Source organism: Tachyglossus aculeatus, chromosome 10 (genome assembly GCF_015852505.1).
Source record: "Tachyglossus aculeatus isolate mTacAcu1 chromosome 10, mTacAcu1.pri, whole genome shotgun sequence".
In the NCBI taxonomy this organism is placed as follows: Eukaryota; Metazoa; Chordata; class Mammalia; order Monotremata; family Tachyglossidae; genus Tachyglossus; species Tachyglossus aculeatus.
Window position 1 is genome coordinate 6,111,302 of NC_052075.1, and position 144,179 is coordinate 6,255,480.

The 144,179-nt window shown below is 45.0% G+C and overlaps 1 protein-coding gene and 2 non-coding genes across 3 annotated transcripts; 1 reads left to right on the plus strand and 2 right to left on the minus strand.

The window, feature by feature from the left end:
* Positions 1 to 369: 369 nt before the first annotated feature.
* On the minus strand, positions 370 to 93,585 carry WLS (Wnt ligand secretion mediator). Its single transcript, XM_038753239.1, has 12 exons — positions 93,212 to 93,585; positions 51,102 to 51,374; positions 24,594 to 24,718; positions 20,120 to 20,281; positions 17,236 to 17,372; positions 15,617 to 15,785; positions 14,007 to 14,104; positions 13,290 to 13,353; positions 10,045 to 10,188; positions 8,508 to 8,591; positions 4,998 to 5,151; positions 370 to 1,179 (listed from the first exon to the last, which is right to left on the minus strand). Exons 1-12 carry the CDS (start codon positions 93,315 to 93,317, stop codon positions 1,070 to 1,072), a joined length of 1,626 nt encoding a protein of 541 aa, XP_038609167.1. The 5' UTR covers positions 93,318 to 93,585; the 3' UTR covers positions 370 to 1,069.
* Positions 64,985 to 65,122, plus strand: LOC119933899. Its single transcript, XR_005452766.1, has one exon. It is a non-coding gene; the product is annotated as a small nucleolar RNA SNORA7 (small nucleolar RNA).
* A 6,983-nt stretch (positions 93,586 to 100,568) lies between the features above and the next one.
* On the minus strand, positions 100,569 to 100,706 carry LOC119933766. The gene has a single exon (XR_005452639.1). It is a non-coding gene; the product is annotated as a small nucleolar RNA SNORA7 (small nucleolar RNA).
* Between the last annotated feature and the right edge of the window lie 43,473 nt (positions 100,707 to 144,179).

Here is a 144,179-nt window from a genome sequence, read left to right on the forward strand (position 1 = left end):
CTAAAGGGTGAGCCAAAGATCCAAGGCCTCAAGTTCCATTCCTAACATTCGGGAAAAGTCGCTCTAGAACAAGGAGCCAGCTCATATCCCAATTCTTCCCCGCATCCATTCTGAAGAGCAGCACTCTGTGGGTTCATCGGTGGAGCTAATCCACCTCAAGGGGGATGATTTGCATTTTCCCAAACTACCGGAAAAGTTTAGGAAACAAGTCCTTCCCCTTCCCAGAGAAAGAAGCATAAGGGGCCTGAGGATGTGTGTTGGGGGTGGAAAAATACACATTTAGAGTCGGTTTATTTACATGAGCCAACAAGACAGTGTCCTGGTGCCTGGAAGCATTTTGTAGAAAGAAAACACATTCTAAGCAAGTGATTTAAAAAAAAAAACTTTTCAGACCCAAAGGTCATTTAATACAGTAAATCCTACTTGAGTAGTTTTAGCAAATATAAAAAATATCTACACCGTACAGACTTGTTAGTATTGGATACACAAGATTTGTTTTTTTAAAAAAACTGCGATACCCCTCCTGATAAACCCTTTGCAAAATGCAGTTATGTTGCACGAGGCTATAAAAAGTAGGGGTGCCTTTATTTATTAACGACATAAATATGAACTCGACAGGCTACCGGTGATATAAATAGAAGACAGAAGTGGTCTCGGACTAGCAGTTAGAGGACTATGAGAGAGGTTTAACTTAAGAGTGCAAAGGGTATTTAATTGTATTCTATTATCTAAAACAGAAATGAGACCGAGCCCGGGCGACCGGGAACCACCCCCGCCCCCAAACAAACACAGGAGGGTCTCTGTCCTAGCAGCGGGGCTTCTCAACGGACGATGTAAACGTGGTGAAACGGAGGTTTGGCTATCTTACACGACGGCGGGGAGTCCAGCATCTTTCCTTCCCAGAGCCGTGGCGGTCCGAAGGAAAGGCGGCGGATGTTCACGCTGTTGTTTTGTCTCCAGAAATCCCGAGGAGCCCAGCCCCTTCCCCTTCCCCGTCCGCCCTCCGCGGTGGATCCCGTCTGATCACGCTTCCACAGCACAGGTGGCCGAAGCCCGGTCTCGTCCCCGTCTACTCCTGGGCCTCCTTGCGGCTCAGCTTGTAGATCTCGGTGGGTCCGTCCACGTGAGTGATGGTAGTGGTGAGCTGGAGCTCCTCCCCGCTGTGAACGCCGAGGTCACCTACAATGAGAAGGGATGATGGGGTGAAAGGCATTATAGCCCCCTGTTCTGTAAAAATCCATTCATTCCATCGTATTTGAGTGCTTACTGTGTGCAGACCACTGTACTAAGTGACTGGGAAAGTACAACAAACAGGAAAGGTATTTCTCCGTCTGTCTCCCCTGCTAGACTGCAGGGTCCCCCACTGTGCTCTCTCTCCAGTGCTTAATTATAATAACCATGGTATTTGTTAAGCACTTACTATATGCCAGGCACTGTACGAAGCATGGGGTAGATACGAGGTAACTGGGTTGGACACAGTCCCTGTCCTACATTGGGCTCATAGTCTTCATCCCCATTTTACAGATGAGGTAACTGAGGTCCAGAGAACCGAAGTGACTTGCCCAAGGATACACAGCAGACGAGTGGCAGAGCCGGGATAAGAAGCCACGTCCTTCTGATTCCCAGTCCCGTGCTCTATCCGCTAGGCCATGCTGCCTCCCTTCTGTACCGAGCAAGTGCTCAATAAAGACTATCAGTTATTGATTGGGAGGTCGCCGACCGGTGGGGGCATGCAGTCCCGGAGGGTCAGCCCTAGGCCGAAGCCGATATGCTTCAAGGGCTAGGTATCCTGTCCATCACCCCGAGCCATTTCTCCCCAGGCTGCCCTTCAGGCCGTGGGGAGCAGAAGAACAGAAGCAGCATGGCTCGGAAGAAAGAGCACAGGCTTTGGAGTCAGAGGTCATGGGTTCAAATCCCAGCTCTGCCAATTGTCAGCTCTGTGACTTTGGGCAAGTCACTTAACTTCTCTGTGCCTCAGTTCCCTCATCTGTAAAATGGGGATTAGGACTGTGAGACCCCGTGGGACAACCTGATCACTTTGTAACCTCCTCAGCGCTTAGAACAGTGCTTTGCACTTAAGTAAGCACTTAATGCCATCATCATCATCGTAATAATCAACAGCTGCTCTTGCCCCTGGGGTAGTCGGTGGCCTGGATTTAGGTCCTGGGTTACCAGGTTCCAAGTCAGAGCTGTACCTTGACGGGCCACTGAAGAGCAACGTGGCCTAGCGGCTAGAACCCGGGCCTGGGAATCAGAAGGACCTGGGTTCTAGTCCCGGCTCTGCCACTTGTCTGCTGTGTGACCTTGGCTGGGCAAGCCACTTGACTTCTCTGTGCCTCAGTTACCTCATCTGTAAAATAGGGGTGACGACTGTGAGCCCCCTGTGGGATGGGGACTGTGTCCAACCTGATTATCTTGTATCTACCCCAGCGCTTGGAACAGTGCCTGGCACATAGTAAACGCTCACTTGTCCAGCTCCACCACTTGTCAGCTGGGTACTTTGGGCAAGTCACTTAGCTTCTCTGAGCCTCAGTGACCTCATCTGTAAAATGGAGATTACGGATGTGAGCCCCACGTGGGACAACCTGGTCACCTTGTAGTAATAATAATAATAATAATAATAATAATAATAATAATAATAATAATAATAATATTTTTAAGTGCTTACTTTGTGCAAAGCACTGTTCTAAGTGCTGTATCCCCCCCAGTGCTTAGAACAATGCTTCGCACATAGTAAGAACTTAACAAATGCCAACATTATTATTATTAACGATAAATACTATTTTAAAAAAAACTGGAGGGGATGTTAGCACCACCTTGTGGTTGGATGGCCATTCCTGCAATCACACCCATCATGGATCTCTCTCATCTTGATGATGATAATGGACTTTATTAAGCGCTTACTATGTGCCAAGCACTGTTCTAAGAGCTGGGGCAGATACAAGCTAATCAGGTTGTCCCACGAGGGACTCACAGGCTTAATTCTCATTTTACAGATGAGCAAACTGAAACACAGAGAAGCTAAGTGGCTGGCCCAAGGTCACACAGCAGACAAGTGGTGGACTCGGGATTAGAACCCACGTCCTCTGATTCCCAAGCCCATGCTCTTGCCACTAAGCCAAGCCATCCGCTCCCCCAACTGCACTGTCCAAACAGTCCCCCTCTGTCACCAGGCCGAAACCCGCTGCCCTTCCCACCTGGAGGAGCCAAGTGTACAAACTATGATTTCTTTTAAAAACTGTACACTCATTTTTGGCAGGGAACATGTCCACCGGCCCTTCCATACCGCACTCTCCCACTGCACATGGTAAGCGCTCAATACAAGTGATTAAATACTAATAAAAATAATAGTGGCCAGGAATTTTTCTAAGTACTGGGATAGAGACAAGTTAATTGGGTTAGACACAGTCCCTGTCCCACATGGGGCTCACAGTCTTTATCCCCATTTTTCAGATGAGGTCACTGAGGCAGAGTGAAGTGACTTGCTCATGGCCACACTGCAAGCAAGCACACGGCATGAGAACCCAGATCCTCTGACTCCCAAGCTGTGCCCTTTTTAATAGGCCATGCTACTTCTCCAAAGCACTTAGTACAGTGCTCTGCACACAATAGATATGATCGATTGACTGCCTGGTTTAGGATGCAGAGGGTTAACAGGTCAGAAAGCAGAGGCAGCAGGGGAGAACTCGGGGGTGGGAGGGTCCCGGAGAGAGTGTTACAGAACAGTAAATCCCAGAGGGGGAGCGAGCCAGTGGGACCAGATATGTCTGCATCATCCTCCCCAGGCTGACAGGTTCTCCCTCCGGCTGGCCCCTAGATCAGTTGAATTCAAGAGATGCTGGGGCCACTGCACCTCTGGAACTGAGCATCTTCAAGCAGGCAGGTTGGTGGGAAGGGGGAGTAAAAAGGGCCGCGGAAAGGGGAGAACAGTGGCAGGCCGGACGTAAAGTCCCTTGCACAAGTTTTCTCTACTGGCTAAGGGGAAAACGGGAATAAGCAAGGGAGGAAATGGGTCGGCACAAATACATTCAAGATGTGCCAGACAGCCAGGGCCTTCTAGAAAGGCAGCTCTCATAACCAAGATTGGTGAGGACGGTGTGACACTGGTGGTCTAGCCCACTATCACCCATCCCTGAAGCACACACATTTCTCCTGACCTGATTTCCTCCCCGCCACTGTCACCTCCCACTTCCTACTCTGACCCCCACTCCCACCGAACTGGTGGAATGCCAATTAAACAGGAGCCAGAGAAGAGGTGCCAACTTAAGCTCTAGAAAAACTCAGCACCCCCAGATATCCTGAGAGATGGAGACCGGCATGGAAGCCCCTTCCCTCTGCCTCCATAAGAGCTCTGATTACCCCTCTTTCATCCCCGGAGGGTTGTGGGGGTTCAAGGAGATGCTTTCTGATACATTCTTGATGCTCATGGGGTACAACAATAGCATCTGAGCACTGAAGAACACTACTACATCCTCAAGGAGTTTATGATCCGGTGAGCATTTTGCAGCCCTGCTCCCTCTCCCTTCTACATTGCCTACACACCTGAATCTGTGATCTTTGGAAATTTGGTATTTGACCCACCCTCAGCCTTTTATGTTTGTATCTACGAACTTATATATTATAAATTTATTAATGCCTGTCTCCATTCTAGACTGTAAACTCGTTTTGGGCAGGGAATGTGCCTACCAAGCAGTGTGGCCTAGTGGCAAGGGCATGGCTTTGGGAGCCGGAGGACGTGAGTTCTAATCCCTGTTCCGTCACTTGTCTGCTCTGTGCCCTTGAGCAAGTCACTTCACTTCTCTGTGCCTCAGTCCCCTCATCTGTAAAATGGGGATCAAGAACTGTGAGCCCCATGTGGGACAACCCGATTACCTTTTATCTACCCCAGCTCTTAGTGCAGTGCCTAGGCACTTAACAAATGCCACAAATATTACTATTATTATTAGTGTGCAATCCCAGGGACAGCAGGACTTGGCAGGTGCCCGGATGCAAATCACCATTTGACTGATCGTCGCCATAGTTTTTGTGGGACGGCGCATACAGGAACATAAGGGCGAAGACGTAAAGGTTCCACATCCCGTAGATGCCGGTGAAGAAGGCACTGTTCACTTGAACTGTGAACTCTCCCCATTTCCAGTGACCTTCTGTCACCTGTTCAGAGGAGAAGAGAATAGCGAATTTACTCTCAGTAAGCCAAAGATCCTGCCATAGCCTGACCCCTCCACTCCTGGGGAAACAGGCAAACCGATCACACAGTGATAGTTATTGAGCATCTGCTCTCTATTGACATTATAAATGCTTGGGACAGTACACTAAAGTTCTTGTCCTCAAGGAGTTTACAATCTACTAGAGGAGACACACAATAAATTACAGATCAAGGGAGTTAAGAGAATAAAGTATTTACCTAAGTGCTATACAGATTGTGGGAATTCAAATGCCTAGGTGGCACAGAAGGGCTTCAGGGGATAGAGCACGGGCCTGGGAATCAGAAGGTCATGGGTTCTAATCCCGGTTCTATTTACATGTCTGATGGGTGACCTTGGACAAGTCACTTCACTTCTCTGGGCCTCAGTTCCCTCATCTGTAAAATAGGGCTTTAGAGTGTGAGCCCCTTGTGGGACAGGGACTGTGTCCAAACTGTTTTAAGCCCCCAGCGCTTAGAACCGCGCATGGCACACAGTAAGCACTTAGCAAGTACCATTATCATCATTATTATTATTAAAGGCTAAATAATAATATTAAAGGCTAAATAATAATAATAATAATATTCATTAGGCATTCACTATGTGCCCAGTACTGTACTCAGCGCTGGAGTACATACAAGATTATCAGGACAGCCACAGTCCTGTCCCACACGGGGCTCACAGTCTTCACCCCCATTTAACAGATGAGGAAATGGAGGCATAGAGAAGTGAAGTGACTCTCCCAAAGTCACACAGCAGGTAAGTGGTGGAGCCAGGACTAGAACCCAGGACCTTCTCACTCCCAGGCCCATTTTCTATCCACTACGCCATGCTGCTCATCTGGTGAGGAAGGAGAACAAATGGCCTCCCAATTCTACAACAGCTAACCACCTGGCACATTTACCCCTTTTCTAAATTCAGTTCAGGGCTGACAGTTTCCAACGGTCGAAGGAAGCAGGGGACTACTGAGAAAGTGCCCCAAAGTCGCCTCATGGCAAGACCAAGTACCTGGGGAATCAGTGCCCGGTCAGAGCCCAGACCCTTCTTAAATAAGGGTGGGAGATGCTTGAGTCCAGAGGCCGCAACTTCCTATAGTTATCTCCGGCACGTAGAGTGAAGGAAGCCCTGTCAATCCTCAGTCAATGAGATGGTGATGATGATCTAATCAGGAGTATCTGGACACTTCCTATAGACTGCAAGCTCGTGGTGGGCAGGGAACCTGTCTACCAACTGTGTTCTATTGGGAAGCAGTGTGGCTCAGTGGACAGGGACTATATCCAAACTGATTAGCTTGTATCTACCCCAGCCCTTAGTACAAATACCATAAAAAAAATACAAGAGAGGGTGAAGTGAGATTGGGGAAAAGGATAGCCTACACCTACCTATATTGTGTTCTTTCAAGCACTTAGTACAGTGCTCTGCACACAGTAAGTGCTCAGTAATTAGCATTGATTGAATTATCCCTCACAAGGTAAGGTGACAGGCTGCTTTTCCTCCTGAAGGGAGGAATTTCAATAGTTCAGCCTTGTCCAGGAAAGAGGTCCTGGGGAGTCAGTAATGCCCAAATAGAGACTCTGGAGATTCGATCTCAAAACTATGGACCGTGGGACTGGGGCTGTACCCATACCAGCTAGCCACCATGGCCAGCACCAGAATGTGACTGCTCTACTGTTGAACTGTACTCTCCCAAGTGTTTAGACAGTGCTCTGCACACAATAAGTGCTCAATAAATGTGACTGAATGGATTAGTAGATGTGATTCCTATCCTCAAGAAGCTCATAATCGAGCAGGCGACCCATACCCACTAAATTACACAGAGAAAAAGGTAATAGAGTATAAAGGATATATACAGCTACTCAATGTTCTTTGGAGGTTTATGAGAACTTAAGTGCTTGGTGGCGCAGATGGGCTGAAGTGGGGGATTGGTTGTGGTGGGGAGGGTGTTGTAAGGTTGTAAGAGTAGACGCAGACCCCTTCTCTCTAGCAATGTGCCCCGATTTGGAAAAATCTACCTCCCTTCCCCCCTCACCTACCATGGGCCTCCTCTGGGAAAAGGCCATAGCCAGGAACTGCAAACTGGGCTTGAAAAAAAAAAAAATCCCTCCAAAGACGCCAGTACCTGGGGGGCGTCTCATTAGCTCTGAGAATGCCTTAGATGTCTATAAATAACCCTTGAAAAGCCCCTAGCAGGAATGTCAGGAGCTAATGGAATCCAAAATGGCCCCCCGCTCTCCGCTTACAGAGGAGAGCTACCCTGGGTGCCGTCAGCCCAGATATAAAAAGCCAGACAAGAGGCCAGAGAGTTTGAAAACATTGTGATCTGGGAGTATCAACCTTTTCATTTTCCCCTGGAAGAGGCAGACCTGAAAGCTGGAATCCCTGGAAGGCTGCCCTCCTTTGCCTCTAAAAAAAAACCAAAAACCTGAAACTTACTAGATGTGGAAATGCTGCCATCTGGCCCCAGGATTTTTCTTGGATAGAGGCAGAAAACTCACATTTGACCCTGCTGGCTGGGACTCTTTCCCCTTGACAGGATCGTGAAGTGAAAGACATGGAGGAAAACTGGCTCCGCCTCTGGGGTGTCCAGAGGCAGGGACACCTGATTCGCTCCAGGGCACGCCCGTCCTCCCATCTGCTCACCCACCAGGACCTGCCAGCAACGCTGGTCAGGGCACCTGTGTGACCTTTGAAGCGATATGACATTTTCTCCTCGACTAAAACAGCACCCCATTGCCACTTCCAAGCCCCTCCCTGCCTTGAGCCGAGCCTAGGCCCCCCAGGAGAGGAGACATTCCATGGGACGTGGTGTAGGAGACCCCTCCCCTCCCACCTAAGGGGACCCTGCCACCATTTCCTATCGTGCCCACTGACCACTGTGCTCGTTTCCCTCGCCTCATTTCACCAGTCAGCAAGCTGGCTGCTCCCTCTGGGACTTTCAGTGGTTCCATGCATCTTCAAATTAGCAACAGCATGTACCGCGAAAACTGTGGGGCTCTTACAGGGAACAGTGTAGGGTCCCCCCACCCACCCACCACCAGATTTGGCTGGGAAATTCTCTTCAGGACTCTTTTTAATCCCACCCTCAAACTGGAGGACTCTGAAAATGAAAACACTTCTCGCTGTGGGCAGGGACCGTCTCTCTTTATTGCTTTATTTAACTTTCCAAGTGCTTGGAACAGTGCTCTTCACAAAGTAAGCACTCAGTAAATACGATTTAATGAATGAATGAAGTTCCCAAGGTGCTCAAAGGTCGGGCTCTCCTCACACCCTGGCGGGATATCCCAGGGGTTCAGATTATGGGAGGGGGTGAGGGGGAGGCCTTACCTGGCTGACAATGAAGAAGATGACAGTCATGGCTGCACAAGCCAGGGTGATCAGCATGAGGAATTTAAACCTGAAGATCAGCCCCTGGTTGGGAGACAGAGGGGTGCAGGTTAGACCCTCGCCATTCTTCACACCTCCTGAGCTCATCTAATAACCGTTCCCCCCACAGAACCTCCTGCTTCTGACCCCAACCTCCTGACACTTTTCTCCTGGAATCAGCTAAGTGAGGGTGGATAACATGGTGCAGTGGATAGAGCACCTGTCTGGGAGTTAGAACATCATGGGTTCTAATTCCCGCTCTACCACTTGTCTGCTGTGTGATCTTGGGCAAATCGCTTCACTTCTCTGTGCCTCAGTTACCACATCTGCAAAGTGGAGATTGAGACTATAAACCCCACATGGGACAGGGACTGTGTCCAACCTGATTTGCTTGTATTCACCCCAGTGCTTAGTACAGTGCCTGGCACAGAGTACGTGTTTAAATATCATTATTATTATTTTATTATTATCATTAAATACTATTAAAAGGAAAACGATGCTACCCCGTGTTTAAATATCATTATTATTATTTTATTATTATCATTAAATACTATTAAAAGGAAAACGATGCTACCCCGGGGCCACTACTTGCATCCAGCAGTGGAGTGAGGCTGTGGTTTCCATCTCTCATCACCAACCCCTTGCCACATCCTGCCTCTGTCCTGGAATTCCCCACTCAAACCTTCATATGCAACAGACAATCATTCTCCTCTGCTTCAAAGCATTATTAAAATCGCATCTTGTATTTATTGATTACTTACTGTGTGCAAAGCACTATACTGAGTGCTTAGGAGACTACAATGTAATAGACATCTCCTCCAAGAAGCCTTCCCAGACTAAGCCCTCACTTCCCCTGCTCCCTCTCCTATCTGTGTCATCCTCACCCTTGGGTTTGTGTGCTTTATTCACCCCACCCTCAGTCCAACAGCACCTAGGTATATAGCTATAATTTATTTTAATGTCTGTCTTCCCCCTCTAGACTGTAAGGTTATTATGGGCACGGATTGGGTCTACCAACTCTATTTTACTGCACTCTCCCAAGTGCTTAGGACAGTGCTCTGCACACATTTTAAGCATTCAAAACAGCAGTGGGAACGTTAGCAGGGAGCAGTATGGCCATTCGGATAGAGCACAGGCCTGGGGGTCAGAAGGACGTGGGGTCTAATCCTGACTCTGCCACTGCTCTGCTGTGTGACCTTGGACAAGTCACTTACTTTCTCTGTGCCACAGTTCACTCATCTGCAAAATGGGGATTAAGACGGTGAGCCCCATTGTTGGGCAGGGATTGTCTCCATTTGTTGATGAATGGTGCTTTCCAAGTGCTTAGTACAGTGCTCTGCACACATTAAGCGTTTCATAAATATGACTGAATGAATGAATGTGGGACAGTGACTCTGTCCACTCTGATGCTCTTGTATCTATCTCAGCACTCAGTACAGTGCCGGGTACATAGTAAGCACTTAATAAATAAGAATACAATTGCTTCACAAATGCTCACCTCATAGTGAAGTCGTCGTACCTTGCTCATTGCCGGCAGGCTGGACTGCTTCCCGCTGATGTTCCTGAACACCTGGAATACCACAAAGCACAGAAACAGAAAGTACAGGCAGAGGCAGATCCCTGCTACGATAATGAAAGCCATCTGAGGAGCTCAGGTAAGGAAAACTGCACATTTTTCCTGGTCTAGCACTGCAGGGTTGCCTGGTCTGAGAAGCAGCGTGGCCTAGTGGAAAGAGCATGGTCTTGGGAGTCAGAGGTGGTGGGTTCTAATCCCAGCCCTGCCACTTGTCAGCTGTGTGACTTTGGGTAGGTCACTTCACTTCTCTGTGCCTCAATTACCTCATCTGAAAAATGGGGATTAAGATTGTGAGCCCCACCTGGGACAACCTGATAACCTTGTATCTCCCTGAGCACTTAGAACAGTGCTTGGCTCATAGTAAGCGCTTTAACAAATACCATCATTCTTATCAAGCTCGAGAACACGAGTCCTGATCCTACTCCCGACCTACTGGATGACCTTGATCAAGTGACATAACCCCCCTCACCTCCCTCCCCCTCTCTTTTTTTAAAATGGTATTTGTTAAGTGCTTCCCATGTGTCACACACTGTTATAAGCACTGGGGTAGATACGGGTTAATTAGGTTGGACAAAATCACTGTCGCATGGGCTCACAGTCTAAGTAGGAGGAAGGACTGGTATTCAATCCCCATTTTACAGATGAGGTAGCTGTGACACAGAAGTTGGGTGATTTGCCCAAAGTCACTGAGCAAACAATTGGCAGAGCAGAAATCAGAAGCCAGGTCCTTCGGACTTCCAGGCCCTGTTTCAATCACTCAATGGTATTTTTTTTTGAGCACTTACTATGTGGAGGGCACTGTACTTAATGCTTGGGAGAGTACAAAAATAAAAGAGTTGGTAGACATTTTCACTGCCTACAATGAGCTTACAGTCGAGAGGATGATCTTGCAGTCTAGAGGGTGTAAAATCTTGATGGGTATGGACAGGGCAAACCCGGAATTGTTGTTCACTTCATCTCATGGCAGCAGGACATAGGGATACTGCCCTTTCCTTGCTGGTTCAATCTCTCATCCTATCCCGACTGGATTACTGCATCAGCCTCCTCTCTGATCTCCCATCCTCCTGTCTCTCCCTGCTTCAGTCTATACTTCCCTCTGCTGCCCAGATCATCTTTGTATAGAAATACTCTGGGCCTGTCACTCCCCTCCTCAAAAATCTCCAGTGGTTGCCTGTCAACCTATGAATCAAACAAAAACTCCTCACTCTCGGCTTCAAGACTGTCCATCACCTCACTCCCTCCTACCTTACCTCCCTTCTCTCCTTCTACAGCCCAACCCGCACCCTCCCCTCCTCTGCCGCCAACCTCCTCACTGTGCCTTGTTCTCGCCTGTCCCACCGTCGACCCCCGGCACACGTCCTTCCCCTGGCCTGGAATGCCCTCCCTCCACACATCTGCCAAGCTAGCTCTCTTCTTCCCTTCAAAGCCCTCCTGAGAGCTCACCTCCTCCAAGAGGCCTTCCCAGACTGAGCTCCCTTATTCCTCTCCTCCTATCCACCCCCCTGCCCTACCTCCTTCCCCTCCCCACAGCACTTGTATATATTTGTGCAGATTTATTACTCTATTTTACTTGTACATATTTACTATTCTATTTATTTTGTTCATGATGTGCATATAGCTATAACTCTATCTGCTCTGATGATTTTGACACCCGTCTACATGTTTTGTTTTGTTGTCTGTTTCCCCCTTCTAGACTGTGAGCCCATTGCTGGGTAGGCACCGTCTCTATATGTTGCCGACTTGTGCTTAGTACAGTGCTAGAGTGCGGAAGGTTTAAACAAAAGTTAACACTTCTAATGCCAGCTCTGCCTCTTGTCTGCTGTGTGACCTTGGGCAAGTCACTTAACTTCTCTGTGCCTCAGTTATCTCATCTGTAAAATGGTGATTAAAACTGTGAGCACCATGTGGGAGAGGTACTGTGTCCAACCCAATTTGCCCGTATGCACCCCAGCACTTAGTACAGTGCCTGGCATATAGTAAGCACTTTAAAAATACCATAATTATTATCATTATTATTATTATTATTATACCTATCCTTCCTCCTTCTTAGACTGTGAACTGAATGCAGGACAAGGTGCCAATTTGTACTTCCCAAGCGCTTAGTACAGTGCTCTGCACACAATAAGCGCTCAGTAAATACGACTGATGATGAAGGACTGTTTCTGCCCTACTTAACTTAGACCTACCCCAGCACTTAGAACAGTGTTTGACACAAAGTAAGCGCTTAACAAATACCGTTTTTTAAAAAATGGCAATTTGAGAAAAACCAGGACTGGTCACTTCACATACTATTCTCCACCATTTTCCCTTTTGCTCCAAGCACTCACCACACTGCTGAATCAAGGAAAAAATGTTCCAACCCAGAAGCATCAAGAGGCTGGTCGATTCTGCTCTGTGGAATGTGTTAAAGCTGTGTCTCAGCTGGGCAGTAAGGGCCAAGAGCAGCAGTTTCTACACTGGCCCTTAAGGGAGGTCAGCAGGGAATGAAGTCACCTGGGAGAAAGTGCCAATATGGGCAGGCCCCACGGGAATGAGCGGGCAGGGGATGAGCACTATTTCCGGAAGGATCTTGGGGGAATGAGATGCTAATTGCCTTCACACCATTTTCCAACTCTGCCTGGCTTGGAGGCAAGTGTTAATTCTTCTAATTACTTGCCTCTCCTTAATCCCGCTGTGGAAATTGGGTCTCTGCAGCAAAGCTCAGACAATGAGGCTTGAGTATGCCTCGGCCAAGGTCATGGGTTCCAATCCCGGCTCTGCCACTTGTCTGCTATGTGACCTTGGGCAAGGCACTTCACTTCTCTGGGCCTCAGTTACCTCATCTTTAAAATGGGGATTGAGACCATGAGCCCCACATGGGACAGGAACTGTGTCCAACCCGATTTGCTTGTATCTACCCCAGCACTTAGTAAAGTGCCTGGCACATAATAAGCGCTTAACAAATGCCATTATTATTATTATTATCATCATAATCAAAGACCATGTCCTTGGCTGATGCCTTCAAAACCACCTTTTCCATTCAGATCTAGCAATACACCGGAGCTCGGTAATTCGAGTGTGACCACTAACTTGGGAAACCCAAATGGGACTCTCCCACTCCTTCCCCTTCGCTCCTGTTAATGTGCTTAAAAAAACAACAAACTCTTTTCTGTGACGAGGAAGGATACAGCCAGCTCAGTGCCAACCTCCGTGGTCCAGATACTGTAGAAAGGGTTTGTCAGTTGTACCCCTCTGAAAGATGAACAGATTGGAAAATACCACTGAGTAAATAGATGAAACGTTAAAGGTTCCCAGTGCAATTCCTCTGACTGGTGGTTAGAAAAGCAAATCTTGGTGATGTCGCTATGAAATTAAGGAAGGTGTATTTACTGGTAAAATTGCTATTTTTTTGCAAACCCAAAAATAGGAGAGGGGCTTGTACCTGGGAAATAAAATCTAACAAAATAGAGAGGGGAGGAAAAAATGGGGGAGAAGGGAGAGAAATGCCTTCTACTGTATTCTCCCAAGTGCCACCTACATAGGCTGTCACTGAATTAACTCTCTCCCTCCCTTCTCCTCTTCCCACCCAGGAGTTCATATATCTCAATGGTTGAGCATTCTGACCCTTCTCTTTCTGCCCCAGTGGGCGCTGCTATCCCTGCTTACAAAAAACAATATTTTACTTCCTTTTCAAAAGTTGAGGAGTGGGGAGGCAGTTATGTAAGTGAGGTAGACTGGTGATGAGACCATGTTCTGCAGAAATAAACGGCTTCATCCCTTGCCAGGCATCAAGTTGGGCACTCCTCTGTAGAGAAGACCGTGCTGACCAAAGTGGGCTCTGACCAATGTGTTCCCCTCCTGCTCACGTTTCTCACACACAAGGAGGCTGGTTGAAATCCACTCACCTCTCACACATGTCAAAGATGAAGAGGCAGAAGGAGCCGACAGCAATCGGTCCCACCTGTTTCCAGTACCCAGAAATGTGGTTCCGTTCGTTCTGATCCTAGAGAAGCCGAGAAATGGGAAATTGAGTGATGGGTTTGGAGGAGGGGGAAGCCGTGATAGGTCTGTAGACCAAGTCCCCAAAATTATCTCCCAAAAGCCACCAGTCCAATGCTCTCTAAACAGTGGCACATTCCTAGCAGTTACATCTGCTGCTGTATAATGACAGCCCTTATTACTGATAATATGAATGGTATTTATTAGGCACACACTGTGTGTCAAACACTGGGGAAGGCACGTTACTGGATCGGACACAATCAACATCCCACATGTGGTTCACAGATTTCTTCTCCCCATTTTACAGATGGGAAAATAGAGGCCCAGAGAGGCTAAGTGGCTCGCTCAAGGTCACAGACAAGAATATAGGCAGAGGTAGGCCATACTGCCTTTTCTGGTATTACCTCTAGATGGTAAAGCTCCTCTGAACTGTAAGCTCACTGTGGGCAGGCAATGTGTCTACCACCTCTGTTATACTGTACTGTCTCAAGCACTTATTACACTGTTCTGCACATAGCAAGCGCTCAATAAATGGTCATGGGTTCAAATCCCGGCTCCGCTGCTTGTCAGCTGTGAGACTTGGGGCGAGTCACTTAACTTCTCTGTGCCTCAGTTACCTCATCAGTAAAATGGGGATTAAGACTGTGAGCCCCACATGGGACAACCTTGTATCCTCCCCAGCACTTAGAACAGTGCTTTGCCATAGTCAGCACTTAACTAATGCCATTATTATTATTATAAATACCATTGATTGATTGATTATCCTAGCTGATGGGGTCTAAAATGGAATTAGAAGAGATTTTCTTGCTATTTGAAGTCCTGGGTAACAAAGACTTTAAAATCAAAGGCCATTCTGAACAGATCTTCAAATGACCAATTATAATGGTGGCTGGGCAGGGTTGGCTTTAACTGAAAAGGCAAGTAAAGTGGCCACCTCAAAGGACTACCGCTGACAATTTTAAAAGTGCTAGGTTTCCCTCTCCTGTGTTGGAAGCAGAGCCTGCGTTCAGAGGCAAGGGAGGAAGGGAAGAAGCCAAAGATTCCCATGGAGAAATGTGCTAGGTTTTGGGGTTTGGGCACTTCCGTGTGATGGTAATGCAGCATCAAGTGTCTCTGGGGCAGCCACCTGATGGGGAAAGGGAAGCAATTATTTTCCCACCTGATGAAGGCCAGCTGTCTGGTCAGTCCTAGGTCTGGGTTAGAGACAGCTCCTTAATCCTGGGGAGCCTGGCGTTGTTCTGAACCAATCAGGCCATCCGGGCTGTTGACCGCACCTCGGGTACAAAGCTGGGCCCTTAGGACAGTACAGCAGCAGTAGGACACCTGGACCTCGTCCTCAAGGAGCTTACAACCTCATGGCCGCAAAAACGACTCGGGGGACTAGGCCTGTTGGCTGGGAAGCTGAACCAAAATTGTCTTTGGGTTTTCTGCAGGGGCTGGGCTTCCCCTCCCCTCAGAGACAGTGAGCTTCCCCCACAACAGGACCATGCTTCCCCAACAGAGGGAATGGCCTTACCATCATGTGCTCGCCGCAAAAGATGATCCAGAAGGACAGCAGCATTGCATAAAAGATCCCTTGTCGTATATCTCCGAACAGCAACATCCACGTCCAGTCAAACCCGATGGAAAACCACTCCACCGGGATGTTGATGAACGTCATCGAGATGCCCAGGGCAAAGATGACCCTGCAGACAGAGAAACCTTTCAGACCCCACCTAGCCACAACATGAGCAAGCAGAATGAAGAATGGCGGGTCTAGAACCATGTGACGCTTTTGATATTCACCGTGACTACATCCCCCAGTAGTTAGAAGTTGCTAGTCCATTGAGTATTCACACTCAGTGAAACACACGTAAACACATAAACATAAACACACAGGGAGAAATCTGATCATCTACACTTGTTTATATGTGAGGCTGGTAGAAATGTCCTCTTTTGTTTAGATAATCTCCATCCATATGGGTTTAGGCCTGGCTTTCTTAACTTCCATCTCAACAGGCCCCATTCCCCATTGGCTCAGATACGTAGCTCTTCTCTGGGCTAATAATAATAACAATGGTATTTGCTAAGCACTCACTATGTGCCAAGCACTGTTCTACGCACTGGGGTACATACAGGTTAATCCCACTGGATTTAGTCCATGTAGTCCCTGTCCTACATGGGGCTCACACTCTTAATCCCCATTTCCCTGATGAGGGAACTGAGGCCCAGAGAAGTGAAATGACTTGCCCAAGGTCATGCAGCAGACAAGTGGCAGAGCCGGAATTAGAACCCAGGTTCTTCTGACTCCCAGGCCTGTGCTCTAGATCCACTGAGGCACACTGCTTCTCAGCTGCTAGTGCTGTAAGGAGTTATAGCCAGCCACTGGCAAAGGATGAAGGTGTCTCGTGCAATTATACTGTGGGTTTTTGATCCACTATCCCAGCTCATCCGTGCCTCTCTGGTTCAGCCTCTCTGCTCAGGGGCTCTTAAGGAAGCAATTTCAAGAGAGCCTAGTCAGGAAAGAACCATTTCTGTGGACCTTCGAAATTCCCAGGATCTCCCTCTAGCACCTCGGGATCCATTCATTCATTCAATTGCATTTATTGAGCGCTTACTGTGTGCAGAGCACTGTACTAAGTGCTTGGGAAGTAAAAGTTGGCAACATATAGAGACGGTCCCTACCCAACAGTGGGCTCACAGTCTAGAAGGGATAATGATCCATCTATGTTCTATAGATTGCAAAAGCGTATTCAGTTGTTAAATTCCTCTATTGGGAGAAGAGTGGAATGTAACTGGTGGGGGTCTCCACAATGACTTCAATAATAATAATAATTGTGGGATTTGTTAAGCGCTTACAATAGGCCAAGAACTGTACCCAGTGCTGGAGTAGATATAAGACAATCAGTTCAAAGTCCTTGTGTCACCCGGAACTCACATTCTAAGATAGAGACGACAGGCATCGAATCCTCATTTTATCCATAAGGACACTGAGGCCCAGGGAAGTAAACTGACTTGCCCAAGGCTACACAGCGAGCAAGGGGCGCAGCCGGGATTAGAACCTAGGTCTCCTGAATCCCAGGCCCACGCTCTTTCCGCTAGGCCACTTTGGCATTAGGTGCGTTCAGAGACGACAGACCTGGGGTCCCAACTCACTTTTCCAGCAAGACGGGTGGTCGTGTCATCATTGTGATCCTTCTCCAGTACCAGACCATGATGATGAAGATGCTGGGCGTGAGGAAGGTTTTCATGGCAAACCACACCTTGGTGAAGCCTCCATTCTGGTGGATTCCCTGAGGAAGAGATAGATTGTTGAAGCTAAAGAGATTATCTGGCACCAGTGTTTTGGGGGTTTTCTCAGTCCCAGCAGCTGTGTGTAGATCCCTGCAACAGGCACTTAAGAGCATACAGTAGAACCAAAAGATACAGTGCCTTCCCAGGAAGAGCTTGAAATTAATTTCATTGCCCTACTTAAATTAACTTCCTCATTAATTATGGCATTTTTTAAGCCCTTACTATGTGTCAAACTCAGTTCTAAGCACTGGGATAGACACAAGTTAATCAGGTCAGACACAGTCTCTGTCCCACTTGGGGCTCACAGTTTAAGGAAGAGAATAAACAAGTATTTAATCCCCATTTTACAGCTGAGGAAACTGAAGCAGAGAGAAGTTAAGTTACTTGCCCAAGGTCACACAGCAGGCAATTGGCGGGGCTGGGATTAGAACCCAGGTCCTCTGACTCCCAAGCCCAGGCTGCTTTCCATTACTCAGTACTATTATTATGGTTATTGATGGGGCCCTGAATTTTATGGTGCTTTATTATTAATAATAACTTGAGAGCACTTGTAGTTTTGTTTTCCAAAGCACCTCCAAATCAATTTGTTTTGTTTTGTTCTCCCAACATCCCTGAGAGCGAGGGAATGAGGAAGGGTTCCAATTGCACAGGTGGAGAAAGTCAAGCCCAGAGAGCTTTAGGGACTTGCCCAAGGTCACTCAGGATGTCAGGGGAGAGAGTCGGCATTGGAATCCAGATCTGACTCCCAGCCCTGGGTTCTTTCCACCAGTCCACACTGCCCCGCCAGACTTTTGTGAGTCTTCGCTATAGAGTTTTAATTAATTCTGAAAACTGCTTTTTCCTGGTAGGACCCCTCTTCCTTCTCAAATGACAAGAAAAAAACATCACTTCTACTCTTTTTTTGAGCCATAAAGTTTGGAAACAAGCAATCTTTCAGGCGTTTCAGAAAATGCCAAATCAAAACCAGTCAGCCTGGATAATCATGGACTCAAGACTGATGAGAATAATAATACCTTGAGGGTACACAGCAGTTTTTATTTTACCTAAGCAGTTTGACATTACTCATCCTCACAATAGCCCTGTAAAGCAGAGACACTCTGGTATGTTCATCTCCATTTTACAAGAGGAAACTGAGCCACAGAAAGGTTAGGTGACTTGCCCAAAGTCACACAGCAGCCAGGGCTGGAGCTGGGACTAGAATTCAGATTTTCTGACTCCTTGGCCTAAGCTCCTTCCATTAGATCCCATCACCTCCAAAAAGACCAACATCCAAAAAGACACTTTAGTGAAACCACCCTCTAAAATGGACTTTTTCCCTACAAAACGTACAGCAGATTGAAAGTAAAACTTCATTAATACAAACCTGTGTCATAATTCCATGAATCATGAACTCTTAAAAAGCCTTACCAAGGCACTTGAATGAAGAAATGAGAAATTTAATCCGACACTGCATACAGCAGCTTGCTCGTACTGATAAAGCAGCTGTAAAATTGAGACCACTGAGAGCCTGCCGTATTATCCCCCCAGAGCCTTTAAATCTATCTTCCAGCTCCGCTGCTCATTTCTCCAGCCCCTGCTCAATTCCTGTGTGAGAGCTGATGAAAACTGAAATGGAAGAGGTGGGTGGAGGGGGGCACCTCGCGCCATTTTCTGTGAGAAACACAGACCAGTACTTTACTTCACCTATCTCTGTTCTGCTAAACCACCCACACCTGTCCTCTCTCCTTCCTCCATCTCCTGCATGAGACCCTCCCCCCTTCAAATAATAATAATAGGATTTGCAAAGCTCTTACTATTTGCCAGGCACTGTTCTAAGTGCTGGGGTGGATACAAGTTAATCAGGTTGGACATAGTCCCTGTCCCACATAGGGCTCACAGTCTTAATCCCCATTGTACAGATGAGGTAACTGAGGCACAGTAAAGTGACTTTCCCAAGGCCACACATCAGACAGGTGGCAGAGCCAGGATTAGACCCCTTCTGACTCCCAGGACCATGCTCTATCCGTTACACCATGCTAATTCCAAATCCACCAGACCACAGTTCTCCCCATCTTCAAAACCCTTCTGAAATCCTACTTCCTCCAGGAATCCTCCCCTACCAATAATTTATCATCTTCTCAGGTTACACCTCCCCTATCACCATCTTTATCTCAGCATATCTGTACCTACTACTTCCTCTACACAGTAAGCTCCTTGTGGGAAGGGAACCTCTCTAATCCTTGTACTGTATTCTCCCAAGCGCTCAATGAATGCCATTCATTCATTCAATCATATTTACTGAGCGCTTACTGTGTGCAGAGCACTGTTTTAAGCGCTCAATAATGGTACTGGTTAAGCGCTTACTATGTGTCAAGCACTGTTCTAAGCACTGGGGTAGATACAAGGTAATCAGGTTGTCCCACGTGGGGCTCACAATCTTCATCCCCATTTTACAGATGAGGGAACTGAGGCACAGAGAAGTGAAGTGGCTTGCCCAAGGTCACACAGCAGACAAGTGGCGGAGTCGGGATTAGAACCCACAACCTCTGATTCCCAAGCCCGGGTTCTTGCCACTAAGCCACGCTGCTTCTACTGATTGACACTTTTACTCTACTATTTAAACGTCTCGTTGCTATTTGTAAATCATCTCTGTCTCATCTGCTATGCTCGAAGCCCCTTGAAGCATTTATTACAGAGCCCTGCACCCAGTGGACGGTCAGTAAATATGACCGACATATCAGTGCTAGTGGGAGATGCATCCACTCACCACCAGGCGAATATCCTTTATCTCCCCGATCCCAACGTTGATTTTCTTCTTCTCGTTCACTGGCAGCCGGATGTTGAAGAGGTAATATTTGTGGGCCACGGTCCCAATTTCCATGAAAGGAAGGACATCGCATTCGTAGTAACGACCCTCGTTCTCTGCAATCTAGAGCAGGGTGGACAGGAGAGGAGGGCAGGGTTAGAAAGGCCAAATGTTCGGCAGAATGAAGCCAGTGATAATGGGATTAAACGCGGCCACCAAACCCACTCGAAATAGCCAATTGGGCGGGTCAGGATTGGTGGATGCAACCCGTCTGGTCAAAGAGTCACATTCCCAGGCCACAAGGTGCCCAAATTATAGCCCGCCCGGCAACTGGGCGGATAGATGGAGGAAAATGACCACAATCTCCAATTCAACACAAACCCAGCTCGGCTCCCACAGAGGTTCTAGGGCTTCTAAGCTATGTGAATTTAGAATGTGCTGCCTTAGGGGGAGAAGAGGGTGGCTTCATTTCAGAAAATAAGTTGGGCTGTGCTTGAGGAGAGGCCTGCTGGTGTGTGTGGGGGGGGTGGGGGGTTGTGAGAACACATGTATGCAATAGGCTTGATTCCATTCCAGATTCCGTGTCTTCTAAACAACGGGAGAGAAAAGCTCCCATTCTCCCTGGAGTCAGGCAGGTTGGACTCTGGGAATTTATTTATATTGATGTCCGTCTTCCCCTCTAGACCGTGAGCTTGTGGGCAGGAATGTTTCTGTTGCTATATGGTACTCTCCCAAGTGCTTAGTATAGTACTTTGCACACAGTTAAGTGCTCAATAAATACAAATGAATGCATAGAAGGAGGAAAAGCTAGATACTAGCTTCTGGGCTCTCAAGCTCTGGCTGTCAATTCCATCCTCCAACCCGCTCCTCCCTCTCCCCCCACCCCCCTCTTCCCCCAATTCACAGTGTCCCAGGGCTCTTCTCTGTGCAGGTTCTAAAAGTTCAATTCCTTCCCCTGGAAAATGGATAATTAGGACAAGCTTCAGCAGGTGGTAACTTTGCTTTGCTTTTTTAACTTCACTATCCACCAGGGGCTGAGCTGTTTGGCTTTGAAGCCCAGGACTAAATTTAAACAGCACTCAAAAGGCCCAGATTTGAGGATTCCTTTCGCACCCTTCACAAACAGATTAACATATCCCAGAGATAATTAAGCAGCTGTCATTAGGAAGCGGATGTGAAAAACATCCCTGGCACATCTCCTTCTTGTTTGAGGTAAGAAAAGCTGCAAGAGATCTAAATTACATCACCAAGAAAAGAGGCTTCAGCTAAATTAAAAAAAAAAAATCCCACACGGACATGGGAAGGCGGGCTCTGGCATAAACATCTGGAGACAATTGTAAAACAGCTTCTAGCCTGATTAGTTATTTTCTTCCTCTTTCAGAACAGACGAGTCATTTCAAAAGGAGTTGACTATGTAGCAAAATGTGTTTTGTGGAAGGACAGGAAATCTGGGAGATCCAACATTCAATCCTAGCTCTGCCACTGACTTACTATATGTGCCCTGAGGCAAGTCACTTAACCTCTGTAAGCCTCAGTTTCCTCATCTGCCTTCTTCTTAGAATGGGAGCCCCCCGGTGGGACAGGGATTGTTGTTTTTAATGGCATTTAAGTGCTTACTATGCTCCAGGCACTGTACTAAACTCTGCATAGATACAAACTAATCAGTTTGGATACAATTCCTGCCCCTCATGGGGTTCACAGTCTTAATCCCCATTTTCCAGAGGAGGTAACTGAGAAGTTAAATGATTTTCCCCAAGGTTATAGGGCAGAGAAGTGGTTGAGCTGGAATTAGAACCTAGGTCTGCCTGATCTGAGTATTATCTTGTCCCTCTAGACTATAAACTCCTTAAGGGCAGGAAATATGTCTGTTAATTCTGCTGTACTATACTCTCCCAAGCATTTAGTACAGTGCTCTGCACATAGCAAGCGTTCAATAAATACCACTGATTGATTGGTTGATCGTCTCTTGCTCAGGGCTTGGTGACATAAGAGTATTTTCCCTGGAACCAAGGGGGCTATTGCTCATTGGATTTTGAGTTGGCCTCTCAAATTTGTTCATTCCAATCCACTGACAACACCTGTGAATTTCCAGTCAGGGCTGAAAAGACCAGTCCCCTCCAGCCCCCCACCCAATGCTGGCTTTCTGGCCTACTACCTAGCTCAAGGACATCCTTCTTCATCTTTATCCCCCTCACCCCTAAAATCCCTGTCCCCCTTTCCACCCACATAGAATGAAAAGCTGGCACAAATGCTTGGTGCAAAGCCCTTAAATATTACTATTACTATTGATAATAATAACAATGATAATAAAAGGAATCATGATGTCAGCCCCGCTGCCCTCTGGTTCCACTGCACTCTCCAACCCTTACAAGAAAGGTGGAGGAGCCAGGGTAAAGAAGCAACTCTTGGGAAGTCTTTTAGTCCTCATCCCCCTTCCCCCTAAAATCCCTGCCCCCTTTCCATCCCAACACTCAAAATGAACATTTGGCACTAATACTAGGCACAGAGTAAGCACTTTAATATTATTATTATTTTTAAAGGGAGTCATGACTCCACTGATCTTTCCAGTCCTTACAAGAAAAGGTGGCAGGGCCAGGGTGAAGAAGGGGAGAGAAGGGAGAGAGAAATTAGTGGCAATGGGACATTTTTCTCTACCCCTTGTGGGTTTGGCCAACCACTTGTTGGCTGACTGACAGGCAGGGATCCATACAACCCACTCAAACAGGTCCTCTCACTCTGCCACAGCCAAACCCCAGAGGGGAAAACTCCAGGGGCAAATGGGGGAGGGGGAGAGAGGGCGGAAGAGCTGGGTTAAATGTTCTAGTCAGCTTGATACAGACATCCCTGACAAAACCCCTCCTGTTGCTGGTTGGGGTGGGGTCCTTTTACCATGACCCTTTTTAATGTCCCCTTTACTGGACATAATAAGAATTGCGGTATTTGTTAAGTCCTTACTATGTGCCAGGCACTGTACGAAGCACTGGGGTGGATACATGCCAATCGGGTTGGGCACAGTCCCTGTCCCACATGGGGCTCACAGTCTCAATCCCCATTTTGCAGATGAGGGAACTGAGGCACAGAGAAGTGAAGTGACTTGCCCAGGGTCATAGAGCAGACATGTAGCAGAGCTGGGATTAGAACCCATGACCTTCTGACTGCCACTACTCCACGCTGCTTCTCTTCTGGACTGTGAGCCCGTTGTTGGGTAGCGACCATCTTTATATGTTGCCAACTTGTACTTCCCAAGCGCTTAGTACAGTGCTCTGCACACAGTAAGCTCTCAATAAATACGACTGAATGAATGAATGAATGAGTGGACCTAAAAGGGAGTTTAGCATTTTGTCCAATACCTTCCATTTCCTGCTGTAACACTTTGCCCTTTACCCATTGTGAGGGAGAAGCCTAGCTGCTTCTCCCCAGTCTTCAGGTTTTGGAAAGTCCTTCCCTACTCCTACCCAGGAAAAAGCACCTTTCCTGGAAATATGATCCAATAGTCTCTCGGGATCCGGTGGGAAGGGTTGGGTGAAAGAAACCTCAGCGAATGAGGTGAAGGGGCTAAGTCCTTTATTTCCCCTAAATGCCCTTCCCTCTGTGTTGACTAGGAACCTGGACGGGTACTCCTTAGGAACTTTGATGCTCTTTCCAGCTCCACAGTACTTATGTCTACGTCCTTATACTCTATTTCCCCTATCCCTAATCCACTTTAATATCTGTCACCCCTTGCTCCTTGTGGTCAGGGGTCACATGTACCAACTCTGCTGTATTGTATTTTCCCAGGTGCTTAGTATAGTGTTCTGCACACAGTGTTCAATAAATACCATTGATTGAATGACTGACTGCAGCACACAGAGAGGCGGTGGAGAGAGGCCTCAAGTCTGGGTCCCACCAACCATGGACCAGTGAAATGGTGAACACAAAAATCAGCGGTGCCAAACAATGCCTAGATTCTCCCCTTTACTCTCGGGTTTCAGCAGGGCCTTTTGAGAAGCGCCTTTCTCTGGCAGTGCAAGGGGAAATGGGTTGTGTGGATCCTGACCATATAAAATGGCTGAGGAGGAAGAAAACAAATGCGGGACAAGGGGTCACTTTTCCAAATGCCCAAGGCAGGCATTTGAAAGCCCTTCCGTCATGTATCAGAGTTGCTTAACCACAATTATGAGAGGCTCCTTCCAGGTGAGTAGCACTTGTTAAATAATTCAAAGCAGAGGTTCCTGTGGGCGAGAGCCACTTCTTTTATCCTTTTTGGTTAAGTGAGCTTCCCTCTCCTTCCCCTCAACATTGCTTGCTTCTCAGAGGTGGAGTCAAGGCCAGAATTGAGGCCACTGGGGGCCTCAGGGGGAGGGGGGTGGTCTTCAAAGTGGACCCTCATCAAGTCTGAGGAGGAGGAGGGTAAGAGAGTGTCCTGAGAGCCAAGTCTCAAGTGGTAAGAACCTACCTTTGGAGAGGCAAAGGTGCATTTTAATTTCCGGGGGACCCTCTCATGTGTCATTTCTGTCCATTCAGCAAACTTATCATCGCGATACGCCAACGATACATCCAGTGACACTTCCGCGTTTTCTCCTGTAGGAAAGATTGTTGAACATTTAGTTGGGGTTGGAGGGGATAAATGAATGAAAATATAAATGAAACAAACGAACTAATGAACCGGTTACAAACTCCACAAGGGCCTGATAGGTGAGAAGTGAGAAAGACCACAGGGAGAGAGGTAGTGTGGCCCAGTGGAAACAGCCCAGAACTGGGTTCATCAATCAATAAATCATATTTATCAGTGCTGTGTGCAGATCCCTGTAATAAGCACTTGGGAGAGTACAATAAAAGAGAGTTGGTAGACACATTCCCTGCCCACAGAGAGCTTGCAGTCTAGTTTATAAGGGGTTCAATCCCACCCGCTATGTGACCTTAGGCAAGTCACTTAAGTTCTCTATGCCTCCATTTCCTCACCTGTAAAATGGGGATTAAATATCCATTCTCCTTGGGAGCCCCATATGGGAGCAGGACTTTGTTCAATGTGAATATCTTGCATCTACCCAGCCCCTTGTACCATGCTTGGCACATAGTAAGGGCTTAACAAATAGAGCGGGTCTCAGGGGAGCCGTCTGCACAGCGGGATTCCAAGCTCCCAAGTCCCCTGACACACAAGGAGGAAGGCTCAGGGTAGCCTGCGGGATAATGGGGGGTGGGCTCGCACTCAAACTTGGCCTGCTGGCTCTGAGAAAGAAACTGCTTTCTTGCCAGATACCCTTAATTCCACGTTCCTCCAACACTTACATCATTAACCTGAGGTCATGCCTCTCCTTCACTCAGCCTGACAAAAGGGGGAGAAATACCTAGATCTGTCCTCTGAGAAACTCTGGGTTGTCTTGTTTGGCTCTCCTCTTTGAATAGCCACAGTAGGTCAAAGGCTGCCAATTTCATTTTATTCTCATCTGAAGATGGTGTCTGTCGAGTACACCATTCATCAGAAACCTCTGACCTTGAAGCCTTCTCAGTACTTACAAAGCACCTCAAAGGAACTCAAGGAGCACTTTCCCCCCGGACTCTCAGGACTTCTAAGAGCCTTTGCTCACTTATTTAATCAGTGTCTTTCCCAAGTAAGCCCCATGTGGGGTGGGGGCTGTATCCAGCCTGATTATCTATCAATCAGTGGTATTTGCTGAGGGCTGACTGTGGGCGCAGCACTGTTTTAATGATAATAATGGTTCTTGCTAAGTGCTTTACTATATGCCAAGTACTGTTCTAAGCACTGGGGTACATACAGTTAAGCAGGTTGGACACAGCCCCCGTTATATTCTTAATCCCCACTTTACAGACCAGGTAACTGACACCCAGAAAAGTAAAGTGACTTTCCCAAGGTCACATAACAGACATGTGGAAGAGTCAGGATTAGAACTCGGGTCCTTTGTACTCCCTTCTGAATGAGTGCTAGGTGAGAGTAAAATACAAAAGAGAAGGTATAGACGATCCCTGTCCCACAAGGGGATCTAAAGTCTAGAGGGGGAGACAAACATTAAAATAAATTGCAGATGGATATATAAATAATAATTGTGGTATTTGTTAAGCACCTTCAATGTGCTAGGTACTGTACTAAGTGCTGGGATGGATACAGCAAATTGGGTTGGACACAATCCCTGTCCCATGTGGGGCTCACAGTCTCAATCCCCATTTTACAGATGAGGTAACTGAGGCCCCAAGAAGTAAAGTGCTGTGGGGCTGGAGGAGGGGTACTTTCCTTAGTACTGTGCTTGGCAGAGTCAAAGGCTTAACACATACCAATTATTAATGAATCCCCCCACGATTTTGGTTTTATTAATTCCTAAACATTCAATAAACTTTTTAGCCCCACATTCAATAAACCTTTTTGCCCCACATTCCACAACCCCAATCCTGGTGAGGTCTGTTATACACTATTACAGACCAACGTGAAGACAGAGACAACAAATCAGGGAATATTTTTTTAAAGCGATTAGTTTAAGGTGGCCATTTTATACCACACAGACAGGCTTCCAGCTAGTCTGAGGCCCATCCGGTTTGGACTCAGCCCCGGGGCGCCTTTATGTCTGGTATTTTTATTTTAAGCACCTAGCCTCTCTCCGTCTTGACTACCACCCATGAGTTTCGTGACTCGGGAGCGAAGGGGTCAGGAATACACCTAGCAATATGTTCAGGGATGATAAGGGCCCCATAAACTTCCACCAAGAATCTCTTACCTCAGGAAGTCGAACAAAGCTTAAATATCAGTAGGTTCAGTGGGGGCTTGGATGCACTCATGGATATGCAGTCCATAGGGAATTACTAGAGAGCAAGTCAGGGATTTGATAGTAAGATCCTTGAGGGTGTTGGCTTCTGTACTGCATTCCTGGCCCTTTCACTGTCCCCCCACGACTTCCCTCCCCTTCATCCCCCAATCCCTGGGCTCCCTCAGCCCAAACCAGTGGGCCCTTGCACCTCTCCCAACCTAGTCCATCCAAGTGGCTGCTGGACCAGTCACCCTGAGTAAATTTGGGGAGTCAAGACCAGAAGTGAGAACAGATGGCCACCCTGGCTCTGATATAGCTCATGTAATTCGTGCAACCACGGAGGGGAAGTGGGTTAAATCAAATCAGTTCCCTCGGTGAGCTACATTGCCCACAGAATTCAGTGGCTCTTCCCAGGCCTGGCAGGAAAAAATATCCTAGAGAAGGCCGTGGGTCCATAATCAGGAAGCAATACTGGGGAGGAGGCCATCTGCAATGTCCCTTCAGACTCCAGCTTTGAAGAAAGGAGGATGGGGTAATAGGGGTGTCCCTTGGGTTATGATGATTGGCCTGCATGCAAGTGGTGTTAACACCATTCATTCATTCATTTAATCGTATTTATTGAGCACTTAATGTGTGCACAGCACTGTACTAAGCACTTGGGAAGTACAAGTTGGCAACATATAGAGACGGTCCCTACCCAACAACAGGCTCACAGTCTAGAAGGGGGAGAACACCAGGGCGGTAAATTCTCTAGTTTTCATCTTCAGCTGTCCTGTCCCTTGTCTGGTACTGTCTACGTCCAGAGCCTGACCTTCCAACTTGTTGTGGGCAGGGAATGTGTCTTTTTATTGTTATAGTGTACCCTTCCAAGTGCTTAGTACAGTGCCCTGCACACATAAAGTGCTCAATAAAATACGACTGACTGACTTGGGCTCAGCTCCTGCCACAGAACTTCTGGATTGGAAGTGGTGCTTGTGGACACAGGGATCTGGGAGGAGACTGCAAAGCCCTTGAAACAAGGGGAGAGATATTGGGGGCATCGGGAGTGTGCTCCCCCCCAACATCTTTTTCCTGAGAAAGGCTCTAGGCCAGGTGGCCTCTGGCGGATTTCTGCAAAATGGCACATGACAACCCATCACTTATGTGCCACGTCCACAGCTTAACCCATGTGATGTCATGTGTATGTTCTACCCAGCACCCACGAGAGCCTGGAGTGGCCAAACCAGGTAGAATGTGGAGCAGCAAACTTAGGACACCCTCAGCTAGCGTCTGGGATCTAGTGAGCACTTAAATACCATAATCATAATGTCTTGTTTCTGCCGTTATGGTGTAACGAGTGAGGGATGGAGAGATTCTTAAAGCTTTTTTGAATGCCTTTTATGATAGCCAAAAAAAGATGCACGCTTCCCCCCTACACACACACACACACACACACACACACAAAGAAAAGACGCACAAAAAAAGGATAATGCTCTAAAGCAGTGACCTCTCCCTTGCTATCCTATACTAACGATCCCTGTTAGCTTCTTCCCAAGAGGCCAGAATGTGTGCTACCTAAATCAGAATTATCCTAATCCAAAAAGATGAGCCAATCCCTGTCTTTCCGACACCTGTGGCCATCTAGGTGTTTGGTTATGCAGGAACATTACGTCCTGGAATTATAAACCTCGTGTTCTTATCCTTTCGTGGATGACATCATTAACCAGTATAGGATTTCTGCTTAGTACAGTGCTCTGTCCTTAATCAATCAATGGTATTTATTGAACACAGTGCAAAGCACTGAATTGAGCACTTGGATGGGACCCTGCCCACAAGGAGCTCAGAGTTTACAGGGGAGGAAAGACAGTAAACTAGATTGTGGATAGAGAGAATACAGATAAGAATATTTACATAGGCACTATGGGGCTGCATTCATGTTTTGTTGTTTTTATTCTGGAGGATACTGTTCAGAATTGTTCAGTCTTCTAGACTGTGAGCCCGTTGTTGGGTGGGGATTGTCTCTATTGCCCAATTGTACTTTTCCACCACTTAGTTCAGTGCTCCGCACACAGTAAGCGCTCAATAAATACTACTGAATGAATGAATTGAAGACCAAGGCCTGAATGAATGAATGCCCAAGTCTCTCCAGGGTTGTCTACCAAAATCACCAGTCCTCAGGCTTGGGTATTTCAACACCCAAACATGTACAGCTCAATGACTGACAGAGAAGGACCTATTGAAGATGGCTCTCTCTCCCTCTCCCTCGGAAGCCATGTGGCCTCAGCAATAAATTTCAGTTTTAATTACTACATCTCTTAAACTAATCGCCAGTTTCTGAGCTCCTGGTCCTTCTCCAAACCAGGAGATAATGAAGGTGCACAGTCAAATTTGGAAATCCTTTGAGAAGGCAAATAAATCTGGTACACTCTCCCTCTCTCAGGGCTCCACTGGAAAGCTGAAACCTCCCTATAAAACCAAAGGCACTGGTCCTACCTGTTTCCTGTACCACCACAATTTGAACTTCCCTGAACTGCTACTTTTAAAGATTCCCAAATCAAAGGTTTCACATCTCCACCCTCAGATTAAGACTGTAGATTCCTCTTTCCCCTACTCTGGCTAGCTGGCCTTCATGTTTAATGAGTAGCTTCATGGCAATAACTTGGTTAAGTTGCAAGGTGGCAAGCAAAATGATGGGAAGAGAAGGCTCTGCGGTCTGGCCTGCCTATTTCTGTTCCCCGAGCAAATCTCCATAGGTTCCTCCTCCTCCTCCTCCCCTTCCCCATCCACGCTGCCTTACCTCCTTCCCCTCCCCACAGCATCTGTATATATGTATATATGTTTGTACATATTTATTACTCTATTTATTTTACTTGTACATATTTATTCTATTTATTTTATTAATATGTTTTGGTTTTTTGTCCATCTCCCCCTTCTAGACTGTGAGCCCGCTGTTGGGTAGGGACCGTCTCTATATGTTGCCAACTTGTACTTCCCAAGTGCTTAGTACAGTGCTCTGCACACAGTAAGCACTCAATAAATATGATTGAATGAATAATAGGTGTCAGCCTTCAGCTGGGCCCATTTGTCATAACTAGTCCTGTGTTTCTGAGCAGGAAGTGTGGAGTGTAAAGAGCCTGGGCTTGGGACGTGGGTTCTAATCCCGGTTCTGCCCCATGTCTGCTGGGTGACCTTGGGCAAGTCACTTAATTTTCTGGGCCTCAGTTTCCTCATCTGTAAAACGAGGATGAATCCTACTCCCTCCTACTTGAACTGTGAGCCCCGCATGAGACAGAGACTCTGTCCAACCTGATTAACTTGCATCTATCTCAGTGCTTAGAGAGGTACTTGGGACATAGTAAGCACTTAACAAGGACAAAAATTATTATTATTATCATCAATAATAATAATAAACCTCTCATCTCTGAGAAGCAGCATGGCATATTGGGTAGAGCATGAGCCCGGGAATCAGAAGGTCATGGGTTCTAATCCTAGCTTCGCCACTTAATAATAATAATGATGGCATTTTGTTAAGCGCTTACTATGTGCACAGCACTGTTCTAAGTGCTGGGGGGGATACGAGGTGATCAAGTTGTCCCACGTGGGGCTCACGGTCTTAATCCCCATTTTACAGATAAGGTAACTGAGGCTCAGAGAAGTTAAGTGACTTGCCCAAGGTCATACAGCAGACAAGTGGTGGAGGTGGAATTCGAACCCATGACCTCTGACTCCAAAGCCTGTGCTCTTTCCACTGAGCCATGCTGCACTTGTCTGCGGATACACGGAAATCAGGTTGGGCCCAGTCCCTGTCCCACATGGAGCTCACAATCTTAACCCCCATTTTACAGATGAGGTAACTAGGGCATAGAGAAGTTAAGTAACTTGCCCAAGGTCCCACAACAGACATGGCAGAGTGGAGATTAGAACCCACGTCCTCTGACTTCCAAGTGTGTGCTCTTTCCACTAAGCCTTGCTGCTTCTCACAGTAAGCGCTCGATATATACGACTGACTGACTACGACTTGCTCTGCTGTGTGTCCAGAGGGGCATTTGTGGGTACTCCTGGGCAGGGGGGGAATAAAGGGGGAGCAGCAGAGAGCAAGCATGACTCCAGCAGAAGTGAAATCCAAGGTAGGCACAGAGGAGAGCCAGATTTAGAAAATTCCATGGTGCTGACCAAAGACAAACTGAAAGGGATGGAAAGCAGAGAGAAGGGTGGAGAGAGCAGAGCGAGAAAGAGGATAATAGAACAGGAGAGAAAACTACTATTTTTTTTTTAGACTATCGGCTCTTTTGGGGCAGGGACTGTGTCTACCAACCCTAGTTTATTGTACTTTCCCAAGTGCCTAGTACAGTGCCCTGCACCCAGTAGGTGCTCAGTAAATACCATTGATTGCTTGATTTTATGATCTCCCTGCTTTTAGGTTTTTCTTTGCCCTTCCCTCAGCGTGAATTGGGAAGTCTGATCATCGCACAGCATAGCATTTGACAAAATCTGCCGCTCTCCCCAAGAATCAGCAGGGACAAGATTTTTTTGTCTCCACATCTCAGTTTCAAGCAGAACCTTGGGGGTTCCCTGCAGGGCCGAAGACACTGAATCCTCTTTTGAATTCTCATAAATGTTTCCAATGAATCAAGCCCCACCCTATAAACAGCAGCTAATCTCGCTGAGATGAGCATATCGCCTCTGCTAAGTATAATTTCATCCTATTTTCTTAAGATGCCTAGAGGGCTTGGGCACAAGCACTGACAAACTTAAAGTAGCATCTTTATTTCTGAAACCAGTCTAACAGTCCTACCAATTGCCCCTTTCACCACAACCCAGGTGTGTGTATCTTTCCATCTTCTCATCTGGAAAAATTCCCAATTTTAAAATCACAGCCAAACACACAGATTCTGCACCTATAAAAGGAAGCTGTTTATCCCCTAACTTGGTAATGAAAATATCACTATAAAGGCAATCTGTGTTTGACAGTGTGCTATCAATGAATTTGAAAATGGGATTGGTGTAACAATCTCATCAATCACTCAGCTGTTCAGATAATTCTTCTCTAGCAAGGTATTTCACAACATTTTGGAAAGAACGCAATGGCAGAATTAGGGAGCATTTGTCCAACGGTGTATATTCATCTGGAGAAAACAGCAATGTCATGTTGTACGGAACAGTTGTGCACATCCTCTAGAATGTAAACTCACTGTGGGCAGGGAATGTGTCTAACAATTTGGTTACATTGTTATATTCTACTTTTTCAAGCACTTAGTTAAGTGTTTCTCCATGCTGTGGGCGCTCAATAAATATAATTGATTGATGTGTCTACGTTGGGTAAAGCAGAATGTACTATATAGCAGGTTTTCCATAATTGCACAAATCTTACATACCTTATTACCTAGGCATTAATCTGTATTCATGATCTCCTTTTCCTTCTTTTCCTGATTTTGGAATTTATTTCATTTAGTGTCTGCCTCCCCTACTAGATTGAAAGCTCCTTGAGGGTAAAGATCATGTCTAATAATTATATTGCACTCTCCCAAACTCCCAATAAATCCAACTAATCGACTGATGCAGTATTCATCAAGAAAATAACCCCTTTATTTTAGGAGAACTGAGCACCCTGGAGAGCGAAACAGAGGTAAAATACATGATCCCTGTCCTCCTGGAGCTTATGATCTAAGGGGGCTCTCCTCCAAAGCTAAAGGAAACACTACAGTGCTTAATATGGTGTCTGGCACACAGAAAGTGCTTAATAACCTGCCATCTCCCCTCAAAAAACCAACACAAAATCTCTTTTACTTGGAGGGGGACAAGCATCTAAAATTATTTACCAGAGGAAGTTGCACAGATATAAAATATCCAAAGATTCTAGAAGGATCTTGAATTCTAGATGTAAATTCTTGGGGGAAAAAAATCTTCACACTCGGATGGATATAAGGAAAGGCAAACATCGCACTGTTGCTGTTGGTGACAGCAAGCTGGCTGGATGGTCTAATTGATCAACCCCATAACGATGTTGCTTCTGTAATTATAATCTCCTCAGGGCCTTGGGCTTCGTGTGGGCTGAAATTTGGGGGCTCAGCCAGGTCTGGACCAAGTCCAAAAGTCATTAGCCAGTCTATAACCCAGCCCTGACTGTTCTGACCAAACCCAACTGGTAAAAGCCGGGCCCGTTAGGAAGGGGCCATGGTGGTCCAATTGCTGGGTAATGAGAAAGGGCTGTTAGGACAAGAGAGAATCACCCTGCCTTAGCTCATGCCTGATTTAGGCACCCTGAAGGATAGCCCAGGTGACTCAAACCTGCCTTTATCCTCTAGCCCAACTCCCAGCCCCCAACCACCACATATGGCTGAACCTCATCATCACTAATGGTATTTATTGAGCACTTAACATGTGCAGAGCACTGAACTAAGCACCTGGGAGAATACAATACAATGGAGTTGGTTGACATATTCCCTAACCACAATGAGCTTACAGGCTCATTTACACATACAATTTATCGATATGTACATAATATCCGTCGTGGGTGATACACAAACTGCTGCCTTGGTTCTTTCGTCCAAGCCTTAACTTGGCTTAACCATCCTATCTCTGATCTCTCAATGAGAGAAGCTCAATGTATGGATTTACCAACCCTTATCAGGCTGACCTGCAGAAACTGTATCTCTCTCTGCATGTCTCTAAAATACGACATCAACATAGTCTTGTTTCAGCATGAAAAGAAAATGTCCCAAAAAAGGAAAATGAGGGAAACCTACTAAACGAAGTTGACCTTTGGGAACCTTGACTGGTGAATAATATTGCTCTTTAAATAATGCACCCAATTCTGCCAGAACACCGTAGTTACTTTCCCAAAGAACCTCACGGTACAGTAACCATCGTGTCTATGGGAATTAATGATTTAGGGGTTAGAAGGCTCAAAGAAATCATGACTCAAATTTTGATACAAATTCCTATATTGTTGTTCCATAACATGAATTCTTTTAAAATAGCATTCGGTAAGTCATACTTGGCTATGTGAAACACAACATTGTAAAGGTATAAAAGCATGAGGCACCATAAAGACTTGTGCAGTTCCTTAAGTCTCAGGCAGAGGTTGGGAAGCAGAGTGGTAGCAAATGATAACCATGGCTGCGTACACAACTGTTTCTTCTAACACTGGAACTCAGCTTACATTAATAGAATTTATGCTCCACCTAATCTGCCTTGTGTTGTAGGAAGAACTCTCCTTAATGGTGTCCTATCCACATCCTGACTTGAAACCTGTGCTTAGAAGAACTGAGTGTATTGGCATATCCTGAGTACCCCCAAGGCACAGTGCAGGAGATCATGCCCAAGGGGATCTCGGGTTCGTCACATGCTGTGAAACATGCTCAACTCTAAGTCCAGCACTCAATGTCTCTAGTAAAGCAGCGTGGCCTAATAAGAAAGAGCATGGGCAGAGAGTCCTAAGGACCTAGGTTCTCATCCCGGCTCCCCGACTTGTCTGCTGTGTGACCTTGGACCAGTCACTTAATTTGTCTGTGTGCGTCAGTTCCCTCATCTGTAAAATGGGGATGAAGACCATAAGCCCCATATGGGACATGAACTGTGTCCAACCTGATTAGCTTCTATTAGCTACAGTGTCTGGCACATAGTAAGCGCTTAAATGCCATTTTTTTAAAAAAAGGTGTTTCCTTCACGATGTTCCAACCAACCTCTAGTTCTCAAAATACAAACAGAAAAAGGAGCTAGTTCCAGAAGCCATACACCTGCAAAGAAATTCAACCCAGCACGTTTTAAAATATTGAAAAGCAAGTGAAATTTCCTTCAGCACCCTTAACCCCCTCTATGAAATTCTATGCCCCGAGAGTTTCAAAGCTTTGCGAGAAGGACAGAATAGCCGTTGTCCCTTTCAGTGATGAGTCGAGAGTTTCAAAAGGTAGCAAATTCAGCCATCAACCAGAAATTCTACCTAGTTCCTGTGGTGAATACAACTATGGAGAGGCCTCCATTCACACTACAGCCACGGTGGCTAAAAACAGATGAGCAGGGAGTTCCATACAGCCCCATTCGCTGAGAAACAAAAGTGATCGAAGAATAAGAACGGCGGAGTAAAAGATGGAAGAATTACGAGGGAACAAAAGGAGACTTCCTTTTAAGAGCCGATAGCCTAAATTCAAAGCATCGGCCAGATATGGTTCCAAAATCATGAGGAAAATGATGAAAGCTTTTTTCAGGATGTTGCCGCTACAAGTTCAGGCACCACCTATGATAAGAGGAGCAGCCTTTTCCTTTCAGGAAACTTGCTCCTCATTTGGTCCGTGCAATACATTTGAGCGACACAGAATCACATCATTTCCTAGAGAATAAGATTGCCTGCCCTGCATTTCTCTTTGCTCAACTGAATAAAGAGCCAATCACATTTCATCCAGGAGAGAAGCAGGGTTCGGGAAAGGAATGAGCTGGGTTGAACTTTCCCCATGCCCCCACCGACTCTCCCTTCCTAAACCATTTCAGTTTTCCTTTAACTCCGGTGATGGGAACCCCATCAGCTTGCCCAGGGAGGGAGGAACGTCTGGTTTTAAAAAGAAACAAGAGACCGTTATGGCCGGGAACCAGATTATCTCTACGGCCCCCCACTAATTCTCCTTCACTTTCAGGGTTGCTGCCAACCAGCTAAATGTCAGATTACTGCACACAAACATTCCCTCACAGAGCTTCAGCTATTGCCCTGGTGACTAAGCTGTTTCAACAGCTGTGTTATTGCTGGAGCCTGGCCAATGTTATTCACACAGACTATTTGTTTCATACAGCTTATGTGAAGACTTACTGCATTGAATTAGGATTCCCAGTTTTATTTGCAGATAAGTTACCCGCCATTATCAATTACCCAAAGTATTCACTGCAGGTGTGTTTCACTACTTCAATGGGGACCAGATTTCACCCGCTCCTCCCCTCTTTCCAGCCCTCCAGGAAACAGAGACATTGATAAGGCCACAAAGAGTGTGCGGGATTGCTTCAACAGGGTGGGGGCTGGATCGAAATCCAGACCCTCTGTTTGGCCCTGAAAAATAGGCTGTCCCTCGACCCCCTGCCCCTCTCAAAAGAGCCATCCATATGTTGAGAACAAATACTGTGTGTTTTGCCTTTGAAGTGATTCCAAAATATGGCTATTTAATAAGAAATGGGCACACAGAGGCATGACCCACGAAGGAAAAGATTGACAAAGTGGGAAGAGGGAAATTTTAGGGTTGGGGGGAAGGGCCAAGGAAGGTGCTGAGCTGGAGGGTCTCTAGACTATAAGCTTGTTGTGGGCAGGGAACATGTCTAACTCTGCTGTACTGTGATGATGTTGGTATTTGTTAAGCGCTTACTATGTGCAAAGCACTTTTCTAAGCGCTGGGGTAGATACAAGGTAATCAGGTTGTCCCACGTGGGACTCACAGTCTTCATCCCCATTTTACAGATGAGAGAACTGAGGCCCAGAGAAGTTAAGTGACTTGCCCAAAGTCACACAGCTGACAAGTGGCAGAGCCAGGATTTGAACCCATGACCTCTGACTCCAAAGCCCGTGCTCTTTCCATTGAGCCACGCTGCTTCCCCAAGTGCTCTTCCAAGTGCTTAGTACAGTGCTCTGCACATGGTAAGAGCTCAATAAATACCACTGAATGACTGACTGAAGGTGGTGAGAACCCCCAAGGAGGATGGGAGGAAGTCTGCTCAAGAGACACACACAATTTCAATGGTCCTGATAGGAAGCATGCCTATTTACTCCACTGTATTCTCCCAAGAGTTTAGTAGAGTGTTCTGTACCAAGTTAAATGCTTTAAAAATATGTGATGATTGGATTCAAAGCTGGATTTGCCCTCCCAAATCCAAGCCTTCCTGTTTAAATTCAAACCAGGATCGAAGCTGCCTTCCATTTCCACAAAAACAAGAGGGTGTGGCGAGGAGAGGGTAGGATGACACCCACATAAACAGTAGAGCACACAAACCAAGAGCCAAGAAGGAGAATAGCGATCAGAAAATTTTATCCCTGAGGTCCTAGTTTTTTGCAGGTAGAGAAGCCTGCCCGATTTCAAAGAGATCACCGCTCTTCCCCGGTCTCCGCTCTGCAGCTTAAAACAACAATTGCCGGCCGCTTCTAGGATCCGAGCTTCCCGCAGAGCTCAGAAGCCCCGTTTCAAATGTGATGGTAAGCAGGTCTTAAAAGATGACCTATTAAAGTCTTTTGAAGAAAGCACGCTGGCCACTGTCCCCTTACTGCTGTACCGTGAAAAATCCAGAAGATTGAAAAAAAAGGGGGGGGGGGGTATTTCTAGTTGCTGGGAGATGGGCAGAGGCTCAGAGAAGGGTCCTGAGGACTGTCTACAATTGCATCATTTTCTTGCTATGTGACCTTGAGGAATTCCCGGCTCAGGTTTCCCCCATCCAGGTCTCTCCCGGGCAGCGAGGAATTGAGGGGCTCCATCCAGGGACCGGATCGCCCTCCTACTTAGACCCTGAGCCCCGTGCAGGGCAGGGATTGTGTCCAACTTGATTATCTTGTATCTACCCTAGTGCTTAGAACAGTGCTTGACACGTAGTATGCACTGAACAAGCAGTGCAGCCTAGAGGACAGGGCATGGGATTTGGAATCAAAAGGACCTGGGTTCTAATGCCGGCTCTGCCACTTGTCTGCCCTGTGACCTTGGGCACTTCTCTGTGCCTCAGTTCCCTCATCTGTAAAATGGAAATTAAGACTGTGAGCCCCTTATGGGACAGGGACTTTGTCTAACCTGATTATCCTGTATCTGCCCCAGTGCTTAGAATAGTGCTTGGCATATATAGTATGTACTTAACAAATTCCACACACAAAAAAACCCCAAAACACCATAATCATCATAATCACCATTATCATCGTTTGATCAAGACACATGACATTAGCCCTGCCATCGCAGGAATCTTCTGTGACTGTCCACGTTTTGTGGCTCCCATCGTTTCAGGCTTGCAACCCACCCTGTCCCCTACTAATGACTGTGAAATCCTGGAATTCATTCATTCATTCAATCGTATTTATTGAGAGCTTACTGTGTGCAGAGCACTGTACTAAGCGCTTGGGAAGTACAAGTCGGCAACAGATGAGAAGAGGCACCCCTAAGCTTTCATTTCCTCTGGCCGCCCCCGTCCCCTGACCACTCCCCCCCAAAAATAAGCCAGACAGAAGTCTGTGAGCTGGACAAGGTTGTCAAGGGTAGGCTGCCCATCACAGCATGAAAACTTTGCCTTGCTATTTATACCCTGACTCACCTAAGACCTGCTTCCTGTGTTGGTGTCTGTGATACATTTTTTAATGTCAGGACTAAATATACTCTTCCAGCACACCCCCATCCTCTTCCCCACCCAGTGACTCGAAACAAACAGCCAACATAATTTTATTTTTATAGAATGTACTTCCAAACTGTATTCGTCTGCTCACTAGCGAGTGTGTATTTTTAAGGGACTCTGGTAGGTGAGTCAGGCATTCAGTTCTGGAAGGCTCCAGTTTGGGACTTAGTTCTGCTGTCTCTAGGGCCAGAAGGGAATATTTCATCAGGTGTAGTTATCATAGTTTTTATTAAGCACTATGTGAAGAGCACTGTACTAAGCACTGAAAAAGGGATACAGGAAGGAATTAAACCTGCACCCTGTCCCAGGAAGGGCTCACACTCGAAGAAACCAGTAGCAATTCCATAGAAAGGTGTGCAGTAGCACATTCTAGCAGTCTTATTGGTGACATTTCGGGTCTGCTTCTCACCACAGTTTGATCTTCTCTCTTCACAAGTACATGTCCTGACCATCCTGCTCTCTCAATAATAATGATGGTATTTTTTAAGTGCTTACTATGTGCAAAGCACTGTTCAAAGCGCTAGGGGGTAGACAAGGTGATCAGGTTGTCCCATGTGGGGCTCACGGTCTTAATCCCCATTTTGCAGATGAGGGTACTGAGGCACAGAGAAGTTAAGTGACTTGCCCAAAGTCACACAGCTGACAAGAGGCGGAGCCAGGATTAGAACCCATGTCCTCTGACTCCCAAGCCCATGCTCTTTCCACTGAGCCACGCTGCTTCCCCCGTACTTGCTTTCCCTCTCAAGCCTTCTGCCTTTGAACACACCTTTCCCACTGCCAAGAATGCCACCCAGGTTCCACAAACGACAACCTTTTCTGACACCTCTCCCACCACCACCCCTCCTTCCCTACTTCAAGGGTCTTTTCTTAAAAGCTACCTTTTCCTACTCCCGAATTTCCTCACACACCTCCACCTTCTTGAACAAGGATCTCCTCAGCCTCTATATTGAGTTGATTTATTCATCTCTTCATGTCTCAATCTGTCATGTCCAATTCACTCACATTTGCCTGGGTACTCATCTTTTCTGTAAACTGTAAACTCCTCGTAGGCAGGGCAGGGCCTGTATTCCTGTTCTCCAAGGGGGAGTACTGTGTTCTGCATGGAGAAAGTACCTAATCAATACCCCGGCTGCTCATTTTTGGAAGTTCACCCACACACACCCAGCTGAAATTGAAGCTCTTTCCTGGAACTTTTAGCTGCAGAGTTGAGACGTTGGGAGGGAAGCCTTGTGGAATGACCACAGGATTTAACAGTCAGGATTCCTGGGTTCTAATCCCAGCTTTGTCATTGAGCCATTCTTTTGGGGAAGTCATTTAACCTCAATTTTCTCATCTCTACAGTGGAGATAAAATACCTGTTCTCCCTCCATCTTAGGCCCCGAGTCCCAGGCAGACCAGCCACCGTGTCTGATCTAATTATCTTGCATCTACCCAGATGCCTAGCACAGCTCTCAATGCTCAGTGAACATGACCACTGAATATTTCTGGGGATTTGTGTAGAACATTGGCTTCCCAGGATCAAAGGAGCTGGGATGGGATCTCAGGAGTATGAACACATTTCTAAGGTACACCGCTATGGGAAACAGGAAGTATCCTGAAGGGATGAAAGGCCTTGATGACCATCATCTGAGTGACTGTTGCATTCAAATGCTACCCACACTGCATTCACAAAGAACTCCTGAGAAGCAAGGGGACCATCCTCCCCAGCCAGAATGGATACAGCCTTGAAAGTGGCGGCCCTGTTTGGAGGGACCTGGGAATGCCTCTGGAGCAAGCAGAAGGAGGGGAAAAGAGGGATTAGAGAGCCCCAAAGCAACTTGCTCCTGATCCGGTGTGACATCTCCACGACGTCACATAACCCGGGTTTCACCCGTAATGTACTGTGATTACTTCTGGGTCCAGTTCTGCAAATGTCGGAAGCCCCCAGGCTGAGAGGAAGAGCAATGATCAAGTGCATTACTTCCAATTTTGGGTGGCATATGGATGTGCCACATAGTTACGATTGGACTTCCCTACTGAGGTCATGACTCGATCTTACGGTTTCATCCAGTACAGCCAGAGTGAGGTTTTCATTTCACAGACCCCACCAAGGCTGAGTAATATCGGGGGTCACCCTACACAAGCAAATTCTCCTCTTAATTCACGCCACCTAGACTGAAATATTTTCCAGTCTGGTTTGTTTACGTACTGGCACAGAAAAGACAAACTCCCTGCTTCACGGGATCTTAAGATGGATCCAAGATTGAAAATATTAAAGAGCCAAATAATAAGAGATAGGATGACTGAAGAATTACAATCGATCGGTAGTATTTACTGAGGGCTTAAAGTGGACAGACCACTGTACTGAACACTAGAACTGTTTAAAGACACAATCAATTCCAAGGTGTTCTCCAGATAATGTAGGATCCACAAATGAGAAGCAGCATGGCATAGTGAGTAGAGCACAGGTCTGGGGGTCATAAAGACCTGGATTCTAATACCGGCTCTACCACAGGTCTTCTGGGTGACCTTGGGCAAGTAACTTCACTTTTCTGGGCCTCAACTCTCTCATCTGTAAAATGGGGACTAAGAGTGTGAGCACATGTGTGACTGCATCTGGCCCAATTAGCTTGTATCTACACTCCAGCACCATGGAACATAGTATGCATTTAACAAGTACCACAATTATTATTATTATCATCATCTCAACAATTTGTATTCATGCATGCTCTGCTCTACTCTCCTAACCCCCGCCACCTCCAAATTCCATTTTGAGTAGGACAAGATTTTCCCCCAACCTTTTCACTCTTCTACTTCGGAAAGTTGACAGGCATCTTCAAAGTGAAAGTTCCCACTTCATTTACCATGGGGTTACTCGGAATTAAACCAAAAGCCAAGTAACTACACATAATCACTCAATATTTCAACTTACAAGACCAACCACACTTAGAATGGTTCTCTCCACATAGTAGGTTGTGATGGTGTAAATGAACGCTCCCCGCACAACGCTCTGCACGAAGCGCTTGGTAAGTTACTGCACAGAGGAGTGACACCATCCCTGCCCTCGGGGAGCTTACACTCTTATTAGTGTTCGACTGAGTGCCCGGGACTGTTGATGTACAGCCAGGCGAGAGGTTAAATTGGGAGTGTCTTCCCACATCCAAAATAGGCCCAAAGTCAAAACATGTCAATGGAAAAAACTGTCTATTCAGTATGCAGTCAGGTCAGGGCTCTCTGAATTTCCCAACTACTGCAAGTTAGCATTATGCACTGATGTCGGATTACTCACCCTCCACAAGAGTGGAACAATGGTAAGTTGGTTTCTCAGGGCATTCATTTTCCCCAGTAGCGGTGTGGGGGTCGAGGATGGACAGCTGAAGGGATATTTAGTGCTTAACCTCAGACGAGGAAGTGAGTCTTCAGCGTGACTTATACCTACCTACCTACTCCTCAGGCTGCTTTACACATTTGGTCATTCAAGACCCTCTTCACCAAAACCCAACCCAGAGCTTCTGAAGCACCATTCTGACCGAGGGCACATTTGAAATCTTTAGGCTAGATCCTGGCAAGTGGGACTGGGGTTGGCCAGCCATCAGACCACATCCTCATTTCAGAAACTTCAAAGGGCTGAAAGGGCCTTCAGTTTCAGAAAGGCCTGGAAAGGAGAAGAGGGGAGAGAAGAGATGTCTAATTCCCACATGTGAATTCTCTCTCAGTGTTTAGTACTGTGCTCTGCACACAGCAAGCACTTAATAAATACTACTACTACTAGAACTACTACTACAAAAGGATGTCAAGTATCTGCCCCAGCAGTCTCCATCTGACATACCAGCTCCCTTCACCCCACAACTCCCCGGCTCTTCATCGACTCTTCCATCCTCAAGCTCTAGCTCACACCATTCCTCCAGATGGAATTCCCGCTCCCTCCAAAATCACAGCTCTTTATGGACATCTTCTAAATCCCACCTCATTCGGGAAGCCTTCCCTGATTAGTTCACAACACCCTAGCTGCATGACACCAATCCCTGTATGTATCTTAATCCCTCTAAGTATTTTAATATCCTCACCACTCCTGTTCAAGTCTTTTAATATAAGTATCTGTACAATTATTTTTTCAGCTATTTATTCCTGCTTTCCTTGCACTGTTTTTGCTTTATTTTATGGGGTTTGCTAAGTGCTTACTATGTGCCAGGCACTGTACTAAGAGATGGAGTAGATAAAGGCTAATCGGAATGGACACCGTCCATGTCCCACATGGGGTTCACAGTCTAAATCCCCACTTTACAGATGAGGTAGCTGAGGCCCAGGGAAGTGAAGTGACTTGCCCATGGTCACACACAGCAGACAACTGGAGGAGCTGGGGTTAGAACCCCACTCTGCTTTCACTCTGTAAATAAAATAAATGTTCTTTTGTCTCTCCCACTGTATTCTGACCTTCAGGGCAGAGGTCTCTTTCTTGCTATTGTTGCTCTCTCCCAAACACTTAGTATAGTGTCTAGCACTCAATAAATGCCAATGATTAATAGAATAATAATAATAGTAATAATAATGATGGCATTTGTTAAGCGCTTACTATGTGCAAAGCACTGTTCAAAGTGCTGGGGAGGATTCAAGGTGATCAAGTTGTCCCACGTGGGGCTCAGTTTTAATCCCCATTTTACAGATGAGGTAACTGAGGCACAGAGAAGTTAAGTGACTTGCCCAGAGTCACACAGCTGACAAGCGGTGGAGCCAGGATTTGAACCCATGACCTCTGACTCCCAAGCCCATGCTCTTTTCCACTGAGCCATGCTGTTTCTCTAACAGAAGAGGACTAAGCTTCAGGACTGACAAACAAAAGACACTACTAAGAACTGATGCTGAAGTTCTGGTGTGTTTTAGCTATTTGTCTATTAATCCAAGAAAGGCGCGAATTAAAATGTTACAGTCTGAAGGACCTTGTTACAGTTTTCCCTCACAACAACAATAACTCTTAAATTTAACAGATGACTGAGCGTGTCCTAGTAGAAATAACATGGGTCTGGGAATTAGAGGACCCGGATTCTCATCCTGTCTCCACTACTTGCCTGCTACGTGACTCTGGGCAAGTCACTTCACTTCTCTATGCCTCAGTTACCTCATCTGTAAAATGTGCCAACTGTTTCACAGTGACCACACAAAGAGGGAGGAAAGAACAGTTTACAGATCAGAAAATGGAAGCGCAGAAAAATTGAATGAAGTTACGTGACTTGCCCAAGGTCACCCAGTAGGCCAGTGACCTAATTGGTACCTAAGTTGGTAAGACTGGGACGGGGGTAGCACGCTACAAATACGATTGATTGATTGAGGTGGAATCCAAGATGGGGACAAGACCTTGATGGGGCTCAGTCATCAGTACTTATTGATCACCTCTGTGCCGAGCACTGTACTAGGCATCCAGGTGTCTTCCATAAAAATAGAAGGCACAGTTCTAGACCTCTATGAGCTCACAATTTAGTGAGGGAGACAGGCCTACTGGTTGCATACTTTGCATGGGGACAAACGAGAAAACAAAGATATAACTGGAAAGAACAAAAGCAAGACAACAATGAATAAATGAATCCATTGATTATATAAAACAATGTGCACGTAAGTTCTAGAGTGGCTGTTGGGTGACCAGGGAGGTGGGGATTAGCTAGAGAAAGTCTCCTGGAGGAGGGGGACAGAAAAGCTAAAATAGCAGCATCAGCTAGAACACACCACTTTTGGACTGCCACCCACCCACCACCCACAGCACTTCTGTACACAGTGATTTACACCCTTCATTATTTAAGGATACATTTTTTCAGTCAGCCCTGTCGCTTCAATCTCCTCTTCCTCCATATTACATTTTTTGACAGACTTCACCGTTGGATTGAACATTCTTTGGGGCTGGGAATCATGTCCACGAACTCTATTATCCTCTCCCAAATGCTTAGTACAGTGCTCTGCCAAGAATATAATAATAATGGTAACTGTGAAGCATTTACTGAGCCAGGTGCTGCACTGAGCACTGGGATAGATACCAGCAAATCAGGTTGGACACAGTCCCTGTCCACTGTGAGGCTCACAGTTTCAATCTCCATTTTACAGATAAGGGAACTAAGGCCTAGAGAAGAGAAGTGACTTGCCCAAGGTCACACAGCAGTAGTGGAGTTTGGATTAGAACCCATGACCTTCTGACTCCCAGGCATGTGCTCTAACTACTAGGCCATGCTGCTTCTCAGCAACTGTTGTCCTTCAGTTTCAAAGGAGGCACCTCTGACGGTAATGCTCACCTCCTTTAGATTGTAAACTCCTTGAGAGCAGGGATTGTGCCAACTAACTCTATTGTATATTTATTTATATTATCTTCTGCATCCTGCTCTAGACTGTAAACTCATTATGGGCAGGGAATGTGTCTGTTATACTGTAGTTTCCCAAGAGCTTAGTACAGTACTCTGCACAACATAAGTGCTCATTAAATATGATTGACTATTGTAATAATAATAATAATGGCATTTATTAAACGCTTACTATTTGCAAAGCACTGTTCTAAGCGCTGGGGAGGTTACAAGGTGATCAGGTTGTCCCACGGGGGGGCTCACAGTCTTCATCCCCATTTTACAGATGAGGTAACTGAGGCCCAGAGAAGTGAAGTGACTTGCCCAAAGTCATACAGCTGACAATTGGCGGAGCCGGGATTTGAACCCATGACCTCTGACTCCAAAGCCCAGGCTCTTTCCACTGAGCCACGCTGCTTCTCTACTTTCTCAAGGGCTTAGGACAGTGCTCTGCACACAGTACATGCTCAATAAATACCATTGATTGAGTGCACGGGTGAACACAAATATCTTTATCAAAGCAAGTCCATCAGCTCAGTTTATAAATGGTTTCTTTCAATATTCATAACTGCACAAATTCAGGACAGCATCTCCAGGAGGCAGATTCCAAAACACATAAGTATTACTTTTTTTAAAAAAATTAAAAAGCCATATTTTAATTATTACCGGTGGAGGGAAAGCTTTGGTCTAGATTACCCAAAACCACAGAGGAGCAGCATTCTATGCAAATTAGAGCCTAGTATTTGTGAAAAAGTTTTCATGTACTGCTAAGCCACTCCTCGAGCCACACAAAATTGTTCATGTTTAAAAAAAAATGTCAAGTTAATTTCTATCTTATAGAACAGCTGAAACTATGCCAAACCATGCCATAGGTCCCCATAACTCTCAGGCTCTTCTGGTAGTGGTGTTAAATTCGGGGATCAATCAGTTTGGAATTTCTCCTCTTCCACCTCCCTTGGCACGCTTCAGATATCAGGGCTAGCTAGCCGGGAAATAACCAGAGGAGTGGGAGGGGGGGAAAAAAAGCAAGCAAGGAGCCTGGAAAATCCCAACTCACTAATCCAACCTTGAATAATCAGGAGTTGGCTGCGTACACAAGTGAGAAAGTAACGACATTCCTTCATAGTTTGGGATTAGACAGGAGCAACTGAGCCTTAAAGTAATCTTGAAGGAGAATCTCAGTTCACAAGGAGCTTTGAGAAACTCCGGTCTCCAGCTTGATTGCCAAATTTCCAATACATATCCAGATACCCTCATTTTAGCCAGAAGGCATATTGTCACTAGACATTTTGACTATAGCGTTGTTATGGAATTAGGGAACTTTTCTCCAACACCTTTCTCCCATCTGTAAATTATTGTTGTGTCCAGGACTTCCTCTGTTAGGCTGTGAGCTCCTTGAGGGCAGGGATTACATCTAACGCCTTTGTACTCTCCTGAGCACTTAGTTCAGTGCTCTGCACACACAAGGCGCTCAGTAAATACAATAGATTGAGACTGCTCAGTAAATACAATAGATTGAGACGTTTTGTGCCGGGATTTGGACAAAATGCAGAAAAGCAACGTGTCCTAGTGGATAGAGCACAGGTCTGGGAGTCAGAAGTCCTAGATTCTAATCCTGGCTCTGCCACGTTTCTGCTGTGTGACTTTGGGCAAGTCACTTGGCTTCTCTGTGCCTCAGTCACCTCATCTGTAAAATGGGGATTAAGACTGTGAGCTTCACGTAGGAAATGGATTGTGTCTAACCTGATCAGTTTATATCTATCCCAGCATTTAGTACAGTGTCTGGCTCAGAATTACGTTTAACAAATACCATTAAAAATGGTTTACGCTCATCAGAGAACTCAGAAGAAGCTCAGGTACAAATTTTCCTTAGCCCTACGCTTTGCAAGATTGCAACTCCGGGAGAACTGAGGATCCTTAAAAATATGTTTCCTACTTTCAGGGTACCTGTCTTCTGAAGAATTAAAAAAATGCATGAGTATTTTATTTCTCCTCCCTTGCAGGCATGCTCACCTCTCTCTTCAAATTCAAGAAATTAGGGGACAGCATACTAATAATAATAATGATAATAATGGCATTTGTTAAGCACTTACTATGTGCCAGGCACTATACTAAGCGCTGGGGGGGGGATACAAGCAAATTTGGTTGGACGCAGTCCCTGTCACACATGGGACTCACAGTTTTAATCCCCATTTTACAGATGAGGGAACTGAGGCACAGAAGTGAAGTGATTTGCCCAAGGCAACACAGCAGAAAAGTGGTAGAGCAGTTCTCTCCCCTCCTTAGGCTGTGATCCCCAAATGAGACAGGGGCTGTATCCAATCTGTTTACATTGTATCTAACCCAGCGCTGAGTACAGTACCTGGCACAAAGTAAGCACTTAATAAGTACCATAATCATGATTACAGAGGAAGTGGGATTTGAGAAGGGCTTTAAACAAATTCTATGATTTACCATTTATTGAGTTCACACGAGAGCTGCACAGGTTCAAAATGGCATGTTAGTATGGCACCTTTGGGACACTAAAAAAAGCAGAGGAAATATACTCAACACAAATAAAATCATAACTGCCAAAAAACCAGTGGTCAAAAAAGGTTCAATTACAGGGACTTTTAAACATCTATAGATCTTCTGATCTTACAAAGTTTACCTCTAAAATACAGAGAGAGGCTGAAAAGGTCACAAATCTGAGCCACTTATGGCTTATGAAGAATTAAAGATATTGTCTGTGAATGAGTGTTATACTTAATATTAAAAGCAAGAGGCAAAGCAGAGGTTCTGGTAGATTTTTAAAAGCTGGATTATGCTTAAAGTCTTTCAGTACACATAGAGACAATTTTATTTCGAAATTCATAATTATACCTTTCCCCTCCCCCGGTTATTCCTATAAATTTCTCCATAAAACACCATATTCAAAAGCAGCCCAGACCTGAATACGTATAAAACCTATTCATAGTTTCCTCAGACTTAGGATGAAAGTAAATGCAGTATGTGTGTCTGAACTGCCCCCTCCCACCCTTCCCACCCCACCTCAAGATTTTTTGAGAGCCTAGATAAAACCGGAAGGCTTACTCTTAAAAAGCCTATGTAGCAAGAAAATGCAAAGCTCATCAATTTAACAATTGAGGCCACCTGATCCAAGCGATACTTTTTCCCTGGCTCTCAGTATTTCAGTTTTCCCATTTTAAAAAGGCCACCAAAGTCCATCGGAAATTCCAGAGTCAACTCAGTAATCGACTTTAAGGCCTTTATCAGTGCTCAGCACCTGAAAATCTGGGGCTTGGTGAATAAGACCATTTTTGACAGTCACTGATCCCCCAGTCTCGTATAATTGATATTCAAATCATTAGACACTAGAGTATCTTTATTAAAAGGGGAAGTCAGCCATGTGTAATAGGAATTTTCTTCTTTATTCCCTTCAGTCTCTTTTTCCAATGTCCTGTATTACTATGTTGACACGGCTTCTATTGCAACGGGTGAATTATTGAGGATGGCATGGCGGCTTCTATTGCAACGGGTGAATTGTTGAGGATGGCATGGTTACAATACTAATTTGGCACTTATGATTTGCCAAATAACGTGCTAAGTGGTTGGGCAATCAGATCCAACAGCCCCTGTCCTGCACCTTCTAAAAAGTAGGTGGGCCAGGTACCTTTTCCCCATTTTATAAATGAGGAAGCTGAGCCCCAGACTGGTTCAGTGGTTTCCCCAAAGTTACCCAGCAGGCAAGAGGCAGAGCTGGGATTAGAACCCAAACCCAAGTCTCCCAGGCCCATACTCTTCCCACCAACTCACATGCTCCTTCTTGTTAATAGAGAGCATTGCTGAGGGAATGTAACTGAGTTGCATTTAAAAGTTACCTGACAGTTTTTTCTAAAAATAGGCTTTGGCCAGAAGCATTATCCCTCATTTTCTAAATCAAAGCCTGGCTGAGAATCCACAAACAAAGCTGCAGTGGGTGGTTTGAAACCCACAGTCCCAACCCTCTACCTACCCACATGTTCCTCCCACCCAGGTCTCCTGTTCAACAGAAATGCTTTTTGATCTGATTTTTAATCTCCCCATATGGTTTAAGTGACTGTTTGGTGGAGCCCTGCTGCTATCCTTTTTTCTTTGATTTAAAAATCTGCTGCCTCTGCTGCTTTGCGCCTATTAAATTCAGGAATACCCTAGCTTTATTCATGTGACAGATTAGGAGGAGCCAACTTTCTCTACCTGATGATAAAACACACAGATCAAGGTCAGAAGTTTCTGCATTTGCTTTCCTATGGAATATTCCCTCGGCCAAAGGCTTGCTAATACAGGCAGTTCAGTGCCTAAAATAAGTATTTCCTGGGCACTCCCTAGATTCAGGAAAAATAATCTGCACACTTCATCATTTCTTCTTCCATGTGTTTGGTTTGAGGCAGGAAACCCATCTCATTTGTATTACTAAAGTCTTCTACAATATATTCTTCCCGTGTCTCACGCCCCCACCCAAATAACTTCCCTAAAGCTTGTTTATGGAGTCATTGGCTTTATTAAAGATGGTTAGTGACTTTTCATTTTAACTTAATAAGAAACTGGAGCATACAAATAGGTGTTAAGTGAATAGGCTATTTTCTTCAGTTTTGAACTGCTAGACAGATTCCTTGTGCTCCTAATCAATAGCCATAGGACTCAATATTTATGTCAGGTTTTTCCAAATGGCAAAATCTAGATTGCCCTAAGAATTTCTAAAATTATTTAAATCCCCGAAACAACCACAAAAAACCCAAACTAACTTCTATACCAACCTGTTTGATTCCAAGTTCTGAAATTTATTATCCAGTGGACACTGGGTAAGAACAACTAGCGTGGCTCAGTGGAAAGAGCCCAGGCTTGGGAGTCAGAGGTCATGGGTTCAAACCCTGGCTCCGCCAATTGTCAGCTGTGTGACTTTGGGCCAGTCACTTAACCTCTGAGTTCCCTCATCTGTAAAATGGGGATTAAGACTGTCAGCACCCCCCGAGGGACTACCTGATCACCTTGTAACCTCTCCAGCACTTAGAACAGTGCTTTGCACATAGTAAGCGCTTAATAAATGTCATTAAAAAAAAGAACTAGCCACTAAAAAACACCACCATCCCTCAAATATTTGCCCGAGATATTAGATTTCCCTGGTGAATTGTCCAATGCAACAGCTGAGACCTTGTACTTCAATATGTCGATTCTGAACATCTGAATTGTATTTTAACCCAAGCAGACCAACATCTGGATCAAGTGAACTGTTGGGCCAAAAATTACCCCAAAAATGACTGCTATTTGGAGAATAAAACAATTGCTTTTTGTTGTTTTTTTCTGAGGAGGTACCTCACTCTCCAGGTTATGGAACCTGTTTCCTTTGGATTCCTCTTCAAACCTGACTAATCAATGCCATGATCTCTATACCCAAATAGAATTCTCAATGGCTTATGGAAAAGTATCCCACCACACAACATTCTTTACTGTCTTGTGGTATTCTCCGTTCTCTAAACTTGAGTAATGAAGTCAGATGATAAGGAAAATACTTTACGGATTTCATCCTTGAACTGAAACCACTGGTGTATCCCATCACTGCTGATGAAACCTTCTGGTTAAATCCACACCCTTAATTAACAGTTCTAGTCCCAGAGCTGAGCCCTCCTGGGAGACAGAGCAGGTGTGGTTTTCCCAGGATGGGGGGGGGGTGGGGGGGAGAGAAAGGAGGAAAACACCCATTCAGGATGAAGTGGGAAGATCATCTCATGATGCAGCATGACTAACTGAACTGATCTCGTTACCGTCTATTCATTTTATCCCCAGGAGAAGCAAATGAAGCATAAGTACCTCCAAGGGGAAGAGTCCAACTATCATCAATCAATAATATTTACTGAATGCCTTCTTTATGCAAAGCACTGTACTTGGGGGAATACAACGAGACTTAGTAAACCTGTTTCAAAGGGGTGGGGCAGGACTACTGTTCAGTTAAAAAGAAGGAGGAGGGAAATCAGTTGTATTAATTGAGCGCTTACTGTGTACAGAGCAATGGACTAAGCGCTTGGAAGAGGACAGTCTAACAGTTGGTGCCCACAAGAAGCTTGGAATCTACAAGGCCAAGAAATATATACCAATTCTGTTATATTTATTATAAATGTTATATGTACATTTTAACCACCTTGTTCTCTCTCAAGTGCTTAATCAATCAATCATTCGCATTTATTGAGTGCTTACTGTGTGCAGAGCACTGTACTAAGTGCTTGGGAAGTACAAGTTGGCAACATATAGAGACGGCCCCTACCCAACAGTGGGCTCACAGTCTAGAAGGGGGAGAACAAGTATAATATAGTACTTTGCACACACTAAGTGCTCAATAAACATGATTAATTCATCTTAGGGAGTTTTTGCCAGGAGTGAGCTCCAGAGTTAGACTAATGGTATTAATTCTGCTTCCCCTGGGGGCAATGCACTGAATTGGTTCTGTGACTACAAGGAACTGACACTCTTAAATTCTGCTTGCCAAGAGGGGTGAGAGAACCAGTCACGAGAGATGGTCCTGGAAACAAAATGGGCTCCTGGGAAGGGTTTAGGATGAGACGGGAGAAACGGTCTTACTTATTTGGTTGTTGAGTTTGAAGGCAATATCCAGCTGCAGGATGAAAAGCATGAACTGGAACCAGGGGCTCATCTCCATGGCAGGATGGGGTACGTGGACAGCAAACACAATGTCGTTAGCTTCTATCTGCTTTCTCATGGCTTCTTCAAAGTCTCGAATCTTCTTGCATTGGTTGGGTCCCCACGGCACTAGCCACTTTGTCTTGTGGTGATTTTTCCGAATATCTACGCATTTCACTGACGTGTAGGCTACAGCTGTAGTGGGACCTGGAGCTGAAAGGAAAAATGAAAGAAAATACATTTTCCTTTCTTAGAAATCAGAGCTATAAAGGAGTCATTTCTTGCAGGATTTTCCTACATAATCTGCTCCCAACTCTCACCACTTTAAATCTTATACACCAGGGAGACAGACCCTGGGGGTGGGGGACACTGATCAAAGAATCTAGCAATAAGCCACACACCCAATGGAAATTAAATTCTCCATCAGCGATTCAGTTCAAAAATTTTAGTCTCCACTCTCCCCCCACCGCCAAATGAAAACCTTGTTATTCAGGCCAACATGCAAATACACATTTCTATGTGGTCTTGAACTGAGGCTTCTTTAAAAGGAATCTTTGCGATTCATGTGAGATCAAGTTGGTGCCCAAGATGGCACGCTAGTCTTAATGTAATTTAGTGGCAATTATTGCTAGATTCAAGCCAGAAGTGTGAATACCAAAGCAAGGATGCTAAGAGGGGGAAAAAAGGGGGGTTGATGGTTTAATGAATAACGCTTTGCGTCTCTGGATCGCTACGCACCCTTTCCCATTCAGCTTCTAATATCCCTGTCCATGGGTTAAGGGGAGTTGCCCTGCATGGGCTGAATTCCAGAGTGCAACAGGGAGGGCTGGGGCCTACATCTATCCCGATGCTTCTTCTCTGATGGTTCCATACAATTATGCCACCCTGAAATCCAGGGAATGGGTGGAGCAGGGGACACACTTCAGAGAGCAGGGGGCACACTTCGCAGGCCAGGCAGCCCAGATACAGGTCCTTACAGGTCCTTTCTGGTCCACATGGCAGTTTTCGGATCTTGCGGATCAGGGTTGGGAATCCAGAACCACAGCTGGAGGCCAAGATTTGGATTCTTCCATCAGCATAGGTGACTGCCCATTGTGCTGTGATCCCAGAGGCCCATTGGGCTTTCTGGGCCCCGCCTACGAATTGGCCAAAAGAGACATGAGAAGACTTGAGTGAGAGGGAACAGTAGCGAGCAAGGCCTAGGTTGCTCTGCACCTAGACAAGGTCTCTCCACCTTGCCTCTGGCTGGGCATAGGGGCTTTGGGAAGTAGTGTGGCTTAATGGAAAGACCACAGGCCTAGTAGCCAGAGGACCTGAGTTCTAATGCTGGTTCCACCACTTGTCTGTGGGACTGTGGTCAAGTCACTTCACTTCTCTGGGCCTCAGTTACCTCATCTGTAAAATGGGGATTAAATCCTCCTCCCTCCTACTTAAGACTGTAAGCCCCATGTAGAACAGGGACTGTGTCCGTATTGATTATCTAGTATCTAAGCCAACTTAACACAGTGCCTGGCACATAGTAAATGCTTAAATACCATTTCTTTTATTAAAAAAAGAAGGGGACAGGAGCCAGTACAGTGCTAAGCGCTTAGTACAGTGCTCTGCACACAGTAAGTGCTCAATAAATACTATTGAATGAATGAATGAGTCTGTGCAAGAAATAGTTCAAGTTTTGCCACAGGCAGAGAAGTGTCATGGCCTAGTGGATAGAGCATGGGACTGAGAATGAGGAGATCACTCTCCGCCACTTGCTTGCTGTGTGACCTTAAGCAAGTCACACAACTTCTCTGTGCTTGTTTCCTTACCTATAAAATGGGGATTAAATATCTGTTCTCCTTCCCTCCTGTAGTCCCTGCCCCACATGGGGCTCACAGTCTATCTGACCTGATTATCTTGTATCTACCCCAGTGCTTAGGATAGTGTTTGAGCACATAGTAAATGCTTAACAAAAGCCCCAATTATTAAAACAATTTATTATATAATTTAACCTGGGAGCGAAAACAGAGGCAGGATTTGCAGGAGGGCTGTGCGAACAGCTGAATCTTGGATAAAAGTTGTGCACTGCAGTGCCCTGCCGAGTGTGACCATCACTGTTGCTAACCTCACTTCTGGAAACTTCGCCTAGGAAACCCACAACTTTATCACCAAGACCTTTTATAGCCAATCCACTTGAGCCAAACATATGGCTTATTATCGGAAACATGAGCCAAATAAAAACTTTGATTGTCCTGACTCAGCTAAATAGACCATATGCAGTAGAAAAACCCAACGGTAGGGGTTTTTTTGTTTGTTTTTTAGCAGAACCATTTTAATGTGGCCAGGGAGTCATTTTTTTTCTTTTTTAAACCAAACATATTTAAATGGATTCTATTTGGAGCACCTAAAAAGTGGCCACCTTTAAAGTCCCTGCTTCCCTGGCGAGTCTGCCCTTTTAGCATTTATCTTCCCCTCCTTCTGTTTAAAAATGAGTCTCTTGCTCCTTGCCGATTTCCACTGTGACACTCCAAAACTACATTCTGAAGTTAATAACAGGGACCCTGAGCCCTCAGTGGTCACAACAGAGGCATTTTCAACGAACCGACAGCCTGACTTTTGTTACGCACAGGATGGTTTTAATTCCAGTCTCCTTCTCTGTCCCTATGGGGAATACCAGGACCACAAGTTTCCCAAACACGATGGAAAGCTCCAGAAGTGAAGCTGGAGGAATTCCCATTTTACCCCAAAGAGAGTGGTTATCCAAGTGGAGAAAAACCAATGACTTAGAATATATAAAGAGATCAGATAATAGCTTTTGGGATAAAAAATCCCTGTATTCATTCAATGGGATTTGAGGATTCACTGGGAATATAACTTTATACTGATGACTGAAGGGTGATTTTTGGTGGGAGGTGGGAGGGAGCGAGGGGGAGATTCGTACAAAGAAGAAACAACAGGGTCCTTGCTCTTAAATAACAGAATGTCAATGTCCACTGAATATGATGCACTTTACTAAGCACTTGGGTAGTACAAACAGAAGTGATATGATCCTTACTCTCAAGAAGCTAACACTCTGGGAGCTTACCATAAAAGCAGCATGGCTCAGTGGAAAGAGCCCAGGCTTGGGAGCCAGGGGTAACGGGTTCTAAATCCCAGCTCTGCCACTTGTCAGCTGTGTGACTTTGGGCAAGTCACTTTGCTTCTCTGTGCCTCAGTTCCCTCATCTGGAAAATGGGGACTACGACTGTGAGCCCCATGTGGGACAACCCCCTGACTCCATCCCCCAGAGCTTAGAACAGTGCTTGGCACACAGTAAGCGCTTAACAAATACCATTATTATTATTATTATTATTATTATAAAAATCAGTGACAGTCACAACGAGATAAGGCACAGAACAAAAAGATAGATTCAAAGGGCAGAATCATATGTGCAAATTTGAGGGAAGGGTTGGGGAAAGCAGGTGATTGGAATGTGAGCTTGTTGTGGGCAGGGAATGTGTTTGTTGTACTGTATTCTCCCAAGCGCTTAGTACAGTACTTTGCACACAGTAAACGCTCAATAAATCCAATTGAACTGAACTGAATTGAATGCTCAATCAGGTGGGGTTGATCCAGGAAGACCTCAAGGAGGAGGTGTCTTTCTCAGCGTTAGAGGAGTCTCGATCCAGATGTGTCAGCAGTCCAGACAGCGGAAACAGCCTGAACAGTGACTCAGGAGCAGGACAGCGGGGCACGGGAGAAGGGTGGTGACTGGCTTGGCTCAAGGACTGAGCAGGAGTGTGGGAAAGTTGAAGGCAGATGTGTAAAATGGAGGTTAGCTGATGACAAACTGCTACTCAATGATATTTATTGAGCGCTTACTGTGGACAGACCACTATACTAAGTGCTTGTGAGAGTACAATACAATAGAATGGTTGGTAAATTCAGTCTCTGCCCTCCAGGATCTTACAGTCTAGTCGGGGAGTAGGGTGAAAATAAATTACAATTAAGGGGAAAGAAAGCACTGTTAATCAGAGCTTAGGGAGTACAGACAATGCAAAAGGAAGATAAAATGGGGTAGAAAGACATTCAATCTGAGAAGACTTCTTGGAGGAGATATGATTTTCGGAGGTCTCTGAAAATGGAAAGAGTGGTGACCTGTCAGATATGCTATGGGAGGGAGAGGATACTAGTGAGAGAAACAAAGTGGAGGTTCAGAAATTAAACTGATGTTAGAGGAGCAAAGTGTGAAGGCTGGGGTGTAGTGAGAGGGAAGCGAGGTTAGATAGGAGGGGAAAATCTGATTGAGCACCTTGAAGCTGATGGTAAAGAGTAAATCTGGTAAAGTCATGGTAAGTAATAGGCCCAAGAGACTGTTTGAAGATCCTGAGGAGAATGATGGGATCCTACTGAGGCTTTACAAAGACGACTTAAATTTAAGTTAAACTGAGTTCAAACATCCCATCCTGAAAGAGGGACTATAGCTCCTAGTTACTAAGTATATTAGTCCAAACAACCTTTACCTGCAGAACTCAGTTTCAAGTTTTATTATGCAACTGCTAGCTGAGTCTCAGTTCTCAAACTGTGTATGGAGATAACATCTTTGTTAATAGTTCTACATGGACAAGAGAGAGCAACAGACCTGATTACTATCAGCCCTACTGTCTCTCTGCAAGGTACACAGTTAAGCCTTTATTTCACTTTAAAGAGACCAAAGTTGGAGAAATTAAAGAGTATCTGGAAAGATGGAAGAGGTCTGGGCAAGGAGGAGTCTAGAAATACATACCAAAATGGTGGTGTTGGGTGCGGGGGGAGATTAGGCAGAAAGGGGGAAGTGAAGCTTGAAAATTCTTGTGGTTAAAAGGGAGATGGAAGAATATTCAAGTCCATATTTAATCAAGTTAATAGCAGATCGCTTGTCTCCTGACTTCATAAGTATCTGCTTCAATTATCTTTGATAAATAAAATGACCAAATTTTAATTTGGATGATACAGCTGCAAAATTAATCTGGAAAAGAAAAATCAAAATAAATAAAAGCTTGATCTATCTGGGGATGCAGATAGCACGTGTTATATCAATGTCTGTTTCCCATTCTAGACCTTAAGCTCCTTGTGGGTAGGGAATGGATCTACCATCTCTGTTATACTGTGCTGTTCCTAGTGCTTTCTACAGTGCTCAGTGATTACGACTGATTGATTTTGCTTTATGTGAGGTTCTTGAACAGAATAATCCTTTAAATCACACTCATCTTGCTTTTTACATAAAAAAAATAACTTCAAAATATTTGAGCCACCCCAAAAGTTTTGGGGAGAAGTTAAACTAAACAAAGCACCATGCATTCTGATTTTAGAAAACCAGTTTTTCTGGTATGTGCCTGCCCTTCACATGAAGAACTTCCTTCAGGAATGGCTAGAAGCAAAATGGCCACCATTTCTTTACCCAAAGTCAGTTCCAAAGTCAGGCAGGGAGTACTATCTCCATCCACAGCAGTTCTTTGAGGAAATTATTGTGCATCTCCCCTGCCACCCCCACCCCAAAAGACCACATCCAAATGTTATTCCCCAAAACGGGTGAACAGTAATGTTAATATATGCTCAAAATCAAAAGGAACAGGACATGTACATGACATTTTATTTTCCCTCCTGAGTGACTGCTTTCAGACAGCTCTGGATTGGCCCATAAATCTGTCTGGTTGCCATTTCAAGTCTTGTCTTGCTTAATCCTTTCTTCCCTCTTCAGAAAAGACTACGCTGTGAAATTTGCAACCTTTTTTTTTTGTTGTTGTCGTTGTTTGGTTTTTACTGTATTTGTTAAGATCGTACTAATGTGCCAGGCTGGGGTAATAATAATAATGGCATTTGTTAAGCACTTACAATGTGCGAAGCACTGTTCTAAGTGCTGGGGGGATACAAGGCGATCAGGTTGTCCCACGTGGGGCTCACAGTCTTAATCCCCATTTTACAGATGAGGGAACTGAGGCCCAGGGAAGTTAAGTGACTTGCCCAAAGTCACACAGCTGACAAGTGGTGGAGCGGGATTAGAACCCATGACCTCTGGCTCCCAAGCTCGTGCTCTTTCCACTGGGCCACGAGGTTGGACACAGTTCATGTCTCATATGGGGCTCACTGTCTTAATCCCCATTTCAGAGATGAGGCAACTGAGGCACAGAGAAAATGAGTAATTTACCCAAAAATCAATCAATCAATCAATCGTATTTATTGAGCACTTACTGTGTGCAGAGCACTGTACTAAGCGCTTGGGAAGTACAAGTTGGCAACATATAGAGACAGTCCCTACCCAACAGTGGGCTCACAGTCTAGAAGGGGGAGACAGAGAACAAAACCAAACATACTAACAAAATAAAATAAATAGAATAGATATGTACAAGTAAGATAAATAAATCACACAGCAGACAAGTGGCAGAGCTGGGATTAGAAGCCAGGTCCTTCTGACTCTCAGGCCGATGCTCTATCAACTAGACCATGCTGCTTTGCTATATTCAGAAAGTAATTTATATGGAAGCCAGGGACTTTATCCAAAAATCAACTAGGAAATTAAGAAACAATTTAAGCACTGAGGTAGCAATAAATTCCCTTTGAATTAGGAAAGTGGGCTGATCTCTTATCGGCTAAAAATTTGCAATGTAGATAACGTCCTTGATCTTTCTGCTGTTTTCCCTTCCTCTAGGGGTAATTGCTCTTTTGTTGGAGACTTCACACTTTCCAGAGAATCTTTTAACTCTCAGAAAGTTTTCTAAATACCCTCCAATTCTAAGGATAACCGCTCTTGGAATGTCACAATTTTCCCCCTCCCTGAAAATTTAGGCCATCAATTTGGTCTTTTAATCAATAGTACGGATTGAGAATTTACCCTGCGTGGAGCCTGTACTAGGCACTTGGGAGAGTACAATAGAGTTAGTAGTTCTGATCCCTGCCCTCAAGGAATTTACAATCTAGTAAAGGAGACAGACACAAATAAACTACAGGTAGGGTGATGGGAGTTTAAAGAGATAAGGAGGGCGGTGAGAAGCCGCATGGCCTGGAGGAAGGACCCAGGGCCTGGAATTCTAATCCCAGGTACTCCACTTACCTGCTGGGTGACCTTTGGCCCGTCACTAAATTTCTCTGTGCCTCAGTTTCCTCATTTATAAAATGGAGGTTAAATACCAGTTCTCCCCTCTCCACTTACGCTGTGAGCCCATGAGGGACAAGGGACTGTGTCCAAACAGTTTATCTTGTAAGGACCCCAGTCCTCAGTACAGCACTTGGCACATAATTCGATTCAATTCAATCATATTTACTGAGCACTTACTGTGTACAGAGCACTGTACTAAGCGCTTGGGTGAGTACAATATAACAATAAGGACACATTAAGTGCTTAGTACAGTGCTCTGCACACAGTAAGTGCTCAATAAATACGATTGAATGAATTCCCTGCCCACAACGAGCTTCCCCTTAGCATATACCACAAGTGCCTATTGGCACTTATTATCTAAAGTCATTCATTCATTCAGTCAATCGTTTTTATTGAGCACTTACTGTGTGCAGAGCACTGTACTAAGCGTTTGGGAAGTACAAGTTGGCAACATATAGGGACGGTCCCTACCCAACAGCGGGCTCACAGTCTAGAAGGGGGAGACAGACAACAAAACAAAACATATTAATAAAATAAAATAAATTGAATAAATATGTACAAGTAAAATAAATAAATATGTACAAACATATATACATATATACAGGTGCCGTGGGGAGGGGAAGGAGGTAAGGTGGGGGGGAGGAGGGGGAGAGGAAGGAGGGGGCTCAGTCTGGGAAGGCCTCCTGGAGGAGGTGAGCTCTCAGTAGGGCTTTGAAGGGAGGAAGAGAGCTAGCTTGGCGGATGTGCGGAGGGAGAGCATTCAGGGCCAGGGGGAGGACGTGGGCCGAGGGTCAGCGGGACAGGTGAGCAGCGGGACAGGCGAGAACGAGGCACAGTGAGGAGGTTAGCGGTGGCAGAGGAGAGGAGGGTGCGGGCTGGGCTGGAGAAGGAAAGAAGGGAAGTGAGGTAGGAGGGGGCGAGGTGATGGAGAGCCTTGAAGCGTGTGGAGTGAGGAGCTTTTGCCTGATGCGTAGGTTGATTGGTAGCCACTGGAGATTTTTGAGGAGGGGAGGGACTAGGTGATACAGTTGGGAGGGAAATAGGATAGGAAGATGAGATATTAGACACAGATGTCATCCTGGATACCCGGCTCCACACGCATCTCTCAGCCACACAGGGCTATCACTAAACAGGTAGAGATTGAAAAACAGTGTGGCTTAGTGGATAGAGCATGGGCTTGGGAGTCAGAAGGCACTGGGTTCTAATCCCACTCACTCTGCCACTTGTCTGCTGTGTGAACTTGGGCAAGTCACTTCACTTCTCTGGGCTTCAGTTTTCTCATCTGTAAAATGGGGATTAGACTGTGAGCTCTATGTGTCCAACCCAATTACCTTGTATCTACCCCAGCACCTAGTACAGTGCCTGGCACTTAGTAAGCACTTCACAAATACTACAATTGGCATTATTACAAAAAAAAAAGCAAACCTGCTCCTTGTGGGGTTGGCCACTGAAACATGACTTTCGCCTCCCTCCATCCAGCCTGTAAACTCTTAGAGGGCAGGGATCATGTCTTCTAAATCTATAAGATTTTGTCCAGTCTTCTGGATCCAATGGTGCTCATTAAATACTATGGAATGCTAAATATTCCACAATGGAACCCAGCTGTAATGTAATTTTCCAGAGGAACTCCTTTAGTCTTTCCCCAAAGTCTTTACTCAGACAATTCAAGCTTCTCCAAGATTTCCCCTACCCACAAAACTATGTGAGTGATTGGGTTCCTTTCTCTAGCACCAGTGACCCAGGATGGCACAAAGCTGGCACAAAGTAAGCAGTGAACAAATACCACAATTCAGGAGGGGCCTACACTCCGCCTCTTTCCTGGTCACTCTCTGAGCCCCACATGGGACAGGGATCGTCCAACCTGATTTGCTTGTACTATATTGCTGGTATACAGTGCCTGGCACAGAGTAAGCGCTTAAATACCATAATCATCATCCTCCCTACAGCTAACTCTCTTGGAAGACAGTAGGACTGGGTTCGAGGGAAACTGTTCGCCTAGGTCTTGGTGCAGTTGGGCTGGTTGTTCCTCAGGCCAGGCCAGTTATTTCTGAATTATTCACAGACTCTGGGACATCCCCGCTCCCAGCCCTACAGCACTTATGTCCATATCTGTAATTAATTTATTTATATTAATGTCTGTCTCCCCCTCTAGACTGTAAGCCTGTTGTGGGCAGGGAATGTGTCTGTTTATTGTTATATTGTACTCTCCCAAGTGCTTAGTTCAGGGCTTTGCACACAGTAAGCACTCGATACAACTGAATGAATGAAAAAATTTCCCCCTTAAATAGAGGGCTGACATCCACAAAAAACTATGTATATTAGAGCTGGGTTAGCCTAGGCCTTAGGAGCTGGGTTCATGAGCTAATTTCTTTGCAAAGTCTGAGGCCGGGTCACAGAAATATGGCAGGCGGCAGACAGCTGTCCGCTCGTCTCAGCACAAACTTTTACTACCTTCACTCCAAGCAAACTAGGCAGACAGCTAAGGATCCCTGACTGCTCCCCCGTCCTCTGAGCTAATTTTACCTCTGAACCATCAGGCGGTAGCTTTTCCTAGATTAGTGGAAGAATATCTGCCTCATGACAAAAATGATATTTAAAAATGGATTTGTTGAAGGTGGTGAGAGGTATACGGATGACTGATTGGTTGAAAGGAGTGCTCATTGCTAACTGATGATTCATGCATAGGGGTGTATTTGTGAACAGTTTTCTGGTTTTTCCAATGAGTACTTTTTTGACCAAATGCCAATTTAAAAGCAAAATTATTTGGCACCTGGTCCACTTTTCTAAAAAGAATTTTCAGAGACATGCTGCCAAGAATGGTAGAGTATAGAGATGGCTTTAAGAAAGTCTTCCACACACACCTACCCAGATGAGTACTTTGTATCAAAACCTTCAAGGAAAAACATCAATTTTTAAAAAGTGGCTCAGATTACCAATAGATGCCAGAGTTTATTTTCTAATATTGGTTTTGGGTAAAAAGGTGACAGCAGGAAAAAAACCCAACAACAACCAAAAAACCTTGCCATAGGGATTGAAATACTCCAAACCACATGAATGAACCGTTCATTACGCGATCACAGCGAATTAAACTCCCAGCATCACAGCCTTTTCCACATTAAGAATACTAAAAAACACTTGGTATCTGAATACCAATTTGCTGTAAGGTTAATATAAAAGTTACAAGCTCAAATAGTTTCTCAACTTGGAACTCCATGAATTTCTATTTTTAGGTCATTAATGTGCTTTAAAACCACAATTAGTCTGGCACAGGTGTTAGAGGGTTTGATATTATTTGGTTTGCTGGGTTTAGCTTTTTTTTTAGAGGACAAGGGGAGTGGGGAGATTAAGATAGGTTTGTATTACAGGATCCAAAGGTTTGGGTTGATTACGGATAAAAAGGCAACAGCACCAAATCTTTCCTGGCCAGTCTCAGTTAACAGTACCCAGGGAAAGTTCAAAGACTCACAAATTTCGTGGGGTTAATTAAGTGTAGTAACCTAGAGATTTTTTGGGTGGGCCTCCCTCCCCGCATTTTTCGGACAAGCCTGCGTATTAGGGTAGGCTAGTGTAGCAAAACTGTCTTCAAAGCTGTTTGGGGCCCAAATCCCTATGGGTCCCAATGCTAAGTGCCCAAAATAAGCAGGAATTGCATGAAACAACATTTTTCACTAGTCCTGCTAGGGCAAAATGAGGGTAAGGTCGTCGTGAGCTGGAAACGTGTCTACCAGATCTGTTATACTGTACTCTCCCAAGGGCTTCGTGCAGTGCTCTACAGGAAGTAAATGCTCAATAACTACAATTGTTTGATTGATCACTGGCTTCATGTACAGTGAGGGCTTCCAACAGAACTGCTTTGGTCCTGGTACCAAATGCTTCAGGCCTTGGTCTGATGGGGAAGCAAGTTTCCAGGTTGAAATGACTCAAACTCATAGGGCCAATCAATCAATTGTATTATGTGAGCAATTACAGTGTACAGAGCACTGTGCTAAATACTTGGGAGCGTGTACTATAAAAGTTGGTAGACATATTCCCTGGCCACCACAAGCTAACAGTCTGAAATAACCTCCCCTTATGACACCACTGCCTCTGCCTCTTATCGTACCCCCTTTCCACACACACCCAAGGAATCCAGATGGCATCATGTCCACTTGATTGGCAAACGACTACCCTCTCACCCACCTTGAGCCCCCAGTGAAGCCTGAAGGGGACTCAGAGAAGCCCCCAGGCCCAGTTAGGCTAGCTGAAGAGTGATGAAAGGAACACAGAGACAGAAATGAGCACTCAGGCAGCAGCTGTCAGAGAGACATCAGAGCCAATCAAGTGGTACCAGCGAGAGGGTCACAGAACCCACACGTTCATGCTGAATTGATATAGAAAATGCCAGCGGCACCCAAGTTCTGTTAGATGGCTAATAATAACTGTGGTACTTGTTAAGCATTTACTATGTGCTAAGCACTGTACTAACCGCTGAGGTTAGTACTCACCCCTCCCCATCCCCCCCCGCCTTACCTTCTTCCCCTCCCCACAGCACCTGTGTATAGGTTTGTATGAATTTATTACTCTATTTGTGCATATTTATTCTATTTATTTTATTTTGTTAATATGTTTTGTTCTCTGTCTCCCCCTTCTAGACTGTGAGCCCACTGTTGGGTAGGGACCATCTCTATATGTTGCCAACTTGTACTTCCCAAGCGCTTAGTACAGTGTTCTGCACACAGTAAGCGCTCAATAAATACGATTGAATACAAGGTAATCGGGTTGGATGCAGTCCCTGTGCCAAATAAGGCTCATGATCTTAATCCCCATTTTACAGATGAGGTCACTGAGGGCCAGAGAAGTGAAGTGAGTTGCCCAAGATCACGCAGCAGACAGGTGGCAGAGCCGGGATTGGAATCCAGGTCCTTCTGACTCCCGGACCCTTGCTCTATCCACTGAGCCACCCTGCTTTTCAATGAGGCAGCTATGGTGAGAGCAGTTGAGACACTTGGACAATTCAACTCGCCTTTTGGTTTGCCCTCTTGAAGGTTCACATCCCCCTTCTAGACTGTGAGCCCACTGTTGGGTAGAGACCGTCTCTATGCGCTCCCAATTTGTACTTCCCAAGCACTTAGTACAGTGCTCTGAATGCAGTAAGTGCTCAATACGATTGAATTAATTAATTAATGGGCCAAACATATTTTGAGCAAGACTGGGTTACAGGAAACTAAGATCAAGACTTGAAAAAAAAATTATAAGCTCGGCAGGTGGCTGAAGCAACAGTGAGACGAAGGACAATCTTTTCAGCTCGTGGTGTGTGGTTGGGTTATTCAGCATGTAAAAAACTTTCTTATCACACCCGCACACATGAGACTCTTACTATTAATAGCAGCACAGAATACAAGAATGGATTTAATACACACTCTTCACAAAGATAGGACTTTCTAATAGAGCTCAGGGCATTTTTGATCCAAAGCAGGTATTTCTGAACTCCACCTAAATTTCTACATGAAAAAATTAAAACTGATGCAAAGCACTGGTATAAGTCATTATGGCTCTGAAAATGTTTTCATCTCTGGATGATTAGGATTTTAATGCTTGGCCTGCAACTTCCACTGTTTCAGAGCCAAAGATGTAACAGCTTCGAAGAATAAAAGAATTACTCTATATTTGTCAGAAACTATTCACCAAACAAGCATTGCCACTTGGCTAACATTACCTGTCTGGCTTGAGGCCCATGGAATTGAAGAGTGTTGGAACAAAAAGGGGCAAAAAATTTTAAATGCTTGGGTAACTGCAGCCAAACTCTTACATAGCACTTTGCAATCCTGTGTTCAGCACGACAGGTTTGTTGGTTCCAGGTTTTGGGGATTTCTTTGGTTTTTCTGACTTCCTGCCAGTTTTCCAGAACTGGTAACTTTTGGAGTCAAAAGGCTGTGGGATACTGCCAAGACCACCTATGGAAAGTGAATTATAGCATCTTATAATTTACTACCTTGGGCTATGAGCACATAGGCTGAGTAAGGTGGGCTTAACCCACACTTACAGGGGAACCTTCTTCAGTGCTTGGTTCTTTTCCTGAACATTAAGCTGCAAAAGGCTACAAAACTCTGCTATTGTCTCTGAGGAACTGCGGTACACTCTCTGGGGCAATGTGTTAACTGAAATTTTCTAGGGTTTCTAAAAAATCAACTCCACACTGCATTCTTTCTACCATTTAATGACCTCTCAATCTGTCCATGGAAAGTTGGAGGGATAGCATTTATTGAGCATCTATTGCGTACAGTGCATTGTACTAAGCACCTGGGAGATGCAACTGAAGATCAAGAGCTCAGGCCTGCGAGTCAAAGGACCTGGGTTCTAATCCCAGCTCCGCCACTTGTCCAAGGTCACACAGCAGGCAAGTCACTTCCCTTTTCTGTGCCTCAGTTACCTCATCTACAAAATGGGGATCAAAACTGAGAGCCCATGTGGGGCACAGACTATGTCCAACCTGATTAGCTTGTATCTACCCCAGTGCTTAATACAGTGCTTGACTCATAGTAAGTGATTAACAAATACCATCATCATCATCAACCACCTGTAGTGCTCCTGTTCCTATTCTATTAAACATTCTCTTGTCTAGATATTCATTTGGCTGTTTTCCTCCAAATTAAGTGTCTGTCTCCTCCTCTATGTTGGGAGAACACTCTCTCAAGTGCTTAATACAGTGCCCTGTTCCCTGTGAGAGCTCAATAAATACTACTACTACTCAAGACCCCACTCAAGGTTGCACTTGGAGAGTTTCTAGTACTCTACCAGTCCCAGCTATGGGAGGGAGAGTCAAGCAGAGGCCTACCCATTCCATTCCTAGCTCGGGCAGTGGATAGCGAGTGGAAAGCAATCTGCTACAAGTCAAAACTCACCTGTGCTGGGCAGCAGCGGCCCGGGAGAGAGTCGAAGGCAGAGACTCAAGTTTACTGTGTGGAAGGTGGCAACGGTAAGCCACTTCTGTACTTTTAACCAAGAAAACTCTATGGATCCACTGCCAGAATGATTGCAGATGTAAAGCCGGGCATTCTGGGGGAGATGTGTCCGTGGTGTCGCTATGGGTAGGAAACGACTTGACGGCATAAGACAAGACTATTCAAGAACTCTCCCACTCTACCTTTTCCCACCTCAAAAGAAAACAATGTCATAGTTTTAGGGTTAACCTGGTGATGAGGATTAGTGGCATAATGGGAAGCTGTGGACAGCCTCTGCATTTACAGAAGAGTCTCTCCCATCTCCCCTGTAGGCCCTTGCAAATTCCTCTATTGACCTATCAGCCAATCCCCGTGTGTGGCTCCAAAGACAAGGCAACTCAACCCTCCAATGACTGGAGATCATGAAGACATTAAAATAGCAACAACTGTCAGAACACGCTCCCTAGGTTCACGCCTCAGCACACTGGAGGCATGTGGGGCCCCGAGCCTGGATGTTCACACATTTGCAATTTCAAAGAGAGAGACCGGCGGAATCGGGAGAGGAACTCGACACAACCAGAGGCCAAGTCTCGATTACACCACGGGGACGCCGTGGCCTTGATCACCTGAAATCACAGCTCGGTGTCCCAGTGAGCAAGTTAGACACAGAGTTGCATTTATTAAGAACCGTTGCCATTTAAAACTTCTGGCCATGAGGCCCCCACTTCAGATGTAAAACTCAACGTTGACCCTTGTTCAATTTAACAACAGAATTTAGTGAGTGCCTACAACATGCAAAATGCAATACTAGGCACTTGGAAGATTACAGTAGAATGAGTAAACATGATTCCAGCCCTCACTTGTGTGATTTTGGGCAAGTCACTTAACTTCTCTGTGGCTCAGTTACCTCATCTGGAAAATGGGGATTTAGACTAAGAGCCCCATGTGGAGATGGACCTTGTCCAACCTGATTAGCTTGCTTCTACCCCAGAGCTTAATACAGTGCCCGGCCATAGCATAAGGGCTTAACAAATACCATTAAAAAAATTAGGATTGATTGTTCCTGTGCCCCACAGCCCAAAACAGCACCCCATTTACATTTGGCTTCCTACGCCTGTGTTGATCTTGCTTATGCCAATAAATTACTTCAAATTGAGGTCTTGGATGTAGTTAAGTACATCCAACCTGATGATCAGTTTCTAGCACAGTGCTTTGGCAGCATTTCCTATATGAACACCATAACAGCCATTATAAGAAAGAGGCAGGTGTGACCAGGCCAACGATATCTAGACTGTAAGCTTGTTGTGGGCAGGGAACGTGTCTGTTATATTGTACTCTCCCAAGCGCTTAGTACAGTGCTTTGCACACATTAAGCACTCAATACAACTGAATGAATAAATCTCTCTCCGCCATTCCCCTCCAACAGTTATGGGGCATCAGTTTCCTCCTAGTGCAGTGCACTCCCCTGAGAGGGTGCTCAATAAATACTAATACTACTCCTCATGGTACAATGTGTTGTCCTCAGGAAAGGGCAACAGATTCATTCAATCATTCAATACTAAGCGCTTGGGGGAGTACAATATAACAGTTTCATTCATTCAATTATATTTATTGAGCACTTACTGTGTGCAGAACACTGTACTAAGTGCTTGGGAAGTACAATGTACAAAACACATTCCCTGCCACTTTTCCTCCTCCCCATGCACTGCCTCTACGTGGCATACAAACAGCTTACCTACTGCTGGAGAATTTTTCCAGGCCAATTTTTGGAGAGATCCCTTGGGAGCAGAGATTTTGAGCTTCCTTTCTGTACCTCAAAACATGTGACAACAGCTCACAATCCAACAAATTCCAAATTACAGGACAGGATAAAGGTCCCCCACTCCTGAACTGGGGTTCCCCTAGGCCTCCCCACTGTCCCTGGAGGAGCTGTCTGCTGTGTTAGGTGAAAAAGACACTGAGCCTTCAGTCCCCTGTAAGCTCCTGTGATCACCTGTTTGAGCATCTGGTCTCTATGATTCTATGGGGAAGCTGGGTTGGCTGAGGAGAGTGAGATGAGGAGAGAGAGGAGAATAAATCCAAGTCACCTGGAAATTCAGCAGGTATTAACAGAGGTGCCAACACCTACAATCATCAGAGTCTGGTGGAAGGTACTTCCCTTTTAAAAACAACTGATCATCATTACAGCCTGATTTCTTGTTTGGTTCCAGACCAGATTTTTCTGGGAGAATTCACATCATCTCTGTCTGAGACACACCAACCCTTCTTATCTAAACACCGCTTAAAAAAAAGTGGCTAGCTTTGATGATCTCTTTTCATATTTAATACAAATCATATTGATGATATTTTTCCATCTTGCCAACTCCAAGGCATTTAAGAGTTCTTTAGAGTCTCAGATTTCTTACACACACTCCTCTTATGTAAGAAAGATGATTATCCTTATTTGATTACAATAGAAGCTACAACACAGAAGGCTAAATAAGTAACCTATCCTAGGCCAAGGTGAGAGTGAAGGTTTAACCCACTCTACTTCACATCCACTCTGCCTGACAGAGTTGTGTAGGAAGTGGCACTGCCACATGTCTGCTGTGAGTCCTTGGGAAAGTCACTTAACTTCTCTGTGCTTTGGTTACCTCATCTGTAAAATGGGGATTAATATTGTGAGCCCCATGTGGGACATGGATTGTGTCCAACCTGATTAGCTTGTAGCTACCTGCCACATAATAAGCTCTTAACAAATATCACTTTAAAAAAAAATCAGCTCCAATTTTAGCAGTTACCCTCCCTTGAGATGCAATGAAAGTAGAACCCCCCCCACCCCAAAAATGCATCATTTTTCTTCTTGTCCATTATAAAGCTGTCCTTCTCTCTAAAGGCAAGTTTCCATATAGCCCTTTTAAAGCACTTATTTATTCATCTTTCCAGCTTCCCATTCTTTTTTCCTTCCTGAAAATAACTTCCTTGTAGCCCACCTGAAACTGTAAGCTTGCAGAAGGCAGGGGTGGCGTCTTAACTTTATTGTGCTTTCCCCACAGTGTGGTGGTGATGAAACAGTCAATAAAAAAGGAGCCTCCTGAGCTCTACCACCAGTAAAATTTTCTGACCAAAGACCTACCTAGGGCATCTTGCATGGTGAATAGGCTCATCCAAAGTCCTGAAAATAGCAGGCTCTCATGGCAGCATAAATGGCAGCAGCAACCAAAGTTTCTAGCCTATGGCACTGTAGCCCAACACCGATGGTCACCTGGGTTCTAATCCTGGCTCCGCTGCTTGTCTGCTGTGTGACCTTGGGCAAATCACTTCACTTCTCTGTGCCTCAGTTCCCTCATCTGTCAAATGGGGATTAAGACTGGGAACCCCATGTGGGACATGGGCTATATCCAACCCAATCTGCTTATAGGGATCCCACTGCTTAGTACACTGCCTGACACATAGTAAGTGCTTAACACATACTGCCATTATTATTATGGCCATCAGTGCGTTTTGGATGAGATTGCATGATTGAGTTTTATGACGTGTTCCATCTCTGTCCATCTATATGCTTGAACCCACTTCTCCAGCGAGAATATAACAGGCTGGGATTCATTTATTCACTCATTCAATCGTTTTTATTGAGCGCTTACTTTGCGCAGAGCACTGTACTGAGTGCTTAATGAATGAGGGTGTGTGGCCCTACACAAATTGGTAGGGCTATAATCAATTCCTTTCCTCGGGTTTTCTCCTTAAGGTTATAGACCAAAATCTTCCCTAACACACTTCTTCAAAGTTGAACTACCCACCAATCCCCTCTCCCTTTTGTCTAGTCAATCAGAGGTGGGTGGGACTCAGCACTCAGCAGCTGCAATGGTTCCAGTGCTCCCTGCTTCATAATAATAATTATTATTATGGTACTTGTTAAACGCTTACTATGTGCCAGGCACTGTTCTAAGCGCTGGGGTAGATACAAGACATTCGGGTTGGACACACTCCCTGTCCTACATAGGGCTCACAGTCTTAATCCCCATTTTACAGATGAAGGAACTGGGACATAGAGAAGCTAAGTGACTTGTCCAAGGTCACACAGCAGACAAGTGGTGGAGCCGGGATTAGAACCCATGACCTCTCAATTCCCGGGCCCATGCTCCGCTAGGGTGGGTGAGGTTTCAGGTTGTAACCTTGCTTACCCTCTAAACTCATCATAATCAATGGTATTTATTGAGCACCTAGAGTGTCCAGAGCCCTGCATTAGGTGCTTATCACTTCATCTACAACCTAATATTTTCTTTAAATTGATTTCTTTATTGACCAAGTGATTATTGCGCGCACATATCTCTACTAAATAAGCACTTGGCAGAGTCCAATAAAGGCACAATTCCTGCCTTCAAGAAGCTTAGAGTCTAATGGGGCAGAGACCATAGACACACACACACACACACATACACACACAAAATGGAAAAATGCTTAAGTGGAGAGTAACTACCTTCAAGTTTGCTTTTAGAGGAAAGGACAGTTTACACTGGACAAATGGAATAAGAATGTTGACTTGATTTGTTTTACTCCCACTGCATCTCCAAAGGGCAGGCTGCTGAAAGTTGGAATGGCCCCTTTCTAAATTTTACCTCACGGATGGCTTTATTTCAAGCCCGACAAATGAGTTCATCCATTCAGGATGTACCTGAGGGGGTCTTCACAACCATCTTCTGACCCTTCCCTAGACTGCCTTCCACTCCCGTAAGAACTCAAATTTTGAAATGAAGGACCTCCCACCACAAAAACAAAAATAAAACGTAGTCATAATACCCATCAAACAAGGCACACTTCACTTCTCAGGTTCACTCCAAGGAAAAGTAAACAGCCCCTTTCTCCCTCAGCCAGTAGCCCTGCTAGCAGGGGTTTATTTATAGACTTGTGCCTACTGTACAAGCCAAGATCTATTTTATAGTATGAACACAGGTCTCACGTCTACTGCACCCGTAAAAATAATCAGCAGGACAAATGCAGTCCGTTTGGTTAAAATGCTGTGAACTGGAGAAAGAAAAAAAAATCAAAAACTGGAGAGCATCCACAGCTGTGCTATCACCACCAACCTTTACCAGAAACCAGTCTCCCAATTCCTCCCACCCGCAGCTGTCCAAGGCTCTGAACTCACTCCTTAAGATCGACTGACCTAAATTTACTTTCCCAAAGCACCACATCCCAGTGGGACTAGAGGCTCCTTGCCTTCTATCCTCCAGTTTCTGATGGAACACAGCAGGAAATCTCGGACTCTACTCTTCTGAAGAGTGGATGGACCACGGAATCGAATCAAAGGATGACACTACCTGATAAACATCAATCAATTATTTATTGATTATCAATTATCAGATATTATTACTGTTATATAATTTGCATAATACTATATTTGTCAATTATCAAGTATTTATTGAGCAGATACTGTGTGCAGAGAACGATACGAAACACGTGGGAGAGTACAGAGTTGTTAGATATGTTCCCTGCCCACAACGATTTGCCAGTCAATCAATCAATGGTATTCATTTAGTGCTTACTGTGTGCAGAGCACCATGCAATGCAACAGAATTGGTAGACAAGTGCAGGGACTGTGCCTGTTTATTGTTATAATGTACTCTCCCAAGTGCTTTGTACAGCGTGGCTCAGTGGAAAGAGCACGAGTTTTGGAGTCAAAGGTCATGGGTTCAAATCCCGGTTCCGCCAATTGTCAGCTGTGTGACCTTGGGCAAGTCACTTAACTTCTCTGGGCCTCAGTTACCTCATCTGGAAAATGGGGATTAAGACTGTGAGCCCCACGTGGGACAACCTGATCACCTTGTAACCTCCCCACCGCTTAGAACAGTGCTTTGCACGTAGTAAGCGCTTAATAAATGCCATTATTATTATTATTATTCCAGTACTTTGCACACAGTAAGTGCTCAATAAATACGAATGAATGAATGGACAAGGAGCTTACACTCTTGGAGCTGGAGAGGGACACACCAATAGGTGCCATCCAGACCATGCGGAGGGAAATTTCAACTTTTCAAAAATTGACTTGCTTCCGGTCCAGTGGGTAAGAAAATCCTGGGCCAGGATGAAACTTCAAGTGTTTCATCCTTCCCCACAGATGTATCTTGAACCACATGAAAAGACCCTCGAATAAATAGCCCTTCACTCTCTCCTCTGCGCGAACAATGGTCCAGTAAGGCTGACTGGACTCACAGCATCAACCGCTGCCTCCATTGACCCAGCGGACTAAATCTCATCAATTCCCTCATGGCGTGAAAGCCACAGATGAGCCAGCTCTCGGCCCTGCCAGCCACGTCCTGGCTAGGGCATAGAGTTCCACGGGTGAGGAGGTGGGCGGCATTGCCAAGAACTTTTAAGTGCAGGACCCATTTATGGCCAAAGTGACCACTGCACAGTGCCATAATGCTATAAGCCTGAAGGTGACAGTCACTGTGGTCTTCTATCAATCGTATTTATAATAATAATAATATTAATAATGATAATGATATTTGTTAAGGGCTTACTCTTTGCCAAGCACTGTTCTAAGCACTGGTAGATACAAGGGTTGCCCCATGTAGGGCTCACGGTCTTAATCCCCATTTTACAGATGAGGTAACTGAGGCACAGAAGTGAAGTGACTTGCGCAAAGTCACACAGCTGACAAGTGGCGGAGCCAGGATTAGAATCCACAACCTCTGACTCCCAAGCCCGTGCTCTTTCTATTAAGCGCCAGTTGAATGCTTACTATGTGCAGAGCACTGTATTAAATGCTTGGGAGAGTACAATAAAACAATATAACAGACACATTCCCTGCCCACGTCGGCCAGCTACTTTTCTGGATTTTGGCTCAGCCTTTCCACCTCGGAGAATGCCCTAGATGGTGCTTCAGTCAGGATCACTGATGGCGTGGTCCTATCCTATAGGACCAGGACTAGAACCCAGGACTCCTGGTTCCGAGCTATGCTCGATCCACTGGAACAATGGCAAGGCTCCCCTACCCAAGAGAGGCTGAGTTCAAAGTCCCAGGATACCTTGTTCCACCGCTGGACAATGAAATCGTATTTATTGAGCGCTTACTGTGTGCACAGCACTGTACTAAGAACTTGGAAGAGCACAATACAACAGAATTGGTAGTCACGTTCCCTAGCCACAACGAGCATACAGTCTAGAAGAACCAAGTTGCCATTCACACGCTGCCCACACCGAGAAATAATGTGGCCTACCATTAAGAACACAGGCCTGGGGGTCTGAGGACCTGGATTCTAATCCCAGTTCTGGAACTTCTCTGCAGTGTGACCTCGGGCAAGTCCTTTAACTTCTCTGTGCCCATGTGCCCTCATCTGCAAAATAGGGATTCAGAACCTGTTCTCCCTCTTACCTCTGACTGTGAGCCCCTTGTGGGGCCTGATTATCTTAATACAGATATCTTAATACAGAGCTTTAATACAGTGCTTGACACACTGTAAGCACTGAACAAATATAAGCGCTTAGTACGGTGCTCTGCACACAGTAAGCGCTCAATAAATATGATTGAATGAATTACTATTATTATGATCATTACCTCCTGGCCCAACCCTCTCAGACCTGAGAGCAGAGGGCAGGGGCACGGAAACACTATTGCTCTGCTCTCTCCCCCTCTAGACTATCCTAAGCACTTGGGAGACCCTCCTTGTGGGTCTGTTTATTGTTGTATTGCATTCTCCCGAGCTCTTAGCACAGTGCTCTGCACACAATAAGCGCTCAATAAACAGTCTTCTAGACTGTGAGCCCATTGTTTGGTAGGGACCGCCTCAATGTGTTGCCAACTTGTACTTCCTAAGCACTTAGTACAGTGGTCTCCACACAGTAAGCGCTCAATAAATACGACTGAATGAATAAATACGACTAACTGACTGAACAAGGGGACAATGCCACTAGCGATCCCAGCTGCACAGTGGGGAAGCCGACCTCAGAAACAAGCTTTGCCGAAGGCATCTGACGTTGGGAGGAAGATCTGGACTGGGTTACTCATGCTTCAGGGCGGTCTCCCTGCTCCTCGACCTCATCTGAAACATTTTTCACCCCGCAGTTTAACTGTTGCACAATGGTTCTTGTCCCGAGGGGGAATGGAGTACTCTTCCAGACAGATGCAACAGACTGACACTGAAAGAACAGCAGCTAGAGGTAGGCAAAGAGAAACCTGGAAATTTTGCACATGCACCACTTTGTATGTTCAGTGATTTGTCCCGTCAGAGTAAAACTCCTCATGGACATGTGCCCTACTGAGAGCTCACCTCCTCCAGGAGGCCTTCCCAGACTGAGCCCCATCCTTCCTCTCCCCCTCCTCCCCCTCCCCATACCTCCTTCCCCTCCCCACAGCACCTGTATATATGTATATATGTTTGTACGTATTTATTACTCTATTTATTTATTTATTTTATTTGAACATGTTTATTCTAATTATTTTATTTTGTTAATATGTTTTGTTTTGTTCTTTGTCTCCCCCTTCTAGACTGTGAGCCCACTGTTGGGTAGGGACCATCTCTATATGTTGCCAACTTGTACTTCCCAAGCGCTTAGTACAGTGCTCTGCACACAGTAAGCACTCAATAAATACAATTGAATGAATGAATGTGCCCCCTCAGCCTTCTTCCTCTGGAATTTCCCCAGGGGCATGGTACAACCAAGGAGTACTCCATAAATACTACTACCACCGCCCCTTTGGGGGCAATTTTGGGGATGGTTCTGTCCCTTCTCCTTCCTCCCTCTTCCCCCAGGGCCAGTCGCATATCTACACAGAAGGTTCTGATTACCAACCAACATCTTTGTTCTGTGGTTACAGATTTAATAGTTGCAATTAGCAATCAGCAGTGAATGGCAACTGCTAGCTTTGGACTCCCACCGACAACAGAAACACTAGCTTGGACATACAAACTGGGAGGTAATAATAATAATAGTGACTATTATTATTGTTGTTATTATTATTATGGTACTTGTTGAGCACTTACTACGTGCCAGGCACTGTACTAAGCGCTGGGGGTAGATCCACAAACAATGGCAATTAAAAGTCAGTGAGTGTGAGGGATGATGGAGTCAGCCCACCATGCCAAAATCTTAGAGTTAATGGGGAGGAGGAAAGGCAACTGAAACAGTGATCAGGGAGAGATAAAATGATGGCACTTACTTTTGATGCCTGTTATTTTTAATTTGTTTACTTTACCTTGTTTACTCTTTTCTGGTATCTGATCCCCTCATTTTTATCAGTAAGTCAGTGGTCTTTACTGAGTGCTTACTGTGTATGGAGCACTGTACTGAGTGCTTGGGAGAGTGCTCCTTGTGGGGAGGGGCTACCAACTCTGTTGTAGCATACTCTCCCAAGTGCTTAGTACAGCACTCTGCACACAATAAGCACTCCATAAATACCACTGATTGAATATTAAAGTGCTGAGCGTCCCTCATGGTCCAAGAAAACCTCTCAAGTTTACATCCTTGAGTCTCTCCAGTGGTTAGGATAGTCCTTTGCTCATTTTTTTATGGTATTTGTTAAGCACTTCCTAAGACATTGTACTAAGCACTGGGGTAAATACAAGCTTATACCAGTCCCTTTCCTACATGGGGATGGAGACCATGAGCTTTATTTGACAGATGAGGTAAATGAGGCACAGGAGTGAACTGACTTGCCCAAAGTCGCAGAGCAGACAAGTGACGGAGCTGGGATTAGAACCCAGGTCCTTCTGACTCCCAGCTCTGTACTCTACCCACTAGGCAAAACTGCATCGTAAGGGTTTCAGTCAATGCCAATATTCACTGACTTCCAGGAACAGTTCTAACAAATCAGCCCAAGTCAAACAATGTTTGGAAAAAGAAGGAAGAGGGTCAACCACCGAAAGTAACAGATTTGTCTCACTGATCAGTTTCTACCAGGCTTGTGTCTTGTGTTCTGCAGTTTTCTGTGGAATCTTTAAATCCCGTCAGTGGCATTTGAGTGCTAGATATTATACCAAATGTTCAATAGCAAGATACACTTTCCCTGCCCTCCAGGAGCATAAACTCCAGGGTGGGGAGACAGATACGAAAAATAATTTGCAGATAGTGATAGCTAGAGTTAGAACAAGCAAGGAAGCAATAGGAACATATCAGGACAAAACAGCTGAGTAAATAGTTGGACAACAAATAAAAAGAGAGTTGCATGGAAATGAGTGAGTCTCCTTTCGCGGTCCCAAAGGAACTCAACCTCCTCAACCAGCAAGCAAATTTCCTGAGTACCAAGAATGCAATCAGTTTCTGAACGTCCAAGTTCTGGCTCTCCCAATCCCCGGAGTTGAATGCGCCGTTGTGAACAGGTCACTCTTTCCAGAGGATATGGTACGTTTAAAAGCCAGATGTTTGCCTATAGAGCTTACCCTGGACAAAAGGGCAGGCCCCATGTTCGTCTGCCTATATGCTGCCTGAATGGCAGTTATAAAAACATGGTGCTTCTGGCAGCTAGAAATTAGGTGACTAAGTAATGAAAAACATGTCAAAGATCATCCAAAAAAAAAAAAAAAGTGAACAGACATGCCCAAGAAAGGATTGAAGGACTGGAATGGAAAGAATGTGGCTGTGTGGAATATAATGAACCGCTAACAGTCTTCGTATTTTCTTATGCTATAGGCAAAGATACGGGCTGAGATTATAAAGCCAAGAAAATTCAAACGTATATACTAAAAGGAGAGTGTAACCTTTAAAATGTGTGCACTATATTGTGAGAATATTTCAAATGCAAATGTTTTCCCAAAGAACATTGGTTACATATTCTTATTTCAGTTTCTTGGCTGCTCCAAGATACTTCAGATTCTTAAATTATTCTAACAAGAAAAGATGGAGTGGTTTCTTTAGATTCCCCTTTGTTTTCCACTAGAAGAGTGGCAAACTTTATGCCTTTTGTTTAAGTTCTTGAGTGTCTCGCTTTTCTAAGCCCCGCTCTCCGCTTCTAATTCTGACCCCTCCCGGAGGGTATTTGCAAGCATCTATGATATATGCTCCGTACCTTCTCAGCTGAAAAGAAAACACACCTACAGCATTTCAAATTAACCACTGACCCTTGCTCTCCCACGATAAACAAACTCTTTTGAAAAATCTCAATTGCATTGTGTCTACATTGATTAAAGTCCCAGCCTAGTGAACTCATGTGGTGTTTAACTTCTCACATATACCAACAGCATTCTGCCCTTCTCCTCAATTACCCCCTTCCGGGAGAGGCCATCACTGTCCAATGAGCAGGCACAATGGGCTTCTACTTCATTACGCTAACCAACAGCGGGATAGGAATAAGTAGGAGAGGAATAAACAAGCTAATTTATCATCAGGACAGAGCCGGCTTTCAGCTTCTTAGACCTCGGATATTTCAAGCGGTTCGGCTGGACTTATCAATAGTTATGATTCTGTAAGGGGTCCAGTCACAACGGGGTAGGACAGAGCCGGCTTTCAGCTTCTTAAACCTCGGAAAATTTGAGTGGTTCGGCTGGACTTATCAATAGTTATGATCCTGTAAGGGGTCCAGTCACAACGGGGTCCACTGATCACACATTTTGTCAGTGAATAAGTCTGTCAAAGCACCAAATGCCACGGTATCCTCCCGCCACACAGCTTGAAGGATTTCGCTCTAAATTAATTGGCTCATTTACAAGGAAAGCAGAGCTCGGCTTTTTGATGGTAAATTTTCGGAAGGAACAAGATCTTACTAGCTCCCGGTGATTTTTTTCATCCTTCCGGAGGTGACCCGGCTTGTTTTGTGAAGACTGGCTACCGCGTTCACCAGCAAAGTCCCACTGTACTCGTGACCCACCCCACTCCAGGTTTCGGGAACGCAAGTAGCATGGGGGGTAGAGGGAATTTGAAAGCAGGCAGGAGACAGCTTCAGAAGGAGGAGATGCTGTTCTTTAATCCTCGGGAACTCTGGGGTGAGATAATGCATTCTGCGCTTCTAAGACAAACAGCATGGTCTAGTGGATAAAGCACGGGCCTGGGATTCGGAAGGACCTGGGTTCAAATCCTGACTCTACCGTCTGCTGTGTGACCTCGGGCAAGTCTCTTCACTACTCTGTGCCTGTTACCTCATCTGTAAATGGGGATTAGGACTGTGAGGCCCATGTGGGACAGAGACTGTGTCCAACCTGATTAGCTTGTCTCTAACCCCGGCACTCAGACCAGGGCTTGACAGTAAGCGCTTAACAAATGCCCTCACTGTTAATGCAGAACAGAAAGCTGGGCCGACTACGATCTCTGCCACTCGCTCCAAACTGGGATGTTGCACTCAGGATTGGCATGGAGATGGGGGTCAAAGGTCGGCCTAGAAGGGGAGTCTACATCGAAACGCAAGATCATCAACACGTGGGAAGAAGGGGAGAGTGTGGGGAGGAGGAACGAAAGAACCGTTAAAGAGTCACTGTGTGGTTTTCAAAGATTTGAGCCCCTCAAGGGACAGGGTCCATATCTAATTCCCACCTATATATTCATTCATTCATTCAATCATACTTATTAAGTGCTTACTGTGTGCAGAACATTGTACTGAGCACTTGGGAAAGTACAGTACAACAGTAAATAGTGACAATCCATGCCCACAACAAGCTCACAGTCTAGAGTGAGGGAGACAGACATCAATACAAATAAATAAAATTACAGATATATACATAAGTGCTGTGTGACTATGAGGAGGGGGAAAAGCAAAGGGAGTAAATCAGAGCGACGCAGACTATACCCTTTACCAGTGCTTAGTACAGTGCTCTGCACACACTAAACTCTTACTGCTACTCTACACGCTAAACTCTATTACTACTGTGAAAGTTCACTTGGGTGCAAGATATTATCTTTTATTAACAATAATAATAATAATAATAATGGTATTTGTTAAGTGCTTACTGAGTACCAGGCACTTTATTAAGCGCTGGGGTGGATACCAGCAAATCGGGTTGAACACAGTCCCTGTCCCACACTGGGCTTACAGTCGCAATCCCCATTTTACAGTTGAGGTAACTGAAGCCCAGAGAATAATAATAATAACAATGGTATTTGTTAAGCGCTTACTATGTGCAAAGCACTGTTCTAAGCACTGGGGGGGTTACCAGGTAATCAGGTTGTCCCACGTGGGGCTCAATCTCAATCCCCATTTTACAGATGAGGTAACTGAGGCCCAGAGAAGTGAAGTGACTTGCCCAAGGTCACACAGCAGACAAGTGGCAGAGCCAGGAATTAGAGAATTAGAAGCCTGTCAAAGCCATCTAACTCTTTCCCTCTCCTACAAGCAAGCTCTCTTATTTACTGAAAACTTACTGTGTGCAGAGCACTGTACTAAGAGCTTGAGGGAGTCCAATATAACACAGTTGGTAGACACACTCCCTGCCCACAACGAGCTTACAGTCTACAGGGATCGGGGCTTGGGTTTGCCAGGCCCATGTACTCTCTAAGAAGGAAGGAAGAATCCAGTGAACACAGGGAAGAGGTGAGGAGTAGACTGTAAGCTCGCTGTGGCCAGGGAATGTATGTTATATTGTGTTTACTCTCCCAAGCACTTAGTACAATGCTCTGCACACAGTAAGTGCTCAATAAATACGGTTGATTGATTGACTGGATATGGCACTGTTGCCCATTCGCAAAGGGCTCCATGCCAGCTTCAGGACCTGCCCCCAATTTCGATGAAAACCTCCCAGGAAGAGGCTCCGGAGAGGGGCCTGGAGGCCGCTCCCTCCCCTAGCCCCCTATCAATCAATCAATCATATTTATTGAGCGCTTACTGTGTGCAGAGCACTGTACTAAGCGCTTGGGAAGTACAAGTTGGCAACATATAGAGACAGTGGCTGGCCAGCCCCGCCCCAAACAGAATTCCCAATCCCTCACTGGAAACACTCTTGACACTTTTTTTTCCTGATTCTCACACTTCCTCCTCGTGCCCGTGTTCTCCAATGCTGCTTGGTTCCACAGCCAAGAGTCAATCTAGGTAGGCCGGGGAGGTTTCTGCCTGCCCCTGAGGCACATATTTCACCCACATGTTTTAATAGATCTTAGGAACTTGGATGAATGGGTGGATACACTCCCACCCACTAGACATATATGCCGCACACCCATAGAACGCACGGATCATCTGCCTCCTCCTCGGTCACGCTTTGCTGGTTGGCTGGAAGGCAGCAGAGATGTCCGGACTCCCCTGGGAACCCAAAAAAGCGGGTTCCCGGGTTCCCTTTTCCTCAAGGGAACCATTACTACCCTCAGCTGTTTCTGTTTCTATTAAATGGTATTTGTTAAATGCCGGGCCGGGCATTGTACTAAACGCTGGAGTGGAGACAAGATAATCAGGTTGGACACAATCCATGTCCTACATGGAGCTCAGTCTTAATCCCCATTTTACAGATGAAAGAAGTGACTTGCCTAAGATCACGGTGGCAGAGCCGGGATTAGAATCCACGTCATTTTGACTCCCAGGCCTGTTGTCTATCCAGTAGACCACGCTGCTTCTTCTTTTCCATCTCAGTTACAAATGTACCAGAGAGATGGCTTAGCTCAAAAGATCTCGCCCTGAACCAGACCCAGGAACAGTCAAATCCAGTAGAAGCATTCCCTCTCCTCACCTCCAGACCACACGCTAGGCTACAAAACTCCTCGGAGGGCCACAATGTTATTATTCGAACAACGGGGCATGCCTACACAGAATGGGCCACTTCCAATTTGTTTCATCATCTCTTGACTTCGCTCCTTCTCTGTTTTCTTACTCTAGACCACCAAAGGTTGTTAGGCAGCGGGTGGGATGGGGACATTCAGGCACTGAGGATGATAAAGAAAACTGATAATCTACAAAGGGACCCAAGGTTACCCCGGGACCCAAATTTATGTTCTCTGGCTTGGTCTTCAGTCTCGGGGACCAGGTACTGGTATCCTGCCCTCTTAATCCATTCATTCATTCATTCATTCATTCAATCGTATTTATTGAGCATTTACTGTGTGCAGAGCACTGTACTAAGCGCTTGGAAAGTACAGTTCGGCAACAGAGACAATCTCTACCCATTCTCTTTCTCCATGTTCTTTTTTTTTTTTAATGGTATTTGTTAAACGCTAGGTGCCAGGCACTGTACTAAGCACCAGAATAGGTACAAACTAATCAGGTTGGAGCCACTCCATGTCCCACAGTCTTAATCCTCATTTTACAGATGAGGTAACTGAGGCACAGAAGTTGGGCAACTGCCCAAGGTCACATGGTAGACATGTGGCAAAGCCAGCATTAGAATTCACATCCTCTGTCTCCAAGTCCCATGCTCTTTCCACCAGGCCTGGCTGCTTCTGCTTTCCCAACCTTTCCCTGCCGTTTATTCTCTTGTAACTGTCCTTTGAACCAAGAACAGCTCTAACTGGCCCAGTAAATAGTGTCTCGTCTCGCTTTACACACAATTTCTTTGCACTAGTCACACTCGCACTTTGTAGGGGGTGGCAGGGGGACTCGGAACCCAATCTCTTTTTACCATGTGAAAACTGGATTCATATTACACTCTTTCAACATCTGCTAATTTAGGGACACCTGCTTTGGCCCTGGCCAGGCCACGGCAAGGTGAGCCAAGGTTGAGGGGTACACGTCCCTCCTGGTTTTGTGCTGTCTCAAGTTGGGGTGGGGGATTATGACTCCAGCAAGCACAGTGGCCATGGTGTTTACAGACAGCCCAGCTCATTTACCCATTTACCCAGAGCCCAGGGCTTTGGGGTTAGAGGTCATAGGTTCAAATCCCGGCTCCGCCACTTGTCTGCTGAGTGACTTTGGGCAAGTCACTTAACTTCTCTGTGCCTCAGCTACCTCATCTGTGAAGTGGGGATTAAGACTGTGAGCCCCCTGTGGGACAACCTGATCACCTTGTAACCTCCCCATGTGCTTTGCACATAGTAAGCGCTTAATAAATGCCATTATTACTATTATTATTATTATTATTATTTACCAGGACTACAAGCCCCGACAGCCCAGAGATTTTAGTCTCTGTCTCCACTGTTGAATTGTAAACTTTTTAAAGGACAGTCAATTGTATTTATTGAGTGTTTACTATGTGCAGAGCACTGTACTAAGTGCTTGGGAGAGTACAATAAAACAATAGACACATTCCCTGCCAACAATGAGCTTCATGACTACTTTATTGTACTCTCCTAGGTGCTTAGTACAGTACACTGCACCTGGTGGGTGCTCAATAAATACTACTGATTGAGAAGTTACTAGTCTAACTCCAAACTACACAGACATGGGTTCCTTCCCCAAGACTGTGAGCCCATTGTTGGGTAGGGACCATCTCTATATGTTGCCGATTTGCACTTCTCTAGCACTTAGTACAGTGCTCTGCACAAAGTAAGTGCTCAATAAATACAATGGAATGAATGAATGAAGCTCAGGCAGGACCTTAACCTGCAGATCTTGGCTCTCAAATCAAAAGGGTCCTCAATGGGCACAGCAGGAAAAGACCTGAGAAAAGCTTTTTTTATTTTTTTTTTACTTTAAAAAAAGGTATGTGCTAAGTGCTTACTATGTGTCGGACACTGTACTAAGGGCTGGGGTAGATACAAGGCAATCAGGTTGGACACCGTCCATGTCCCACACAGGACTCACAGTCTTAATCCCCCTTTTGCAGATGAGGTAACTGGGGCACAGAGACAGTAAGTGACTCACCCAAGGTCACACAACAGAAAAGTGGCAGATCCAAGATTAGAACTCTTGACCTTTCATCTAGATGACTGCATGCCACACACTCATAGGATCTTGCATGTCATTTGTACATGATCCCTGTCTGAGGCAACATAAAACTGGGTCCACTGCCATTTCTCTGTAAAGACATCCCCCACACACAAGAAGTGACACCCGTACCCGGGTTCATTCATCCCTTCCAGGTATCCATTTTTGCTACCTGGTGTAATGTTGAATACTGAACAGCTGCCAAAGGTGGGTGTCAACTTTTTTCACCTACCAATTGCCAAGCAACCACATCTTTGAAAATGGAAGATTTCAAAACCAGCAGAGACCCAACGTTAGTCATGGAGACACAGATGCTCTAAGCTTCTCTCCAGGACAGAACTTCGGGGGAGCCGCTCTTTTGAAGAGGTGGCTTCTCTTTTTACAAGTCACATCCTGATTCATAACGAGGTAATTTTCAAAGCCTCCACACATGGAATCTATCAATAAAAATCCCGTCTTCCATTGGAGAGAGACGATTTCACTTCGCCCAGACACGTATGTGTTAAAACTGAGAGCCTGCTTCACACAAGCCAGAACTAGCAACCAGAACAAGGAAACACTGGAATGTGTGTACGTGTCTTTTCCTCTCTGAGAGGCATTCCTGATCTCAGGCAGGAGTTATCATTTAAATGAGCGCCGTTAAGTGTTCGAAGAATCAGAACGAAAAAGGAGCTCATTCTCCAACAGGACAACCTTTCAGTCAATCAGAGTGAAGCGCAGAACAAGGCATCACCTAAACTCCCCCTACAGACACCTTATAGGGACTTGGCAATTAAGCTTCGTGACTAGTAAGTGCTCTGACAGCATCCATTATTGTTAATTCTCTGAAGAAATACCTTACAGCTCTCTGGGAGCAGTTTCAGCCTAGAAGGCTAAGCACTCACTTGCTTTGATCCTCTCTCCTTCCTCCTCTGGGTAATTATTTTAGTGCCTGTCTCCCTCACTTGACTGTAAGCTTCTTAGGGGCTGGAGATTGTGTGTACTAACTTTGTACTTTCAATCATTCATTCAATCGCATTTAGTGAGCGCTTACTATGTGCAGAGCACTGTACCACGTGCTTGGAAAGTAAAATCCAGCAACAAGTACTTAGTACAGTGCCCTGTACCACTGAGCGATTAAAAGGTTTGTCTCAGGTAGCAAGGACAGAGCAGGGAACTCAGTGGATGTGTGTGGACCCAGAGAGAACCTGACAGCAGACTGAAAAAAAGTTTTTAAGTCCCTCCTGCTTCTTAACGATGTGACCTGAGTCATTTTCCAGTCAACTACCTAGGCAGTTCGTAAAACTGTGCACTACACAAGTAGCTAGTAGATGTCACAGTTCGGCACGACCAGAACCCACATGGAGGCAGACAGCTCTACCTGTTGGGGCTGGAAGTCCGCATATCTGAAAAATGCCACCTTGGGATGCTAGGAGACCCCAACCCCATTGGGCCACCTATCTGATCTCCCTGTATTAGTCCATTATGCAGGCATCTGAATGGCTTTCACACCCACCCAGCAGGGTCCCCCTCCCAACCTGAGCAATGCGGGTGAGTCCAAATCCATCTGTTCACACCCTGAACGGTGGAAAAGTAGACCCAAAAGATCAACCCATGCAGCTCTCTGCTCCGACCCTCCTGCCTGAGAAGCCTTGTTCATTCGCCTTCATTCATTCGTTCAATCATATTTATTGAGCGCTTACTGTGTGTAGAGCACTGTAGTAAGTGCTTGGAAAGTACAATTCACAATAAAGAGAGATAATGGGCAGGGATCACATCTGCTAACTCTATTATTTTGCACTTTCCCAAGCTCTTAGTACACTGCTGTGCACACAGTAAGCACTCAGTGAATTCCATTGATTGAGGGCAGGGACCACGCCTGGGAGTCAGAAGGTCATGGGTTCTATTCCCAGCTCTGCCACTTGTCCGCTGTGTGACCTCGGGCAAGTCACTTTAGTTCTCTGGGTCTCAGTTACCTCATCTGTAAAATGGGGATTGAGACTGGGGCATGGGACAGGGACTGATTTGCTGACAGCAACCCGATTTGCTTAGTATTCATTCAATCATATTTATTGAGCGCTTACTGTGTGCAGAGCACTGTACTAAGCGCTTGGGAAGTACAAGTTGGCAACATATAGAGATGGTCCCTACCCAACAGCGGGCTCACAGTCTAGAAGGGGGAGTACAGTGCCTAGCACGTAGTAAGCGCTTAACATATACCATACTTATTATTATTACTACTACAGCTATTGTACTCTCCCAAAGGTTTAGTATAGTCCTCTGCACATAGTAAAGTGCTCAATAAGTGCTATTAACAAGTAAAGTGGAAAATTCCAGTACATTCTCCACCAATCAATCAATCAATCGTATTTATTGAGCGCTTACTATGTGCAGAGCACTGTACTAAGCGCTTGGGAAGTACAAATTGGCATCACATAGAGACAGTCCCTACCCAACAGTGGGCTCACAGTCTAAACCCCAGTCAGGGGTTCCTGCAGTGGACTAGTGGTTTATTCTTCCCTTGACCATCTTGCCAGTCTGGCTCTATCAGCGCTAAACAGCGTTATGCAGTTTGGCTTTCACATACAGATTCAGGGTCAGAACAGAGTTTCCTTAGGGAAAAGTTCTCCAAAATAGTCACCCTGAGCTGATACATCGTATAAGTTCCTTCATTTATTTGAATTACAAAATAAAATTTTCATTGTAATCAGTTGTTCTCTCTGCATCACTTAGTATAGTGCCCTGCACACAGTATGTGCTCAGTAAATAAGATTGATTGATATAGGAGTGTTTCCACTTGCTGGTGCTCACAACTAAAAGCAGTAATAGTAACTGCATTGAGTGTCCACTTTTTTATGGTATGCTTAGTTAATTGGACACAGTACATGTACCCTATGAGCTCATAGTCTAAGTAGATGCACAGGATTAGGTGTTTGGAAAGTACAGAACAACAAAGTGACATTTTCTCTGCTCACAAGGAGCTTATACTCTAATAGGTGAGGCAGACATAAAAATGTTTACAACTGGAATATTGAGGTCCTACAGTGCGCAGAGCACTATAGTAAGTGCTTGGGAGAGTGCAATAGCATTTAGTAGACAGGATCCCTGCCCTCAAGGAGTTTACAGTCTCACTGAAATTTGGATTTTGCGGGTGCCACAGGGAGAACGGAAGTGAGGTATGGAAAACCTGACTGGTTGGAGGCTCAGAACAGCTCCCATAACACTGAAATGGGCTAGGCACATGAGGTCTGGATTGGGAAACTTAAAGACAGAGCAAACAAAAAAATGTGTAATTTTTTGAGTTGCAAAACTTCCTGAAGCATGAGGAGGAGAATGTACCACACCCTCCTCAGAGTGATGAAGCTAGGAATTTGTTTTCTACTCACGGCATACTTAAAAAAACCACACCGAACAGCACAAATATGCTCCAATTATGTCATTCCGTCAAGAGATTAGCTAGGTGTTTCCTTTCTCAAATTGAAAGAGGAATTAAGTACACAAAGGAAAAGACATTAAGATTATTATTTCAGGATTCTTTTTTTAATTAAATCAAGAAATACAAAAAGGTAATCATCCTGTGAGAACCTTAAAGTAGAGACGGGAAGGGGAATTTGAAACCTCTTTCCTCACCACATTCTACAGTTCCAGGGTAACTGGGTGGTGTCTGTCTGGGAGTGAAATCAGGAAATCTGAATGTGCAACTCAAGCCTAGAGGTCCAAATCCTTGGCAGTCAATATTTATTAAGCAGCTATAGGTTTTGGCTGTAGGTTTTGGAAGGATGCTACAGAAGCCCAGAGTATCTACAGCCTGCTAGATTGTAAACTACTCATGGGCAAGGTTTGTGTCTTCTATTGAACTCTCCCACAGGCTTAGTATGGTGTTCTGCCACGAGTACGGGCTCAATACACAATTCTGGTTGATTGAGGAGGTGGAGTAAGATAGCCACTGAAGCACTCAGTCCTGGACACCCCTTTGCTCACAGCCTCCTGCCAAATGCCCACAAAGTACCCGGCTGGGGAAAAAATCACAGCCTCCAAAATAAAACTGGAACAATTTCCACCCTTGGATTCCAGGAACCTAATGGGCAGGGAAAAGGTCTTTTGCTTCTTTTTGTACTTTCCCAAGAACTTAGCGCAGTGCATCCAATTTAGGAGACAGTCGATCAACATCATTAGCTCATGAAAGGGTAGACATAAGGGGGAACTACAGCCAAGTGCCACACTCCCAGGGAGGCCTGTGATTTCTCAACCCTTCTGCCACATCCTGGATGAGAGGGGTGCTCACTGGGCTTGTTTACAGCTGATCTGTTCCCCTTCTGGCATCGATATCGATCAATGGTGTTTATTGAGCACTTACTGTGTAAGGAGCACTGTACTAAGCAGTTGGTAAACCAGACACCTTTAAAGCACCTAATCTCCCTCCGCCTCTGCTCCTGTCACCAAGATGGGCAGGCTTGGAAGTGACATCCATGTTCGCAGGGAGCTGAATGAGCTCTCCGGGTGATTCTAGACCGTAAGGGAACGTGTCTACCAACTCTGGATTACTGTACTCTTCCAAACGCCTGGTACGGTATTCTGCACACAGTAAGTGCTCAATAAATACCATCAACTGATTCACCGATGGCTCCGCAAATTGCCGTAAAAGATTGCAAATGATGTCAGTACATGATGTTGTGCGTTCCAACGTGCATCTGTTACTTCTGGGTCAAAGCAGAACGGTCAGTAGCAGCCACCCCGTGTCCAGGCAGGGGCACGGTTCCAGACGAGTGCCAGACAAATGCCTTGAATTCCAGCCTGTCCCGGGCCAAATTGGCCCCTTCCTGTTTGCAAGACAGTTTTATTTGCCTTGCAAGATTTACTTAGTTGTTAGATAAAATACTTGACGAATGGTCCATGTTATTCTCAAACTAAAGAGTACACTTTCCATAGTCCAGCCAGGTGTCCTGTCAGGTGGAAACTGCTCTGAAAATTAATGTTGGGGGTGGGGGGAAGAAACCTAAAATGCTAGTTCACTGGGGCTGTGTCTCCTCTCCCCCAACCTGTCCCCTTTTCCCTTTCCCTCCCAGCAGGGAGGTTTGTTTGGGAACAGTCAGTTTCTGGCACATTTACCCATTAAACCCTGGTTGCAGCTCTTTAAGGAGAATGGAGAAGACCTAAACTAAATAGACACGACCATTTCCTGCCTTGTTTTTTCATCAGCTCCCAGAGCCTTTGCCAAGATTGCAGGCTCAAGGAAATCTTACAATGAATAAAAAAGGTCCATCAGCATTCATGTCTAAAGTGCAAAACGCACCCATTCACTCTAACTGTACGTCTGCCAGAGCCTCTAGTAATTAAAAAAATACATACACACATATTCTGTTATGAACAGAGTTTTGATCTTTCATTTCCAGTATCTTCCCCTATTCTACAGGGCTTCCCAATTCCTTTCCATCTGGATCCTTCTCCTTTTTAGGAATTACTTAGGCCTCCAAAACAAAACCCAAATTACTGCCTGAAGAACAGGGAGCCATACAATAATCCCTCAAGTAGCAGCATCCAAACACCATAAATAATGAACTGCATTGTTGATAACTGTTCAGTCACTTAACAAATGATTCACACAATTATCCAGGCTGGTTGAGACTTGGGAGAAGTTGCCACGCCTGGCGTGTGCAGACTTTTTTCAGAAGACAGACTCTCTGGTCCAGGCTGCAGAAGGCAAGCCGCTGCAATTTTTCTCCCACAACTGGACAAACTCCCTTATCTTAATCTAGCGAGCAAAATCTTTCTCATTAACCAGCTAACAATACAGCATGTTAGAAGTCCTACAAACAGGGTTTTTTAATGTTTTGTTTTGGCCCACAACTGAAAGCCATCCTATCCACCTAAATATTTATTCATTCCATTGTATTTATTGAGCGCTTACTGCGTGTGAAGCACTGTACTCAGTGTCTGGGAGAGTACAATACACCAATAAGCAGACCCATTCCCTCCCCACAACGAGTTCGCAGTCTAGAGGGGGAGGCAGACATCAAGCCCGTTTCTAGACTGTGAGCCTGTTGTTGGGTAGGGACCATCTCAATATGTTGCCGACTTGTACTTCCCAAGCGTTTAGTACAGTGCTCTGCACACAGTAGGAGCTCAATAAATATGATGGAATGAATGAATATAAATAAATAACACATATGTACATAAATATCTGTTACTGACTCCCGTTACTGATCCCACTCCAAGATGGGAGAGTTTTCCCATTTAGGACTGAGATGATTCTCACAATCACTGGTGATGGGAACTTGCTCCCATCCCCCTGCCCGTCTCTAACATCCCTGCCCTGCTTTTCACCCCAGCTTTCACAATGAGAAGTTGGCATCTACAGGACCAGCCCGGTTGGAGGAAGGAGTGAGTGGGAGCAGAGGACTAGGGGAGGCCCAAACTACTCTGCCAATCGGGTGGATTTCCTGCAATCAGGGCAGGCTCAGCAGCAGACAAGAGTGAGGTACATGGTTCCAGAAACATTAGCTTTGCCTCCCTGAGGCCATCCCTGCTAGCATTAGCTTGGTGGTTTGCCCATGCTTATTTGCATCAAAGGGGAATTTTCCACTAGAAAATGTCTTTCCAAAAAGATATGCCTGGCCCTCTTCAGACACAGCCTCTCATTCCTGAGGAATGCCAATAAGGCAGTGGAATTAATCCGTCACAAAATCCTGACTTTTTCTTTTGAGACGATGATACCTGAAGGAAAAAATGAGAATGTGAACTGTGTTTTCAGTCTCTTCAACCCCCACCGACTGCTGTTAGGGGGACTATCAACATAGTCACCAATACCACCTGTTGTCATGCATTCCCAATAATTCAGTGTCACTTATCTTTAGGGTCGGTCTCTACTCTCCCATGATGCCTGCGTGGTTTCCCCTCTAGCATAAACAAGCGGGGCTAGAAACTTTAAATTCCATGCCTCTTCGGAACAAAAATAAATTGCACATGCATGGAAGAAAACTACTGTAGTTTAGTTACCACCTTCATTTCAGTAATATAAGATCGGCTTTACATGGGATGCAAATTGAAGCTGGCAAGCAAACTTCCTACTCTCTCCCCCATGCCCTAGGTTAACTGTGACATATCGTCCCTTTCAACTTTTACACTGGAAATTCCCCACTTAGGTCATAAAGCATTGGGAGACAATATGTAACATCTTCAAGGTGCTTCATAAATCTTAATTAATCCTTAAAACATGCCTGTAAGCAAGATAGAGAACTGGTGTTTTTGCCTGGGAGGATATGGATAAATAGCTTATTGTAAAACCCATACTAAAGCTACCCAGATTAGCCAGTCAAAGGAAAGCTTGAAACCCAAAGTTTTCCCAACGGGTTCCAACCCAGCCTGGAGACTTCCCTGGGAAAACCCCACAAAGCCTAAAACTTAACCCCTTGATCTCAAGGGAAATGGTTCATTGAAAAACCAAGGGGGCAACCAAGCAGATACCAACAAAAATGCTTCATCTTTAATCTAAAAAGGCATGTACTTTCTTCCTCATTGGTGATCTTTCCTAATTCGGTAAAGCCAGGTAAATCAATATTGCTCACTATTTTGAATGAAGTAATTCTGACCAACTGCCATACCAACTATCTGATCTCTTTATTAGAGAACAAACTGAACCTGGTTAATTCGAAGTTTGTTTGGCCCTTGTTCTTCCCATTTCAAATAAATATTGAAATATTGAAATAAATGCCACATATTCCACATATGGCTTCTTAAACAGGGATCTTTCTGCAAGTAAACCGAATACAGGCTTAAAAAAACCCACAACAGGAATATCTTTTACTTTCTTTCAGGAGATTCATTCATTCACTCAATCGTATTTATTGAGCGCTTACTTTGTGCAGAGCACTGTACAAAGCGCTTGGAAAGTGTAAGTCGGCAACATATAGAAACAGTCCCCACCCAACATCATCATCAATCGTATTTATTGAGCGCTTACTGTGTGCAGAGCACTGTACTAAGCGCTTAACAACGGGCTCACAGTCTAATAGAATACATGCTTAATGGGGAACTTACAAATTTCAAACATAGAATGCCACTTTATCAGCAAATTGTTCACAGTGCAAGGAGGAAAATTTTGCACTGCTATGATGGAGTAATACCAAACACTGTGGCATATTTAAGTTCTAACGAAGAGTACTTTGCTCTGAAAGGGATTCTTTTGTTACAGATAGGGCAAAGGACAAAATGCCAACATGTCTATTAAAGTAAATTGATTGTGTTCGCTTTCTCCAAAATCTAAATTTCAAACATGGTCCAGTCTAAGTATAATATTCCTCCTGCTCAGCTTTCTGTACCACATTCAAACCTGAGTATTGCATCATCAAATTTTAGTGTTTATCACTAAATTTCCAACAGGCATCAAATGAACTTTCAAATATGCATCCCTGACAAGTTTATTCATTTAATCATATTTCTTCAGGGCTTTCTGTATGCAAAGCACTATACTAAGTGCTTGGGAGATTCAATATAACAAGAAACAGACACTGTATTAAGGTTCTCCTTGCCAAAATGGCAAAGTAACAGACACAATATTCTCAGCATTGCCCCAAGGATCAAAATATAATGACCAAATTCTACTGCAAAAGTTCCAGCCGGTTTATTAAAAGTGCACTAGAAAGTTATGAATGAATCTTCGATGCCTGCAGACTGAAGCCATGTGCCCCAGACGACAGAAAAAAAAAAAATCATACCACTTTTGGGATTTCCAAATTGGGGATAAATGGATTGTTGAGTTCAAAGCTTAGCGGCTTTAAAAAAATAAATCCCACCTCTTAGTTAAAAACCTCCTTTGGATGAAATATTCCTTGGGATGAAACTTTGGGTCATCTTGGAAAGTGAGTGTGATTTTGCTTCTAGAATATGGGAGGAAAAAACTCAGGGGCGTTTAAGCAATCTTCCCTTCAGTGTTCTGCTCCAATCTTTGGTCACATCCCGATCAGTCTTCAGGGAAGGGGGCGGGGGGAAAAGAGCACGAAACTCTACAGTGTCTCATCCCCTTCTGCTGTCCGATGGGTTTTCTAGAGAATAACCTTAGAAAACTGCCCCAGTTTATAATGGGTTCCTCCTCCCATCAGCGTTCAAACACACACACACAGACACACACACACTACCGAACCACCCTCCGTTCACCGCTTGTGCAAAAACCTCAAAGAGCGATGAAGGTCAGACAGGGATAATAGACCAATTTCATTCTGAAAGCATAAGGTGTAAGAAATTTTAATTACGGTCTGCCACTGAAATCATACGCGATCGGATGGCATCTAACTGCAACTGCTCATCAAGGGAGACAAGAGGTGTAATTGTAACCGCTGCACAATCATTGTCAGGAGCATCAGCGAGGCTGTTGCCAGTTCTCAGCGAGAGTATTAAGAGCCTCGAATAACCCAATACAGGAGAAAACATGGAGAATCCATGCTACCAATAAGCGTCTGCAACACACAACTTGAACCTTGGTGGAGGGGTTAGAGAACCCAGTAAAAAGGGAGGTTGGGGGAGAGATGAAGGGGTTTGGAGGGGACAGACACCAAGAAATCTGCCCCAAATTAAGGACTAAACTGAATGGAGTTCAGCTTTTCTATATTTAAGGGAAAAACAGTCTTTTGAAATCCACCCCCACCCTTGCTCCGCCAGTCAAGTTTTTATCCTTCCCCCCTCCTTTTTTTTAAAAAACAATTTGCTTGGATGTTGCGACGGTTACAGGATGACAGACTCCTTTAATTTGCTTGCACCAAACCCAGCTCCAAACAAAAAACACGCACGTAAACCTATTTCCCAGCCACGAGCCTGGCTTCCCCCTTACTTTTCCAAACTCCTGAGTCGCCCCCCATCCCCACCCCATTCCTCCAACCAGCCCAAGTGTGCTTTTCCCCCTCCCTCCCCCTTCCCTGAAGACTGATCAATCCAGATGTGACCAAAGATTGGAGCAGAATACTCAAGGGGAAGATTGCTTGACCGCCCCGGGGGTTTTTGCTTCCCATATCCCAGAAACAAAAATCACAGTCACTTTCCAAGATGACCTAAAGTTTCATCCTAAGGAATATTTCAGCCAGAGGGGGTTTTTAAACCAAGAGATGGGATTCGGGCCCTCCAGCAAACTTCATTAAAGACACACACACACAAAAACACACAACCCCACAAAAACTTGGTGCACCGAAATCTCCCCAAGCAGGGTGGAAATAAATCCCGGCCCCGCCTGCTGGAAAGTTTGGGGTGGAGTTTCTCTCTCCCTCCTCCACTCCCCACGCCCCCCCCCCCCCCCCCCCCACAAGATTCAGGGAAACCCAGGGTCAAGGTTGGGGGGAGGGTGCAGAGGGGAAGGGGAGGAAGAGGGGGAGAGGGGCGTCTTCCCCCCTCCTCCTGGGCAGGTCCACCCCTCACCCGGAAGCCTGGAGAAAAATTCTGGTTTCGCTTAAGGAAAGGGGGCCTTGGTTTACTAACCGGGCGAGAGGCCTGGGGGGCGATCCGGGGGTCCGGAAGCACCGCCCCCCACCCCAGGAGATGGGCTGCAGGAGGGGGAGATTTGCTAAGGCCCCATTTGCCCCCCTCCATTCATTCCTCCATTCCCACCCACCCCCCAATTAATTCCCCGTCCCCGACCCCTCTCAGTCCCCCTGAACCGCAACCCACAGGGGCTGGAGGGGTCGATGGGGGGAGGAAAGAGGGAGTCGAAAGTTGGAAAAGTGAAAGGGGTCGGCGCCGAAAATGCAAAACAAGCCCCACTGCCTCCCCTCGCCCCCCAAATCCACATTTCCCTCCTAGAATCCACAAATCTGTAGCCACACAATGGGGAGGGGGTCGGCCGGGGCTGGAGCTGTAGCCACGGGGTCTACGGGGAAGAGGGAGGAAAGAGGGTGCGGGAAAGAGGGGAAAGAAAAAAAAAAAGAAAGAAATCAAGTTTGTAACCAAACCCTTCCTCGCACGATCAGTCGCCATGCTTAAGATTTTTTTCCCCCTTCTCCTCTTTCTTTTTAAGTAGACACTGAAACTAGGCCAAAACTTTTTCCCCTTCCTTTCTCTCTGCCTCCAGACTGCAATCTGCCCCTCGGAGTCCCACGGAGCTCGGCTTCCTTAACGACAATAGGCGGACTAATTAGATCATAGAAGCGAGGCAGTGATACTGTAACAAGTAGCCAAACAACAGGAAAGGAGGGAGAAAGGGCCAGAGAGGAGAAGGGGAGAGAAACAGAGAGAGAGAGAGATGAGAGAGACAGAGAAAGAGAGACAGAGAAAGAGAGAGCGTGGGGAGGTGGGGGGAGAGGGGACACACATACATGCATACATACATACATGCATTCACACACACAAACACACACACACACACACAGAGCTTAGAGGTTTAAGGACTTACCAATCAAGCCTCCCACGAGGAAAGCGATGACTTGGAAAATGAGCAAAATTCCACCAACAATGCACAGCTTCTTGGTGCTCATGTTTTCTATAATTGCCCCAGCCATTTTTTTGAGCCAAGTAGTTTCCTGCCCCTTCCCCGTTTATAATTACTCCCTTTCCTTTTTTTTTTTCTCTCCCCCTTTTTTTCCTCCAGCGCGTTCCCCGGGATCCGAGCTGGTCCTCTCCCTCTCTTCCCCTCCTCCGGCTCCGCAAAACTTCGGAGGTGGGAAAAAGTGCAGCGGGGATGGACCGGGCTGGGATGGGATGGGATGGGATGAGATGGGATGGGATGGGATGGACGGCCCCGGCTCGGGCTGCCGCTGGACTGAGCACCGTGATTGTGGCCGGCGCTCGCCTGCCAGTGGCCGCTTTAAAGGAGAAAAGGAGCAGGGAAGTGGGTCACATGACACCGCCTCTCCCTCTTCCCTCTCTCTCTCTCTCTTCCTCTCTCTCCTCTCTCTCTCTCTCTCCCTCCCTCTCCCCTTCTCCCCCCTCGGCTCATTCGGCGGTGGCTCACACACTCTGGTGTCACTCTAGAGCTCCTGGAGATTGCTGCCCATTTTCAAGACGATTTGCTTTTCTCTCCCTCTCTCCCTTCCTTTCTCTCCTTCTCTCTCTCTCTCTCTTTATCTCTCTTTCTCTCTCTCCCTGTCTCTCCTTTATGTTCTTTCCCAAGGTGGAAGGGGAAAAGGGCCGGTCCTTCATCCTCTGTCCAGCCTTTCCTCTGAGGGAAGCAGGATAGGCCGTCCACCTTCACCTTTAGGGCTGGACCAGATTCTCCCCATTCGAGGCCATCCTCTCTCTCTCTCTCTCTCTCTCTCTCTCTCTCTCTCTCTCTCTCTCTCTCTCTCTCTCTCTCTCTCTCTCTCTCGAAGGGAGGGGGAGTTTTGAAAAGTGCCACCCCGGGGAATTAGCCTGCAGGCTGACAACCCCTATTTAGGGGAGACGAGCCAATTACACGTGCAACATTTAAGTGCTATTTTTCTAACACGACCGTTCCGAACCGTCTTTTGTTCGGAATGTTTCGGGTGTCCCTGCCCTCTTCCCGAAGGGATCCCCTCCCCCCCCAGTACTAATTAATAGCTCTTAAATGCTGATGGATAAGAGCTTATGTCTCTCTGCGGTCAAGATCCCTGGAGCTTTCCTTTGGGAAAAATGCCATGCCAAACGCATCAATATGATTTTGTTTTTCTGCCTGTATTAGAGCGTGGGATTCCCCTTTTTAGAGCTTTGAGCATTTGCAACAGTTATACATCTTTCTGTCCTCCAGTTCTTCTGTTCCTCTCCACGGAACAAGCTGTTTCAATCAATTCATCATATTTATTGAACATTTACTGTGTGCAGAGCACTGTACTAAGTGCTTGGAAGAGTATGACATGACAAGAGTTGGTGGACACATTCCCTCCCCACAACGAGTTTACACTTACTGATCGATTAATCAGTGGCATTTGTTCAGCACTTTGTGCATAGGACTTAACTGTGTATTGAGGGTACAATACAATGCAGATAGTAAGCATGATCCCTGCCCACAAGGATCTTACAGTCTAGTGGAGTTTACCATCCGCCATCGCTCACCTGTAATCAATCAGTCGAACTCTAGTATGGCCTCAGCATCAACACTTTGTGGAAGAGTGAGAGAACAGTCTGGGTAATAATAATAATAGTGATGGCATTTGTTAAGTGCTTACTATGTGCAAAGCACTGTTCTAAGTGCTGGGTAGAGTACAATGAAGATAGGAGTGGGGCCACAGTCTATTTCTAGTGGTGGCCTCTCTGTAAATGGAACTATGAAATGGAAAGGATGTCCCTCAATCTGAATTCCAAAGAGTTCCAACAAGTGGTCGACACTCCCGTGTATTTTAAATTATAATGATACCTTAGAGTTTTGCGAATTAGAGAGGGAGAGAGGGGAAAGGGTGGGGGGGGGGGAGAGAGAGGTGGTTTTGTAGTCAAGGGCTGATTGGCTTGGATTTAAACTTTTTGTCATCCTCCTCCCCATGAGCTTCATGGAATGTGATGGTTACTAAGTAGTTAAAATCTTTACTACCCTGTCAGCTCCTTGAGGGCAGGGCTGGGTCTTCTGGCTCTATTGATAGTCTTCCAAGAGCCTAGTGCAGTGCTCTCCCACAGTAGGCATTCAATAAATACTATTGACCGCTTGATTAATTGAAAGTTGAGAGAAATTACACCCTTCCTCCAAAAGACAGTCCCGATTTTATCCCCCACCACCTTGGACATGCCATCCTATCAGCCACTTTAGCACTTTAGTAAGTGAGTTTCTGTTTATTTCCTATTTATTGCATTACTTTTTTGTCATTTGTATCTTTTCTCTTACTCTCCTAGCCATTGTGTATTTAGCAATTTCTGTCTACTTGTCTCTGCCTCCCCACTAGATGAATAACTCCTCAAGGGCAGGAATCAAATCTTTTACCCCTGTAGTATGTTTCCCAGGCAACTTGCACAATAGGCACTCAATGAATGCTGTCATGATGGTGAAGAAAAAAATGATAGTTATGAATTTTGCTTACCCTTCAATCCTCCTTTCTAGCCATTTCTTCCTCTTCCAGCTATACTCACCCACTAAATTCCTCCCCTCACCTTGCTGCCAGGAGAAATAGCTTGATTGTCTGGGGCCCTGGAGCGACATTTTATCTAACAATGTTATTAATTGTTTGGGGCCTCTAAATCAGTGGTTGGACCTCTGGGGCTTCCTGTTTTCCCTCTGCCAAATTTTCCCTGGTGCATTTGCAGCTTGGTAGTGATGCCCGAATTCTTGCTGCTGGGCACAGTGTGGCAGATAACTTTTCGGAGCAGAGCAAATCATTATTTTTTATGGTATTTGTTCATTCATTCAATCATATTTATTGAGCACTTATCGTGTGCAGAGCACTGTACTAAGTGCTTGATTGTTAAGTGCTTACTGTGTGTCAAGCATTGTTCTAAGCACTGGAGTTGATACATTTAATCAGGTTGGACAACACAGTACCTGTCCCACATGGGGCTCATAGTCTAATTAGTAGGGGGAATCCCATTTTACAGAAGATGAAACTGAGGCACAGAGCAGTTAAGTGACTTGTCCTGGGTTCTAATCCTCATCCACCATGCAATAGGTGGATCAGGATTAGAACCCAAGTCCTCCGATTCCCAGGCCCATGCTCTGCCCACTAGGCCACGCAGCTTTTGGAGGTATTTGAAAGTGGGAAGCATTAGGAGGGGGAAAAGAATAATAATAATAATAATAAGGTTGGTATTTGTTAAGCGCTTACTATGTGCAGAGCACTGTTCTAAGCGCTGGGGTAGTTACAAGGTAATCAGGTCCCACGTGGGACTCACAGTCTTCATCCCCATTTTACAGATGAGGGAACTGAGGCCCAGAGAAGTTAAGTGGTTGCCCAAAGTCGCACAGCTGACAAGTGGCAGAGCCGGGATTTGAACCCACGACCTCTGACTCCAAAGCCCGTGCTCTTTCCACTGAGCCACGCTGCTGGACATTAAATTAATGATATAAGACATAACTTCTATTGTTTCCTTTTAAATATCTTTGGCATGGTTTCCAACTCCAGGCCTTAGGGGTGTGAAGAAGAGAAACAGGAGGGAGATGCTGCGAAAGAGGGAGGCAGGGAACTACCTTCAATACTACCATCAATAGTGGCAATTGAGCACCTTCCAAAAGCAAAGCACTGTTTTAAGTACTTGAGAAAGTATGATAAACCCAAGGCAACATTCCCTGCCCATAAGGCACTTACACTCTAACTAAGGGGGAGGGGGGAAGGGGGCAAAGACCCTTATAGAAATCTTCCCCAGCAGTGGAATTAGAACAAATAAAATTAAACTTTCAGGGAAGAGAATGTAGTAAAAGTAAATGAACATAATTTTAAGCCTGACCTAATTTCCTATGGGTCTGATCTTGTTGGGTGTGGACAGCTTTGTATGGAAGGATTAGGTGAGTTCCTTTACTTTCCTCCAACTGGTCCAATGTTGTGATGGGACAGTTTGATAGCAGTCACAGTGATGTAATATGATAATAAGTATTGTAAGGGAAAGCTCCGAGCAAAGTGGAAGATTCTGAGGAAATCTCTTCACTGCTCAGAGAACCCATACAAAGCAACACTAACACCCATTACAGAATAGACAATCACCAGGCCAAGGGGGCTGCATGGCCAAGCAAGACCCATCCCCATGGGCCATAATAATAATAATAATAATGGTGGTATTTGTTAAGCCCTTACTATGTACGAAGCACTGTTCTAAGCGCTGGGGGGATAGAAGGTGATTAGGTTGTCCCACATGGGGCTCACAGTCCTCATCCCCATTTTACAGATGAGGTAACTGAGGCCCAGAGAAGTGAAGTGACTTGCCCAAAGTCACACAGCTGACAATTGGCGGAGCCGGGATTTGAACCCATGACCTCTGACTCCAAAGCCTGTGCTCTTTCCATTAAGCCATGCTGCTTCTCAGAGAAGTGAAGTGACTTGCCCAAAGTCACACAGCTGGCAATTGGCGGAGCCGGGATTTGAACCCATGACCTCTGACTCCAAAGCCCGGGCTCTTTCCACTGGGCCACGCTGCTTCTCCTTGAGTCCAGATGGACTCAGGACTCACAGACAGGACCCCCCCAGGGGCTGGATGCCAGGTGTGTGTGTGTGGGGGGGGGAACAACTGGCTATCCCTGCGGCTGGTCACTGAAAATGGGTTTGGTCATAGGCCAGCTTGTATTAAAGGGGCCAAATCTAATGGCCAGAGTCAAGAGCAATACTTCTTTCCTTAGCTCTTACAATAATAATATTTACTAAGCATTTACTCTATGCCCAAGCATTGGGATAGATACATTTAAAAGAAAATAATGATCTCTCTTTGCCATTCTATGATCTTTTTGGCAGTCCATCTTATAAATGTTAGTATTTTGATTTAGGCCACACTCAATTCTTTAATGTCACTTGTTGCTTCTCTTGTTCCTTTTACATCCTGGTCATGCTAATTGTTTTATATCTGCTAAGTGCTTACTATGTGCTAAGCACTGTTTTAAGTATTGGGTAGGTAAAGATAATCAGATTATACACACTCCCTATCCCACATGGGGCTCAAGGTCTAAGTAGGAGGGAGGACAGGTATTGAATACCCATTTTACAGATGAGGAAACTGAGTTGTGACTTGCCCAATGTCACAAGGCAGGTAACTGGTGGTGCTCATACCACCCCTTTCATGATTCCTACTTTACCGGAATCCCCTCACTTCTTTCCTGGATTCGAATTACACTTGGATTTACATTCTTTGTTCACCCCTCCCTCAGCCCCACAGCACTTATGTACAGATCTGTACTTTATTTATTTATGTTAATGTATATCTCCCCTTCTAGACTGCAAACTTCTTGTGGGCAGAAACTATATCTACCAACTCTGCTAAATTGTACTCTTCTAAGCGCTTGGCACAGGGATTTGCACATGGTAAGCATTCAATAAATATGATTGATTTATTCTTGTAACTCAAAAGCTTTCATTTTTTGAGCTTGAGTCTATAGCTGGAAATCACCACCTTGCAAATGCTGGCTAATTCTTTTCTTCTTTTTCCCTCTGGGGTTGTATGCCGCTTAACAAATGCCATCATTATTATTATTATTATTATTCATTCATTCATTCTTAGGCTGGTAAACTCTGGTAGAATAACCACCTCTGATTTTGGAGTTGTCTGTCTTCTATCTTCAGTTTCTTCCTACTTCTAGGGTGGGTCTAGATACCCCATTGATGGCAGTGTGGCCTAGGGGACAGAATATGAGCGTGGGACTCAAGCGATCTGGGTTCTAGTCTATGCCTCAGTTTCTAAACTATAAGCTCATCTCTAGACTATAAACTCTTTGTGGGCAGGGAATATGTCTGTTTATTTTTATATTATACTCTCTCAAACACTTACTACAGTGCTCTGCACAAAGCAAGCACTCAATAAGTACAATTGGATCAATGAATGAATGAGTTTCCTCATTTGTAAAATGGGGATAAGAAACCTGCTCAACCTCCCTCCCTCCCTCCTTCCCTGCGTCTCCTCTGATTATCTTGTAGCAACCCCAGCACTCAGCACAGTTCTTGATGCCTAGGACACCCTTAATAAACACCATTATTATTATCATTATTATTAATAATAGCATTATTGCAGCTGCTGGAAACTGCCCAATTTCTATGCCAGGTTTTTTTTGTGTGTGTTTTTTTTAGTATCTCAATCTCTGGCATGCTGAAGGCGCAGCTCCTGAGTGGGGAGTGCGAGGAGGGAGGGAAAAGGAATAATTCATGGAGGGGAGGAGAGCGACTGCTGACATCAAAAGGCACTCCTGTAGCCCTTTCCAATCTCTCATGCACCCTGGCCAGCAGGACGGGTGGAGGCAAACTCAGGAACATGGTAAAGATGGCCTTTGCCTCACTTCCCACATTCCTTTGGTGGGATTCTCACCACTCCCCAGGCTTCTCCCCAATCCCACCTTTTCTTATTTAGAATGAGGGCCCCCTGAGGGCCAGTGTTTACTATAAGCCAAGCACTGTAATAATAATAATAATATTAATTGTGGTATTTGTTAAGCACTTACTATGTGCCAAGCACTGTACTAAGCACTGGGGTGGATATAAGCAAATCGGGTTGGACACAGTCCCTGTCCCTCTGAAGGATCATAGTCTTAATCCCCATTTTACAGATGAGGTAACTGAGGCTCAGAGAAGTGAAGCGACTTGCCCAAGGTCACAGAGCAGACAAGTGGTGGAACCGGGATTAGAACTCATGACCTTCTCACTCCCAGGCCCGTGCTCTATCCACAATGCCTGTACTGTTTGAGCTAGGGTCTTGACTTATGCTGTCAAGTTGTCTCCAACCCATTGAGACTCCATAGACACATCTCTCTCAGAACGAACCACTCTCCATCTGCAATCGTTCTGGTACCTCCTTCCCTTCCCCACAGCACCTGTATATATGTATATATGTTTGTACATAGTTATTACTCTATTTATTTATTTATTTATTTTACTTGTACATATCTATTCTATTTATTTTATTTTGTTAATATGTTTGGTTTTGTTCTCTGTCTCCCCCTTTTAGACTGTGAGCCCACTGTTGGATAGGGACTGTCTCTATATGTTGCCAATTTGTACTTCCCAAGTGCTTAGTACAGTGCTCTGCACATAGTAAGCGCTCAATAAATACGATTGATGATGATGATGATGATGGAGTTTTCTTAGTAAAAAATATGGAAGTAGTTTACCATAGCCTTCCGCACAGTAAACTTGAATCTCCACTCTCGACTCTCCCATACAGCTGCTGCCCAGCACAGGTGGGTTTTGACTTGTAGCAGATTGCCTTCCACTTGCTAGCCACTACCCAAGCTAGGAATGGAATGGGTAGGCCTCGGCTTGACTCTCCCTCCCATAGCTGAGACTGGTAGAGTACTGGAAACTCTCCAGGTGCCATCCTGAAAGGGGAGGGCTAGGCTAGATACAAGATAATCAGGTCAGGAACAGTCTCTGCCCCATGTGGGGTACACATTCTAAGGGGGAAGATGAACAGGTATTTAAACCACGTTTTAGAGATGAGGAAACTAAGGCCCAGAGAACTTAAATATCTTGCAGGGAAGTGGTGGATGCACTTTCCACAGTTAGAAACCAGGTGCACTTTCCACAAAGTTGCTTCCCCTTGAATCATTTAGCCTTTACCGTATTCTTCTCCACAATCAATCAATCAATCAATCAATCGTATTTATTGAGCACTTACTGTGTGCAGAGCACTGTATTAAGCGCTTGGGAAGTGCAAGTTGGCAACATGTAGAGACAGTCCCTACCCAACAGTGGGCTCACAGTCTCCACACAGTATAAGCTCAATAAATATGATTGATCAACGGATTGATTCTCCAATACTTGTACAGTGTTTTGCACCTGGTAGGCATTCAATAAATATCAATTGTTCAATCAATAATATCTACTGTATGTCCAACCTGTGTAGAGCACTATACTAGGTGCTGGAGGAGAGTATAATAAAATTGGTAGGCAGAAAACCTGCTCTCAGAGAATTTACTCTCTAAGGGGGGACACTAAAATATAATACAGATAGGAGGAGGTAATAGAGTATATTATGGACAAAAGCGCTAAAGAGGGCTGTGAGTTCTTACCCGGCAAGAATGCTCTGATTTAGGAGGTGGGGAATATAAAGCAGAGAGTTTAGAAATTATTCAGGGAAGGTTTCCTAGAGCAGACATGATATCAGAAGGACTTTGAAGAGGAAGTTCCAAGTAGGGGTAACGGCCTGAACAATAGGCTGCAGTGAGGAGAAGTAAGAAAGAGTCTCAGGGAATAGTTGGATTAAGGGGAATGAAGACAGTAAAATGAGATGTAATGGGAGAGGAGAGTGAAAACAAGCAGGAACAAAATCAATCCACCCATCAACCAATCAAATGCACTTATTGAACACTTACTGTGTGGAAAACACAACAAAGGCTAAATGAGAGATCCCTAAGGGCCAGGGACCTTAGTAATAGTAACTGTGGTATTTGTTAAGTGTTTAATATGTGCCAAGCAAGCAGCGTGGATCAGTGGAAAGAACATGGGCTTTGGAGTCAGAGGTTATGGGTTCAAATGCCGGCTGTGCCAACTGTCAGCTGTGTGACTTTGGGCAAGTCACAACTTCTCTGGGCCTCAGTTACCTCATCTGTAAAATGGGATTAAGATGGTGAGCCCCCCGTGGGACAACCTGCTCACCTTGTAACCTCCCCAGTGCTTAGAACAGTGCTTTGCACATAGTAAGCACTTAATAAATGCCATTATTACTATTATTACTAAGCTCCAGGGAAGATACAAGATAGTCAAGTCAGACACTGTCTCTGTCCCACGTGGAGCTTCCAGTGGGGCTCACAGTTAAAGCGTAAATGAGTATGTAGAGCACTGTACCAAGTGCTTGGGAGAGTACACTATAACAGAATTGGTAGACAAGTTCCTTGTCCACAGTGAGCTTACAGTCTAGAGAGAAGTGAATGCCTTTTTTTCATGGTATTTGTTAAGTGATTCTATGCCCCAGGCACTGTACCAAGCACTACTAATCACTGGGGTGCATACAAGCTAATCAGGTTGGACACAGTCCATGTCCCCTGTGAGGTTTACAGTCTTAATCCCCAGTTTTCAGATGAGATAACTGAGGCCCAGAGAAATTAAGTGACTTCCCCCCTTCAAAGCCCTACTGAAAGCTCACCTCCTCCGGGAAGCCTTCCCAGACTGAGCCCCCCTTTTCCTCTCTTCCTCCTTCCCTCCCCATCGCCCCGACTCCCTCCCTCTGTTCTACCCCCGCCGCCCCACAGCACTTGTGTATATATGTACATATTTATTATTCTATTTTATTAATGATGTGCCTATATCTATAATTCTATTTATTTATATCGATGCTATTGATGCCTGTCTACTTGGTTTTTTTGGTTTTGTTGTCTGTCTCCGCCCTTCTAGACTGTGAGCCCGTTGTTGGGTAGGGATTTTCTCTATTTGTTGCTGAATTGTACTTTCCAAGCACTTAGTAGAGTGCACTGCACACAGTAAGCACTTAATAAATACGATTGAATGACTGAATGAATAAAGGTCACACAGCAGCTGGGATTAGAATATAAGTCCTTCTGATTCTTAGGCCCACGCTCTAACCACTAGACCACACTGCTTTACTAAACCAACTGTCAAGTTTTGACTCGATAAGAATAGATTACTGGGGGTTTCCGAGGAGAGCGCCATTCAAATGCCATCGAATGAATGAATGCAGATTGCCTTCAGTAGTCATTTCATTTCCCATTGACACCCTTCTTCAGGGCCTCCATCATCTCCTGATAATAATAATAATTATTATTATTATTATAATGGCATTTATTAAGTGCTTACTATGTGCAAAGCACTGTTCTAAGTGCTGGGGAGGTTACAAGGTGATCAGGTTGTCCCACGGGGGGCTCACAGTCTTAATCCCCATTTTACAGATGCGGTAACTGAGGCCTAGAGAAGTTAAGTGACTTGCCCAATGTCACACAACAGACATGTGGAGGAGCCGGGATTCGAACCCATGTCCTCTGACTCCAAAGCCCAGGCTCTTTCCACTGAGCCATGCTGCTTCTCTAAGAAACATGGTAGAAACATGGTAGAAACCTGGACACTCTCCTCCTAGACTAGTGACTAGGCCTCATCTATTACCTCCTGCTCATCAGGCCCTAGTTGACAGTTTCTAGCAAACACCTAGATAAAACATTGAGATAAAACTCCTTAGCTCAGGAAGCTGGCCAGCTGTAAGAGAAATTCACCCATTTAGATTCCCTTAGAGTCCTTCCCAGCCCTGCAGGTTTTTCATGTACATATGCTAGTTCCCTTTGAAGCCCTGGAGACTGAGACCCAGGTTGGAGGTGAATGAGAATGGGGTCTTTTGTTTCCGACCACTCCCTGACTCCAAAGGACAGCATCTCTGCTTCCTTCTCTGACCCTCTGGAAGCATTAATACAGGAACCTGCGCACTGCCAATTCAGCTACTAAATTCATTGTTTTGGTGGTTTTTCAGCTAGCGGCCTCTGTTAGTCACTCAGTTCTGTTCCCCCACTCAACACCTCTCTCCCACTCAAGTGAAAACTCCACTCTGCTAAACCCTCAATCCTTGCTGTTCCGACATAGAACTGCCTTCCTCCATATCAGAACAGGGGCCTCTCAGAGCTGAAGATCAATTTTAAAGTCAAATGACTCAAGAAAGCAATTGTTCAACACAATTCTGGAATGTTTTAAGAACATTCTTGAAGCAGGTACTTATTAAAAGGCATTTGGTGTGCGAAATGGGTTTGGACTCCTTTGATCTGCAAATAATTTGGATGACAAAGGTCGTTTAGATTCTGATATTCTAAGGTTTTAAGTACCTCTCCTTTTGTGTATGTTATTAATCCTCCTACGACTGGTTAGAGCAAGTAGCACATGTGTTTCCAAATGTTGGTCCAAGTTTTCTGTGGCTTGTAGAGGAGGCCGAAGGGTAGCGATATGTTTTGATAAAATCCAGGGGAACAGAGTGTGTCAGCAGGACAACTGGAGAAGCAGCATGACATTGTGAAAGGTTCCTGGACCTGACAGCCAGGGGGCCAGGGTTCTAATCCTGGCTCCACCACTTATCTGTTGTGTGACCTTGGGCAAGTCACTTCACTTTTCTGGGCCTCAGCTACCTCCTCTGTAAAATGGGGCTTAAGACTGTCAGCCTCACGTGGGACGCGGACTGTGTTTAACCTGATTTGCTTGTCCCTACCCCAGACCTTAGTACAGTGGCTGGCACAGAGTAAGCACTTAACAAATATCACTTTAAAAAAAAGAAAAAAGGCCAACATGGGACCCAGAGTCACAACCTAACAGTGCACACACAAAAACGGTCATATTTGTTCCATGGGATTCCTGGTGCTGCTTTTTCTTCAACCTCCTTGTCTCATAAGATGGTTAACTTCTTGAGGTCAAGGACGGTGCCATTTACTCTTACTACTCCCTTTTCCCAGTAGGTGCTCAATAAATACTATTGGATGAAAGGTTTTCAATCATTTTCAATCATTATTTCTCCCAGGAACTGCCAAGAGCAAACAAGCGGCTTGTATCTACCCTGGTGCTTAGTGTAGTGCCTGGCACAAAGTGTCTAACAATGCCATAATAAAAATCTCTAAAATGGCCCCAAGTTGCCCCATGGATTAGATGCAGAATGCCTAGCACTCTCCATACTCTCCCTCTAGACTGTAAGCTCCTTGTAGGCAGGGAACACGTCTACCAACTCTTCTATATTGTCCTCTCCCAAGCGTTCAGTACAGTGCTCTGCACACAGTAAGCACTCAATGAAAGTCACTAATTAAGTCAATGTTTCCCAGTTCACTACCCAGCCCACTCTCTCTAGTCAATCTATGGTATTTATTAAGCACTTGCTGTATGCAGAGCACTGTACTAAGTGCTTGGGAGAGTAAAATGCAACAGAGTTGGTAGACACATTCCCTATTCCCTTCTCTCCTGGCGGGTAGCGTCTTTAGGTGCTGAAGAAATCCCTGGAGGAAAGGAGGTTATAGGTTGGCATTTGGGAGGCAAATGCGGGCAGAGGCAGAAGGAGAGGGGAAGGGGTTTAGGTTCCCAATGGGCTTAGGCAAATTAACTCTGCTTTTCTTCTAGACTGTGAGCCCACTGATGGGTAGGGACTGTCTCTATATGTTGCCAGCTTGTACTTCCCAAGCGCTTAGTACAGTGCTCTGCACACAGTAAGCGCTCAATAAATACGATTGATTGATTGATTGTGATTTTCACGCTGCCTTTGTCTTTGCCACATTCTCTCTTTTTTTGGTATTTGTTCAGCACTTACTATGTACAAAGCACTGTTCTAAGCGCTGGGGGGATACAAGGTGATCAGGTTGTCCCACGGGGGGCTCACAGTCTTAATCCCCATTTTCCAGATGAGGTAACTGAGGCACAGAGAAGTTAAGTGACTTGCCCAAAGTCACACAGCCGACAAGTGGTGGAGCTGGGACTCCCAAGCTCATGCTCTTTCCACTGAGCCATGCTTCCCTAAGGTTCTATGTAGAAGTTCACAAAACCAATTTAGCAAATCACTGGGTGGACCTTATTGCCTGGCACCTACCCCTAGTGCCTCGCTCCTACCCCTAGTGCCTAGCACAGTGCTTGGCACATAACAAGTGCATAATAAGTACTAGAATTAATTAACAGGGACCTCAGATGACAGTTCAAGCCTGCACTTTCCTCTTCTCTCTTGGGAGCAGTCAGGCTGAAGAAACCCAGATGCTTCTTTGCCGGCCCTGTGACATGCCCAGAACATTGCAAAATGTTAGGAATGTAATTATTTCATTCATTTCATGCAATCATATTTATTAAGCACTTACTGTGTGCAGAGCACTGTACTGTGTTAGGTCCCGCACAAAAGGGTCCTCTGTGGAAGTTTGAAGAACTTACAGAGTTAGAGTTAATTCCGGCTCTGCCCCTTTATCAGCTGTGTGACCTTAGACAAGTCACCATTCATTCATTCATTCAATCGTATTTATTGAGCGCTTACTGTGTGCAGAGCACTGTACTAAGCGCTTGGGAAGTACAATTTGGCAACATATAGAGATGGTCCCTACACAACAGTGGGCTCACAGTCTAGAAGGGGGAGACAGAGAACAAAACAAAACATATTAACAGAATAAAATAAATAGAATAAATATGTACAAGTAAAATAGAGTAATACATACAAACATATATACATACAAATGGCATTTATACATAAATTTATACATTATACATATGCCATTATACATAATGGCATTTATTAAGCACTTACTATGTGCAAAGCACTGTCCTAAGCGCTGGGGAGGTTACAAGGTGATCAGGTTGTCCCACTTCTCTGGGCCTCAGTTACCTCATCTGTAAAATGGGGATTAAGACTGTGAGCCCCACATGGGATGGGGACAGGGTCTGTGTTCAACCCAATTTGCTTGTATCCACTCCAGTGCTTAGTACAGTGCCTCAAACATAGTAAGCACTTAACAAATACCATAATAATGATTAATAATTAAGGTGGTCCCCGGACCCCACCTTGCTCCAGAACTGTGGGGCATTCCCCTCCCAGGGCCCTTCATCTAGTACGTAGCTTAGAAACCATGGGACTTAGCGGCAGAAGCCAAGATGTCAGAAGGCTGGATGTTCAATATTCATTCAATCACATTTATTGAGCATTTACTGTGTGCAGGTCACTGTACTAAGCACTTGGAAGAGTAAAATACAAAAATAAGCAGACACATTACCTGCCTACAATGAGCTTAGCATCTAGAGTAATAAAAATAGCAGACATAAAGGTGTCCAGTGCCATATCCGCACCAGGCAGGTAGCCGACAAGCTGAAAATGAGAGAGTCTCGTATAAAATCAGGCAAATATCCACCTGAATTATGAGAGAGGAAGGTTCTGGGAGTTAAATCCTCTCAGCCCTCCTAACTAGACTCTCATTTCTCCAATTTGCCCTTCCTCCTGTGTTGTGCCCTTTAAGCACTTGCTATTCGCGCCATCAGCAACCGCATGGCACCTATTTCCATATCTGTATCCTCTGCCATTCCTCCTATTTGCAATTTATTTTAATGTCCACCTCCCTCTCTAGATTGTAAGATCCTTGTGGGCAGGGATCAGGTCTACCAACTCTATTGTAGTGTACTCTCCCAAGTGCTTAGTTCAGTGCTCTGCCCACAGTAATAATAATGATGGCATTTGTTAAGCACTTACTATGTGCAAAGCACTGTTCTAAGTGCTGGGGAGGATACAGGGTGATCAGGTTGTCCCACATGGGGCTCACAGTCTTAATCCCCATTTTACAGATGAGGTAACTGAGGCTCAGAGAAGTTAAGTTACTTGCCCAAAGTCACACAGCTGACAAGTGGCAGAGCTGGGATTAGAACCTATAACCTCTGACTCCCAAGCCCATGGTCTTTCCACTGAGCCACACTGCTTCCCCAATAAATACCAATGATTGATTGATTGATTGATTGATTGACTGACTGAGGCATCTGAACTACAAGTCCCAGAATGCTACTGGGACCCAAACCTTACAGGTTCTGAGCAAGCTCCTACCAGAGCTCTTGACTGTAAGCTCATAGTGGACAGGGGTTGTGTCTACCAACTCTTATCTAGTGTACTCTCCCAAGTGCTCAATACAGTGGTCTGCATGCAGTAAGTGTTCAATAAATGTCACTGATTGATTGACTGAACACAGGAATCCAAGCATTCAAAGTGAACACAAACAGCTGCTCACAGCAGCCTGCCAGTTGACTAGTTTCTCCAGGGAAAACCCAAATGAGACATTTATTTATTCATTCAGTCAGTCGTATTATTGGACACTTACTGGGTGCAGAGCACTGAACTAAGCTCTTGGAAGAGTACAATATAAGAATAAATTGACACAATCCCTGCCCACAACTATTTATGCATTCTTCTGCAGTTCTAGGTAGAAAAACCATCAAAAATTAGGGATCAGAACAGTTTAATTGGAAGGTATTATCAGTCATATCAATCAATCAATATTATTCATTGAGCGCCTACTGCACTAAGTATTTAGGAGATTGCAACAGAGCTAGTGGCCACAGTCCCTGCCCTCAATGAGCTTGCTATCTAGAGGGGAAGAGCAATAATTTACAGACAGTAGAGGGAAGGAGAAGTGAACAATACCTGCGCTAGCACCAGTGAGCAGGAAAGAACAGAGTGAGAGGGAATTTAGACATCTTATCTGCTGGTTGCAAAAGAAAGAAAGTAAGTGCTGAGAGTTAGAGGGTACAAACAACTACATATCATCTCCTCCTGAAATTCATGGGCAGCAGTGAGGCAAACCTACTCTCTTGGCTTCGTTTGCAGGGTTTTGTAATTTCCAAACCCTTTACCCACCTCACAGTGGACTCCGCCAACAAAGATGGGATGAAGCATTCATTACATCTACCTGATCCCCTGGAAACTATAATTTGAAACCATGGCTATTATTCAGTGGGGTGGGGTTAATAATACCTTCTATTTACACAGCACCTCTTTCCATGTGCTTTTCAGATCATCATCTCTATAATCCTTACAACATCCTTGGGAGGCAGGGGACAGTTATAATTATCCCCATTTTACATAGGAGGAAACTGAGGTACAAAGACAAAATGGCAACGAGCCAGGGTTACCCAACCAGCAAATCACCGGTAGATCTAGGAAATAGAATCTGAGGTAACTGAGGCCCAGAGGAGTGAAGTGACTTGCCCAAGATCACACAGCGGGTATGTGGCAGAGCTGGGATTAGAACCCAGGGCTTTCCGACTCCTAGGCCCGTGCTCTATCCACTAAACTATGCTGCTTCTCAAAAAGAGAGAGATGAGACAAAATGGGTGCAAAGGAAAATCAGAACCAAAGGGCTGGACTTCCCCTAAGCCCAGACCTACAGGATCAACATGTGCTTATTTGCTGTTCAGCCAATTTGGCCGTTGGAAACTTTTCTCCGACTTTCGATGTCCACTAAGCTGCAATGCTTTAAGACCCTTTAATGTCTCTGACCCTACCTGTAGTGAGCTCATAAATAGCCATCTGTCAAAAAGGTTTATTTTTGCAAGGAGGAGAGGCAGGGTCTTGATGAAAATGGAGTCCCGTGGCTACAATGGGCCGTTGTGTGGCCGCAGTTAAGTCACTGAGCTCCCGTTTCGCTGGGTCTGCCAGTCTATAGCACGGATGTATAACCTAACTATCAGGGACCAAGCTCTTGAAAAGCAAGCCCATGGAAGATAATAATAATAATTGTGGTATTTGTTAAGCGCTTACCATGTGTCAGGCACTGTACTAAGTGTAGGGTTGGACACAGTCCCTTTCCCATGTAGGGCTCAGAGTCTCAGTCCCCATTTCACAGATGAGGTGACCAAAGCCCAGAGAAGTGAAGAGACTTGCCCAAGATCACACAGCAGACAAGTGGCAGAGCCAGGATTAGAACCCACAACCTTCTGACTCCCGGGCCTGGGCTCTATCCACTAGGCCATGCTGCTGCATGCTGCATGCTGCTGCTGATGCCGTTTTTGGGTAGGGACTGTCTCTAAATGTTGCCGATGTTTACTTCCCAAGCGCTTAGTACAGTGCTCTGCACACAGTAAGCACTCAATAAATGTGACTGAATGAACGAATGAATGCTGATGAGTCCACAGAGGATGAGCCCACCTGGAATGAGCCCTTGGAAAACTGTGATGCGAAAACCACAGTGTGCTCTTCTGATCTTCATTTACATAGGGGAAAGAGTATGCTAATGAAAATAAAGGGGATCAGTCAATCAACCAATCAATCAATTGTATTTATTGAGCATTTACTGTGTGCAGAGCTCTGTACTAAGCGCTTGTGAAGTACAAGTTGGCAACATGTAGAGATGGTCCCTACCCAATAGTGGGCTCACAGTCTAGAAGGGGGAGACAGGGAACAAAACAAAACATATTAACAAAATAAAATAAATAGAATAGATATGTACAAGTAAAATAAATAAATAAATAGAGTAACAAATATGTACAAACATATATACATATATACAGGTGCTGTGGGGAAGGGAAGGAGATAAGGCGGGGGGATGGATGGGGGAGGAGGGGGAGAGGAAGGAGGGGGCTCAGTCTGGGAAGGCCTTCTGGAGGAGGTGAGCTCTCAGTAGGGCCTTGAAGGGAGGAAGAGAGCTAGCTTGGCGGATGGGCACAGGGAGGACATTCCAGGCCCGGGGGAGGACGTGGGCCAACAAATAATGCTGGTATTTGTTAAGTGCTTACTATGTGCAAAGCACTGTTCTAAGCACTGGGGGGGATACAAGGTGATCAGGTTGTCCCACGTGGGGCTCACAGTCTTAATCCCCATTTTACAGATGAGGGAACTGAGTCACAGGGAAGTTAAGTGACTTACCCAAGGTCACACAGCTGATAAGTGGCAGAGTCGGAACTCAAACCCATGACTTCTGACTCCCAAGCCCGCGCTCTTTCCACTGAGCCATGCTACTTCTCTGTACCATCAGTATTATTATTAATTATTATTCAATCATATTTATTGAGTGCTTACCATTTGCCAAATACTGTACTAAGCACTTGGAAGGGTAAAATAATAATAATAATGGCATTTGTTAAGCACTTACTATGTGCGAAGCACAGTTCTAAGCGCTGGATAGAACAATAACAGATGCATTCCCTACACACAGCAAACTTCTCACTGAGGACCTGAAAATGATTTCCCGGGACAGGAACATGGGTGGGCCTTAGAACAATGCTTTGCACATAGTAAGCACTTAACAAATGTCATTATTAGTATAATTATTATTGATATTTCTGGTTCAGAGGAGTTGAGAAATCTTAGGTTTTTTTTAATTTTGAGCTTCTCCCTGTGGCTTTCAGAAAAGTCTCTTCGGGTGTCAAGCTTTCCTCATGAGTCCTTCACCCACCCAAAAGACTTGAACCTTCCAACTGTAATGTGAAGCAAGGCATAACCATAGGTTGGTAATGAGCCCTCTGTTTTAATTACAATCCCGGCTAACAGGGTTAGGGATAAATACACAGTAGTTGGCATTGCTCTTTGGGCATCATTCCACTCTAAACACAATTCCCAAGTCTCACGTTTAAATACCTTGGAAATTTGATTCATAGATAAGTGATGGAAAAGAAAAATTGGGAATACCCTCAGAAGCAGCTTATGAGAAGCAGCATGGCCTGCTGGAAAGAGCACAGGCCTGGGAATCAGAAGGACCCGGGTACTAATCCCAGCTCTTCTACTTGCCTGCTGGGTGACCTGGGGCATGTCACTTAACTTCTCTGTGCCTCAGTTACCTCACCTGTAAAATGGGGATTATGACTATGAGCCCCACATGGGACAGGGACTGTATCCAACCTGATGATCTTGTATCTATCCCAGTGCTTAGTACAGTGCCTGGCACATAACGAGCACTTAGCAAATGCCATAAGAAAAGCAGTCTGCTGTTGATGCTAGATTAGCCATGGGTGGACTTTTGTTCCCCTTTCAAGAAATCAATGCCAGCATTCCTGGCTTAAGACACACTTAGAATCCCAGCATGGGAGATTTTTGCTTTATACAGTGAAATTCAGTTAACGATGGTGTTTATTAAGTCCTTGCTATGAGCCAAACACTATGCAAAAAAACTAGGTCAGGTAGAAGATAATCGGATAAGATACAGACCTGGTTCCACACGGGGCTCCCGGTCTAAGAAAGAGGGAGAGCAAGCACTTTATCCCTATTTTTTAGATGAGAAAAAAGGCCCAGAGAGGGTAAACGACTTGACTAAGGTCATACAGCAGGCTAGTGGCAGAGATGAGATTAGAATTCCTTTCTCTTGTCTCCCAGGCCCACATTCTTTCCACTAGGCCACATTAGAATTCACTATATGTAGAGTTCAAAGCAGGAACTGTATCCATTTTGCACACATGATGAGCTCCTGTGTTCTTTTTTTATGGTATTTGTTAAGTGTTTACTATACGCCAGTCATTATTCTAAGCGCTGGGGTAGATACAAAGTAATCAGATTGGACACAGTCCATGTCCCACGTGGAGCTCACACTCTTAATCCCCATTTTTTACAGATGAGGTAACAGACACAGAGAAGTAAAGTGACTTACTCAAGGGCATACAGCAGACAAGTGGCCGAGTCAGATTTAGAACACAGGTCTTTTCGATGTCCAGGCCAGTGCACAATCCACTAGGCCATGCTGCTTCTCACCCTGTCCTCGAAAGTAAGAAAGTGAGTAACTTTTCAAAAGTGAGTAAGAGGAGAGGAAGAAAATTCATCCCAGGGCAGTCCCATGCGGAGGTAATTCTTTTCCAAGCACTTAGCGCAGTCCTTTGCGCACAGTCAGCACTCAATAATACGATCAAATAAATGAATGAATGAATTTTCTAGCTGTTATAGCTAGAGACAGATTGGAATCAATCAATCAACCAATCAGTAGTAATTATTGAGCACCTACAGAGCCCTGGATTAAGACCTAGGGAGAGTACAGTAGAGTTAAGTAGGCGTGATCTTTGCTCTCAAAGAGTTTACAATCTAGGGGACATTCATGCAAAGCTCCAAGACCCCCGCCTCCCTGCTGCCCTTTGAAGACAGAGATGAGAAGGGAAGGAGGCAGGATAAAAGAGGGAAATGAGGGTTGTGTCGTATATATCTTCAAATGATATATTACAAATGATTTATTTTTATTAATGTATGTCTCCCCCTCCAGACTGTAAGCTTGTTATAGGCAGGCAACATTCCTATTAATTCTGCTGTATTATACTCTTCCAAGCCCTTAGTACAATGCTCTGTACATAGTCACTTTACTCCTCTGGGTCTCAGTTACCTCAGCTGTAAAATGGGGATTAAGACCTGGCCCATGTGGGCCAGGGACTGTGTCCAAATCGATTTGCTTGTATCCACCCCAGCGCTTAGTACAGTGCCTGGCAAACGGTAAGCTCTTAACAAATACCAGAATTATTATTATAATTATTAGTAAGTGTTCAATAAATGCCATGGATTGATTATCAAAGCCTGCCCTCAATGAACCTTCCATAGCCCAGATCTTCTATGTACCTACCAAAGCTGAGCTTCAAACAGTTCAGACTCTGCTCTTTATTTTGTAATCCTTTAGGCCTGGACCTTTAAAAGAAACATCCTGTGAATTTGTCTTGATTTGGTTCCTGGCAGGGGCTGATTTAACATTAGACTGAAATAGCAGAAAGTCGTTTCTATTATCTGGAAAGAGTAATGTTGACAGGAGATGGAAATAGCTGACCCAAATATATAATTATATTAACAGGGTTATTAGTATTAGGAATTTGAAGAATCTACCTTGGTTTTGTGCAAACCTGCCTGGAGCTTTTGTTGCAGCTGGAGCTTTGAATTTGATATCCCTACCCTCTGCAGTCTGGTTCGTGGACGGAGCTAAAAATGAACGCAAATGAAAATTTTCAGCTCTCAGCAGAGGTGATCAAGACAGCTCATAAGCTGGGCACTTGAGCCACCCCTACCTTCCCGGGAGTTATTACATCAAAGAAGCAGCTTTAATCCAATTTCAGAAAAGTACCATGACGTTAGGAGAGAGGCATTTTGCCAACAAAGATAGATTTCATCCAGGAGCTGTATGATTAATAGTATTGTAACATTAGATGTCAAAAAACAAGGTCAACAAATACTAGCTGGTGCTTCGGAGTCTTTGGGCACTGTAGAAAGGAGGGCTGAAGTGAGCAGTGTGCCTAATGAATAGAGCACGAGTCCGGTAGTTGGAAGGTCATGGGTTCTCATCCTGGCTCCACCACTTGTCTGCTGTGTGACCTTGGGAAAGTCACTTCACTTCTCTGGGCCTCAGTTCCCTCATCTGCAAAATGGGGAATGAGACTGCGGAGCCCCACGTGGGACAAGGCACTGTGCACAACCCAGTTTGCTTGTATCCATTCCAGCGCTTAGTACAGTGCCTGGCACATAGTAAGCGCTTAACAAGTAAAATCATCATTATTATTATTCATCAGTGCTGATATGATCTAGACTGGAAGCTCCTTGAGGGTAGGGAATGTGTCCACCAACTCTACCCCAAGCACTTAGTACGGTGCTGTGCACATAGTAAGCAGTCGATTAATACCACTGATGGATTGTATCTGTTCCAGTGCTTAGCACAGTGCTTGGCACATAGTAAGCACTCAACAAATATTAGCATTAATATTATAATTAATAACAATAGCAATAATGATTGCTTTTGCTAGAAGGAAAGTTCCATGAAGACAGGGAGCTTGTCTTTTACCTCTATTGTTCGCTCCCAAATTATTTAATTTTGAGGAGCAGCATGGACTAACGAAAAGAGCACAGGCTGGGTAGCCAGAGGACCTGGGTTCCAATCTCATCCCTGTTACTTGCCTGCTATGTCGTCTTAGGCAAGTCACAACTTCTCTGTGCCTCAGTTTTCTCCTTTACAAAAGGGAAATTCAATACCTGTTCACCCTTCTACTAAGACTGGCAGCCCCATGTGGGACAGGGATGATGTCTGACCTGATTATTTTCTATCCCCTCCAGGGCACAGTATAGCGCTTAGCAGATAGTCAATCATGTTTATTGAGAGCTTACTACGTGCAGAGCACTGTACTGAGTGCTTGGGAGGATATGCTATAACCATATAACATGAACGTTTCCTGCTCACCACGAGCTTACAGTCTAGAGGGGGAGACAGACATTCATATAAATAAATAAAATGACAGATACGGACATAAGTGCTGTGGGGCTGGGAGGAGGGATGAATAAACGGAGCAAGTCAGGGCGACGCAGGAAGCACATAACGAATGCTACAATTACTATTATTATTTTCCATGCTCTGCCCTCAGCGATTGATTTGGGACCATTCTTCCAGCCAATGAGCAAAAACTTTGAAGATAAACTCCTGGAGGGCTAAAATCATTTGTCTTGCTATAGCTGTAGTTGTTTCAAGTGTTTTGTCCTATACTTTCCACCCCATACCTGTCACTTCCCAAAACTCCCACCCCAAACCAGGTCCCAAAATGGTCTTTAAACCATTTTCTTCTCCTTGGAGTCCTGCAGTGAATAAATACATTGATGATGATGATGATGATGACGATGAATCATGCAGTTTTGCAGGTGACAAAAACTTTATTTTTCAGCCAACCTCAATTTAGAGTTTGGAAAGTGGAAAAGTTAGTCATTTCCTGGGATAATGTGCATAGCTGCAAACTCAAAGCAGCATGGCACAGTGGATAGAGCACAGGCCTGGGAATCTGAAGGTTGTGGGTCCTAATCCCGGTTCTGCTACTTGTTTACTGCGTGATCTTGAGCAAGTCGCTTCACTTCTCTGTGCTTCGGCTACCTCATCTGTGAAACGGGGATTGAGACTGGGAGCCCCATGTGGGAGAGGGACTGCTTCCAACCCGATTTGCTTGTATCTGCCCCAGCGCTCAATACAGTGCCTGGCACATGGTAAGCGCTTATCAACTACCACACTTATTTATTGTTATTAAATGACTTAGTCATGACAAGTTTTTGTCTGGAGATTCCTTAGTCCTCTTGCTTGGCAGCACTCAGTGACAAGGAAATTATCTCAAGAAACGGGTGGCTCTTCTACTTTCTGCTTGCCAGTTTACTAATTTTTGTTTCATCAACTCACCCGTTCTCTGAGGTATGTTAGGAAAGCAAGAAACATCCCAAACCAGGCTCCTTCACCAAACTTAACCCTTGAGCCCATGTCCGGCTGAGATTTTTAACTCTCCAAACTGTTGTGTGACTCCAAGGCAGGTCCCAACCAGACACTTGTAATGAGCCCTCTGTTTTAATTACCATCTCAGCTAACAAGATTAGGGATAAATATACAGAGTTCCCGCCAAGGGGCCTTAAAATCTAAATAAAGAGACGGGATGCAAACAAAGACAGGGATGGGAATGGATCTATTTAAGGCATAGTTATTTCTCTGTCTGGCTACTCCCAGATAGGTCTTTCCCATTAGAGTGGAAGCTCCTTGTGGATAGGTCCCAAGTCTTATTCTTCTATTGTATTTCCCAAGTGCTTATTAGTAAGTGGTGTCGAGTCATTTCCTATTCATAGCGACTCCATGGATATACCTTCTCCAGAACAACCTCTCTCCTGCCATAATCCGCAAGCTTTCTAACGGTTCTTCTGTTATCATTGTTATGGTCTCTATCCATCTAGCTACTGGTCTACCTCTTCCACATTTTCCCTGGACTTTTCCTAGCATTAATGTCTTCTCCAGAGAATTAGTCCTCCTGATTATGTGTCCGAAATATGCTAATCTAAGTCGAGTTATTTGGCCTTCCAAAGACCACTTTGGTTTAATTTGCTATAAAATCCATTTTGTTTGTTTTTCAGGCAGTCCATGGTATTCGCAAAAGCCTTCTCCAACACCACATTTCAAAAGAATCGATGTTCTTTCTATCCTGTTTTCTCACTGCCCAGCTTTCAGATCCATACATTGTCACTGGGAACACCATAATGTTAACAATTTGTATTCTTGTGGCAATTGTTATATCAGTACATTTCATAACTGTTTCCAGGCTCTTCATAGCAAGTCTTCCTAACATTAATCCTCGGCGTATTTCTTGGCTACTATTCCTTTATTACTGATTATTGATTCAAGAAGAGAAAAACTGTCAACTATTTCAATCTTCTCTCCATCTACTAAAAATGTGCTAAAACTTCCAGTTGTCATGATCTTTCTTTTTTCCTGACATTCAGATTTAGGCCCATCTTTTTCTCTGCTCAGTATGCGCTCAGTAAATGCCATTACTACTGCTACTACTGCTGCTGCTACTATTATTCATTCGGACTTATTGAGTGCTTACTGTATGCAAAGCACTGTACTAAGTGCTTGGGAGAGTACAATATAACAATAAACAGACACAAGAGTTTACAGACTAGCACTACTACTACTACTGCTACTTTATTTTGAAATTGTAGTGGCTACAGCCCAGGCCCGGGAGCCCGAAGGTCATAGATTCTAACCCCGGCTCTGCCACTTGCTGCTGTGTGACCTTGGGCAAGTCATTACACTTCTCTTTGCCTCAGTTACCTCATCTGTAAAATGGGGATCGAGACTGTGAGCCCCACGTGGGACAGGGACTGTGTCCAACCCGATTTGCTTGTATTCTCTCCAGCGCTTAGTACAGTGCCTGACACATAGTAAGTGCTTAATGAATACCATAATTATGGCTATTATTATCTTGAGATAAGATTTGTGCCTGAATCGGCTTCTGGGATTGAGGAGGAGGCTAGCCCTGAATGGTCATTTTCTTTCTGACCGTAAACCCCTGACATTTGAGCCCACTGTTGGGTAGGGACCGTCTCTATATGTTTCCAACTTGTACTTCCCAAGCGCTTAGTACAGTGCTCTGCACACAGTAAGCGCTCAATAAATACGATTGAATGAATTTGACTCCTGAGTGGCCTCAGTCGAATCTAAAGGGATTTTGATCCACAGCTGTGCTCCTCCAGAGCTCTTAACTCCTTCCTGGTCCTCTCCCGGCCTAAAAAGAAATCCCAAATCGGAATCCTGAGAAATCCTGTTTGATTAAAGCCTTGGGCCCTTTCATACACTCTGGAGTAAAGTATTCATTAAGGAGAAACTTCGGGAGAACCTGTTATTATGGCTATGTATTTTATAGCTCTTTATTCTATTTGAAAACTACCTCCCAGTCAGTTTGATTCATCCCAGAGTTGACATGTCCTGTGCCTTTGAGGCGGGCTGGTTTTCTAATACTTTCCATTACTTAGATCTGATTGTGTCACTGCTTTGTAAATCAGGGGTGGGGTCTGAAATGGAGCAGCTTCTGCCTGAGGAGAGACTCGGGAGATTAAAACTCTTCAGGCTGGAAAGAGGCAGGCCAAGAGAGGACATGACTGAGGTTTACAGAATCATGAAGGTGGGGATGGGATGAACACAGAACTCTTGCTCACGAAATCCCTCCAGCCCTGAGCTAAGGGACACCCAACGGGTCCCAACAAACAGAAAGAAAGAAACATATCTTCACCCAGTGAGAAGTGTGAGTGGTCTTTCCCAGTTTTTAGTACAGTGGTCTTCCCTGACTTAGTCCTCATTTCCACTTTTCCCACTCCCTTCTGCGTCACCCTGATTTACTCCCTTTATTCACCACTCCCCCTCAGCCCCACAGAACTTAGGTACCTATCCTTAATTTATTTATATTAATGACTGTCTCCCCTTCCGGTGTGTAAGCTCATTGTGGGCAGGGAATGTGTCTACCAACTCTGTTATATTGTATTCTCCCTAGTGCTTAGTACAGTGCCCTGCACACCGTAAGTGCTCAAAAAATATAATTGATTGATTGAATGATTGGTCTTCATGCAGTACATGCTCAATACATTCCATTACTTCTACTATACACCCATAGAGTAGCAGGATATTTGGACTAGACTGGAGTCAAAAACTCATCCCCCTCAGATCAGATCAATCAATCAATCATTTTTTTTTTCCTTTTTTGGTATTTGTTAAACGCTTACTATATGCCAGGCACTGTACTAAGCCCCGGGCTGGAAACAAGTTAATCGGGTTGGACACAGTCCATGTCCCACATGGGGCGCAGGGTCTTCATCGCCATTTTAGAGATGAGGTAACTGAGGCCCAGAGAAGTGAAGTGACTTGCCCAAGGTTGCACAGCAGACAAGTGGCCGAGCCGGGAATTAGAACCCAGCTCCATCCTACTCTCTGGCTTATGTTCTATCCACTAGGCCATGCTGCTTTTCTCATATTGTTGGTATTTATTGATGATATTTATTAAACATTTCCTCTGTGCAGAACGCTGTACTAAGTGCTTGGGAAAGCACAATACAATCGAGTTCATAGACACAAACCCTCACCACAAAGAGCTTATAGTTTAAATGTGGAGCTTACAGTCTACAGGAATGACCTCTAAGAAAATTCAATGTCCAGCTACAGTAAAACTTTGTTCATGATTTCCCTTCCCATGTATCGGTACCCCATGAATCTGCAGTGACATTTGTTATTATGTAGTTTAGGACACTGTGTTAAGAGGCCCGGTATAAATATTGTATGAAATGAACACGCTATGTCACCGGAGATGGTTTCAACACTTTGTCAGAAAACCCAAGTTCTAACCGGCAGCATCAATCTAAATCGAACGTGTTTATTTTAAGATATAAGGGAACCGACTTGTGGAAAATTTCAGCTGAACCGGCCACGTTATTTACAGCTTGGACTGAGTCGGGGATGTTCTTTTTGCAAGGATCTCTGAAATTCTGTGTTATCTCTAATTTAACTGTCTCCTGCTGATCCCACAGGCCTCTGAAAGGCTCCCAGGAGATTCTCGATTCATTTCAAGGGGGTGAAAAAAAATCTTTCCTTTCTGTGACCGTTATATGGAAGGGTCACCATCAACGCAGGCCTGTGACTCAAGCAGTGGGGAGTCCAGTTCAGAGATTCTTTGTCTGGGGAGAGAGCTGAGGGGCAGGGAATTCACAGGGCTCGTGGATTTGTTGGGATCCAAAAGCTGACCAACTTACTATCTATCCTCCCCACCGCCCCCATCCCCAGGACACTTAGGATAGTGTTCATCAGCATACAGAAGCTGTGGCGCCAAGTGGAAAATTCCCAGGATGGAGAGCCAAGAGACCTGGGTTCCAATCCCGATTCCACCGCTTAATAGTAATAATAATTGTTAAGCGCTTACTGTGTGCCAAGCACTGTTCTAAGCATTAGGGTAGATACAAGTAAAGCAGGTTGGACACAGTCCCTGTCCCACATAATAATAATAATAATTATGGTATTTCGCATTGGGGTAGATACAAGTAAAGCAGGTTGGACACAGTCCCTGTCCCACATAATAATAATAATAATAATTATTATGGTATTTCGCATTGGGGTAGATACAAGTAAAGCAGGTTGGACACAGTCCCTGTCCCACATAATAATAATAATAATAATAATTATGGTATTTCTCAAGTGCTAACTAGGTGCCAAGCACTGTTCTAAGCACTGCGGTTGTTACAGGGTAATCAGGTTGTCCCATGGGGGCTCACCGTCTTAACCCCCATTTTACAGATGAGGTAACTGAGGCACAGAGAAGTTAAGTGACTCACCCAAAGTCACACAGCGGACAAGTGGCAGAGCCGGAATTAGAACCCATGACCTCTGACTACCAAGACCGGGCTCTTTCCATTAAGCTCACACTCTTATCCCCATGTTACAGATGAGGTAACTGGGGCCCAGAGAAGAGAAGTGACTTGTCCAAGGTCACACAGCAGACATGTGGCAGAGACAGGATTAGAACCCAGGTCCTCCTGACTCCCAGCCCCATGCTGTAACCACTAAGCCATGCTACTTCTCTACTTGCCACTTGTCTGCTGGATGTCCTCAGGCAAGTCATTTTACTTTTATGCATCTCAGTTTCCTCAGTTGGGTAGGAACTGTCTCTATATGTTGCTGACTTGTACTTCCCAAGCGCTTAGTACAGCGCTCAGCACACAGTAAGCGCTCAATACATACGATTGAATGAATGAATGAATGAATGAATGAATGAATGAATAAAATGGGGGTTAAATACCTGTATTCCCTTTCCCTTTATCCGGCGAGCCCCATGTGGGACAGGGATTGTATCTAAACTGATTGTACTGTGCCTCCCCTGGCATTTATCCCACTGCTTGGCCCAGAATAAGCGCTTAACAATACCAGAATTATCATTATTCTCATGACTCTTTTGGCTGGGGTAGAATGGTGGCTGAAGTAGCGGTGGACACATCTTGCTTTCTCCCAGGCCACAGAGGAGCTGAACCTGCTTTCTTTTGGGAACTGGAAAACTGCACTCACCGATGTATGCCTCAGTTTCCCTCACTGTAAAATGTGATCAGTAGTGCTTCCTTTTGGAGTTGTGGAGATGACATGAAGACAGATGAGATTGGCAGCAGACACATCAACAGAATTCACTGAGCCCCTGTGGGATGTGGCGTGAGTTTGTCGTGGGCAAGGAGTCAGTCTGTTATATTGTTATACTATACTTTCCTAAGCACTTAGTACAGTGCTTTGCACACAGTAAGAGGTCAATAAATACAACTGACTGACTAAGTGCTGAACAGGGGGAACAAGATGGGGTCTCCGCCATATACTGGACTTAGAGCTGGGGTAATGCTAATAATAATAATAATAACTGTGGTATTCGTTAAACCCTTATAATGTGCCAGGCACTGTACTAAGTGCTGGGGTTGATACAAGCTAATCAGCTTGGATTCCGTCCATGTCCCACATGGGGTTCACAGTCTTACTCTCCATTTTACAGATGGGGTCACTGAGGCACCGAGAAGTGAACTGACTTGCCCAGGGGGTCACACAACAGTCAAGTGGTGGAGTCGAGATTAGAACCCAGGTACTTCTGACTCCCAGGCTCATGGTCTATCCACTAGAACACTGCTTCTCTGTAGATCCAAGATAATTAGATAGGCTTCTCTCTCATCAGTAGGCATCTTGCTTGCCTATGAAAATCTAGGGATCTAAGGGGTCACTATTAAAAATCCTGTTGGGGGCAATTTGTTCATATTGCCACATGGAGAAATAACATCAGAGCCCACAAAATTTTACTCACTTAGGATTTCCATCTGTGCTGTGTCTCCCTGTAAAACAGGTTAAAGCTGATTTTTGCACAGCAATAAAAACTCTCTCTCATCTCTTCTGCCAATACTCTGGGGCCCTGTAGTCCCACAGAACCTCAGCTCCTATAACCCCCAGCCTCCTGAATTTTCTCCTTCCCAATTCTTTCCTTTTCCCAGATACCATGTCCCCCATCCCATTTTTCATGGTCCTGGATGGCCTGGATCTATTGCATCATGATTGGGTGTGTTGGTTGCTTTTATTATTATTATCATTATTATTATTATTATTATTATTATTATTATATAGCTAGGTGCTTACTACGAGACACACATTGTTCTACGTTCTGTTACAAGTTAATCAGGTTGGACGCAGTTCCTGTCCCACATGGGGCTCAGAGTCTAAGTAGGAAGGAGAACAGGTACCAAATCCCCATTTTACAGTTGAGGGAACTGAGGCACAGAGAAGTTAAGTGACTTGCCCAAGGTAACAAAGCGGGAAACTTGCAGAGAACCCAGGTCACCTGATTTCCAGGCTTGGGCTCTTTCCACTAGGCCATGATACTTCCTGGTTTGTGTTTATGTGTTTATATACATGTGTGTTGTTTGTGTGTTGAGGCACGTGAGCCTCTCAGAGTGTGTGTCTGGGCAAGAGTATGTCTGTGTGTGAATATATGTGTGCAAGATGAGTGTGTCAGTGTGTGTCTATCCTGTGAGTGTATGTATCTATATTAAGCCTGGTAAGTGCAAACTAATTTTTTTTTGAAAACTGTATTCCTTCCAATATTTTGTATTTATATTTGTAGACTGATCATTCACCCAGCTATAATTAGTACAATTTAAAGATCTTCCAAAGAGTGCAATTTTAATCCAAAATCAATAACTCTCACATTACTTCTAATTCTAAATGTTGCTTATATTTCAGAGCAATCCAATCTTCATTTTCTTTTCAAATCAAGCAAGCAGAAAATCAATATCAAAATGCAGTGGCAATATAATACCAAAAAGAATGAATTTTTAGAGAATTAAAAGTAAATTTCTGCTTTCCGGGGATGGCAGCAAAACACTGAAAATCCCACAACAAATCCTGGACTTTCCCCCTCAGCGGCAAAAGTAATAGCATCTTTTCTCCCCAAACCTTCCAACAGCGACTGTGTCCAACCTATCTTGTATCAGCCCCGGAGCTTAGTACAGTGCTTGGCTCACAGTAAGCACTTACCAAATATCATCGTCATTAGTTTCACCAATAATAACAATAATTGTGTCCCCGGAAGTGCAACAAAGCCAAGCAAAATACCATATCCAGTGAGGGATACAGTGACTATGGGCCATTTTGGGTCCATTTCGCCTCTCGGGGAAATGGGGGAGAGGGAGGGGCTCTTACCTCATGGCTCTTCAGGACAATAGTCACCAAAATGACAACCTCTTGCTCATTTTCTGCCTTTCTGCAGTTGGTCCCCCTGAAGCCTAGTTCCCCAGAGGCTGGCAGTTGGGTGAGGTAATCAGATCATCTCATGGTTTCCCTTTCGGGTCTCCAGAGGTCCAGGGGGAGAGACTGGTTTAAGGCATTCAGTCAGTAGTAGGTCAACAGGGTTTCTTCCCCACCCCTGAACAACCGGGCTGGAAGAAGCAGCACGTCAGAGTAGATACAGTTCTAAATCCCATCTCCACCACTTGTCTGCTGTTTGACTGTGGGCATGTCACTTTACTTCTCTGGGCCTCAGTTACCTCATCTGGAAAATGGGGATTGAGACTGTGAGCCCTACGTGGGACAGGGACTGTGTCCAACCCCGATTTGCTTGAGTTCACCCCAGCGCTTAGTACAGATCGGGGGACGGAAGTCAGGAAACTCAGGTTTTAGTCCTTGCTTTGATCCTTGCCTGCTGTGTGACCATGGGCAAGTCACTTAATCTCTCTCTCTGGGCTTCAGTTTCCCCAACTGTAAAATGGGGATTAGTAAGGCCTGCTCCCGCCTACCTCACAGGGGTGTTGTGAGGATAAAATCAGATAATCCCTGTAGACTGGAAGTTCCTTGTGGACAGAGATTGTGCCTACCGATTCTATTATATTGTGTTTTCCCAAGTGCTTAGTACAGAGCTCTGCACATACTAATAATAATAATAATGACATTTGTTAAGCGCTTATTATGTGCCAAGAACTTTTCTAAGCACTGGCTGGGGGGGGATACAAGGTGATCAGTTGTCCCGCATGGGGGCTAACAGTATTAATCCCCATTTTACAGATGAGGTAACTGAGGCTCAGAGAAGTTAAGTGACTTGCCCTCATACAGCAGACATGTGGTGGAGCTGGGATTCGAACCCATGACCTCTGACTCCAAAGCCTGTGCTCTTTCCACTGAGCCATGCTGCTTCTCTTTAAGTAAGCACTTAAAAACACCATTGATCAAGTGATAGATTGATCATAGGGATGAAAGCACTTTGGAAAAATGAAAGCACTCTAAAAAAAACCCATGGTATTATTATGATGATTATAACTAGGTGTTAGGCCACTGTAGTAAGCATTTGGGGTAGTAAAATTTCCTATCTCAAACCCTTTTTTCTCCCTAACATGCGTTGCTGGGATATGACTGTGGATGCAGCAAAAGAGGACCCTATACAGCTCTTGAACTGTGGCTATATTTAGGAATCCTTTCATGGAACAGCTCTTTGACTTTAAATGTTTAAACATGCTATTAATTTTGAATTTAGAGCATATGAATACTTTAATTCTCATCCTTTCTAAGCCATCTTGGTATAATAGACTGCAAAAATCGGGGACTGATTCTGGAAGGGGAAAAAGGAATTTCAATCTAGACGGGGATCTGGTCTAAAATTGGATAGATGTGAATGAAATACTTCAATGAATGTATCCATAGAAACCTCCTTAAAAGAAAGAGAAGTGGGAATGCTTGCTGGGAAAGGCATGCTGCTCCCAGAATCAGACCTTGGGAGGGTCGTGGGTTCATTTATACATGGGACAAGCACTGTGTCTGATCTTCTTACAAGCATCTATCCCAGTGCTTAGTACAGTGCTTGGCACACAGTTAAGCATTTAACAAATACCGTATTTATTATCATTATCATTATCATTTACTCTCATACTTTTTAAAGCTAGATTTTAAGTTCCTTGAGGGCAAAGGTTAAGCCTTTTCTCTGCATGTCTCCCCAAGGGCTCCAATTAATCAATCGATCAATGGTATTTATTGAGCGCTTATTCATTCAGTCAGTCAATCGTATTTATTGAGCGCTTACTACTAATAATAATAATGTTGGTATTTGTTAAGCGCTTACTATGTGCCAAGCACTGTTCTAAGCGCTGGCGAGGTTACAAGGTGATCAGGTTGTCCCACGGGGGGGCTCACACAATTTTAATCCCCATTTCCCAGATGAGGGAACTGAGGCCCAGAGAAGTGAAGTGACTTGCCCAAAGTGCTATGTGCAGAGTACTGTTCTAAGCACTTGAGAGAGTAGAATACAGGAGAAGTAGCAGAGGTGTTCCCTGCTCCACCCCTAAAGGAATCACAGTAATGAGAATAAAAATAACTGGGGTATTTGTTGTTAACTACGTGCCAAGCACTGCACCAAGCAGTGGGATAGATACAAGATAATCATGTCAGATAATCATGTCTTTTAGACTGTGAGCCCACTGTTGGGTAGGGACTGTCTCTATATGTTGCCAATTTGTACTTCCCAAGCGCTTAGTACAGTGCTCTGCACATAGTAAGCGCTCAATAAATACGATTGATGATGATGTCAGATGCAGTTCCTGTCTCCAGTGGGGCTCAAAGTCTGAGCCCTTCATGAATCCTGCATGATACCAAGAAGGGAACCAGTCAGTGAAGGCAACAGTCTTCTGAGAGGGGTGAGGGGTGACCTTCATTGTACACTCACAGAAGTCACAGTAGTGATAATATTAGTCACAGAAGAAACAGGCACCGCAGTAGTAGTAGTAGTAGTAGTACTCTATTTATTTATTTATTTTACTTGTACATATCTATTCTATTTCTTTTATTTTGTTAGTATGTTTGGTTTTGTTCTCTTTCGCCCCCTTCTAGACTGTCAGCCCGCTGTTGGGTAGGGACTGTCTCTATATGTTGCCAACTTGGACTTCCCAAGCGCTTAGTACAGTGCTGTGCACACAGTAAGCGCTCAATAAATACGATTGATTGATTGATTGATAGTAGTTACAGAAGTAGTAGACACAGCATGGCTTAGTGGAAAGAGCCCAGGCTTGGGAGTCAGAGGTCGTGGGTTCTAATCCCTGCTCCGCCACTTGTCTGTTGTGTGACCTTGGGGAAGTCGCTTAATAATAATGATGGCATTTATTAAGCCCTTACTACGTGCAAAGCACTGTTCTACTTCTCCGTGCCTCCGTTACCTCATCTGTAAAATGGGGGTTAAGACTGTGAGCCCTACGTGGGACAACCTGATGACCTTGTATCTACCCCAGCACTTAGAACAGCGCTTGGCACATAGTAAGCACTTAACAGATACCATCATGGGCATAGTAGGCACAGAAGTAGTAATTATGGTAGTAGAGAAGCAGCGTGGCTCAGTGGAAAGAGCCCGGGCTTCAGAGTCAGAGGTCATGGGTTCAAATCCCAGCTCCACCACTTGTCAGCTGTGTGACTTGGGGCAAGTCACTTAACTTCTCTGCGCATCAGTTACCTCATCTGTAAAATATCCCACTGTGAGCCCCATGTGGGACAACCTGATTATCTTGTAACCTCCCCAGATCTTAGAACAGTGTTTTGCACATAGTAAGCGCTTAATAAATGCCATCATTATTATTATTATTAGTGGTAGGATTAATATCAAATATGCATCTGCAAGGTTCAATATCCTGTACTAGATGCTTGCTAAGTAAAAAACCAAGAAGTCATACATATTCCCTGCCTACAAGGAGCTTATATTTTAAAGGGGAAGGCACACTTAAAACTATTTACAAATGTAGGAATTAAAATATTACTGTTGAGGCATCCAACTTCAATCATCATCATTACCACTTTTATTTAATCACCAATATTAGCAGAACATTGGTGCAGAATATAAACCCATGGCGGGCAGGGATTGTCTCTCTTTATCACTGAATTGTACTTTTGAAGCACTCAGTACAGTGCTCTGCACACAGTAAGCGCTCAATAAATGATTGAATGAATATTTGTGTGGTGAATTGTCCCTCCCTGTTTATAAAGGATAGGAGAATTATTTACCCCTGGCCGCTGTCTACTTCTGTCTACTAAATACTCCATCACACAGGCAAAAATTGAAACTTTTCAGGGTCTCCTTTGGGGCAGAAGTCAAAACCAATCTTAACTAATTCCCCACTTTTCCTGGTCTTTACGAAACCCACCGTCTTCAAAAGCTACAGAGTGTTTGACCGCTCTTCCACCAAAGCTTTGAAACGAATAGTTCAATGAAAAATTTTGAAGAGGAAACTATATTTTATGCCACACATGAAATTTAATGCAAAAATTATAAAACGGGGAACAAGTTTTAGGGACCTGCGGGTAGCCTCTTTGAGCAGGGCCTGGGGTCACATGAATAATTTATTAACTAAAGCGAGGTCCGGATAAGAAAACCTCAATTACAAAACTCTTTTCTCCTGAGGCCCTTAATGATTTCATTAATCCTCCCACCAGTCCTGAGAGGAAGTTGGGAAAGTTTGTAAGTAGGAAACCTAGATCCAGAACAGTTAAATAGCCTGCCTCTTTGAAAGTCAATGGCAGTGGTGGGGCGGGGATAAAACCCAGCTATCTTTCCTATAAGCCTCTGGCATCTGTCTCTGATGAAAGCCAAGTGTTTTCCCCCCAAGTGGAAGCCAGAATGTTTCTCCCTGCTTGTTTGTTGTGGAAACTGGATTGATCAAAGTAAAGGGAATTAAAACAGTCCCTGTGGAATGATATTCGTTGCTCGATCTAAGCATTAGCAGGCCAAGTCTTGGCTGATCCTTGAACTTGATGGCTATGGAGGGGCCAAAAAGACTGGGTGAAAGGGACTGTGGAAGAAACAAGAGAGGTGCGAGAGAGAGTCACAGAAATGGAGGGAGAAGAGGACTCAGCCTGAAGATCAGTTTTGAACTGAAATTGGGTTAAAAGTTGAGGTGAGGAGACTGGATGAAAAAAGTGATATTTTTTCAGGGGAGAGGGGGGAAGTGGTTCCTTGCCATGCAAAGATCACTCGGCATGGAATCAGGCAGTGTGGTCAAGTGGAAAGAACACAAGACTCACAGTCAGGAGACCAGGATTCAAGCCTCAGCTCTGCCACTGGACCACTATGCCATCCTGGGGCACTTAACATTTCTGGGCCTCAGCTTCCTCATCTGTAAAATGGGGATAAGATAGATTGTGAGCCTGGTGTGTGCCTGATCTTATAGCCTTTTATCTATTCATTCATTCAATTGTATTTATTGAGCGCTTACTATGTGCAGAGCACTGTACTAAACACTTGGGAGAGTACAAAATTACAATAAACAGACACGTTCCCTGCCCACAACAAGCTTACAGTCTAGAGACGAGCTTTTGTAGGAATTCTTAACTTCCTAGACTGTTCCAGGAAAGTGAAGGAATTCCTGGCAGTGAGGGGTAACCCTATCCTGCTGGCCCCTTCCAATGCAACCCTGGTGGCCTCTGACTTGTTTTATCTTTCACTGCATCTGTCTCTCTGTCTGTCTCTCTGCCCCACCGGTTTTCCCTCCACAACGTTTCTTGGATCCGGCCCTTTTCTCCCTTCCCTTTATCCACCCCCTGGGTTTCAAACTCTGGTCACCTCCCGACTCATCTCTCCAATCAGTCTCCTCACCGGTCTCCCAGCCTCCGTCTTCTTATCGTCTCAGCCCGCCCTGAACTCTTGTGCCCAGATCATCTTCTTTCCGGAGAAGACATAGCAAGGGCTTAATCAATTCCGCAATTATCATCACTATACTGGCCCTCAGGGTCCTGTGTTTAAAATGGAATTGAACTAAGAAAACAATTTTTTTGGAACCGCACAGGGCAGACTTCCAATCAGGCGCCAGTGTGCTTGAGTGGCGAACCCTTCCCAACTCTACCAAGTGTCTCCATGGGCTGTGGGCAGCAGCACCGAAGCCCCCCTCAAGGGCCCGGATCTCTTCCAGTGTCCCTCGGATTAGTTCTCCTGCCGAACATGATGGGTGGGCCTCCATCCTGAGACTTCCAGAAGGAGAATCTGGGTAAAGGAATCAACCGCAGCACCGGACGGTATGAGCGGGTTATTCATTCACTTAATCGTTGACCGCTTACTATGTACGGAGCACTGTATTAAGCACTTGGGAGAGGACAGTGTAACAATAAACACTGAAAAGCAGCGTGGCTCAGTGGAAAGAGCGTGGGCTTTGGAGTCAGAGTTCACGGGTTCAAATCCCGGCTCCTTCAGTTGTCAGCTGTGTGACTTGGGGCAAGTCACTTAACTTCTCTGGGCCTCAGTTACCTCATCTGTAAAATGGGTATTAAGAATGTGAGCCCCCCGTGGGACAACCTAATCACCTTGTATCCTCCCAAGCACTTAGAACAGTGCTTTGCACATAGTAAGCGCTTAATAAATGCCATTATTATTATTATTATTATAGTAAGTACTTAACAAATGCCATTATTATTAATATTATTATTATAACAAGCTTATAGTCTGGAAGGGGAAACAAACATTAATACCAATAAATAATTTATAATATTTACTTGTATCCACCCCAGTGATTAGTACAGTGCCTGGCTCATAGTAAGCGCTTAAGACTGTGAGCCCATTGTTGGGTAGGGACCATCTTTAAATGTTGCCAACTTGTACTTCCCAAGCACTTAGTACAGTGCTCTGCACACAGTAAGCTCTCAATAAATATGATTGAATGAATGAATGAATGAACAAATACCAACATTATTAATATACCAATTCTGTGTTTTGTATTCTCCTGGGAGCTTAGTACAGTGCTCTGCACAGAGTAAGCACTTAATAAATACCATTGATTGATTGGTTGATTTACAGCCAAAATGACCGCAGCCTTATTTCCAGAACTGGGTAGTTAGTTGCCTTGGTAGCCTCCAAAGCCTTCACTGGCCACTTTAGCCAACTATTTGTCAGGATTGTTGCTGAGTCTGTCCACCTCACAGAACTCTCTGGAGGGATTCTTTCTCAGAAAACTTCACGATTGCTGCCAAGAGGGCAGCTCCCTGATTGCAGGGCCAGGACTAGAATCCAGATCTCCTAATTTCCAGAGGCTTGACTCTCACCAACTCTACAATATTACTGCATAAATGCCTATTTCAAAAGGTTTGAATATTCAGCCCAAAGTAAAAACCTGGCAACCTGTCTGGTAGTTTGAATAGATTATCAATCGACCGTATTTATTGAGCACTTACTGTGTGCAGTACTGTACTAAGCTCTTGGGAGAGTAGAATTTGCTTGTGCCCACCCCAGCGCTTAGTACAGTGCCTGGTACATAGTAATCACTTAATAAATACTAGAATTATTCCTTTATTCAGTTGTATTTATTGAGCGTTGTGTGCAGGGCACTGTACTGAGCACTTGGGAGAGTACAATATGACTTGGGAGAGTACAAGATGACACACAAATTTGTGAAGCGTTCCATATTTTTTAAAACTCAATATGTTCAAGACTGAACTCCTTATCTTCCCTCCCAAACCCTGCCCTGTCCCTGACTTTCCCATCACTGTAGATGGCACTACCACCCTTCCCGTCTCACAAGCCCATAACCTTGGTGTCATCCTCGACTCTGCTCTCTCGTTCACCCCTCACATCCAATCCGTCACCGAAACCTGCCGATCTCACCTCCGCAACATCGCCAAGATCCGCCCTTTCCTCTCCATCCAAATCACTACCTTGTTGGTTCAATCTCTCATCCTATCCCAACTGGATTACTGCATCAGCCTCCTCTCTGATCTCCCATCCTCCTGTCTCTCCCTGCTTCAGTCTATACTTCACGCTGCTGCCCGGACCATCTTTGTGCAGAAACATTCTGGGCATGTTACTCCGCTCCTCAAAATCTCCAGTGGCTACCAGTTAACCTAAGCATCAAGCAAAAACTCCTCACCCTGGGCTTCAAGGCTGTCCATCACCTCGCCCCCTCCTACCTCACCTCCCTTCTCTCCATCTACAGCCCAGCCTGCACCCTCCGCTCCTCTGCCGCTAACCTCCTCACTGGGCCTCGTACTCGCCTGTCCCGCCATCAACCCCCAGCCCACATCCTTCCTCTGGCCTGGAATGCCCTCCCTCCACACATTCGCCAAGCTAGCTCTCTTCTTCCCTTCAAAGTCCTACTGAGAGCTCACCTCCTCCCGGAGGCCTTCTCACACTGAGCCCCCTTTTTCCTCTCCTCTCCATCCCCCCAGCCCTACCTCCTTCCCCTCCCCACAGCACCTGTATATATGTTTGTACAGATTTATTACTCTATTTATTTTACTTGTACATATTTACTATTCTACTTATTTTGTTAATGACGTGCATCTAGCTTTACTTCTATTTATTCTGATGACTTGACACCAGTCCACATGTTTTGTTTTGTTGTCTGTCTCCCCCTTCTATACTGTAAGCCCACTGTTGGGTAGTCTCTATATGTTGCCAACTTGTACTTCCCAAGCGCTTAGTACAGTGCTCTGCACACAGTAAGTGCTCAATAAATACGATTGAATGAATAAATGAATGAATACAATACAACTATCATTATTATTATTATTACAATATAACAGACACCTTCCCTGCCCACAAAGAGCTTACAGAGGGGGAAACGAAGTTAATATAAACAAATAAATTAAGGTTATGTACATAAGTGTTGTGGGGTGGGAGGGTGGATGAAGAAAGCGGGCAAGTCATGGTGATGCAAAGGGGTAGAAGGGAGTGAAAGAAAAGGAAAAGACGACTTAGGGAAGGCCTCTTGGAGGAGATGTGCCTTCAGTGAGGCTTTGAATCCATTTTTAATCAATCGATGGCAATGAACACTTCTGTGTGCAGAGCACTGTACTAAGCACTATACTAGTTGATAGAGCATGGGCTTGGGGGTCAGAAGGTCATGGGTTCTAATCCAGACTCTGCCACTTGTCTGCTGTGTGACCTTGGGCATGTCACTTAACTTCTCTGTGCCTCAGTTCTCTCATCTGCAAAATGGAGATTAAGACTGTAAACCCTGTGTGAGACAGGGATTGTGATCAACCGGATTATTTTGTAACTACCCCAGCCCTTAGAACAGTGGCTGGCACATAGTAATAATGATGGCATTTATTAAGCGCTTACTATGTGCAAAGCACTGTTCTAAGCGCTGGGGGGATATAAGGTGATCAGATTGTCCCACGTGGGGCTCACAGTCTTAATCCCCATTTTACAGATGGGGTAACTGAGGCCCAGAGAAGTTAAGTGACTTGCCCAAAGTCACACAGCTGACAAGTGGCGGAGCTGGGATTTGAACCCATGACCTCTGACTCCAAAGCCCGGGCTCTTTCCACTGAGCCACGCTGCTTCTTAATATTATTATTATTATTTGCAATAAAATAGAGTTGGTAGACAGGATCCCTGACACTAGGAGCTTACAATCTAATGCGGGAAACTTTGAACGCTAAAGTTTAAAAAAAAATCAGTGAGATGCCTAAATATATGTGTTTATTTTTGTTTATGCAACACCTAGTCACTACAATAGTTTGAAAGAGAAAATCTCTCCTTCCTGTTTTTGCAACAATCTGAATTGTTTTAACACTCTTTGGAGGTGGTGTTTCTCACAATTGCTAATGAAGGAGGCTCTCTGGCACCACAAACAAACTCACCCATACTCTTCAGACTTGCAAAAGAAAAGAACTCCCTGAGGCCAGTAGGGTCAAATAATTCAGGAATCGGAAAGAGATCCCCGTTGCTGTTCTATTTTGTCTTTATGGTATTTACTAAGCAAACATTATTAGTTGAAACAAAGGGTAGATGCAAGATATTCTGATTGGAGACAACAATAACAATAATAATAACTGTGGTATTTGTGGAGCACTTTTGCAGGAGTAGAGCGAAAACAGCCAACCAACTCTGGTATATTGTGTTCTCCCAAGCGCTTAGTACAGTGCTCTACTCACCGTAAGCATTCGGTAAATGTGATTGATTGATAATCAGGTCCTATTTCTGTTCCACTTGGGGCTCACAGTCTAATTGCAGGGAGAAGAGGTATCGAATTCCCATTTTATAGATAGATGAGGAAGCTGAGACCCAGAGAAATGCAGTGACACCCACAAAGTCACATATCGTACAAGTGGCAGAGGTAGAATTAGAACCCACGATCTTTGACTCATCTGACTCACAGGCCCACGCTCTTTCCACTAGCTCACACTGAGGTAGAAACAAGGTAATCAATCACTCACTCAGTGGCATTTATTTGGGCGCTTACTGTGTGCAGAGCACTGCATTTGAGCTCTTGGGAAAGTACCAGTACAATAGTTAACAGACGTGGTCTCTACCCACAAGGAGCTTACAGATCAATCAATCAATCAATCAATCAATTGTATTTATTGAGCGCTTACTGTGTGCAAAGCACTGTACTAAGCGCTTGGGAAGTACAAGTTACAAGTACAAGTGCAGATCAGACACAGTCCCTGGACCACTCAAGCTTCACAGTCTAAAGGGCAAGAAGTTCAGAGATTTCACCTTTATTTTAAACATGAGGACGAAGAGAGCCAGAGAGTCCAAGTCACTTGCCCATGGTCACACAGCAGACCAGTGGCAGAGCTAGGACTAGAACCCAGGTCTTCTAGTGTCCAGTTCCGAGTCCTTCCCCGCAAACCAGTCTGCCGCCCATGTAGATTCGACGGAAGACAGCCTGGTCTCCGGCGGAACTTGGATTTTAACGAGACAGTACAGACGTGGCTGCCTGGTAAAATCTTTTTGAGCCCATAAAAATGGAAACAGACCCTTTGCCCATCTCTCACCTTTGAGGGTTGTTTAGTTTATTTCTCCATCTGTTTTCTATCTCCAGTTTGGGGCTGCTACCTTTTGTCAGTGGGGGGAGCAGGACATCCTGAAGGCAAAGGTTCTGAAGCCTGAAGGAGTCCTGCCATTGATTATCCCCACCTCCGATTGGATTGCAAAGATTTATTTGAGGGAGGGAAGGGATAGGGGCTGGGGAATGTGGAGAGGGAGGTTGTTTTGGGAGGGAGGGGAATGCAACATGGCAGAGTGGGTAGAACATGGGTTCCACCACTTGTCTGCTATGTGACCTTGAGCAAGTCACTTGACTTCTCTGGGCCTCAGTTACCTCATCTGTAAAATGGGAATGAGTGTGAGTCCCACATGAGACAGGGACTGGGTCCAACCCTATTTGCTTATAATAATAATAATTATGATATTTGTTAAGTGTTTACTATGTTCCAGGCTCTGAACTAAGCACCGGGGGAAGTACAACCAAATCAGCTTGGACACAGTCCCTGTCCCACAGGGGGCCCACAGTCTTGATCCCCATTTTACAAATGAAGTAACTGAGGTGCAGAGAAGCGAAGTGACTTGCCCAAGGTCACTCAGAAGACAAGCGGCAGAGCTGGGATTAGAACCCATGACCTTCTGACTCTCAGGCCCTTGCTCTATCCACTTCGCCCTCCACCCCAGTGCTTAGTACAGTGCCTAGCATGTAGTAAGTGCTTAACAAATACTACAATTATTATTAGTGTTATTAATAATAGCACAGAGGAGAGCACTGAGAAAATCTCCACAAGACGGGGCAGAATGATGGTTCATGCTTAATGGGGTTTAAAACATTGGGACCCTCCATCTTCTACCTCCCCATCTAGAGGAAGTGGAAACACTTCTCAGCTTTCCCTATATCTCCAAGTGTCTTGTTGACTGATAAAATAACTAGTAAATCCTAGATTATCTCCTGGACTCCTCCACTGGGAACACTGCAAAACAGAGCCTGAACTTGTAGGTGGGAAGTAGATGATCAGGTAATCCAATCAATCATTCATATTTATTGAACACATACTGTGTGCAGAGCACTTTACTAAGCCCCTGAGAGAGTACCACAGAACAGAGTTGGTAGACATGTTCCCTGTCCATTACGAGTTTTCAATTTAGAGGGGAAGATGGGAATTAATATAAAGAAATGAATTACAGATATGGACATAAATGCTGTGGGGCTCAGGATGGGGAGAATGAAAAGTGTGAATCCTAATGCAAGGGTGACGCAGAAGGGAGTATGGGCAGGGATTGTCTCTCTTTATTGCTGAATTATACTTTCGAAGCACTTATTACAGTGCTGTGCACACAGTAAGTGCTCAATAAATATGATTGAATGAATGAATGAATGAGTGGGAGAAATGAAGGTTTAGTCAGGGAAGGCTTCCTGGAGGAGGTGTGCTTTTAACATAGTCTTGAAGGTGAGGAGCGTGATCATCTATCGGATGTGAAATGAGAGGGAAGTCCAAACCAAAGGCAGGTGGTGGGCCAGGGGCTGGCAGTGAGATAAAAAGTAAGATAAATAAGATGGCAGTGATTCAGTTGGCATTAGAGGAGTGAAATGTTGGGGCTGGACTGGAGTAGAAATCAGAACGGTAAGGTAGGAGGGGACAAGGTGACTGAGTGCTATGAAGTCAATGGTAAAAAGTTTCTGTTTGGTTCTTGAGGAGCGGGGATGTAAGGACTTAATGGTTTCGTAGCAAAATCATCCAGACAACAGAGTGAAGTGGGACTGAAGTGGGGTGCTAAGCTAAGTCTAGATGATAATAATAAAAATGGCATTTATTAAGCACCTACTATGTGCAAAGCACTTTTCTAAGCGCTGGGGAGGTTACAAAGTCATCAAGTTGTCCCACAAGGGGCTCACATTCTTAATCCCCATTTTACAGATGAGGTAACTGAGGCCCAGAGAAGTTAAGTGACTTGCCCAAAGTCACACAGCTGACAGTTGGCAGAGCCGGGATTTGAACCCATGACCTCTGACTCCAACACCCATGCTCTATCCACTGAGCCACACTGCCTAGATGGAGGAGCAGTGATGCCTTGTGAAAACCTCACAGGCCTGGGTGTCACGACACCCAGGTTCTCAACCCAGCCCTGCCACATAATAATAATAATAATAATAATAACAATAATATTTGTTAAGCTCTTAGTATCTGCCAAGCACTGTTTTAAGCCCTGGGGTAGATACAAGGTTATCAGGTTGCCCCACATGGGGCTCACAGTCTTAATCCTCATTTTACAGATAAGGTAACTGAGGCACAGAGAAGTGAAGTGACTTGCCCAAGGTCACACAGATGACAAGTAGTGGATCTGGGATTAGAACCCACGACCTCTGACTCCCAAGCCCGGGCTCTTTCCACTAAGCCATGCTGCACTTGCCTGCTGCGTGACTGAGGGAAAGTCACTTTACCCCTCTGTACCTCTGTTTCCTCATCTGTAAAATGAGGATAAGATTCCTGTTCTCTGTCCCTCTGTAGGACACACGTGAAGGTATGTGTCCCGTCTCCTCTTGATTTCAGGGCCTCTCTTCTTGGATGTCCTGCCGACACCTCGAACCCAACATATTCAACACAGAACTCCTCATCTTCCTACCCGGACCCTAGCTTCCCCGGACTTTTCCATAGCTGTAGACACCACCACCACCATAACCTTGGCATTATCCTCAACTTATCCCTCTCATTCAACTCTTATACTCAGTCTGCCACCAAATCCAGTCGGTTCTACCTTCACATCTCTAGAATCACCCCTTTCTCTCCACCCAAGCTGTTCCCATGCTGATCCAAGCTCTTATCATAGCACGCTTTAATTACTGCCTCAGCCACTTCCATGGCCTCCCTGCTTCCTGTCTCTCCCCTCTCCAGTCCATAATCATTTCTCTAAAAAAAATACTAAATCCATGTCTCATCACCCATCAAAACCTTCCAATGACTGCCCATCTACCTAGAAACTCCTTACCATGAGTTTAAATCAGCTCTCCCTCTCCTACCTTATTTCACTGATCTCCTGCTTCAATCCAGACGACACATTGGGCTCCTTTAAGGACTATCTGTTCCCTGAGCCTCAATCTCATCTTTCTCACTGCTGACCCCCTGCCTGAATCTTCCTTCTGGCCTGGAACTCCTTCCCCATTCCAAGCACTTCGGACAGTGCTCTGCACACAGTAAGTGCTCAATAAATATGATTGAATGAATGAATCTGACAGACCACCACTCTCCTCATCTTCAAAGCCCTACTAAAATCATAGAGAAGGAGTGTGGCCTAGTGAAAAGAGCACAGGCCTGGGAGTTAGAGGACCTTGGTTCTAATCCCGGCTCTGCCACTTGTCTGCTATGTGACCGTAGGCAAGTCATTTCTCTTCTCTGGTCCTCAGTTTCCTCATCTGTAAAAATGAGGGATTAAATTCTACTCCCTTCTATCCCCTCTGTTTCCTCATCTGCAAAACTGTGGGATTAAATCCTACTCCCTTCTGCTTAGATTGTGAGCTCCATGTGGGACAGAGACTCTGCCCAAACTGATAACTTCATATCTATCCCAGTACTTAGAACAGTGCTTGGCACATAATAAGCACTTAACAAATACTATCATTGTTATTATCATTGTTATTGTTATATTTCTTCCAAGATGCCTCACTTTCCCCATTAGCTCTCTGTTCTGCATCACCTCTATCAACTTCCATCTACCTCTACCATCACCTTTACCAACTCTGTTCTATTGTACTTTCCCATGCACTTAGTACAGCACTCAGTAACTACCACTGATTGATTTTGTTTGATCACCTTTGCACTTCTGTCTTTACCCTCCCCATTTACCTATATATCCAACTGGAATTCATTTTAATGTCTGTCGCCCCTCTGTTCTGTAAGCTCCTTTTTTTAAAATGGCATTTATTAAGCGCTTACTACATGCAAAGCACTGTTCTATGTGCTGGGGAGCAGCGTGGCTCAGTGGAAAGAGCACGAGCTTTGGAGTCAGAGGTCATGGGTTCTAATCCTGACTCTGCCACTTGTCAGCTGTGTGACTTTGGGCAAGTCACTTCACTTCTCTGTGCCTCAGTTACCTCATCTGTAAAATGGGGATTAAGACTGTGAGCCCCCCATGGGACAACCTGATCACCTTGCAACCTCCCCAGAGCTTAGAACAGTGCTTTGCACATAGCAAGCGCTTAATAAATGCCATCATTATTATTATTATTATTATTACAAGGAGATCAGGTTGTCCCACAGGGGGCTCACAGTCTTCTTCCTCATTGTTCTGATGAGGGAACTGAGGCAAAGAGAAGTCAAGAGACTTGCCTAAAGTCATACAGCTGACAATGGGCAGAGCCGGGATTCGAACCCATGACGTCTGACTCCAAAGCCCGTGCTCTTTCCACTGAGCCATGCTGTTTCTCCTTGTGGCCAGGGATCCTGCCTAACAATTCTGTTACACTGTACTCTCCCACGCACACAGTACAATGCTCTGCACACAGTAAGCACTTCATAAATGCCAGTGACTGATTCAGTCTGATCATCTTCTATCTGGTGCAGCAGTTAATCAACACCATAATCACTATTATGGATGGGAAGTCAACTGGGCTCCCACCAAGGACCCGGAGTAAAGAAAGAAAGAAGCAGATGGGATAGACTGGCAGCACCCAGTAATTACCACTGATTGATTGATTGTAAGGGTACACAAAATAGGAAGGGTTCGAGTTGATCGCTTTTGTCTTCTTTAAAAAAAACACTTCCCTACACAAAATAGGAAGGGTTCGAGTTGATCGCTTTTGTCCTCTCTAAAAAAAACCACTTCCCTTTAATTCCCGTAGGCCCATGCAGTAATTGGAAGATGGGTAAGAAGAGAGTAACACAACCATTTTGTTTCCCTTTCCACCCCAGAGGTGTTTCTTGTCTTTATAAAATCTCCAATTCTGATTAATCTGCCCGTAGAACCGGGGGTTCAGTTTGGCTTGTCTGTGATAATCACCTAGCAGTGGAGTTACCAATGAGGCCAATTCATTCTCTGGAATGTAGCAGCACAAGTAATGATGATTGATACTGACAGGGCGGCTTTCATGTAGCAATATCCCTTGCCACCAGCTGTGAGGCAGAAAGAAAGAACTCTCTGGAATTCACAACATTCCCCCCTCCAATTAATCCCCAGATTTCCCGCTGTGTGTGAATGAGTTCTGCTAGGTATTCGTGGCTCTGATGTGGGAGATTTGCTGATTTCTTTGAAACCCCTGAGGGGCAATGATATAGAGAGCAAATAACCAGCATGCAGTGCTGAAGTGATGTAATGGAACAGGACTCCTTAGCTCTGCTATACCAACATTTATTGTTCATTTACCTACCTTTGTGTCCCATTGTGGCCCGGTTTGCCGACACAGAGCCACTCGCTTTCCTGTTTTGGTAAAGTGGCTTTCTTCCTCCCCCCTGAAACTCGGTGTGGTTTGTGGGAGTCCTGCTCTTAATGGCAAACAGTAGGGGCAGAGATTAGAGAAGAAAATGGTCCCTGGGAAATCAGAACTGGCCGCAATCCTCATTCAGACTCTGAACACAGACCAAACCCTGTTTTGGGTTTTTTTGTTGGTTTAAAGGAGGACATCATGGGTTATTTTTCTTTTTCCCGTGTTTGTGTGCATGGGTATCTGTGTGCGCTCGTGTGTTTTTAGACTAGATAAAGCCTCACGTAGGTAGCACTATAGTTAAGGTCTTGGATAGCTCCCAATCTCCTGGAACTTGAAAAGGTATATTCCCATTTGGGAAGGTTCTACCACCATTACTGAAAATGGGAGAATCTTCCAGGCCAATGCAGAACTGGAATTGAAAAGCTCCTCCTTCTCCTCCTTTCCTCCCCTCCATCCCTAAGAGGCTCTATCGGAAATGGGAAATGGTGAAAGGAGAATCCTAGGTAGTTCATGAGTTTTCCTATGCCTGACTGATTTCCAGATCCCATTTAAAACCCAGGATTAATGCTTCTATCCTCATCCACCAGTAATTACTGGGCATCCAGAGGGAGCAGGGCTCTGTCTGCTGTTCTAGGGGTCTGGTTAAACAGGCCTGGCCCCTGTCCTCAAGGAGCTTCCCATCAGCTGAGAGTAGATGATACCTTTTTCTTCACAAGGTAATCAGGGTATTGTTATTTGTTATTAATTATTTGTTATTAATAATGGTATTTGTTAGACATTTACTATGTACCCCAGTGTTTAGAACAGTGCTTGGCACATAGTAAATGCTTAACAAATACCATTATTATTATTATTATTATTATTATTATTAACTCAATCAGATATATTCTCTACCTTTCACTTCCAGCAGGGTCTAGTGGAAAGAGTATGGGCTTGGGAATCAGAAGACCCGGATTCTAATTCTGCCTCCACCTCTTGCTTCCTGTGTGACCTGGGGAAATCTCAACTTCTATGTGCCTCAAAAAAAAAAAGGTATTTGTTAAGCGCTTACTATGTGCCAAGCACTGTTCTAAGTGCTGGGGTAGATACAAAGTAATAGGTTGTCCCACGTGGAGCTCACAGTCTTAGTCTCCATTTTACAGATGAGGTAACTGAGGCACAAAGAAGTTAAGTGGCTTGCCCAAGGTCACACAGCAGACAAGTGGCAGAGTCAGGATTAGAACCCATGTCCTCTGACTCCCAAGCCCGGGCTGTTTCCACTAAGCCATGCTGCTTAGTTACCTCATCTGTAAAACAGGGATAAAATACCTATTATACATCCTTCTTACACTGTGAACCTTATATGGGACAGGGACTGTGCCCAACCTCATTATCTTCTATCCTATACAGCGTTTTGTAAAGTGCTTGGCACATGGTAAGTGCTGAATGCCACAATTGTTATTTCTATTTCCTTGGGCTGTGCCAATCCACTCATTGTCACTGGGATGGCTATGCAGAGAAGGTTTGAAGTGAAGAGCACATAATACCTGGTAGCCTTTCAAAGCACCATCATAATAAGAGTAATAATAATAATAATAATGGTATTTGTCAAGCGCTTACTATGTGCCAGGCACTATACTAAGGGCTGGGGCGGATACAAGCAAATCAGGTTGGACACAGTCCCTGTCTAACTCACAGTTTTAATCTCCATTTTCCAGATGAGGTAACTGAGGCCCAGAGAAGTGAAGTGACTTGCCCAAGGTCACCAGCAGACAAGTGGCTGAGCCGAGGTCGGACGTTTTGGCTCCCGGGCCTATTTTCTATCCACTATGCCATGCTGCTTCCCCAAACAAAATAACCAACAAAATAGAAGCGGCTCCTGAATTCATTACCGTGGAGGCGTGTGGTGAGAAGTAGGGTGGAAGAAGCAGGGGGCGGGGTGAGTGCGAAAGAAGAGGAAGAGATAGAGTATAGTGTAAATCCATCGGGACCATTCCAAAATGGAAAACTTCTGTTTCACTAATAAATTGTTAATAGATTTCCCACTACGTTCGTTGTTTCAGCCGAAGGGCTTTTGCTATAATGAAATTCCACCAGGCAGGGAGTAATATTTGAAGGATATAGGAAGGTTACAAAGGATAGTTTATTGCTAGCTATCGTACTTGCGATGTCATGGTCCTCATCATTGCCTTCAAAGCAGTCAATCACCTTGCCCCCTCCTACCTTTCCCCACTACTCTACTACTCTAACCCAGCCCACACACTTTGCTCCTCTAAATGCTAACCTTCTCACTGTGCTTCCTTCTCATCTATCTCACCACCGACCCCTCTCCCACGTCCTGCCACTGGTCTGGAACACCCTCCCTCCTCAAATCCGACAGACAATGACTCTCCCCCCATTCAAAGCCTTATTGAAGGCCCATCTCGTCCAAGAGGTCCCTCCTTTCTTCTTTTCCCACTCCCTTCAGCGACACCCTGACTTGCTTCCTTTATTCATTCCCCATCTCAGCCCCACAACATTTATTTCCTCTCCTGTAATTTATTTATTTATATTAATGTCTGTTTCCCCCTCTAGACCATAAGCTCACTGTGGGCAGGGAATGCTCTGCTTATTGTTACATTGTATTCTCCCAAGCACTAAGTACAGTGCTCTGCACGTGGAAAGCCACACTGCTTCTCTGCAACACAGCAACAACTGAGAGTCAGTTGCTGTGGGTGGATTAGTAGGAAAACACACATTCAAGAAAAGCGGGGCTCTTCTCAAGCAGGAGCTCTGTAAGAATTGTAAGACACAGAAACATCCCCCCAGCCTCCCGGCCCCCAAACCCCTCCAAAACGAAACATAAATAATCCAGCACCAGGCACTGTGAACAACGAGCTCAAAAGCACAGCAGGGAGATCTAGTGGAAAGCCCATGAATCTTAAGAATTGAGAGACCTGGTTTGAGTTGCAGCTCTGCCACTTGTCTCCTGTGTGACATTGGTTTTCGCACACACACACACACACACACACACACACAATCCTTTACTTTGATTATTATATTAAGAACTGCCAGGAACAAAAGAAAAAAAGAAAAATAAGGGGAAGAAGAGGGGAAGATGATATCCTAGAAGCTGATAAGTGTGTTCTGGGGTGTGTTCAGGGGTAATTAATAATAATAATAATGATGGCATTTATTAAGCACTTACTATGTGCACAGCACTGTTCTAAGCCCTGGGGAGGTTACAAGATGATCAGGTTGTCCCTCGTGGGGCTCACAGTCTTCATCCCCATTTTACAGATGAGGCACAGAGAAGTTAAGTGACTTGCCCAAAGTCACACAGCTGACAATTGGCAGAGCTGGGATTTGAACCCATGACCTCTGACTCCAAAGCCCAGGCTCTTTCCACTGAGCCACGCTGTAATTGAATTCCTGTCAACAGGAAATAGGTTAGTTGGTGAAAACAAGTTAGTTTAGCTCCTGAAATGGACAGTTAAGACCAAAATAAACAGATTTTGTGATCTCTGGCCACTCTTTGGATGACTTCTTGGAAACTTATTCTGCAATTTCCACCTGGAACTGAGACGACTAGAAACTTTTGGCAGCTGGCCCTCAGGACTCAATCTTTTCAGCCAAGGCTTTGTAGCTGCTTCTCCCTTCTTTGAGAGCAGTTGAGTCAAGTCACAACTACCCCTTGTTTGCTTTCTGGGCATTTTTATTGCTTCTCTTCTGAAGGTTTGGAGGGTCCCTAGTTAATCCATCTATTTATTTAATTCAATTTAATTGAGAAGCAGCATGGTTTAGTGGATAGAGCACAGGTTTTGGAATCAGAAGGACCTGGGTTCTAATCCCAACTCTGCCACTTACCTGCTGTGTGACCTAGGGCAAATCACTTTACTTCTCTGGGCCTCAGTTACCTCATCTGCAAAATGGGAATTAAGAGTGTGACAGGGACTGGATCCAACCTAATTAACTTGTACCTACTTCAGTGCTTAGGACAGTGCTTGGCACATATTATTATTATTATTGTTATGTGTTCACAGAGTGCTAAGCACTTTACTAAGCAGTTGCAGATTTCAACAGGAGAAAGGATAGTGGCTAGAGCACGGGACTGGGAGTCAGTAGATCATGGGTTCTAATCCTGGCTCTGCCACTTGTCTGCTGTGTGACCTTGGGCAAGCCACATCACTTCCCTGGGCCTCAGTTACCTCATCTGTAAAATGGGGAGCGAGACTGTGAGCCCCATGTGGGACAGGGACTGTGAAGAACCGGATTTGCTTGTATCCATCCCAGTGCTTAGTAATAATAAAAATAATGTTGGTATTTGCTAAGCACTTATTATGTGCCAAGCACTGTTCTAAGTGCTGGGGTAGATACAAGGTAATCAGGTTGTCCCATGTGAGGCTCACAGTCTTCATCCCCATTTTACAGATGAGGTAACAGGCACAGAGAAGTTAAGTGACTTGCCCGAGGTCACACAGCAGACAAGTGGCAGAGCCAGGATTAGAACCCATGACAGTACAGTGCCTGGCACATGGTAAGCACTTAACAAATACCATAATTATTATTACTATTATTCCCTTCCTTCAGGGAGTACACAACTTAATGTGAGGGGTGGCAGGCGGATACAAATGATTTATGAATAATGGAAGCATCTAACAGGAAGTAGAGCAAATGCTTCAGGTGGCCCAGACCCAGAATCATGGCAACTCAATCCACCAAAGCCTGGGGAGGGGTGGGAGTTACGCCAGGGGCAATCCCCCCAAATCAGTCTCATTCTAGCTCAATCAAATCCCACTAGTGCAGCTAGTGAGCAGCAGAATGGAATGATTTGAGATTCACCTCCTCCTTGGAGCCTTCTTGGTTGTTAGGAGTGGTCCAGGCTGGGGAGCGGGGAGGAAAAATCATAAATGGAAACCATCTCTTTAGCTCTCCTTAGTGGACCCCAAGCTGTTGCCTCCCCAATGCCAATATAAGTTGGGGTAATAATGGTGGTCTCTGTTAAGTGCCTACTGTGTGCACTGCATTAAGCACTGGGGTCTCGTGTT

What these genes read in the sequence shown, in the direction of transcription:
- WLS (XM_038753239.1), bottom strand. Translation starts at nt 93,317, where the DNA reads ATGGCTGGGGCAATTATAGAAAACATGAGCACCAAGAAGCTGTGCATT. An exon ending in TCTTCTTCATTGTCAGCCAG is followed by an intron (nt 5,152 to 8,507) that starts GTAAGGCCTCCC and finishes TCCTCTGAACAG; the next exon opens with GTGACAGAAGGTCACTGGAA. An exon ending in TGGCGACGATCAGTCAAATG is followed by an intron (nt 1,180 to 4,997) that starts GTGATTTGCATC and finishes TTCTCATTGTAG; the next exon opens with GTGACCTCGGCGTTCACAGC.